The 144179-nt window shown below is 40.9% G+C and overlaps 1 protein-coding gene and 1 long non-coding RNA gene across 5 annotated transcripts; both read right to left on the reverse strand.

The window, feature by feature from the left end:
* Positions 1-69226: 69226 nt before the first annotated feature.
* Positions 69227-119358, reverse strand: LOC147249712 (uncharacterized). Of its 3 annotated transcripts, none has more exons than XR_015119277.1 (3): positions 119173-119358; positions 118654-118776; positions 69227-69580 (listed from the first exon to the last, which is right to left on the reverse strand). It is a non-coding gene; the product is annotated as an uncharacterized LOC147249712 (long non-coding RNA). The 3 variants fall into 3 exon arrangements; XR_015119276.1 differs by lacking the exon at positions 69227-69580 and adding an exon at positions 103555-103728 and having other exon boundaries at positions 118671-118776; XR_015119275.1 differs by lacking the exon at positions 69227-69580 and adding an exon at positions 103555-103728.
* Positions 119359-125265: 5907 nt separating this feature from the next.
* hykk.2 (hydroxylysine kinase, tandem duplicate 2) lies at positions 125266-133919 on the reverse strand. Of its 2 annotated transcripts, XM_086223939.1 has the most exons (7): positions 133788-133919; positions 133520-133559; positions 131542-131608; positions 129528-129829; positions 128811-128953; positions 127328-127508; positions 125266-127032 (listed from the first exon to the last, which is right to left on the reverse strand). In XM_086223939.1, exons 1-7 carry the CDS (start codon positions 133824-133826, stop codon positions 126590-126592), a joined length of 1215 nt encoding a protein of 404 aa, XP_086080065.1. In that variant the 5' UTR covers positions 133827-133919; the 3' UTR covers positions 125266-126589. The 2 variants fall into 2 exon arrangements, with proteins under 2 accessions (XP_086080065.1, XP_086080066.1); XM_086223940.1 differs by lacking the exon at positions 131542-131608 and having other exon boundaries at positions 133788-133909.
* Between the last annotated feature and the right edge of the window lie 10260 nt (positions 133920-144179).

Below are 144179 nucleotides of genomic sequence, written 5' to 3' on the forward strand. Positions count from 1 at the left end.
CACATCATTTACAAAAGTTGAAGATTGAGAGCTGCCTGCCGTTCGTCCCCAGAGTTTGGTAGGTGATATCTCTATCGAACACTTGATTTTGCAAGACTAGACTTCTTTTGACTTCCTGATGTTGAGTATTTAGGGCAGCATGGCTCAGAGGTAGAGTGGTCATCTAGCAACCGAAGGGTCACTGGTTTGATCCTCACTTACTCGGTGACCATGCTTAAGTGTCCTGTCCAAGATACTGATCCCCTAATTGCTCCTGATGGCCCTGCGACAGACTGGCGACCTGTCCAGGGTGAACCCCACCTCTAGCCCAAAGTCAGCAGGGATAGGCTCCAACCCCCCATGCCACCCTTACGGATACACGGTACAGAAAATGGATGGATGGGTGTTGTGTATTTTCCATGCCTGATAGAAAAAAAAGGACGTCATACAGATTGAAATATAAATCTGAATTCAGATAAAAAAAAAAATGAAAAAGTCATGCAAAATGCTTTTCTCTGAAAAGGGCTAATAGCATCAGTGGCTGCAGGCTTTATTGCACTGCATCCTCAAACCAAGGATTATGAGTCCCCATCACAAAAGGATCCAAATTGACTTTTTGTTGGTATTGTTTCGATGAGATTGCCTAAAAAAAACACCTGAAACGGGCTGAACGGTTATACTGAGCAGTTTTATGGTGTCTAACCGAGAAATAAAGGACGCTATAGAATATCAGGTTTACAGTAGAGAGGCTAACACTCACCAACTGGAAGTAAAATGATGAATACAACAAATGCTGCTCAAAAGCCAGTCACGCTTGTTTGGAAACCTGACAGAAAAAAAAAAATCCAACAGCTCCTTGATTGAGCTACCAGTCGTGTAGCTAACAACATGTGCTGCACAGTTACCGTGGGAAGGTGCCTCCATGACGGCACACTGTAGATGTGTGTTTGTGCCTGTGTAAGTGTGTGTGTGTGTGTGTGTGTGTGTGTGTGTGTGGCCCACACACACTGCTGACTTTGTTAATGCCTGTGTCAGGATCAAAAACCTGGCTATTTGCAGACATACTTGATTAGTGAAGGGCAGCTCACGACGCCAGCAACTGCCGGACAGATGAAGTTCTTTTTCTGTCTTATTGCTGTAATTTCTGCGAGGTTACTGGGTGTGTTGAACTTGGCGTACCGTCTGCAGTCGTGTAAAAACGGGCTATAGAACGAGTCTAATCCGCGAGCAGGTTTTTCTATTACAATTCCCTGAATTCTTTTATCGGCAGTATCAGTATGTAGCATTTTTGATTGTTCGAGTTTAATTCTCATTATAAAGTCTCTTCCCAGTGTGGCCATTTTCTTTTAATCTTGTCTTTTTGAATCACGTCTTCTCCACCCCTGCACTCCCACTGATAGACACACTTTCTTTTGTTATCGTAAGTCCTTGGTTTTGTTTCTTAATGCTTCATTTGAAAACCAATTAGCTACTCTCTTGGATTCAATTACCAAAGTGAAAGGCTAGTACTATCTTGCCTCTGCAATAATAACACAATAATTATATTCACTCACAGCCACACCCCCCAGCCCCCACACCCCCACCCGCCAGCCCGCCGTTGGTGTACTGCTCTTTCAACCAGTGTCTGATCTTCTCTTTTTGACTTGGCTGCCTGCAAAGCTGGAGCGATCGTATCATTTACTGATAAACAAGACACAGCGTGGTGGTCGACGGATATTTTGTCTCGTTTTCTTCTATGAAATTAGTGCACGACTGCTTGAGGACATGATGAAACGCCATGAGAATTCACACTGAAAGCGTGACCTCATCGAAATACTTATTAGCAAATTGGTTCTGTAGATGGATGCACAACAAGTTGGAAAGCTCAAAGTGAAGATCAGATTATATTCTAATAATCATCGATCTTGTTTTATATCGAATGTGAAGGATAACCCCATGGGAGCTATTGTTCTTTCTGACTGATTAAAGGTGATTTGTTTTATATCTGTTCATTTTAGCCTTAATTACATGCATCATGCATCTCAGTGTTCCATTCCAAAGGCCATGTGCCTCACCATTGCATTTGTTATGATTTGGTGGGTTGGGGAAAACGGCATTTATAAACTATATGCACTCTGGACATGGAATAATTTACGAAAAGAGCCTGAATTAGATATGCTCGTATTCATTAATTATTTAGGGCCTCGTAAATAACATGAGGAAGACATGCAGTTATTCTTCATAAGGCCACATATATGTCTGAATGTTTGTTGTTCCTCTATTTCATCATCAATTATTAGGTATCATATTATATATGTTTTTATATGTTATGTTATAAAAAAGTATGGCTGCTTCCTTGACAAGGTTTCTCTTGTAATTTAACTTTGATCTCAAAGGGACTTCCAGCACAAATAAAATAAATATATTCTACTGCCACTGGCACACTTGGGAGTCTGGGTATTTGCCTGTGTGGGCTAGAGAACATGTCTAAAAATTAGTGTACATGTGTGATGGAAAAAGAGGTCTGAGTTAGTGGTTGTATGGTTATATACATGTATATAGGTGTGTGTGTGTGTGTGTGTGTGTGTGTGTGTCAGCAGTCAGTCAGAATCTGGAAAGTATCACTACTCACCGCCACCTTTGACGATGTGTGCCTACAACTCCGGCTGTGCTCCGAAATGGTCTCAGACAGCAGAGAATACATTCGTAATGAGGTTTCAACTCAAGAAAAATTATATGTCCAGACGTTCTAACTGCGTGCGCCTTGACTGTATCACCACACTCTGTGATATATTCAGTTTCACGAACATTAACTGAGATATTATTTTTCTGGGAAAGGAGAATGTTTAATTATATCACTCCATTTTTACTTGGATAACTATTAAATCCAAATGAAAACATTTAATTGTTTCTTTCTGTAATTTAGGAGCTGGAGAGTTTGTTAGTTTAGTCGAGTAGAACCTTCCTCTAGAATAATCCCATGTGTGTTACTTCACAAAGGTGATGACAATGCACAGTTTCATTTGCTCATTTGCAACAGCAAGGACCACCAGCTAAGCTCTGTACAGTGTATCGGCGCTCACACCGGCGTTAACTGCTGCCATTGTGGGTGTTGTGATTAGATTTAATTGGCCCTCCCTTGGAAACATAACACGCACACACACTTCACACCAGGCACTCACATGGATTTCATAAGGTAAGGGTAGTAGGTGCCTCGTGGCTTGCTGACCTCAAAACAGTATTCACTTCCTGTATGGGTGACCAGCGTAAATCACCGCTCCCTTTGCTTCCATTTCATGCCCTGCCTCTGTCACCAGTACACCCCCCCCCCCCAAGACAATTTCAAAGCTAATTGCCTCCGACATAAACATGCAGTTTCCGAATTGATATGCGGTTTGGGGAGTACAATTATGCACAAGTATCACTTAAAGCTGCACTTGAACCTGAGAAGAGGTGGTTTAGCTGGCAGGTCTAGCAGAGGGGAAATACCTTCAATGTATTTTAATGTGTGTTTGGAGCTAAAGACATTAGCCCACATCTGCTTTGGCACAATTATTATGTTATCTGTGATCCGTAGGAATTAGGTCAACACCACAGTTGGAAATTCAGCAGCACTGGATTCATGAATATGCAGATTTGCACGTCTCGTTTGCATAAAGGATTCAAATAAGTTCATGCAGTAACATCTGCTTACCATTGTGTGAAAAAGAAAAAAAAAAACACCTTCAATTATTTGGAATTTTTAATCTCAACTTTAACCTCAGGAAAGTGGTTGTTGCATTCAGTGTTTAAAGATACTGATTACATTTTATATTCAAAATTGCAAATATAGTCCATGCTGAATAATGCATTTATTGTTTGGAGTCCTACAACAGAAGGAATTTTTAGTTATAAATGCAACTTCTGTCTTTCTAATGTGCCCGGTCTGCATGTCACATCAGCCGAGGTGATGATGAAGTTATGTAAACAGTTTGGAGTGTCTCGATGATCCTGCTTTGCTGCGCTACAAGTGTTCGTCTCAGAGATGTGCTGAAATGTATGTTGTATGTATCCCCAAGAGGACGGCCCAGAATCAACAAGGAAAATCATCAACGTTGAGCGATAAAAAAGCAAGCATCCATCTTTATTACATTCCCTGGTTTATATAAGAGGACCTCAATCCTCCCTGAATTTTTAAAACTCATCCTGAAAATAAACAGTTGTTGGAAAGAAGTAAAAAGAAAGACTGAAATTAATCATGAGAAATTATATATATATATATATATATATATATATATATATATATATATATATATATATATATATATCTTTCCCACATGGACACACACACACACACACACACACACACACATATGTGGAGCAAATCATTGGCATCCAGGTCCAATGGAAGAAGTCCTTTTGTGTGTGTGTGTGTGTGTGTGTGTGTGTGTGTGTGTGTGTGTGTGTGTGTGTGGTTTTTTTAAGTGTGTTTCTTTTATTTTTCTTCTTACAATACGGTTTAATGGTCTAGAACATTGTACGGGTGCACCGATGAGTGGGTACACTCACTCAGCCTAAGAAAATAACACACACTCACACACACACACATATTCTTTGATAAAGAGTGTGAAAAAAGGATTCTGAGTTCCATCATCATCAAATCTGTGTTGGTTTATTTGTGTAAGATAGTGGGTGCTCAGGGGGATAGTTTTAGGGTGGTCCATTTCTTCGCTCGTGGCGGGTCCCTGGAATTCAGTTTCTACGTGGTGACAGACAGGTTGGTGGTTATAGGAAGTGAATAACAGAAAGTCTGCGAGTGAGTGAATATGACAGCGTGAAAGATGACTTGGCAGCTGAGGACAGTTTTTGGGGTATACGCGCACCCAAAGAGTGTGGTGTGAGGAAAGAGCCTGATAGTGACACGCTTTACTCTCCAAAGTGGAGAGGCTAGTCAGAAAAGTCGAGCTCCTGCATGTGTAGCGAAGGAGAGGTGTTGCTGAGAGTAGCCGAGGCTTGTCTGGAATACGTGGGCCACCATCTCCAGGGCTTACTGAGGGGGAATATTTAGAAGCAGCTGTTTTATTTTTTTTTTCCAGCTGCATTAAATGGAGACATTGTCCTGTGCCGCTCTGTGCCTCAAATTCTTAACCCCCTTTACCCTCCCCAGCTCTTACCAATACTTCCCCAAATCGGCTTTGCTTTCCCTTCCCATGTGCGACAAGTAAGGGAGGGGGGTTGGTGTCAGCCATCTAAACTGAAGCCATCAGCAGCACCCCCCCCCCCATGCTACCCTCCCCACACCCCTTTCCTGGCTGATGTGGCCTGAGACAGGATCTCATAGCACACAACTCCCACTAAAGTGTCAAAGCGGGGCTTAATTTTAAACCCCCTGGGCTCTTCGCTAACTATTGAGATGTACTTTCCACTCAATTATCTTCCTGTCCCTAAAGTCCCAAAACATTTAAAGGCACCTTGTGGCGGGTCAACCAGGGTTTCAGTTTCCCAGTACCAAAACCAAACTTCAACTTGTGATAAAGATAGGAGATTATGTCAAAGAGGGACCGTCTGTGTGGCAGATTAAGTCTAGCTCCTTATTTCTAGTGTGATGTCAAGGTCATTATGCTTACATGATATTAGAAAAGTCAATTTACAGTATTGTTTTATATATATATATATATATATAGAGAGAGAGAGAGAGAGAGAGATATAGATATAGATATATATAGATAGCTCCAGTTTTGATAAATCAGAAGCAACTGATGTGCTTGCCCTTCAGTGTTTGCCAAAAAAAAAAAGCCCCGAAGGAACTTGAGGCTTGGAAACATTCACAAATACTCCGAACCACAAAAATGATCCAGAGAAAAACTCTTACCAACCCCTCCCACTTCCTGCTTCCCTCATCTTCTTACCGGCAGTGAATTTGGGCCCAGAGAGCTTGAGAAAGGTCAAAGGTGAGTGGGAGACAAACACAGATGACTCTTAGATGGATTAGTACCAAGTGGTCTGGCCTCTCCCACACTATCACAACACCTGCGAGAGCAGTTTTGCGACACATCAGAGATAGAAGAAGAATGCTCCAGTCATTTCTACTACCAGCCACGCTAAAATAGAGAGAGCAAGCTTCTTAAACTAGTTTTCCAAAAATATTACACACCAGTAGTTTGCCAAGTTACATCCGATTCACTCCTGTTTTATGTAGAATGCACTCCCTGAATAGGTTTGTATTATCAAAGATGGAAGTGGATAAAGTATTGCAAATTATACTATGCATGTTAGATTACATGCAGCTGATTATTCCAACTCGCCTTGGATAACATTATCAGCCATTTTGTGAAGAGTAAACTCTTTGACGAATTGTGAATCCTCACACAGACTTGGGCGGGCTATCATTAATCTTGAGTTCATGTGAAAATGGAGTCGGGTGGCTTAACACTCTTCAACTTAATTTAAGTGTGATCCATCATGTTCAGGATATCTCAGTCTTCCAGGAAAAGGACATGATAAGGGAGAGGCTGCTTATCAAAAACCAAACACTGTACTCATTTATCTTCCAAAAAAATTACAGAGCAAAAGCTCAACTTCCAGATGCAGAGTTGGATTTCACTCAAGGTGGATAAAACCTCTCTGAGTTGTGTTGTAATGAATGACTTTGATACTATCTAACAATGATTAATTATTACTTTGGACACTTGGAGATAATACAAGTTTGTATGCACATGCAAGCTTTAAAAAAAAGCTCCTTTAAGAGCTAAAAACTCCCTCCACTTCTACACTTAAGTGCATAATTTCCAACAATAAACCAAAGACGGTTCCAAATTCCTGTCTGATTTTTGTTGTGACTGTTTATCTCTCTTCTAAGTAACAACTGACTATAGCCTACATGTAGGCAAGAAATATCAAGACAACTGTGTGTCTGAGAACAGCATTTACCTCTATGTTGAATAATTAAACATAATCTCATATAAACCGAGGTACATTGCATGCCCTACGGCAATTTTGGAACTACAAACAAAGGCACTTCAGGTGTGAATAAATCCAGCTTACATTTGAACTGTTCACACCGCATCTCATCAATAAATGTAATGAGCTTTAGGGAGACATCGGAGCATTATCTTGTGCAAGCTTACTGAGTAGCTTCATCACAATGCCGACAAAGGAAAAGAGCTGATTTATCAATTCAAGAAAAAAAAAACTGCTTATGACTGCTAAATTCCTAGGAAAATTGCAACCTGTAACAGGTCAACAAATTGAGTTAGTATGTCAAACCTTGCTTTTTTTTGGTGATCTGTTGTCATTTAAGGTGAACATGCAGTACCGTATGTTGCAAAAATATTCCGATTCCATTTTCGATTCTGTTTAACGATTTGGTTCTTTATTGATTCTCTTATTGATTCTCATTTGTAAAAAAGGGAACAAACAGGTCGATTACCATAAACCTTGTTTAGTTTAGAATTAACATGACCTTACAAACCCAATAGTGAGGTGACACTCACATGGTAGGCAGTGTTAGTTGGTTAGTTACCTGCAGTATTAACAGCGGAGGACGTGCTAATGTTGCCACTGCTGCTGGGTTGAGATTCACTCCGGAGCGGATCAAAAACGCAACACTCATTCAAAGTTATAGCATGCTGTGTGTGCAAACGTATTGGTAATATTTCCTCCCTTTGATGAAATATCCTCTTTGCAAGTGTTGCAAGTTACCCTGTGAGTCATCCTTTCTCGTGAAATGTAACTTAACTTTCAAGCGTTTGTGCCACTTTGGCGCCATGTTTCCTGCTGGCTGCACTGGTGAATGACGTCACCACGCACGTTGCATACGCAAGCTACGCAACATGCGTGGTGACGTCATTCGCACCCACTGAAATCAATAAGGGAATCGTTAGCAAAAGTGGCAAACGATTCCAAGAAAATGAAACGCTGGGAACCGGTTCTCAACAAGAACCGGTTTTGGATTCCCATCCCTAGTTTCGACAGGGTGATTTCATCAGGGCCTGCATCCTCATGATTTATGCTCAGTTGCAGTAAATAACAGAGTTGAGTTTGTTTATTTGTAATTTTACTTGTTCCTGTCCTCCGCTCACTTCCTTCACATGCTGGTTAGTAGGTAAAGTGGCCTGTTTTATGTACATTCTGTCACTGGTACGTTTTTAATCAGAAGTCTGTAACTGGAAAGAAAAGCCCCCAACTTCCATTTTAAAGCTGACATACGGACCAATCAATTTCCCATCAAAGGGCTTTTCATGTTTATCATCTCTAAGTCCAACCAGAACTTTCTGCACCAGCTGTATTGAACAATCTATCCAGACTAATCTCCAACTTCAAATCTTAGAGACCTTGAATGAGATCAGAACTATGGTGAAATCTATCAAGTCCAGACGGTTTAATCTGATAATGTTAATGCTGCTCTAATCTATGGGATTTTATGTTAATTCATAGTTGAAACTCTGTGTTATTGCTGCTCTTGGCCAGCTCTCTGTTGTAAAATGTCTTTGATCTCAACGATGATGGTAAAATTAAGGCAAAAAATAAAAATTACATCTAACATGCGACTGAGAAGAATGAAAAACACATTAAAACCAATCTAAATACGATGCTGGTCTGTGTTTAAATAAACATAGTTAATTCAAACCACGTAACTGAAGCTCACGCATGTCTGAAGATTGCGTTTCATAACTTCTAATATTTTGATTCTTTTTGTGTGCATGTGTGCATGTGTGCGTGTGTGTGTGTGTGAATTGTTTCATGCTAGAACTTAGTACACATAGAATTTTGTAGTCTGCTTTTCCTGCTTCTTTCCCAGGCCTCCCTTAGCTGGACACATTATTCTCCATCGTTGCCTGAGGGAAAATTCTGACTAGAGACACATTTTGGTGCGTGCATTAATGCAGAAATGTTCCACCGTTAACCAATGTGCATTGTTAAGCATAAATAAATGTCTTTGTGCATTAGAGGTGGGTTCTCCCCTCTCGTTATTTTAAACCGATAAGAAAACATCAGATCTGTCTGTGCCATGGAAGAAAAGGGGGGTAAAACTGGGACACTTAGAGCTGCAGCGTGAATATTGCCTCAGTCATAGTCCTCCAGCTCCCCCTCTCTCCTGTCAAGCTCTTTCCCCTTCTCCTCCTTGTTGCATTCTCTTTCCTCTCAGACCGCCTCCCTTGCATGCCCATTTTTTTCTCCCTCTCACTCATGTTCTTCCTCCTCTCCCCCATTTTTTGCCCTCCACACACTTCTCTAATGAGATACACTCAAACATTAATATCTCGCTAACCCATCTCGACTTGTCTCTTTATCAGTCACTGTTCCCTTTCTTCATTGTTCTCAGTCCCATGTTGGTCTCCAACTCTATCCTCCCTTTGCCACTAACAAAGCTCTCACACATGTATTTGATTATTGATGCTAATACATCACATACAGCTAAATGCTGGAGGTTGGGGCCTGTGTGTGTGTGTGTGTGTGTGTGTATGGGGGGGGGGGTAATCAATCTTTTCTGGCAAAAAAAAAAAAAATTCTCATAACAATTTAGGAAACAAGACCCATCATGCCATAAACACGGCCTCTATACAGATGGATTAGAGTCACTTAGATTGAATAGTGATTAAAACAAACATTCTAAAAAGTGTGGTTGTATTTTTTTAACGCCAGAGCAAAAGTAACTAGACTGTAAAATATGAAATGTTTTGTTAATTTGTTACCTGTTTAATAACGCAAGTCAAGTTTAATCAGGTAATTCTAAAATAAGAATGAGCTTTTATGATGACTGGGGGCTTTCTTTTTTGTTTTTTTTAAGTTCTTGCCCCCTGAAAAACAACAAAACACACACCATGAATGAAACTCAGTATCCATCGATGTGTTGTGTTCATTGGTCTAAAATTATGCACAGAGGAAAGAAAATGATTGCTAGTTTACTAATTTTCCAATTATTATTATTTTTTCCCGCTGCAGATCTAAGCCCGTCTTGTATCCCTCCACAGAAGCGATTTTCAGCTGTCAATGGACGGCTTTGAAGGAACAACAGAAAAAAACAAAACAAAACAGTGGGGTTAAAATGTAATAATGGACTAGAAAATGAGGGGAGAAGTCTGGAATTAACTGTTTTAAAAGAAGAATCAACAATGAATCAGGCTTGTCAACTTGGAAGTGATACTCTGCTTACTTCCTGAAAATAAATTTCCTTTTCAGTAATTTGTTATTATTGTTGTACGCCATCAAAAGCGACTGCCAAATGAAATTATAGAATATTAGAATTGTACAAAAAAGCACTCACCATCTCATGAAGCTTTTAAGACACATTCCCCTTAGAAGACTGAGAAAGTCAGAAATATCTTGAGATGTTACACAGTGTATGATAAACGCAACATTTTTCTGTTTGGTTTTTGGATGCACTGCCAAATTCTTCAGAGATGCAAGCTTGTGATAGTGAAATGAATTTTAGCCCACTGCTAACAGCTCTGGTGGACATTCCTGCGGTCAGCGGAACGGCCAATTGCACGTTCCTTCCAAACATGTGACACCTGAAGTGTTTCGTACCCTTTGAATGTGGCCAATCCAAGAATAACCCGTGCAATGAGCGTGCTGCTGATATGCCACAAGAAAGAAAGAAGTATGCATATACAGTAAGAAGAAGGGAGAGAGAAAAAAAAAACTGTTGCAGTGTTTCTATGTTTGTTGAATGTATTTGATCAGAATGAGACGCAGCAAATTGAGCCTGCAACATAGCAGCTCTATTTTCTGATTTGCTTATTGCACTTCAATTCTTCGCCTTTGTTCTTTTGTCTGAACGTTTCTGGGGGGAGGCGAAACTAACTAATCATTAAGTTTGGGTCATAAACAGAATTGTTTGAGAGGAGTTTTCCCATACCGCAAAACACTGCAAGATGTTCTCCACTGTCATCACCTTTCCGATGGTACTTCAAAAACACCCCAAAAGACCGAGCATCTCTTACATGTGATATTAATTAGCGATGGTTCTTCATGCTACTCTTACTTTGGGGTAAGTGGAAGGATTTCAGCCAAACTTGTTGCCTGCTTTGACCAAACACCCTATAGAAGTACATGCCAGGAAAAACTGGCTCCCATCCACAGCTGTGTGAAGCAGCTCTCATACTGTCAAGCATGTCTCTCTAACAAACCCCACCAGCTGAGCGCACTCGCCGGTCTACAAGGTGTTTCTCTTCTCTTCTCTCCATTTCTGCAAACTTTGCAGAGAGAGTTATTTTCATAACGTAAACATTTCACTTTGCTTTGACACATTCTTTTCTTCACTGAAAGGCCCGTTTACGCCCCAAGATTGACGAGGAGCCTTTGGGTGCTCTTAGCAGGATGTGGTTTGCTGTTGCTCAGGTAAGCCATTTATTCCCATTAGTGCTGATGGTGGACTAGTACTTTATTCTTCTTTCACCTGTCATGGCTGCCAGATGTAGGGCTGTAGAATTCTGAAACTACAAATCTGACAATAGAGTCAAAGGCATAGCCCCGAGTGTGGAAAACAGCCGCTAATTGACTATGCTCACAAGCATGTTTTTGGGTGAATTTCTCACATCTTTGAGAAGGCAGAGGCAACTACTCTTAGGAAAAACATGACTTTGTCTGCCTTTGTGGATTTCAAATGCTGACAAGGTGAGTTTTCCTGATGTTGACAACAATACCCGGAGCTTCTTCTTATGAGGCACGAAGCTCTATATGACTTTGTGTTAGAATGTCCAACATGTTTCGTCCCATAGGTTCCCTTTCGTTAACATCAGCCATGCAAACAGAAGATATACGCAGCATTCAAGACCGGGGCGCCCGCGTAGTGCCGAGGTCTGCTGTGTTGCGTGTTAGCTCAGTGTAAGTATCTAAATCGTCTGCGTTTGCGGTGGGAAGCTCGGTGAGTGTGTGTGTGTCCTGGTCTCTGCACTAGCGCCTCCTCTGGTCGGTGCACCTGTTTTGGGGAAGGGGAACTTGGGGGACGCGGTACCCTCCTTCATGGTGAAAAATGATTGCAGCCAGTGTAGACATATTTAAAAGCAAACGTCAGATCTACTCTTTAAATATAGATTATTAATGAAATTGTATATATATTTCATTTTCTATTAATACATTTCACTCTCCTGTTCTTTTGCCAAGTTCTTACGCTTCTCATTCGACTTTTTGACTCACTTGTTTTACTCGTAATGCAGCTTTTACTCAGTTACATTACTACCTTGTAACAACTTCTACACTGTAATTTTACTTTAGATATTTCATTTACATAGTTATTTCTAAATTGTACTCATTATTTCATCATTTTATCTAGTGATTGTGATCCTACCTCTGGTGTTACCTAATTGCAGTTTCTTACGATAGCGTTTCCTCAGCCTGGGTCCCTTTGTTTTAATGATAATATTTTCCATTTACCATTCCCTCTCTGTGTTAATTGAACTGTGTAAAGCGTTTGGTGCTACAAAACAGTTGAATGAAAAGTGCTTTCGAATTAAAGATTGATTGGTTTTGACAACTCCACGTGTGACAGAAGAAGCTTGTGCTGCTACTCAAAGCGGTTAGAGGTAAAACTGGGGAAAGGGAAAAAAAAAAAGAGGGAAAGGGAAAAAAAGAACAGAGAAAATAAAATACAGTTATACAAAATCTTAGTCACATAGAGATTTACTTTCTCAGAGGCAGTTTTCAGTTGTTGTTTTGTTTATTTCTCTCTATTGAAGAAGACCGGATACATAAGCTTCCTTTTTAGATTTTAATTAATTTTGTGTTTATCAGGCTTTCTACAGCCACGCTAAATCTTGTGGTGGTGATGGTGGTGGTGGTGGACTGTTTTCCAATTTTGTCTCGCTCCAAAATTCTTTCAACACACATGTGCCTCACACATTTTTAGTTTTAAAATCAAAGCGCTGTCCTGCTTGCTATAACGATACCAATTAGCGCATCTGTGCACACATAACAGAACTGGCAAGACTATAGACAATCCTGGTGCATCTCCATTTATAAGTAAAAAAAGAAGAGAATAATCAGCCAAAGATGTGTGATAAACCAGGGAAAAAAAGAAGAAAAACAACAAAAAAAAACCTTCAAGGCTGTTTTCTATTACTGAACTGGTGAAAAGAGATGAAAAGCAAGTATATAATGGTGCAGCTCTATGATTGCAGCCCTTCAGTTTGTAGTGTGTGCTTGGCCATCACTGAGGCTTGACAGTCAGAGATAGCGGATCAAACCATCAAGTGGGGGACAGAGAGGGGATGAATGGGATTGATTACACTATAACCTAAGATACAACAAACCACTAATCTGATGGTCTATCTGCAGTCGTACATCTTCATCCATCATTCCTGCTCCTGCCCGTCACCACCTTGACTCAGGGGTAGCTCAGAAGCCAGACAGGGTAAACTCCTTCAGACTCTCATGACTCAGCGCCTGTGCATCCATCAATATCTTCATCTCACTGCCCTTCCAAACATGACTTTTCTCTCCCCTCTGAGGCTTCAGATGTTTGTCTTTTTGATGAACACTTAAATATCTGAGATGATAAATTTATTTTAAAGCTTTAAACATGTTCTGGCTACTATAAGTTGGATCGAATCAGCACCATGTAAGCACATACATCAGTTTTTGTAGTCATTTTCTGTCTTTTTGCTAGCTAGCATATGCTTTATATCAGAATGAATATGATCCAACTCATAATCCTGTATTTTGTCGCATTATCTGGTTTGCTAATACATCAATCTTGTCACTTAAATATAATTATGGACATCACGTTAGCTTTCAGATGGATGTATACTTGGAAAGCCGGGAGTGATCCTTCAGCTTGGCAAAGCTTCCATCGTCTGAAAACAAAAACATGCTTGAAAAATGTACAGAGTTTCTTATGTTTTTAATCACAACAAGATGGACAATAATTTTGACATCTGCATTAAGCCCAAATCCGCATATAACAAGCCACATACAGTAACCATGCACCATAAGTGCTGCTAAAAGGTGCATGATGGAAAGCTTGAAGTTACTGAGTCCCCCAAGTGGAAATGAAAACCAGAGTTTTGTGGACTTTATTTCCTTCCCAGATGGCTACTTCCTTTACCACTGATGTAAATGTGTTCTTGAAAACTCTCTCTTTTTTTTTTTAGTGGCACTTAGGCAGGAGGTCTTCTTATAGTTATCAGTAGCTGCAGTTTAGCATCATCTGCTTGAGAGACACTGGTCCATCAAACTCAGAGGTAATTACGTCGGGAGCAGAGAGGTCAGAGACGGGGGGGGGGTTGGGGGGTGGGGCAGGAATGAGCCCGACGGATCAGCTTATCTCCAGTCAGAAACCCAGGAACAGCTGAGGAAACTAGCAGCACTTTGCTAAGATGTCGAGAGAGTTCAATGCAAAGACGGAGAGTAAAGGTCATAAATTGGAGTTTTATTTCTCTCTCTCTCTCTCTCTCTCAAATTTTTCAAGTCAGAGGAGTTAGGGGGGCGTGAACAGAGTAGAATACACAGTGGTGAAATTGTGTTGTAGCTGCTACTGTACATTAACATTATTCAACTGCGGCTTTTTCCGGGGTAGGTTTTGTTAGAGGTCTGTTTTATTTTTTTTTAATTTTTGCTAGAGTGAGGTTTGATAGATAATGCAGTGCTTCGTAAAGGTACAAGTCACGAAAGAGTGCGTATTTTTCCCACAGTGGGAGTGGCATTTGATGGTGCAACACAAATGTTAAGATAAGCAAACACCAAGACAGAAATATCCCATTTCAGCTTGCTGACAAGATTCTCCCCTCGACTCAATTATACATGAGTAATAGCTTATAGTGAGAGCGAATCCTCTAAAAAAAAAAAAAAAAAAGGCAGTTCAATAAAGTAAATATTTTATTAATGTCAAAGCTCAACTTTTTGCTATTGTGGTTATTCACACACACACGGACCTTGTGTGCTGAATCATATTTGAAGTAACTCTGATGTCTGGAAGCTGAGATTCTATACTACTGGAAGCTTTGATCCATCTGCCATGTGGTCAGTCCTCCAGACATGAGCCCATCAGACAATTTAGCCTCACTGTGGACTGCAGACCTGCTATGGATCTACAAGACAGGTTCAGGAGTTTAACAAGGGCAGTCAACAGAATGTTCTGGCTAATAAAGCACCAGCTGGTTACCGTATGATGGTTGACGCAGACTAAGTCCAAATGGCCTAATGGTTTCCTTGGTTTCACTGGGACAGTATACGGCACAATGGAAATGCAGTCACTGAAACACCAAGGAACACCACACCACCTGAACAGAGAGGCTCGTGAAATATTTCTCTGCAGCATGGTTCACATCTCCGCCACTCACCTCCCGTGCATTTTTACAGCACTATATTCTTTTTTGCTCTCCGTATGTGGAAGATGATTCGAAACACGCAGTTCTCATAAAAGTGCTCTGCATCAAACCAAACTGTATTTCTGTCCCTTTGAAGATATGATCCTCTCCATCTGCAACCAAGTCATTCTGACAGTCTGTCTTCACCCCTTCAATTCGTCTGCAGTTGATAATGCCTGAGTCTAAACAAGTTTTCTACATATCTTGCCAGCACGTAATGCGTGGCATGATCTCCATCTACTAAGTGTGCACATTTTTTCCAGCTAAAATGGTCAAAAATGCAGCAGCCTGTACTCATTAACAGTAATGTGTGCAACGCAAAGGGAAAGGCACATGTTTAGTTTGACTCAACCAAAACAATCTCCATCTCCATTCCATTCTCCCACCAGATTAATTGGGGTAATTGACTTGTGTGTGCAACACAAGGTAGAAGGCAGACTCCTTGACACCGCCAGTCTGGCAGCCAGGAACAATTGTACTGCCACCATAGCAGTTGCTGTGACGAGACAACCAGGCCATTGAACACGATTTATGCTGGCTGCACACTATGTGATAATCGGGCTGATTTTTTTGGGTCCCATTTGCCTCTCCTGACAATTGCAAGGGAGTTCCCAACTCTGATCTGAAGAGATTATCAGCTCAAGTGATCCTGCTGTGTTAATATTAAACATGTAACCCATGCAAGACTTGGAATCCTGTAGTGTGAATGGAATAGTGATGGAATAATGAGCAGAAAGTTATAATAACGAATGAGAGAGAGCTAACCAGGAAGCATCACCAGCTACACGTTGAGTACTTTAGCTTCAAGTAGCGCGCAGCATTTTGGACTCACTACCAGCTCCAGCTGCATAAATAGTGCTAGTTTTTTTCTTTACCAGTACTTAACCCAAGTTTTTTTTCTTCTTTTTTTCATAAAATACACACACAAAGTGCAACCAGTCAACAAACACTTGTCACCATATCAGTTGTTTTTACAGAACTTGGACTTGACAGCACGTTTCTGTAAGATCCCTGATCCCAGGAACCGAACACCCTGAGAAAGTCTAGGATGAATTATAAGTGTGTCATCATGCATCTTGATTGAATCAAGTATTCTTTTGATTAAATATTAAAAATCAGTTTACATCTTGTTATGTCTGTTGACTCCCGTGTCTTAAAAGCAGCTCAGATTTTAAATCAAAAAGTTGTTGCTTTTTAAGCTTCGTCTAGATTTCGGGAACTCTGCATAAAACACACCAGACATGCCAGACATTGTTCAGCTGTGCGTGTGTGTGTGCGCTTTGTGTCAGCTTTTTCCGGCAGGGTTTCGAATTAGCACTTTGTTTAAAACAACTTCATTGCAGCAGTGGTAATCTATCAGCAAAGTGTTGGGTTTACAGGACCTGTGATGACATGTATGGGGCACCCAAGAGATCTTTCAGTCTTTTCTGACTTATGACCTCATCGCTCTGAGTCCTGTCATTGGCTCACACAGGCCCTGACCCCCAGCTGCCCGTGCATACTGGCATAGACTAAAAGGAAGTGGAAATTACCTCTTAATACTGTCAATGCTTCAACGCTTTCATAAAACACTGTGATGAAAATACGTTCGCACGCATTACTCTGCATACTAAGAAGACAGAGATGATGGCGGTTGAGAAGTTTCACCTCAACCAACGGAGCACTTTAGAAGCAAAATTATGCAGCGTATTTAAATAAGATTCAGCTCTTGAACAATGGTGTTAACTCATCAGTGGACACGCTATTATTTGAAGCACACTGTTTCTCCGACTTTATAGGACTACATATTCAGTTACTCCTTCAAGTAAATGACTTTGCTGGTGTATGAAGTACATGATGGCTGACTCTTAACTGCTCTTACTCTCCCACCTAATAATAAGTAGTAAAGGAATATAGCCTTTGTGCATCACAGCTCCACTAAAATTACGAGAAAATGCTTAGAGGTAATCAAGTTCCCTGACTAAATTTTCCCTCGGCCATCTGGTAGCTATTGAAGTCTGTTTTGGATACTTTGAAAAAGAGCCCATCGCTCACTCATTATACAGCAAAACACTCACATCCCTTCGCTCTCACCCTGTTTCTTATCCTCTCTTTCTCTCCCCTCTCTTTATCTCTCTCTCGCTGTGCCTGTCTCTCGCTAACCAGACCAATCAGTTAAGGAGACACATTACTTAACGAAGTAATTGGGCTCATGTCTCTTGGGTACAATGAAAAATGCCACAGTAAGGCCAGCTATTGTGGTTACATTGCAGCCTAATTTATGCAGCAAGCCATTGTTGGATTTCATGTATTTCGGGTTTGTCGTACACTTTACTTCAAGCTTCCTGGTTTTTGTACTTTTTTCTGAATTTAGAAAAAAATATGGAAATGTCTGGCAAAGATGAATTCATGGGCATTGTGAAAGTCACGAGTGGCTTTTCTTTTTTTGCCAGTAGGGATCAGTGAGGCGTTTTTTTTTTTGTGGTTTTTTTTTGTTTTTTTATCTGGCCAATTTCCATGATTGTGGCAACACTGACAGCGCTGAAAAAAAATGTACCGCCATCAAAACAAAACGCACGCTCCGATGTGGGGGATCCTGATTTCTGGTATGTGACCTTGTGGTTGACACGGAACCACAAAAAGTAGTGATTCCTTTCCATCCCGCTACAATTTTTCCATCTAGCTCCATTTGTTTTTCATTTAGAGAAACAAAACTGTTCACCCTTTTTCCTTCTGTGAAAACATGGCATCCCAGAAGGCTTTGCGGGAACGTATCAATCACTGGAATAGTTCTGTTGTGATTACCTCAACATAGCATATCAGACCCGCTCTTTGTAAAAAAAAAAAAAAAAAAAAAAAGAAAACACCGGACACCAGCGTCATGGTACCAGAGATAACAAGCAGTGTTACAAAGCTTATCTGTGACAGGATAGAGAGAGCCTACATATTTTTGCAGCTACAGTATATTCCACATAGGATGTGTACGGCTGTGGATAGATGAGCGAGGGTAATGCAGAGGACCATGTCGGCAGATACGGTACCTCTGAATGAAACATGAGCCATTTGTTTGAGGAAACACTCACTGGAAACACAATGTCAGTGTCAGCTCTTGAGAGTATAGAAGAAGGAAATCGCTGGCTTGGAAAGAGAAATCTTATTGTTCTAGAAATAGTTTGTCTAAACTTAACGACCTCCTACTTTTTCTCATTAGCGAAAGGTTAAGAGTGATTGCAAAAACGATTATGAGAAATACTGTAAATACTCAGCAATCACTGGTAATTACTCACTTGGTAAGACGTTGTATGCACAAAAGAGTTCTTTGCAAATCATAAAATTAATTTCACGTTATAATTTCAGTCTGCTAAAGTGCTCAAAGAGAACATTTTGATGACCTAATTGAATTTCATCCTGAGTGTGGAGACTCTTTGCTAACTCTATTGGCCTACTTCCATTAAACTGATGACATAAAAAGATCTCTCCTCCGTCTCACAGGCTGGCCTCCCAATGGCATGTGTGTACAATGAATTAAAATAAATTGCAGAGAAATATTTTATCATCCAGCCATCATGGGATGCCGCAAAACTCTCCATTACCAGTAGATTAAGTGATAACATCCTTCTGTTGCACTCATTAAAGAAGTAGATTTATTAAGAGTAAGCCAGCAGTCCTCTCTCATGTCTAATTAGATTTCAGGGTAAGAGGAATTTAAAAAAAGAAGATGTTATTACATCCTCTGACTGAGAGAGAAGTGTCTGACCCAACTCCTCACCACCCTACCCTCTGTTTCTGTTAAACTAGTGAGACGACATCACCGCTAACACAGCCAAACATCAAGTCAAGACAAGCCAGACTCCAACAGCGAGAAGGCCAGCTCGGCATCTGTCTTACATCCTTGTGTTTTACTCTTGCCAACACCTAAAAGCAAGTAGAGTAAAAAGACATACTCTTGTCCTGCCTCTCGCACTTAGCTTCCTCTGTGAACCTGCTCTTCACTCTCCCTCTCCCTTCCTCTGCTACAATGCCTGTACTTCATATTCCTATAACAGCGTATGATGTAATGGCCGCAAAAGAATTACCCGCCTCTCACAGGGGGTATTACCTGCTCATCCAAAATGATCTATCATGCAAGAACAGGCAGTGGGAATGAACCAGGCACCGTTCTCCCTGTTGCAGGTCAATGTACAAGGTTAAGTTGCTGCATAATGCTGATTTAAGAAATAATAAAGAGTCATAAAACTATATCACAAAATAAATGGAAATACAACATTATGGTTGCATGTTTCTGGGCTGTCTGCTTTAAAACATATTAAGGTGTGTATTTAGCTTTAGCTCTATTGGCTACAACCTTCGTTAGTTTCTGAATTAGTGTTTTCTGCATGTTATATTTCTTTTTTTAAAGCCTGACATGTCAAGACATTCCTGATGTAGAATCTTTGAAATAATGTTCACACTGACGTTGAACTTTGACCACCAAAATATTTCCAGTTCCCTCCACTTCCAATTTTCTTTTTTTTAAGCCAAATTTCAAGTTCTTCCCGGTCCATCATGTTAATTACAACAGGACATATATTCTCCAGCAGGATGTATGGACATGATGCCTCTGAAAGTGTCTATCAATTTAAATACTGAAATTCATGAAATTAAATGTATGATAATTGGAAAGAGAACTTGAGACTTGAACTAATCAGTAATTCAAAAGTTTGTGAAAGCCTTGTGTAATTTTTCTATTTCTTTTAATTTCATATTTCAGTATCAAAATCTCTAAGAAAAAAAAAACTATTTTGTGCAGATAATAAAGAGAGTAATTGGAGTGCTCACAATATCAATTATGAACTATATAATCGAAATATAAATGAGACAGTTGTCTTTCATTTTCTATATTATTTTCTCCCCTGCTGTGTCACATATTCATTCCAAAACTTTCAACACTTCATTATCAGCGACTTCCTTTTTCTGTCAGACTTACTGAAGACAAAGGAAGACGAACTGCAATGAGGAGAATTTCCTGTTGATGTCTCTGTACTTCCTTCTGTTTTCCCTTTCATGACATACCTCATTCATTACACTAATAGACGCTCACAAGAGGCTGTAAAAATGACCTATTCGTGCTGGATGAACTTATAAGATCGTACAAGGACAAAAAGGTTAGATTTGATTAAACTTAATTACAATCTGGTTTTTACTTGCAGAGGGCAGCTCGACAGTCATGTCACATTGTGAGTTAGCTGCTGACTGGCTACATTTTCCCTCCTAAGAGGATGCAATTATTATGCTCTAACAATTCTCCTTCATTTATTCAGCTGTGGATTTACAGGGAAAGTACAGTCTAGAGTAACTCTCTAATAGCGTCACGTTGAGCCAAGAAATTCCACGGTCAACTGTAATCATCATGTAAATTACTAGTTCAACTCCTGCTAATTTAAGCGAGACACTATAGTTCCTTTACTGTGAAGTCACATTCAGGAGCTTGCCTGTGTGACGGCCTCACGTTCATTAATATGTTCTGAATATTTTTTTGAGTTAATCAAAAGAGGGAAGAGTGGATCTTGTTTTGGTTGAGCCACAGGGAATTTTCTCTCTTTTTTTGGCTTCTTTGATAGGTGATGATGACGGACCTTTGAATAATTTATGTCATGAGCCTTACAAAAATGATGCCAATGATTACTTTAAAGTAGAAACTCCCTCGGTTGTACGTGTAATCATTTTGTTCAATATTTGAGACGAAGAGTCCTTCCTTTCTTGCACAAAGTTTGTGTTTTTGTGTTTAAACTTTCTTTTATGTGTTCTTTCATTTGACGATGAGACTAATTAATATGGTTGGCTGGAATTGCTAAAGCCTATCAAAGAAATGTTATTTATGTAGAAGCAGAACTTTCATAGTTTTTTTTATTTTGAAAAGAGAATTTGTTACATTAAATAATTCAATTTGTGTCAGTCATGGTTTTAGTGCAGTGTTTACTGTAAATAACATTCTTTTCTAAACTGGAATGACGTATTATTGAGTTGCACTTCCACTTTAATGGCTGAAAAATATTTGGACAGAATTCTGTCTAAAAATAACAGGCATAAACCCTCAATAGCTTGTAATTTAATTAAAAATCGAAATAACATATTTGCATGAGGCAAAAGTTTGCGTCAGAGGATTCCCCAGGAGGAGTCACTTGTACGTTTTGCATTTTCTTGAATCAAAAGGATCCATTCTTTTGCATGTGCTGTGTTATGCCTGAAATACACCGAGTCCCTCCGCGATTCGTAACATCAGCAGGGTGGAGCAGGATGTGAAGCCGTCATATTAGCACAAACTCAGGCTGTTCTAGGAGTTTCTTTCGTTTAAAATGCCTGGGGGACCACGTCATCACACATTGAGGAAAGAGAAAAAATAGACCTGCCATGAAAAAAAAAATACTGCTCGATTGATTACCACGTAAATGAACTGCGTGACCATCTCCTCTCTTGTGCTGTCCATTGTGGACCGACTCTACGCGTTTCAGCCACTTGTTTTTAGGATGACAGTGGCAGAACTTGATACAAAATAAGATGAAGACTCCTCTACCCAGGAATCTTTCATGTCTTTTCCAAATGAAGAGATTTTTAGCTGAAAAATAGTGCCTGAAATCCCTGCCATAAATGGAGGGCCGGGGGGTGGGGGTGAGGGTCTCCCCAGGGTCTCCCTGGGAAAGAATGACCATAGCTTTAGGCTTCAGTCTGAATGTTTACATCGTCTGTCTCTGCCTCTGTTTCGGAAACCTGCATCATTTATCATTTAACTTTGGGATTTTTTTTGGTTTTGCTTTATTTTACTGCCCAACATTAGAAACACTCAGCATCCACTTGTTATTACTTGGCTCATGTCACTTCTCCGTCTCTGTTTATCTGTCTCTGTCTCTTTCACTTGCCTCCAGAATGACATCGGCTAAGGTGACGCCTGCAGTAGCCGAGATACGGCAGAGCTAATGGATTTGTCCCAGGCATCTGAGAGACAACAGAGCCCAGCCTTAGAGGAGATGAAACACAAAGGCAAATAGTTGAAACGTCTCTCTCCTTCATCTTCATTTGGACACAGCAAAGGCAAAAAAAAAGAAAGAAAGAAAGTGAGCATCTCACATCTCACCTCATCTACACCACAGCCTCCATCCATCATCTGTGGCAGTCTAAATCCCCGTGCTTTCATTTCGTTAAAAGGAGGAAAGTTTGTAATGGGGAGGGGTTTGTTGAAGAAAAACGAAAAAAAGACCTTGTTTTTATTTCGTCTCAGAGGGAAAATCTTTAAGGCGACTTGCTGAATTCCATTTGAATTATATAATTTTACTGATTTTCTATAAAGTCTCAAACAGACTCTCTGGCACATTCCCATGTGGTTCTTTTAACTCCCATGTACCCAACCTCTTTTTGAAGTATAGATCCAGCCTGATGTTGAGATTTGTAAAAACAAGGGGGGGCAGCGTCACACAGACTCAAGCCTCAGCTTCAAGTCAGGTTTCAGAACTGGAGGGTCATGAGGAGGTGGAAAACAGAAGTAGAGACTCCAATACGGACCCTTTTTACATGTCTAAGTGAGAAAGTATTCAAGTCGATAAATGTAAACACAAATCAACATCATTCGCAGGGTTCAGGCTTTACAAACATGAGATCAACACAAGTTTAACCAATAACAAAACAGGAAAGTATTGTTGAGCCATGCTGAAATGAGGTTTGATAACACACCCTTGACTAGACCTCCCCTTTGTCCTTGAACACCATAAAATTCTACATCTTGCCTCGACTCATTGCAATTCTTCTTGTTATTGTGCTGAGTTCAATGAAGTTCAAGTGTGTGCTGTAAAGTTGCCAAAACTACAACAAAGATGACTAATGAACCCGGCTGTGCCAAGGGACACAATATGCTGTAATTCAGTCTTGCTATGAGCAGCAACACTTGCTCTATGCTACAAGATCATGTGTGAGATTACAACACTGGAAATCATTGGCATGTAATTGTATTCAACCCCCTGTGGTGCAATATTGAACCATGTGTGACCTTCCATTTCAAAATCAAACTGGGTCAGACTAGTCAAATATGTCTGAACACACACACACACATATATATATATATATATATACGTATATATATATAGTTCTGTAAGTGTGCTTTTATTGCCGTTGGAATAATTATTGCACAAATACAATGTATTCCTGAGCAGACATTATTGATTTACTGTTAGTCTACAACCCATCCATAATTCATATTTAAGCTGCAGGCTCTTCCTTGATTGCTGTGAAAATCCCTTCTAGACATGCGCATTGGGAGGCGTCAGGATACTGGTGGAGCTGTAAGTAAAAAAATAAAATAAAATAAATGAAAAAATAAAAATGCAGCAACAGGAAATGAAAAGGGGAGCGAAGTAGCCAATCATCCAAAATTCCTACCAAAGGTGTACGAAAGGTTCCCAGGGTCAAAGGTTAGGGGTTTTTTGGATGGCGAGCACAGCTGTGTGCAATGAGGAGTGTACTAAGTCGCCCCAGCATGACCCCCAAACTCACCACTTACACAGGGAGTTACCCATAACACATCTGGGCCTGATTCCCCCGAGCAGGCAGGTATCATGGCAGAACAGAGGGTCTCCTTCTTTCTTGTTTGTTTGTCATTTATTAACCTCATCCCAACCTCGCCGTGCCCGTCTCATCAGAGCTGTGATTGACAACTCCAAATGCCAACCTCACTCTCAGACGCTGCACTAAATCATTATCCTGGCAGAACCTTGTTTTTTTTTTATTTTATATTTTTAAATTTTTAATTTTATATTTTTAAATGAAGGGACATGATTTAATGAAGTGTTGTCGTGATTTCATGTATAAATGTTGTGGATTATTATGTGAATCTACTTCAGTTCTTTGAGAATTGACTGGTCCCTGAATTATAATGCAATTAATCCATCAAGTCATTTGTCTCTGTACATTTGCATGATGTTAGAATAATCTATTTATTGATTTATTTGTGAAAAATGGGTTAGGAATCGATTTACTTGGTCACATATACACTTTGGTGGGCATCAAACTGCTCGTGGCCACTTGTATATGTTTCAGTATTTAACCCCGGAGTGGAACCATCAAGGGAGGCATCGTCTCCAGGTGCTCGGGTGAAATTAAAGAATCTTTTGACGGATGAAGAGATGAATTTTATGCGGAAGGAGTTTTTTTTCTTCAACAGTTTGTGATATTAAGTCTGATGCCAATTGCTAAATGGTCTGTTATGTGATTCAAAAGGTGTAACACAAAACAAAAAGTCTAATTGCAACCAGGCGGCACGGTGTTGCAGTAGTCAGCACTGTCACCTCACAGCAAGAAGGTTTCAGGTTCGAGTCCCGGCTCGGGCACGGGATCTTTCTGTGTGGAGTCTCCATGTTCTCCCTGTTCCTGTGTGGGTTCTCTCTGGTACTCCAGCTTCCTCCCACAGTCCAAAGACATGCAATTGGGGACGAGGCTGATTGATACTCTAAATTGACTGTAGGTGTGAGTGTGAATGGTTGTCTGTCTGTACGTGTTGGCCCTGTGATGAACTGGTGACCCGTCCAGGGTGAACCCCGCCTCTTGCCCAAAGCCGCTGGGATAGGCTCCAGCCCCCCCGCCACCCTTAATAGGAACAAGCAGATGAAAATGGATGGACGGATGGATTGCAACCAGCTGTACGAGGGCATACCGCCACCTACAGTCCTGGAGGGAAACATAGATCCGTTATTCAATACATTCTTACTTAAATGGCCTAATCAAGCTGTGATTATGGCTCAACTGCAACTGGGCATGTATATGTAAATACATTATGTGACCCCTTTGTGACCAGGACAGCATCACTGTTGTGCTTCTGACTGACTCTGATTTTTTGTTTTAAAAGGAAACCGATACATGTTTGATAAACTGATAAGTGCAACTGCAGGATTTGACACAAGACTGACAGCGTCTGACAGGAGATCAAACACATAATGAATTGCAAGGCTCTCATTTTTCAGATGAGATTCCCCTCCAGCCTAATAACCTTTGACCCTGAGGTCACCTCCTCATTTCTGAGGGTTTACACATGTCTGCATCTTATAAAACCATTTAAAGTATGGTGCTGAGTTGCATGTGCTTGTTTGTTTTCTTGAATGTGTCGAAATGTGTGTTTCTGAATACCTGGCAGATTTGAAGAAGACGGTTAAACCTACCCCCTGCCATCACTCCTCTCTCTCTCTTTCCTAATTAAATGCACATTCCTCATTTGGCTTGATGGTAGAGTGCCTGTCCAACTTCTGTCCAAGCCAAGGGTTTAGTTTGGAGAAAGGTAATGGGATATGCTCAGAGAAGCTTTCAGTCAATCTGCCAGCAGCAGTCAAAGCAGTATTGCTGGGTTTCCTGCCAGTCATTGCACTTCATTTGCATCAATTTTCACAAATATGTTTGAATATGTAGACAGACATATATGCAAATGTGCTTATTGTGGCAGCATAAACATGCACACATTCAGACGGGGGGTATGTTTCACCGCATTAATGTTTTTGATGTGTGTGTGTGTTTGGATGTCCCCGATGTCCAACTCTTCCAACCGCATTTTCTTCACGGCTGTGAATGCAGAGCAAGCCAATTTAGCAATAGTCACATCTCACCCTCTCCTCTGTGGCATTACCATAATATATTTTATTTATCAAATGGCCTGCCATGCATGTTCTCTCCCACCACCTGTTAGCGATGCACTCTCCATGCCACTGAATGCAAAAGAGACCTTGGCCCCGCATGTAACTGAGCAACGTGATGCATCTTCAAAGTAGATGAAGCAGATGTCTCTCATCTCCTGAGACCTGATCAGAGAGGAATTGATAAATAAGACATAGGCATAGAAATGTAGATGGAGGTAAAGAGAGGAAGAAGAAGACGAGCGGGTGAGGAGGATAGGGAAGTTGATGATGGTTTCCTGCTTGAATGGGTTAAGAAATGGCAAGAGGAAACACTGTCCCTGCAGGGTATACAGAGAGAGAGAGAGTGTGTGTGTGTGTGTGTGTGTGTGTGTGTGTGTGTGTGTGTGTGTGTGTGTGTGTGTGTGTGTGTGTGTGTGTGTGTGTGTGTGTGTGTGTGTGACACATGAGAAAGGTGAAAGATTCCACTAGACTATTTATAAATTGGAATTTTATTAGAAAATGTAATTTGTACTCAAGAGTGGTGCTGTTTAATAATTGATGGACAAATCTGTGGTGGTGTTTTTAGAGTCTAACTGGATGATGTAGCTCAGTAGAATCTGGTGGGTCTAACTGGATGATGTAGCTCAGTAGAATCTGGTGGGTCTAACTGGATGATGTAGCTCAGTAGAATCTGGTGGGTCTAACTGGATGATGTATCTCAGTAGAATCTGGTGGGTCTAACTGGATGATGTAGCTCAGTAGAATCTGGTGGGTCTAACTGGATGATGTAGCTCAGTAGAATCTGGTGGGTCTAACTGGATGATGTAGCTCAGTAGAATCTGGTGGGTCTAACTGGATGATGTATCTCAGTAGAATCTGGTGGGTCTAACTGGATGATGTATCTCAGTAGAATCTGGTGGGTCTAACTGGATGATGTATCTCAGTAGAATCTGGTGGGTCTAACTGGATGATGTATCTCAGTAGAATCTGGTGGGTCTAACTGGATGATGTATCTCAGTAGAATCTGGTGGGTCTAACTGGATGATGTATCTCAGTAGAATCTGGTGGGTCTAACTGGATGATGTATCTCAGCAGAATCTGGTGGGTCTAACTGGATGATGTATCTCAGCAGAATCTGGTGGGTCTAACTGGATGATGTATCTCAGTAGAATCTGGTGGGTCTAACTGGATGATGTATCTCAGTAGAATCTGGTGGGTCTAACTGGATGATGTATCTCAGTAGAATCTGGTGGGTCTAACTGGATGATGTAGCTCAGTAGAATCTGGTGGGTCTAACTGGATGATGTAGCTCAGTAGAATCTGGTGGGTCTAACTGGATGATGTATCTCAGTAGAATCTGGTGGGTCTAACTGGATGATGAAGCTCAGTAGAATCTGGTGGAGGTTGCTCCGCTCTCAGTTGGACGGTGAACATTACCAATACGATTAGATTGCAAATCTCTCGCAAAAATCAACAAAATTCCAAGTTTCCAACTGGGAACTCAGGAAATCTGACTTCCGAGGTCACTGGAATGCATCATTCAAAACACTAATGACACTAGTGAGTCAGATGTTTTGTGTTGTGGTTGTTTTTTTTTACTATTTCTCTCTAATACAAATCCACACCATCTCCCATGCGGTTGCTACAGAATGTTTCAGGTTTGAATCGATGAGTAAATGCTTGTCTCGATGTCTCCCATTATGGTTGTTATGGTTGCTAATATCCAAAAATATGTAAATACCACGCAGCACTGTTGCTGTTCTTGTTTGTTTAATCTGATTTTGTTAGAGGCTGCAGGTTAGAACACTGAACTTTTGATCATTACGGAAATAAAGTAAGACAGCAATGAGGTATTTATTTAGATTTTACCCCTATCTGTGTTCGGTGTGGCAAATGTGATAAAGCAGTATTTGATAAAGACAAAATAAACAATCTGTACTGTCTGTCTGCCTGCATTTGGGAGTAATGTCTGCGACATTTACTTTGATCTAATTTGTGGATCTTAATTTTTTTTTTTCAAAAGTAAATGTCATCTTCCTCCCTCAGGCTTTTCTCTCTGTTGCTTTGAAGAGATATTAAGGGCCTGCTTATTCCGAGTGATGTGTCTCGACAGTATCTTGGAAGCATGCTGGGTGTATGGAGGGGTAAATTAGCAATTATAAGGCCGGTTCACATCTTCTGAACACGGATGGAGTCAGCAAAATTCTACTGCCTTCTGCCGTCTCATTAACGTCCAGCTAGACAAACAGAGAGAGACTGGAGGTCTCCGTGGTTACCCTGGGTGAAAAACTAATCAATGACATGCTCTCTCTCTAGATGGTGACGAGGTATTAATGAGCTTCCAACGCCAATGAGAGCTAATTATCAGCCTTCTGGCAAGAGAGCAGGAAAAAAAAAAAAAAAACACGTGGAGGGGACATTGGAGAGCCTGACAGAGAAAGGAATCTTTCTGTGGAGATATGCAAAGATTTTTAAGAAATGTAATTGCCGCCAGATCAATATTTTCACTTCCCACGCACAATGAAAGAGTGGAAGGGGAACGCACGAGGAGCCAGACAGTCAGCAATTAATTTTCAGCAAATGTGTGCGTGATCATTACGGAATTGTCAGAAACTAAAGAAAGCTCACAAATCGCCTATTTAAACATCCACATGAGGTGTTTACAAGCCTTTTTCTGTCACAACCTACACATTCAAGCCCTCCCTGCTTCCAGTGTATGATGAGCAATAATTTTCTTTCTAACATAATAATACATGTACCAAGCTGTTAAGGCGGAAATGAACTTTTTTCTTTTTGATAAAACTGAAATGTTCAACTTTTAATATCTGAATAGAATCGGCTCATTAACCTGGTAATTTAATCCACTGGGAAGCTTATGCTCACCAAATGTGCAGCTTTCTGATCATATAATTGCAAAAGAAAAAAAATTCTTTACACTTTTCTATAACTGTTTAGCCACCCTTAACTGCCAATTTCCTTGTGGCTTTGGGCTCTAGATGATTAAATTCCGTAGCAGGGACCATTTGGAGATCTGCAGAGTGAAAGTCAGACTATGTGAAATATCCTCTTATTATATTAAAAAATTAAATATAGTTTTTTTTTATGGAAAATGGTGTTTCTGACCTTAACAATCACAACATGTTAGACAATTTAAGTCTTCCGGCGGTCAAATTGGCAGTTGCAGCCCCTCGCTTGCTTTGGTGCTGAGGCTTGTAGTTCCATACAATTTCTAAAAATTGGGCTTCAAGACAGAATTGTTACTGTGCGCTCACACCGAACGCGAATTCGCGCGAACAGTTTCCATTCAAAGTCCATGCAAACGCGCGAATGACGCGAAATATTCGCCATTCGCGCAAGTTGAAAATATTGAACTTTGGCAAAAAATTTGCGTCAAGACAGCCAATCAGCGTTGAAGATGTCCCGACGTCACGGCTGACTGTGACTGAAATTCGCGTTCGCGACCGGTGTGAACACACAGTCAGCCAGCAATCACTAATTCAGAATTAAAACCCCTACTTGTCAGGAAATTACCACATTAACCTGCAAATACTGCTAGTCTTAAGAGTCTGGAGAGGATCATGTTACAGTGAGTTCATTACCAGTAAGTGTGAATATTTACGTTTGACCAGAAAACCGGAGAGAAGACAGCAGCTTCATGTAGATACGTCGGTTCTTACTGCTGCTTCTATCAGTCATCATCTAGACGACTGTTGCTTCCAGCTTTTGCTGTGATTTCACTGCACTGCACGGTTTGGAGGATGCATCGTATCTTGTCACATTTGTCCCCAAGAGAAGCAAACAACCTTCATAATGCTTGTTTTATGAATGGAGTTGGGTTCAGAGATGTGGGAATGTCTGCTGCAGTTACTGCTATCATCTAGTTTCACTGAAACAATACGACTGCTGGGTTAAGCGTGCAGCCGACAGCTAGCCAGCTGCCAGCCAACTTCCAGCCAGTTCCCAGCCATTAGGAGTCGACCCCCATGGGTATACTTCAATGAAAATGTAGATGGAGGTTAAAAAAAAATTCTCTAAATGCTGTTCCACTGGTCCTTTAAAAGCACTTATAAATGTAGCCAGACGTTCTACCCCAGAAGCCTTTCTTTATTCCCTTTGGTCAGGAGAATAGAGCAGAGCAGCTCCCAGATAAATCTTCAATGGCTCACAACTGGGCTGATGGAAATTCCTTTCAGTCTTGTCATGAAATGGAGTCACTCGGCTTTGAACCACGAGTTTGGGTTAAAAACATTCGTATATAAACACGAAGTAAAGTTTGGAACTCTGTGAGAGGATTAAAGCAATCAGCAGTTCAAAGTTTTGTTTTGTTTTTTTCCTCAGTTAGGTTAGCTATCACACACCATTAATAAATTAGCCAATTATACAGTGGTATGAAGGCTGTGGGAAATTGCTGTTCATTAGTGAGCACTGAAATGCTTACTGATGCTGAGACAATAAGCGGGGCAAAGCTCCACCCAAAAAAAGCTTGTCGCTCCAAACAAAGGAAGATAATGACTTAACTGAGTGATATCAACCCAAGCTGAGGCCTTCTGTGGCTTCAGACAGCCTCTCTCCTCGTCATTTTATATGAAACCACGAGGGTCGTTTAGAGCAAGAGAGAATGCACTTGAGGCTGGTGTAATGGTAATACTCGGCCACATGAAAGCATGGCAACGTGGCTGTCGCTGCAGCGCCAGTGCTTGTGGGTGTTTGAGGAGGAATCTGGATACACAAGCAATGCTGTAGATGTGTCTGAAAATGGCCCGCATACCACAGTGATAATAGTAAGGGCACCATCATTCTTTGTCCTTTGATTTTTTTCTTTACTACTTGTGTCATTATCTAATTTAAAGCCACACAACTGGTTCCATATGTACACTAGGAAGTTTTTTTGGAAATCTTGTGATGTACAGCAAAAAGCTCAGCCGCTATATGCTACTTTTTTGGCGCGCGGGGGGGGGGGGGTATTCTGATTTAAATCTAGTTATTTATGGAATGCATTGTGAGTGGTTGTGCTTAGCATGAGACCGTGAGTCATGTAAGTGTGTCAGACGCTAGTTACATCAAGAAAGGTTTGTGCAGGACGAGATAATAAGAGGATTCCTCAAATCAAAAAGACAAGCATGCGGATGGAGCTTGAGAAAGTGGCAGAAGGGAACAAACCACCAAGTCGTTGATGAAAGATGAATTGAAGTGTTGAAGTGAACTCTCAATACCCTCTACGTTTCCCTCTCCTCTCATTATAGAAGCTTTGTCTGTGTATTTGCTTTGTGCCCCGTTTGTTTTGTTTCTTATGCCTCTCCGCTGGTGACAGCTGTGGCCGGAGGCATTATGTTTTTGGTTTGTCCCTCAGTCCGTCTCACACTCGTACACACATATTCTCCCGTGCACGTGGATGTGCTTTTGAGGGTTTTTCTGCTTCAAATTTATTACGAAAGTTCACTTGGACTCAAGGAGTGCCAATTAAATATCAGCGGTCAGAAACCAAGGTCGCTGTGAATCTCAGGAAACTTTCAAGAGAATCATTTTGAATTTAGCCCAAAGATGAATTGATTTGATTTTCGATTTGAAGTTTCACATTTTTTAACAGAATACAATGTGATATCTCAGTAACGCCTTGAGGGAACATGTAGAAATGTTCACTTGGACACAGAGCATGTTTTTCGGCCTCGTTGAAAGATTTCCTTCAAATTTAGCATGAACATTCACACAGACTCACAGATGAACTGATTAGATTTCTGTGTCCAAAGGTTTTCCTCCATAGCTCAAGAGGTAGCTGACCAATTTTGACATAATGTCAAATATATTTCGAATATAGTAACATGACTAGATGAAAATATGACATTTATCAACGATCATTATTTTCTCAGAAATGTCAATGACTATCATTTTGAGTTCTATTATTCCGTGTTGCCAAAAAAAAAACCCAGCAATAACGCACTGAAAACCTTTATTTAAAATGACTTTGAAGTCTGGATTGTTAAGTCTAAACAAAAGCTGTCTACCTAAACTGCAACTGGACTGATTAGCAAAGACTCACGATAGCAAGAACATCAAGTTTTATAACCGGAAATATCATATCAGGCATGTTCATATTTGGCTATGCTGTCAATACATGAAGTTACATACATTCATAACTGGAGCCTGCATCAGCAAGGCTATAAAAGAGAGAGGTCAAGTGCAAATCATTTTAAATACTTCCAAAACAGGGAGGCAATTCTGTATTTTCTATATTATGTTTAAAGAAAAGGTCTCATTTAAAGCTATTTGCGAGGTATTTTGTCAGCTCCAGACAGAGCTGCCTTTCCTCAATCATTCCACATGTTAAAAAAATAAGAGTGCCTGCCCAGTATTTACCAATTTACAAGTCAAATTTCTTGGAGTGAAACACTTAATTAGACTTGGAGATGTTGTAACATAATAGCAAACATCCATTTGGTGGTAGCTTTTATTCAGGGGGCCTCACAAAGAACACGGGTATGTAGATTCTCCTAAAATATTAACATTTCACTTGCTCTCCATACTTAAACTACATCCCTATTGTTTTATGGGTGCACTTAGCTGCGGGTAAAGTGGCCAAAAGGTGTTCCTTTTACAAAGCCTTAAATCCAGGAAGGGGGGCTTTTTTTTTTCTTTTTTTTTTTTAAAGTGAAATAAGATGAATGTCTCTCTTTTTGCCCCCCATGGAGCTCACCTCCCACACTCTCAGGTGGGGTCAGGTTCTGTGCAGACAGCACAAGACGTTACTTAATACAGAAAAGGACACAGCACCACTGGTTCTAAGAGAAGACGGAATGAAGAGACGGTACTGACGCACACATTAGTCAAGGTAGAAAAGAACATGAAGATGTTCATTTTTCTTTTTTGGTGTGGGTATAGAATTTCAGACAGCGCTTTTATATTCTTCATGGAACTTCTTTCTTGTCGGGCTCAGAGTAAAGACACCATGATGGAGTAAATATTATGAGACATCTAAAACCTTTCACTCTTTAAACATTAGTGTGCAGAACCAGAGTTTTTATAGCAGACACAGAGCCCTTCTCTTTTCTTTTCTTTTCCTTTTCTTTTTTTTTTGCATTTGTCTCATTTTTTCGCCTTACAGGCAGAGCCGTGCAACACCAAGAGGAACGCATCCACACACACAATTTGGTTTCAGATATGGAGGGAAAGTGTTTGGACTAATTTAAGCATCTGGTTAAAAAAAAAAAAAAACATGCGTGAAACCAACACATTTTAAAAAATAGATGAGGAGTGTGTTGGGTTTTCAGCAAGTAACGATGTTTTATGCACAATAATACACACCGAGGTGTCTTCACATGAAACACGGCCTATGTCCCTTTGCTGCGTGTCATTGTTGACTTAAATGATTCATGAGTCAGTACTGAGGTGTGTGTCCTGCTTTTCACTACCCCCCATGCTCCACACCAGCAGGGTACTGGTTCTGATAGAACACCAGTGGAACCAGTGCTGCTCAGAGGCACTTTAATGTTTGCCAAAAGAAGGCATAGAATTAAAGGAGGATAAAGAAACATCCATACCAGATGGTAAATAAGCTCTTACATTGTGTCTGTTCAGAAGAATAGGACAGCAGAATTGAACAATGCCAGTGTTTTGGCTGCTTTCATATCGAGCTGGACCACTCCACGCCACGTATTAATGCTGCTATTCTTTGAGAATCTAGTCTGTTTACTAAGTAAGAATTGCTGATTAGTCCAACATCTGGAATTTATTGATTAACTTTCATTCCTCTCGGGCTGTAGAGAATATCGAAAAGACCACCGCCTGAGCTGAAAACAACATGTTCTGTGTTGTATTGTGTCTAAATATTGTAGTTGGTTCAGTTCTACCAGCTGGAGAAAAACTTTGACTCTCGTGCACTCTCAGTCCCCGCTTAGGCCCCACTGTACCCATACAGTCAAATATAAAGGTACCGGATGGATTGAATAAGTGTGACCCTCCAGCTTTACTATTAAAGAGACCAATATGTGAAATGACATTTTTTAGAAACTTGAAATATGACCATTTGGCTGCAAGGACATTCATAAATTGGGAGTGGGAAGAGGGGGATAAAAACCGTATTTCCACCTTGTATCCACATCTGCAGTTTTAATGATATTACAATGGTCGTTATATTGTATATGCACATTTTGGTGAATACAATATGTTCGTCTTCATATTGGAAAAACAGCTGATATATAGGCAGTACGTGTGGTTGTAAGGGCCCTTAAAGGAATAGTGTGTGGGATTAGGAGGGATCTTCTGGCAGAAATTTAATCTTTGGAAAGTTTTTTTTATTATTATTATTATTATTAGACAACCTTATGAATCCCGCATGGTTTTGTGTTTTGCATGGTTGTTTTTATCTTCTAAGGGAACAGACCCTCTTCCGCGTCACCCACTACGTTGCACCTTAAGACAACCAGAGCAGAAAAACAACACCTTTAAAACCGATAATCAATCAAATAAATTTCTCCGATTTTTTTTTCCTTAAATAATTCTAATTTTTTAATAACTTTCTGGTCCTATGATGACCCGTCAGACAGACCTACTCCGCCCTCATAATGTCTCGCTTCAAACTAATGAAGGGTCACAGTCTATATTCATTAAAGGGAGAACGACGTACTGCATTTGCTTTGCTGCATTCTCACCCTCCCTCCTCATTTGTCTTTTGTAGCTGGTGAATTACCATCAGCAAAAGCTCCTGTTCAGACAATGGCATACACTGAGAAGGAAGCTCGATACTGGGTTGACATTTGTATGTACCTTTCTATGAGGTTAAAGATCAGGGTCAGCACCTCTCACTACATTTTTCTGTTTACCACCTCAGTCGCATAAATGTACGGGATGGGGAAAGCTGATAGGGGCATTTGACATGACAGAGGAATGAATAAAAGTCTGAATGTGACCTCTGGAACATGGGGGTCATAAACGCTTAATGCTTTCTGTGTGTGTGTGTGTGTGTGTGTGTGTGTGTGTGTGTGTGTGTGTGTGTGTGTGTGTGTGTGTGTGTGTGTGTGCAACAGATAGAGCTGGTTACAATGAGGCGTATGTCTTTCACATAAAAGATTTTTATGTTCTTTGGAATAACCCAGCTCAAGGCCACCTCAGATGTAGCTTAGAGTTTTGAACGAATGTGAATGAAACATGTTTCTGTAAGGTTGATGGCCAAACCTAGTTACAAGGTCTGGAACCAGTTCCATATTTGACGTTTGCAACCATTCGCTGCACTCTAGAGCAGAAATCCAAATGGGTGGGAATGCAGACCGTGCAAAGGTTAAAAAGTCAAACCACATCTCGGCATTTCAGAGCAAAGACCTTTAAATATAAATCAGGGGTCCATTGGAGAAAAAAAAGCGTGGACGCGTCGTCATTAAACATTGAGACATAGAGGTGCTATTTGCTACGTATGTCCGTAGCCGTGTACTGGAATCACTGCCCATGCACAGCAGCGTAACCATAAGCTAAGATAAAACAAACACTCAAAAAGCAAGAGAGGGGAAAGAAAAACAAGCAGAACAGACAATACCTTAAGTGTCACACAATTTCACCGAGAACAAAGCGTGAACTATAGACACTCTTTCATGCATTAAATTGCCAATATCGACTTTAAGGACTAATTTCCTTTTTTTATATAATGGAACCCTCTTAACCAAAAGTAATTGAAGTAAAATTAAACCTGTATAGACTTTGGTTTTGCTATATATCCATGCATAGTCTTGACCATGCCATTTCATGCCGTTTCTATCCTTGATGTGAGTCTTCCTCCACGCATTTAAGTAGTAGAAGTGATAAAGGTACAGAGTCATTAATCCCATCTCTATAGTTTAGTGAGCACACAGACATTATTATATGCATTATCTCTGGGTTTCCTCCCTCGGACAGTACAGGCGGTGTGGAGGAGTATCTCATTACTAAACCAGTTCTCTTCAGAACTTCAGGGCCAATTTAAGCATTTACCATGATGCAGTAGTACATCCTTGTAATTTAAAGCTTTGCATCGCGGGGTTGTGATGTGATGTTATAACTGTATGTTGTGTTTTGTCACTGTGGTGACAGGTGAAGCCTCGGGGAGTGGATGGTGAAGCCAGGCCTCCTTCTACATTGATATGAGCCCAAGAACAAGCTGTTCTGGGTGCAGATTTCAGGTCGCACGGTGATTATATAATGTGGATGCAGACCTGAGTTGGAGCCTGTGTGCATGTGTGCGTGTGTGTGTGTGTGTCTGTGAAACCATCAAGACCCAATAGCGACAGCTCTTAGTGGACTTCATCTACAGTATACTCTTAAACTATTGGGTTTTTTATTCCCAGCAGCTGTAACACAAGACCGCCAATGTCATATCTCGTGCTTCAGTAGACATAAGTGACAGTTTCTTCCTTCTTTCTTTCTTTTTAAAAATAAAGTTGACATGTGTTTGTCTGACATGCTGCTGGAAGACTGCATGAGCTTGTTTTATGTTCCCAAAATGATCAACTGTAAAATAACTTAGAGGTATTAGTTGGCTGGACTGTGAACGTGTGGGTGGATGTGTCGTTGTACGTGTGTGTATTTGAGTTGATACATCCCAGAGTTCCAGTGTTGTTCATGTCCCGTCGCGTTTTCCCCTCTTTTTTTTCCCACAGAGTTCACTCTCTATTTCTTCTATTTCTTGCTTTCTCTCTGCTACTCTCCTGCTCTCTGTGCTTCTGTTTTGACAGTAAGTCTAGTAATTACTTGGGCAGCAGTCTGCTGGCTGGGGCTTTGCCCGGAGCGCTACGCTAGCCATGGATAATGATGAAGCAACACTATCCACAGACTAAAAAAAAAAAAAAATGCACACCAGAATCCATCCCTATATGTCTTATACCCACCAGTTATGTTTGGTTTAGTTGACGATTCAGGGTGCTTGCAAATATCTTTCAAACACACACACACATATATATAGAGAGAGAGAGACAGAGAGAGAGAAAGAGAGAAATCTCTCTCTATATATAGATAGATATATAAAGATATAGATAGATAAAAATACATAATCTCTTATCTTAGATCAGATGATATCTTATCAAATAATGACTATATAATGAGGTCATATCTCAACTTCAACAGAATGTTAATAAATTGAGAAGTAAACACAACTGTACTGTAAAAGAAACACCAAATATAAATATAATATGATGCAAGGATGGACTCTGAGCCAGTGTCACAGCCTCACAGCTTTGGTTTGTCCTTATCCTATTACCCGTCTCCCCCGTCTCCCCACAACTCGATTACCCGCCATACCTGTAACTTCCATTACTTGCAAGGGGGAAGGGGGGTTTGGTGTGTGTGTGGGTGGTATGGCATGTGTCAAAATATTGATTCCATTAATGTCGCACTCAAAATAATGACACTCAGAGAGTTATGACCTTCCGGATAAATGACTAATAAGGAAGAAGTAATCGAAGGTTTGGCAGTGATGAAGTGGTTGACATTTGGGACTTGTAAAGAAGACGGCTACATGTGGAACCTACACGTCCCAAACAAAGGAGAACCCCCACCGGTGTCGGAATCAGCGACGTTATCCATCTCAGTGTATTGATTTACTTCAGTTACAACTGGCCTTTTAACTAGAAGACGGCACTTGTTATTTCCTGGTTCTGGTTCTAATAGGTGTCATAGACAAAGGAAAAGCAAATGCCAAATAAAAGGTGATATCAGAATTCTACAGGAGATAATAACAGCTAAATTATTCAATATTAAAAGACCAATTATAAAGGATGTTCCTGACCTGAAATGAATGAAAATTAACTTCACTATTAAAAAAAAAAAAAAACAGCAATAAAAATGCATACTGTGGAATCAGATTTGATCCTTTATGAGTTTTTTTCCCCCTCCTCATTTTACTCTCAATAAACTTCTTCGAGCAGCACAAAGCACATTCACGTTTGGACTATAGTAATTTGATCAGTAATCTGTGGATGACTGTTGCTATAGAAATTGTATATCCAGCTGTGGAAGCCCTTCATCTCCATCACTATCAGCAATGGCCTTGGAACAGCTGAATACCCAATGTCAAGTGGTCAAGAAAGTGGATTAAGTTACTGAGATTAAACTATGCCCTTTCCCGTCCCAAGAATAGCAGACAATTCATCATCAGATCCACTCTCTATTGGAGGTGAAAAGCAGATTTATCGGAAACTATATTAAACGAAATAAACAAAGTGGCCTTGGAGTGTCTGTGTGTGAGTACTTTTTTCCCTGTCACAATACACTGCTCTATTCTTTCACTACCCTGCTGGTCTAACCACAACACTGCTGGAGCAAAGACAAGGTTTGCTGGTAAATGCTAAGTAAAAGGTGTGCCCTTATCTTGAAGGCATCTGCTAACTAGCCATGTGCGGTGACATGGTCCTTCAAACAAAACTGCAACATATTTAAACATTTACTGGCAGTATAGGGGTGGGAGAGGGGAGGAGGAGAGGGGGGGGCTTAGTGAAAAGCTAAAATAGCTTCTTCATGCCAAAATAGTTTTAGGGCGCCAGTGGCTAAATTGGTTTACAACTTCATGCATTAGAAAAACACTGATGGAAACACAATCACAAACACAGCACTAACTCAGCATGCCAGCGAGGCGACACAGAAACCAGAAAGAGCAGATAAGATGCAAAAGGAGGCCACGAGGGTCCGTTACAAACAAATAAGCTTCAAGTTTTTTTGACAGACAGACAATTAAGGCCAGACGGCAACATCTTATAGTATTTGTCACAAAAGAGCCAGGTCTTACAGGTCAGGGGTGCTGTGGTGGTGGTGGTGGTGGTGGAAGAGGTGAAACACAATACTTCTCTGGCTTTAAGATTATAGAGGTATGTTTTTGTTGTCTGTGAGAATATATCCATATGTATTGACCATGTATGGAATGTTTTTGGACTCTGAATGTAAGAAAATGACAAACAACTTCATTATTCTGCTCTTTAAACAGTTTTCACAAATGTTGCTTGCAGTGTTTTTTTTTTAGAAGCCTCATGCTGTGAATTTCCAGGCAGTGTTTGTTTTGGACAGTAAAGGAGTGGTGGAGACAGTACTCAAGCCCAGGTGAGTCGAAGTATAGATGCACAAGCAGAAGTTGCTTAGTCAAATTTTCACTTAAAGAACTCACTTTTGAAAATACCTTTTTGTTATTGTCCACTACAGGTTACCAATTTGCTGACATCAAGCTACATCTTTCAAGATTAGATTTAGAGAAAAAGTGGCCTTAAATGGAATAACAGAGGAAAGTTCAACAAAATGAAGTCTTTTTTTCTCCATAACTCGAGAGAACTGTCAAGAGAACCACTTAATCACTTTCTCTTTTAAATATATTGTACACAGCAGAAGATCGTCCATGGAGGTGGAAGGACATGGTGCCCAGACAACACTGCTGTCATGTAGCCAGATCATAATTTGGTCAGATAGAAGCAAGTCTCTAGCTGCCACAACTTCATCTTTCCAAAGAAGATGTCCTGCATCTTGCATCATATCTGCATCTTTGACTCAACCTCGGGCTTCCGTCTTGATTGTGTTCAGTTGCATGACTTGAAATGCCAAAAGCGTCCCGGCTCACTTTCAGTGTATTCTTTATAAACTTTATGTACTTTCCCTATTCACACATGGGGTCAATCACGCAGACTTTGAACTGGGGCGACAGCAGGGTCGGGTCTGTTTAACGCCCTCATGATTGTATTCGTTCAGGTTTGCGGATGCTATGTGTGAATGGGGCTGATGTCTTTCCTGTACTTGAACGTGCGCAGCCATTTGATCCCCTTTTCAAAATAATCCTGCGCATTGAAAAAATTATTTACTTAATACTTAATACTTATATGGCCGGAGACCTCAATTAAGTCTTTCATCACCTTTCAGTTGGGGCTAAATGGATTTACTTCTTCCAACAAATTGCTTCACTGACAGTGCACTGGAGGACAGCCTATTGTGGATGCATGTAAGCTTTTCACGTGTTCTAACAACACAACTAGGAATATTGAACTGAATTTTTTTTGTTGTTGCATATTTGTGGTTGTGATAACTAGTTCACCTAAAATGAAAAAAAGCTAAAATGGCCATCTTTTTCTTCATGCCCTCTTGTGCCATTATAGCCGAATAATTACCGAAACGATCGTCAACGCACATCCACTTTTAGAACACTTACTCCCTATAACATATGTAATTTATAAGGGCATGAACACATATAATTGAGCTCACATTTCAGAATATCTGTGCCAAGCCTGTAAGCCGCTGCTATATTGCTGGGTTACTGGCTGTTATAGTCCAACCCAAGATTACACTAAAAGCATTCCTTTAAACAAATTCAAATATTCTCTTGTCAGCACAGCAGTACATTAATTATTTATGGCACATTATGGAGAAAACATACACGTATAACACAGCGTGTGGCTTATTTCAAAGCGTGTGGAGTCTGAAAATGACATGTGATAGTTTACAAGCACAACCGCATAATACACACTGAAAAAATGCCCTGTATATTTTTCATTGTATAGTGGCTTTGCATTTGAAAGAAATTATGTACTTCCTTTCGCAGTTTATTCAAAAATATGGTAAGATTAAGTGACAGGTGTAGAAGGTATGCAAAATTAACCTTTGCACGCACACACTTCTATGGATCAACATATAGAGTACAAATCCATTACTTTTCTGCAAGGCTACTTAAGTGTTGCTCTTCTGGATGCATGATTTTCAAATTAAGTCCTGAAGAGCCAGATTAGAGGCTTTATCCACTCTGAAAGCCTCCGAAGCATCGTCGGAGTGACACTAATGGGACAGTAGAATGACTGATATTTTTCCAGTCATTCTGGGGTGCCAGCTGACATTGTTTAGTTTAACCTCATGCGTCGAGGCAACCACATATGTGGCGCACGGTCATTGGCAGGGTTGCCTATTAGAAAAGCAGTTTATCATTATATGCTCATTTCTTGCAGAGCAAAGTCTTGGGACAAGCCACTAGGAGTCACAGAGAGAGAAAAAATGACTTCAGAATATTCTTAATAAGATCCAGATTTAAGGAGAAAAAAAATCACCTTAAAACGACAAGTGTAACTGTAGCCTAATATTATCTAAACCAGACACATCTCTGTGTGGCTTTATACTGCAGGGGTTCACACCACAACTATTGGCTTCATTCTCATTTCCTCTTTCCTTTCCTATCTACAATTCTGATTCCACCTCTGTGCAGCCAAGTGTGTCTCTTTCAATACCTGACAGGCCGATTGGACGTCCACAGGTAGCCGCTCCTCGCTGCAGAAAGTGACGGATGGCCAACATACCACACTGGTCGGGATGCTCATGTTTAATTCTGAGTGCAACCTTTTTCTCAGCCAGTCTTCCAGCTGTTGAGGTCCTAGTCTTCAGCACCTTGGGGAGCTGTGGTTCTGAGCGGGAGCCCTTTCTGTCCATCACTTTTGCCGCAGCGGAACATTCAATTTATTTTATAACAGCACTCCACTTGATAGCACTGACCTCCTAGATCTCTGAGAGAGTAATGAGATGGCTACACTGATGTCAGTCTCAGTATTGAGTGGAAAGCCCAACCACCCAGTGAGGATCTTCTGAAGTTGGATCTTGTAATAAAAATTAAAAAAAAAAAAAAATCACTAGAAAAAATGAAAGGAGATTAATACTTGACTAGATATATTCTAAATTTCAAAGACAGCTCTTCCCAAGCTCTCCCGTGCCAGGGATTGCAGCACTGTCCGTTCACTGATGGGTGTGTGTGATTGGTTTGCCACGGTTAGGTTTCATCATGAAATCTAAATACAAGAAAGGGGCTTTGCAATGAGACGGTGAGGGTTCTCATATGATCCTTCAAAATATCACAGCAAAGAGTAGAACTGCCAGAGAGGAGGAAAAAAAGAAAAGAAAAGAAAAAAAAAAGAAAAAGGTCACATTTCAATTTGAAGAGTGCCATGCAGTGGCCAGAAGAAGGAAATACATGTGGATTTTTGACTAGAAAGCAGAGAGAAAGCCCCCTTTGTCCGTGGGGGCGTTAACGGTGATCGTCATGAGGTTATCAGCCACATGCTACAGTTCACAGGTCAAAACTGTTAAAACCACATTAAATCCTCCCAACAGTTAGAATTTGGAAGCCTCTATTCATATCTACTGTAGGTTATGCTGGCAGTCACATCTGCAATAAAGCTTTTTGTCTCCAGTGAACATGTAACGGTCTTCATTATGCCTGTCTGTTATCCAGCAAGAGCAGGAATTTTTTTTTTTTTTTTTTAAAAGCTCATTACTCCCTTTCTCAGTGGAAGGTTTTTGGGGTCTCTTTAATCCCACCGTCAAAGGCCAAACAACAGACGTAAAGGTAATTACCCTGCTGGCAAGTTCAACATGGAAAGACGTCAGAGAGTTTTTCAGTTTTAGAGGAAATTTAAAGGTTGCTGTTCAAATCCAACAGTGATCTGATGTAAAACTGCAATCGTGGACTTAAAGCAAGGATCCGTATCAACAAGATGTCGAAACCTCAGTTTACATTCACGTTAGGAAATATTCGACAGCAAATGAATGTGGACATTATATGTTCTCTTCCTGACATTTGGCAGTAGGAATGACGAAACTGATCAGATTCCTTGGTCATTTCATTCGTTTTTCATGGTTATTAAACCGGCTAGGAGTCTGACTGCTTGGGGTTATTTGGCAAAAAGAAATCCATGCTGAGCGTTCCCGCTAACTGTCACATGCCACCACTTGCTGGTTCCTCTGACTTCAGCTCGTCCTCCAACACACAAACATTTCTCCTCCGCAATTAAAGGCTGAACAAAACTAACCAAAACAATGTTCACAACGCCACAACTTGGATTTTCATTGGACCTTGAACGTTGACGGTCCAGTGCTGACATTCTGTCTGAGGTCAAATAAAGAAACAGAAAATAACCTTTCATTACCTTTTCCCTGGCATCTACAAAGTGAAACATGTATCTATACATATATAAATATACACACACATATAAGACCAACCCAAAACACTAATGGCTTGAGTGCTAACATCTTGCAATGATATATTGCAGAAAACAGCTATGAGTTATTTTATGCAAACAAAATGGCACTTGAGTGCACATTTATTCTCTTCTAAGATAAAAACTGACAACAACAAAAACAAAACATGTCGGTGTGAGACAGAGACTGTGTAGGTGAGCTCTCAGAGGACATTTCTATAGGCTGGTGTATGAGGAACACAGAGTGGGAATCAGGCCACTATGATGATATCAGACATTAGGGACATCATCGAAATATGGCCCAGAGGCCACATGTAAAAAATAAATAAAGAGAAAATCATAAAGCTTACTTGAACAGACCATGATTAAATAGAGATTCTTATTTCATTTATTTGTGTCCTGTATAAACAAACACTGATATTAGAGCAGAGCTCTGTCATTTAATACCCTGAGATACAAACTGCCGGTCTCTCACTCTTTCCACTCCTCTTTCACCCGTACACCCACAGCCACATGTCTTCCCATCCCACTGATTAATTCAAACATTAATCATACCTTCAGGTAATTGCTATAAACAGTATTGATAGCCCATGTGGCCTCCATGTCAAGACGTCTCCCTGTGTTTATATGAAAGATGCCAATGTGTCTCTCCAAACCACCTGTTAATTAGCATCTCACCAGCACACCAAGGAGCGGCCCAACTCCACAGGGGGAAGAACGAGCGGAGGGGAATGTTTGGAGGCTGAAGGACGTGGTTATTGTGAGAGAAAATTGGAACCTGAAAGAGAGGAAGCGAAAAAGGAAATTGGAGAGAGGAAATTAAGGCTGGGACAGAGAGAGATTTGCACGAGTTTGACAGGCAAAGACGGTGAGGTTAGCCTTGCTTTTTTTGATGGTGCTGGCTAATGTCTATCTTGAATGTATAGCATGCATTTTATTCCTCCTCTAGATTTTTAAATAAAAGCTTTTCCTCTTCGACAGTCTCTGACGAGAAAGGTAACATGGTGATAGTCTGGCTGTTTCTCAGAGAAGAAGAAAAAAGTAAAATGACAAACTCAGTAGGGCTTTTGAATCTCAATGATTCTCTCCTTGGCTCTCTCAAATATAACTTCTTGACAGCACTGAGCCTTCAGCCCAGTCCCAGGAAGTCCTTCATGCTTACTGCACAAGAATGCACAACAGAAGGACCTATGCTGTTAAATATAAAAATCCCATCTTTCCCTTGACTTGTTGCAATTAAGCCCAATTTAAGTCTTTAAGGTCTGCACACAAGAGCCAGAAGAATTACCCTCTTTTATCAATGTGATATTGTTTGGGTCAAAACCCCTCATCCTGCTCACAGTTTCCATAGCCACTGATTGTGTGCAGCACGGGCCAGAGCCCACATGATAAGGATCATGCTCATTGAGACAATTTAATGCTATTTCTCAAGAACTCTTCTCTTCAGGATGGTACTTTGAAGTAGTTAAATTAGCACAAAAAAACATTATTTTCCACTTCATTCCCCAAAATGATGGAATAAATACGTCCAACTAGTTGTGACTCTGAATAGATAAAAGTGCCATATGGTGGTCTGGAGAAGTGTCTCGGGGGAAATACAGGAGAACCTCGAAATAAGGAGGAAGCAAAGATGAAATGTTTTCGCCCTTCATGACTTGCTAAACATCAATCTCTACAATCTGCACATTTGAGCAACACTAAAATCGAAACAATGTCAACAAAGAGAAAGAATATTCCGAGTGGGGGAAGGGGGGGGTCTGTTGAACTGCTGCAAGGTCTGAAGCAGATGTGCTCAAATGATTCACCACCTTTGGGCATCTCCTCACCCTTATCTTTAGATTGGTTCCGTTTTGTGTTTTTTTTTTTTTTCTTTCCCTTAAACACATCGGCAGCGGCGGCATCTGGAAGCCATAGCTGTGACTACTGAGAGCTTCATAATCAGGGCACTACACAAGACAGTACCAGGGGTAATAGACAGTGAGGGCATTAATGCGGGTGGTGAGACAGGAAGCTGCTACCGTGGGCAAACCTCAGACATCAGGTTTATATTTGAAAAAAATCACTCTGGACCATTTGGCTCTGTTTCTGATTTATTTTACAACCCTACCTGGTAAAATAGAATGTAAACAGTAAGCAAATATCGATTTTTCAATTTGTTTTCAGATGAGCTGACAATGTACACATATTGTTTCCGGCTTTTAGTTTTCATCGATGTATGGAGCTCAGAGGAGGAAGGAAAGATAAACCGTTGTCCCCCAACACTACAAGATGATTCTGAAGCTGTTACTTAAAGGGGAAAAAAATATTCGGTGTACGGTATTGTTGCTTTTTATAGGTTATGCTGCATTTACTGGTGATATCACAACTTTTATAGTCGCTCAGTGGGGAAATATGACATAAAACAGTGGCTTGATTTGATACAATGAGAGGAGGAGTGGAAAGTTATACATTTTCATACTGCCATTAAGTTAATAACTGGCCAGCTGAGTACGTATTCTAATATTCTAGCTGTTTATTTGCTCAGCTTTGATTGTGTAAAGCTGACTGTCAGTTCCTGAGCGGAGGCAAAAACACGGCTGTAATGAGGCTGAGAGGAGGCAGGCCAAAATGTGTCGTTTTCAAGCCTTTAAAGTTTGAGAAGAAGTTCAGTCCAGAATGTAAAATAAGTGCTCGATCAAAGCGGTGAGATAAGCAGGGCAGATTAATACTTAAGGGAGCAGCAACTTAATATAGCACAACCGCGAACAAGTCGATCATCCACGCACACACGCGCGCACACACACACACACAAACACACAGCAGCAACCTCTCCAGTATTTTGCTCACTAATGGAGTGTTTTCAGTTACTGCAGGAAAAAAAAAAAAAAGAGCTGAGTTCAGCTTAGTGAGTGAAATTACACACACACTTCCTTTGTTTCGCCTGAAAATGGGCTGCATCAAAGATGTCTGTGACTAGGTGCCAGAAAAGATTGTGCATTGCAGGCAATATCTGCAACTAACATCCAAAGATGATCCGTAAGATAAAACAGAGCAAGCTGGCTGAGATTAGCTGACCGTGATTCAAGTGTGAATCATATTTGATCAGCCATAAACAAGCCGGTCTGTCAGAAATGTCTCACCACACACACGTTTACAGCAGTACACTTGGCTGCAAGTCCTCACCTGACAGACAACAACCGCCTTTCTGAACTGTTCTATGCAAGGAGGAGGATTGTGGTCAGCATAGAGTAAACCAGATGAAAGGAAGTTCTTTGTGGTTTATCCGCCACTAAAATTAGAAAATGAGCAGTTGAGGGAAAAAAAAGCAAAAACTCCTCCAACAGCTACTATATGGACCATGGCATGAGGTAGCTTTGGCAATTACTGTTTCCAGGAATTCACAACTTTTAAGAAATTGGTGAAATGAGTCGAAAAGTTAGATGACAACAATTTTAAGGGTCTAAAATATCCTTTTGTCAAGATTGTTTTGTCTGATAAAAGCCAGTTATTGGTTTCAAAGACAGTTACAGCTACCTCCTTGCTATCTGATCCTTTCTGAACGCCGTCTTCCTTTCAGCATTTAATGTGGGATATTTTCACAATGTGCCCATTGTTTGACAGACAAATTTGTTAAGATTGCAATCAATAGTTCCCTTCATGCAAGTACACCCATGATTAGTGAATATTGCTCCAAACCACAGCGCTGATTGTCTGTCAACAAGACTGCAACACGCATCTCTGGAGAAAAAAAGCTTGGATGAGTGTTGGGTTTTACAGTTGTTGCAAACACACACACCTCATGTGGCAAATCACACTGATTATTAGTGTTGGTACAAAATAAGCCTTGTTGCTGTTGTATACGTGACTTTTCCTCTGTCGGCCCTTGTTCAAACTGCCTCTGCACTCGTCCACTATGTCTTTTATTCTATCTTTAGTTTTCTTTTCTTTCTTTAATGAATTTTCTTGGTATACTACAAGTATAGTACTACAAATGATGGAACTGTTAACTTCTACACCTACTGGAATTCCAACTACTTCCAGTATAATCTCTTACTACAATACTACTGTGGATGTTGACCACTGTTAATGCGCCTACCACTAAAACAACAACAGTAATAACACTTTTTTCCCCCTAATGTTGCAGTATAAAACATGTCGATGGGAGTGTGAGCGTTTCCACTCGTACCGCTCCAATACTGTTTATGAGGGAAAAACCAGTCTGATTTCTTACGATTAACCTAAAATGTAACCGAGAGAGAATATGAGAGTTTTCAGGCGCAGGAGGGGCAAGATGGCTGCACCCAGGAGGACATGCTGTGTTTGTTTACTTCAAAGTTTCTGTTTCATAAAGTAAAAACGAATTGAGACATGGCGGACTGAGTCCAGACAAAAAAAAACTGCAAGAAGAGGCAACTACATTTTGGATGCAAAGCTGACGGCGATGCAAGCTTAAAAACAGACGACGTGATTTACTTCCTCTCTCATTCAGACTGGAGCTTTTCTCGAGGACATTTTTTATGTCCCACTTCTGCTGTAGGACATTAGAACAAGTCATATCATGTCATTGTGACAAAATGCAGTTTGGTTTCAGATTTGTTGAAAAATCTGTTCCATTGCATCCCGACATGCCAACTCTTACACCTGTGACTGCAATCCATATTGAATTCATTCAGCCATAATTCAGTACTGGACAAGCTAATATGAGGAATAATATTACAAGTTTATAGAAAGTTTGTGAAGTCGGAAGAATGGTGTGTCAGTCACACAAACAATCTATGACCCCCCCCCATACACCATGAAACAAACTTTTCTTGTGACTCCTTTCTCTGTTCTCCTCTGTTGTCCCATTAATTCACACTTCAAGGATGGCAAATAGAGGTTCAAAATAAGAAAATAAGCATTTATTGATGTGTTGCCCCCGTGGCATTCTCCAGAAAGAATATTCCTGAACACCGGAGACTTTCACGAATGGGTGAATTGGCTCTGAAGGTACGTCATTAAATCCCTTGTTTGTTGAAGTCATGTGCATTCTTCTAGGTGTGTGTGTGTGTGTGTGCGTGTGCGCGTGTGTGTTTTAACCACTTTGCAGAAAAGCAGACACACTCAGAGAAGTCTTTATAATGAAATTGATTTGCATAAAAATGGGATACTATTGCAACCGCATGAAAACAAACACTTCAAACGTACGTCTTTAATGCAAACTGCTCTTGTATAACAATAAAAGCCAAGCATGACATGAAATAGAAAAAAAAGCATGTAATTACTGTACATATTATTAATTTTTAATTAAAATCTTTATCTGGCCACAATTGTCCAGGCTTTTTCAGCAACCATAATAAAGCAGTTGGCTAGTTTTTGTTTTCTTTTCTTTTTTGATTGCCACGTTTGAAGAAAATATTTGCACTTCATGTTTTCATTTTTCTTTATAAAATAACAAACATTTGATGTGATTTTTTTTTAAGGAGAAACAATTGTACTATTAGAAATAACAGGATGGCAAATAATTGGCTTTTCTTTGTAATTCCCCTGAATCATAGTTCTAAAATAGAGGATATTGGGTCTCCTCCAATTGCATGGTTAGCATCACCGGTGACTTCTGTGCCAAATGGACTGTGGGATTGATGGTCAGGAAATGAACACACATGCTGAAATCAACCGGCCATTCACTGCTCTCCCACGATTAAAGCTATTCGGTTTCTCTTTTGGAGTGACGCCGAACAAGTGCCGAAGACTGTCTGAATGTGTTTGTTGAGCTACTGCAGACTGTCTGTATATACTGTATGTTTGTCTCTATGGTGTGTGTGTGTGTGTCTGTGTGTCTGTGTGTGTGTGTGAGCGTGTGTGGATGATGTATGTGACCCCAAACGTGCACAACAAGAACATGAGTGAGCTTGTTAGTGGTGAACGTGACCATACCTGCTCCGTGTAGGAGAGCGGTCCTGGAACCCCGTGGTGCCCTTGAGTGTTAATGATCTCCTGCTGGCTGCCGGGGATCCTGATTAGCTTAGCACACAGGATGATGAGGTGTGACTACTAATCCGGTGACACAGACAGCTGCAGCCCAGCTGATAGACCTGAGCTGATCAACCCTCTTTCTTCCAGCATTGCTTTTGTTTGTGTGTAAAACATTTATGTCAAGGTCTGGTACATCTGGGAGTGCTGATGAAGGACTGTATAGGGTCCCTTCTAAAAGAATTTGCAGGTTGTATGCCTCCACATTAGTGTGACAATCCTCCCAACGTATCCAGCTGTGACACTGGCGATAGCCGTTTTGAGCCCTAACTTAACTTTTAAATTAAACCCTCAAGCCAGAAAAGACTCAAATAAATTACTTTTGTTATATCGGCTCTGTTTAGACCTGGTATTAGCCCATCAATCTGAAGTCTGTCCGTCACCACCTGACATTAGAATACATCCCCGTATGTTTTAAATAATTTTGTGTGCTGTATTGTGTGTTTTATTGTTAGTCACTGTGCCTACTAGAGTGTTTTATGTGCGTTTGTGTGTTGTATCCTTGAAAAGACAAAGCAGGGAGAAAGAGAAGTCTTAAATTTGCACTTGTTGCATTTTTTCTTCTGAAATATAACACCAACAACAAAAAAACAAATACAATAAGAGAAAAAACTGGGCTTAACAGTACTGAATATGGTAGGTGCACATTATCAGAGGGTCCCACTACGACCCCACTCTGCCTGTGATTGGCAAGAACTCTATGCCTTATTTAGGTACGTGGAGGGTACTATCCGGGGTACGCATGTCTGTTTGGGAATCGTGAACCTGTAGGTTTCCAAAACTTTCAGGCACCATTAAGTAATCATATGACAATGTTGGCTCTCATGCTTACACGGAGAACAGTGGTTGACCTGACAATCCATCATCGTGGCTCAAGTCACCTCCACATGGCCTGAATCAGATCTGATTATGTCATCAACGCCTGTTGGATGTTTTAGAACTCCAGCTGTGATCAGATCGAGCAGAGTTCAAACTGCATTTCAAGAAACACATTTCAAGTTACTTTAAGGGACCTACAAATCCTGGAGGCCTATGTTGAGGCCTATATTATTTCGTTGGCATAGATGTAGGGGGTAGTTCTGATCAGGGTCATTGACTAGAAAGTGCCCTTTGACCATCACTACATTTTCCCTGACAGTCATCTGACCCCCGAGACTTCTGCCCTGAACCCAGCCCCTCTCTATTGCTCTCATCCCAGCCTCCCCTGATCCTCCTTGACCTTGTAGCCCTGCCCTTTAAATATATCTTGTTCAAAGAGCAGACATCCATCTATCATAATGCCAAAAATTAATGAATACCCAGAGCCCGTGTGCATCTACAGTGTAGAACGCCGCAGCCACAAGAAATGTTACTGTACTTGAGTATCGTTTCCTGACATTTCTGAACTATATCTTGCTTGTGGATTATACTAGACTTTATACACTTAAACTTTATTATCTATATTAAAAAAGTGCTTTTCATTTGACACGGCGGGCAAACAGGAGGTATCTTTTCAAGGCAACGTACCTTCTCTTTTGCATGCAAACACACGTTTTTTTGGTTGATTCAGGTTGCGGCTTGACAGAAGGTCTTTGTGGGAGGGGTGGAGCAACTTCTGAGTAACAGAAGCCCCAGATCTTAAATTAAAGGATTTCAAAACTTAAGACCACCCCCCCCCCACCCCTACAAAAACTCAGAGGTCAGCCTTGTAAAAACCAGTGTAGCATCCAAGCCAAGCAATCCTGTCCATGTGTCGTCATGATCAGCGGAACACGCTAACAGCTCTCCAATTATCATAATAGGATTATTGATTGTTTGTGGAAGGCACTGGCGAAGTTTTCATGGTAACCACAACCAGTGTGTTTTACTTAGTTCGGAAAACCTACTGACATTACTACAGAGGAGGAAGACAACTTCTCTGGTTTATAACATCTCAGTAGAGGTGAGTTCACAAGCCAGGAATTTTAAGGACCTCATTTAAAAAAAAAAAAAAAGCCTTTTGTCCTGCACCATCAGCTTAGTTTTGTTGTTGTTGTTGTTTTTTAGGAGATTGTCCAAATTCTGAGAAAACCTGTGTTCACAGATCCAGCATAATTTCTTGTTCCAATCAAAAAAACTATCCTCTGTTCCGACTTGAGTTTACAACTCAGGTCATCCAACAATAAATTATACATGACTGTAACTAAGGCTGGCAAAAAGAAAAATAACAATTTTGCGAAGCTTTATATTCGAGAGGATGTATGTGTGATTCCTCACTGCCCCAGACAAGCAGGTGGCATCGCTACAGGTACGAAGAGGTATTTTCTTTCTTTAAAGAAAATGAACATGAATTCACAATTACAGTTTAGAAAGATCTACATTTAGATGGCAGGACTGAAACTTCTCATTTCCTGAAAGCGCTATCTCGTTCATCATTAGCAGAGGTTCTCCTTTAATGAGGCGTCCGGATGAGATCCTAGAAGTGACTGTAGCATGTCCCGGAAAGCAGTGGCAAAGTTCGGAAGTCTTGAGTTACTTGAAGTCCAGCTGTAAGGTTTCTGCTGGCCTGCAAGGCATTGTTGTTTTATTTTAGTTGGAACGGTGGCTGTAGCTGGAGCTTTAATAACATTAATCACAGTTGGACTAGCACATCATTACAGAGTGGGGAGGTGGAGGGGGGGGGGGGCAAATATTCCACTGAATAGAAACTGTCGTCACACATTTGTCGGCTTTGCTGGATCTGCAAGTACAGTTCAGGTGGCTGTGAGCACCCGTTTTATTGCTAATGCAAATCAGAAGTACTACTAATATTATCAGTAGAAGATTTAGTAAGGACTTACTTACCTTCACTGGAGGCAGATGTGACAATAACACCTATTCAGTAAGGGGATAACAGTCATTATGTCTATCTCTGCTTTTCTGTTATTGTGTCAGAACAATCTAACCTTCTGTCCTGAACTTTTTTTTTTATAAAGTCGGCTCCAACTGTAAATTTTCATCTCATCCCCTCCCTTTCACATCTCTTTCTTTTACTTCCTTTCCCAAGCATCTTCCCTCCTTCCTCTCGGTTTCCTCTTTCACTCACCCATGAGACCTGGAGGTGGTGTTTAGATAGAACAGCGGACCTCAGGTCTGTTTACAGGCAAGATCTCAGGAAGTCAACATCAGATAAGCGGATTCCTTGGATACACAATACAAGCAGATATATTTCCAGTAAAGAAGTCTCCATGAAGGATACGACCTAAACGATATTACCCAGGGAAGGATGTGAGTTGAGAGTTCATGGGTAATGAATGTGCATGAAAGCGTACGTGTGTGTGTGTGTGTGTGTTTGTGAGTCTGTGTGTGTGTGTGTGTGTGTGTGTGTGTGTGCGTGTGCGCGCGTCCTTTGAAATTCAGCACTGATTACAAGATGACAGCGTCTATGGAAATTGTCTTGATCACCTCTCCGGTGAGAGACGCAAAGACAAGTTGCCATTAACATAAACTTCTTGAATTACATTTTTTTCCTTTGGTTCCGAATGACCTAATTGTTCCTTTACACTCTTGCAACATGTCACCAGTTTTTTGGCCAAATTCTCAACGGGCCATGGACACCAGCTCTCTCTCCTTTGTGCTGCATTGCACAAACACAATAGAATGTACTCCAAATGGATACCAGGTGCTTCCTCATTGCACAGCTCTCATCCCTTTACAGTACTATCAACGATAGTGGAGCCGGAGAGGAACACAGCTACAGTGTCTTGTCAGCCTGTGTTTACCTATCACACTGTCCTCGCAGTACAACAGGAATCGCAGAGGAGGTTTAGAGTTTGCATAAAAGTTTAGCAACAAGCTCAAATGATAGTGTAGTGCTTTTGTATTCTTTTGTAACCCCCCCCCCCCACCACCACCACCCCTTTTTCTTTTGTTTTGCTATAAATCAGCTGGTTGGTTCAACTGAGCTTTAGTTAAAGGTTGTGATCTATAAAATCCAAGCAGGCACAGGAGACCCAGATGGGCCAAGCTTCTCTCAAATGGAAATCTGGATGGAGAGAGCTTGGCACCATTAGCAGATGCTGGAGAAGAAGGAAAAAGAAAGAAAGAAGGAAAGAAAGAGAGAAAGGCTCACCAAGACTCAACAAAGCAGATTGCATCATTTAGACTCAACGTCACTTGTCGAGCTGCAAAAATTATGCATCTTACACCTGCTACTTTCACCATAACACTCTGTAGTGATGAGTGCTGTGGTTCTTTGGAGTATGTTAATGAAGAAAGGATGGTCTGTACAGGAAAGACTTAATTTACCCCCCCCCCCCCCCCCTCCTCCAGATACTGATTATGTGCTGCCCCGTCGTCATAACTTCCTCTTTGTTCCCTGTGTTGAGCCAGGGTCATCATGTTTGTGTGGCTGACATGCAGATTGTCCCGAGTGTTGTTTTTGCAGGTTGATGATGGAGAACCTCAGGGCATCCTTGCAGGCTTCCTTATTGAATGACCGTTTGCTAAAAGACAGTTCTGTGCCTCTTGGATTAGAGATAGCCTGACTTCTCCCTGAGATTAATGACTGGGAAATTGAACTCTCCAAAAACTGTGATACTATCCCTCCAGATGAGGCGCCTTACAGTGCATTGTTCTTGGTGTAAGTAAGGGGGTTCGGGATTCTAACTTTTGTTCCAAACTTTCCAAAATTATAAGACTGCTTCTCTGATGCAGCTGCTGAGTGACAGGATGCTCCTGGTCCCAGAGGAGCTTGCAGTTTTGTGAGGAGGAGTAGAATTCCCACATTTAAAAGTTTGGCTGCGATCCATCAGTGTCTGATGCTGTTCTAATGGTTAGGTTGTCAACATTGCTTAGATTGCCGGTTCCTTGTCAGGCTCACTTATAATGGGTGGATGTTCTGACCGAGTGCTGCATTAATGTTGTCTCTGGCAACGTTGTCAGCAGAGCATCTGCGCCGGGTGATGGTCCAAGTGCCTTTTTGATACCGTCATGTATAGCTTTCATGTAAAGGTATTGGATCATCCTGTTTAGGGACATTTTGATAAACTGAAGATGATCTGCATGGTGGTCTCAAGGAATTCAAACTGCTCAGGGAGATACATCTGTGAGTTCTTGGTGAAATTACGCCGCAACTCCAAGATAAATTACATTCAAGAATGTGTTTGACTCCCAAAAAAAGAAAAACAACCACTACTCTACCTCTTGTCAGCTAAAAACCTGAAACTCAACTCTTTCATTCTGAGTCAAATGTCTGCTTCAGCTGATTAAATCCAAAGAACCAGTTCAATTTTTTTGACACATCTGGTTACAGTCCCACATTTGCATAAGCAAATTAGTAGTTAAAACGAAGGCTTGAAATATTAGGTGATTTTGTACATTCCTGAACTTTGTCCCCACATTCTACTCAAACCTGACATAGGATAAAATGTTGTTCCCCTGTGAGCAGTTCTTGCACACTAAAGCAGAGAAATCTTTGTCCACAGGGCCGCCATCTCATTCAGACTTCTCATCACTTTGTTAGACGCTACGTCGGGGAGATTTGTGTGGTCATTTCCTGCAGCTTTGTCCCTTAGATCCATCTTTTTCTCCCAACAGAAGTTTTTCAATTAATAAACCAGGTGCAGTTTTCGCAATTTCCTCCTAGAGAAATTGTTTAATCGCAAGATAATTCCAGAGACTTCCATTAAGGACCTTTGGGTGCAATAAACTATCACATAGTCATGACAAACTATGAATAAAAACGAAAAGGGGAAAAAAAAAAAAAAAAAAGCTGCACCCTCTCAGTGTTTACCTGATTCATTTAGTTCTTTGGGTCGTTTCCTGTTTCACCTGAACGTTTTCTGTCTACAAGATTAACAAAATACAGCCTGAGAAGTAGAAAGGGTCAGTTGTCTTACATAGAGTCCCTTAGTTCCCAAGTTTTTTTTTTTTTAGTTTTTTTTTTAACTTTTTTCTCCCTCCTGTGGAATTACAAAGGCCTCCAGCTAAATAAATAAAATCTAATTCATGTGCACCTTTCCCTTCATAGGAGGGAAAAATGATCTGCCACACTTGATTTGTGAGCTGTTCCATTTTAGGTAATGAAGAGGAAAGCTTTCCAGTCGAAGGGAGAACTCCATCAAACAGTTAGTGTGCATGATTAAACTTGAAAATTAGTTAAGAACGCTCCCTTAACCTTTTAAGTCATATTCTATTATCAGACCGCTGGCAGAGTCAGATCCCCACGCACACCCACACACACCTCCTGCGCCACCGGTATTAACTTAATGCTATACATGTAAAATGAAATGATATGAATCAAAGGTAAATAGAAAATCAGGCAGCACGAGTTTCATGTTAAATATGCATGCATTATTATGTTCTTGAACTCCTTTTTTTAATCTTTCCACAGGAAAAGTCTCATTAAACAGCATCTAAGCCATTCATTCATCATTCTGTATGCTATCGGTTGTATCACGCATTACTGCTTTTAAAAGCCTAAATGATGTAGACAAAACAGTCACAAAAAGAAAAATGTAAACACAATTCATCAAGGAAAATTTATTTGCAGATTGTATTTTTTTACTACAGTGATTTCCATTAAAGATCATTACTGCAGTAGCATTTAATAGGAAACCAGAGAGACGACAGCTCCACCATGACGATTTTTCAGTTTTTGTCGGTAATTTGTTTTTAAACTGTGACATTGGAAAAGAGAGGAAAAGAAAAAAAAACAGTGGCTAAAACCCTGGCAGTGTGAGCAGTGCTAATCCATAGACAGTGATTATCTGCTCATGGCAGGCACAAAGTATGCAGTATGTCTATCTTTGCTAAGCTCTCGCGAGGTGTGTACCTTTGAAAAAGCTCCCGTGGTGTGTTTCTTACACACTGAGGTTTTAGAGGTGAGATGAAGGCTCAGATAAGTGACATCTATAAATTCAGGGAGCAGCAGGATCGGCTTGGAAACGCCTGTATCCTGAAATTCTATTTCAAAATATTATCCCGAATGTAGATTGATTAATATCAGACATTCTGATTTTCTTTTTCTTTTTTTTCCTGCTACATTGATGTGTGAGCCGAGTATGCGAATGCCCTGTGGCTGTTATGAGTTTAAGGATGCAATGCTTTCAACTCCATGCCCAGTAAGAACCTAATAAATCACAGAAATTAGCCTTGAAATAACGATTTTGATTATAGTCCCTCAATTGGAAGAAAGGGGTTTGCAGTTCATTTCCAACAGATTTTTCTTAGTAGCACAATGCATCGTTTATACATAATATACAATGTTCAAAAAAGCTAAATCGGGTTTGGCAGACCTTTCTATCCCACAGTATTTATCGTGTGTGCGCTCGAGAGTACTCTCCCGTCATTCAACCCTTCACAGCTCAATAAAAACTCAGAATGGGGTCCTGAGGCAGTTATCAGGCTTCATAGTAGATATTCAGTTCTGACAGGGAAGCCCAGGTTTAATTCCCTCATGTTGCATGCATGTAGATGCTGCTTCACAGATGGCTAACATGCTAACTTTTACCCCAAGCACCAGTATGAGAGACAGGATCGAATCCAGCTTTTTAAATAGTTGAGGGGAGCCAAAGATAAAAAGGCCTGAGGTGGAATGGCGTGGAAACATATATGAATATGTAGAAAGAGAACCCCTGCAAACTGAAGGAGCTCAACAATTCCTTGTGTGTCTAGTTTGGGTATCATATGGAAAAGGTGGGTGGATAAAACCTAGTCTATGATTTAGTACAGAATGTGAGCTGAGACCACAGATAGTTTCAGTGTCCTATTTGTGGGTGGGAGCTGGTGATGGGAAGAGTGGAGTGAATGAGTGTGTCAGATTGAATGGATCTCAGGGATTAGATGGACCCCTAAGTCTCTTTAGGAGGCTGAGTAAGGCCCAAAGCAAATAAAGACTTCAACATTAGTTATATGTTACAGCTTTTCTGGTTTTCCTGCTTTAAGTTCCACTGTGATAGTAAAACCAAAGAGTGAATAAGTCGGAGTGTCTTTGTCAAAGATACTTTGACAAGCTGATGGCTGCTCTTTGAACCTTCAGTTACATGGTGGTCACCGCAACAATCCTGACTACAATCTCACAAATATCCCCTTTTATAGTTTGATATTAGAAGATGTGTTTAATGATATGTAATCGGACTTGACAAAGCTGAGAAACAACTTTCACTTTGGTACCATCTTGGCAGTTGCACTCTGTTATTTTTAACCATAAAATGGTTTAGATACTGGTGGTGCATGCCGTATGTTAATCAGTTTCCCAGATGTTTTAAGAAAAACCCCTATTTGAAAAAGAATCCCTTAAATATGGTTTCCATTTTGCACTGTATTACAAACCAGTGGAAATCAAAATAATCCCTCTGTTCTTCAGACATGTTTAGATACTTTTGCTGTACTCCACCCATCAGACTGTCTGCTCTTGCCTCTAGTTTTGCTTTTATGGTCATGAAACAGGTTAGCTAATCTCTAGTCTGTTTCAAGTATGCACACTATTCTGATATCCCTTAGCGCCGTCACTCCCTCTTTCTCTCTCTCTAAGAAACTCTGAGAAGTCCACTGGGGAGAAAGCCTTTGAAAACTATGCTGTAGTTGTGTCTTTTATGAGAGAGCTCACATAAATAACCACACACAGATCCTCACAAATTCATCAGACACAAGATACCTCAACTGAAACACTAATGGGCCTCATACTCTTCACTGTAACGGGTGAGTGTGTCCCAAAATTCCCTAAGAATACAGCAATACACTATGTACTCTTGCTCTATAGGATGACATCTGGATTTCATTATTTTTACAGCCCTCATTTAGATTTTCAATGATTGCTGTGGTAAGTAACACAACTGCCATATTTATGCCACTCTGAATTTGTCAAACCTTTGCAGGGGCAAAATCCTGGAAGGATTGCATTTAGATTTTATGAGTAAAGCTAAAGTTCATATAGTTCAAATTGCAATGGTTGACCTAGTTTAAAGAAACCTAACCTTGGACTTTTACTAGAAAACCATGACGTTAAAGAGCCCACTCTGGCCAATCGCTGTGCTAGTTACATGACTTTTAAATGCATACATGCATATCAGACTGATTTTAAGGGCAGATAACACAGCAGTTCCTCACATTTTCTTCTCATAACACCAGATAGAAACATGCATATCCTTCAACAGTCACCCACGCTTCATAGAAACCACCAGGCTTGGTAGCGCCTCAGTAATCGTGTTCTATCAGGCAACGAGGTGGATACTACAGTTCACAAAAGGACTCTTAGAATTTGTCGCTGGTAGGTGGCCACAGACGGTCAACAACAACGTCTTCTTTTTCTACTTTTTGTTTCAGCCACACGTAACATTTCCTATACTGCCATCTTCTGACAAAAGTAAGCATTGCATAGCCTAGTTCATTCGCTCCAAGCCTTGTGATGGCAACATACTGAGATGTTTGCCTAAAATTCACCTAAACAATTACAGTAAATGTAAACACAACTAATGCTACAATTAGTCTAGTTAGTTTAAGCATACCAGTTGGGGTTGAGGAACATTTGTGGTTTGGGTTGGTTACCTGACTTTAACTGTGTTCAATACAGCTGAAAATGGAGGATGAACAGCAGCCTCAGACATTTCCCACTGGCGCAGGAATGACGCATACAATTTGTGAGTTGCAACCAAACAAACAAAGGGAGAAATATCTTACAGGTAAATGTAGATGTGAGGAGAAGTACATGTTTTACTCCATTGTTTACTGTCTGACTCTTCGGCCTCCAAAACAACTTCGGACTGTTTTCTGTTTCTCTGAAGAAGTACTTCTCGTTCCACTCTTTCTTCCACAGCACAGATGAACTTGTTTTAACCTTCTCTTATGACCATATTTCTGTCTGTCTCGGTTTCTATTTATTGCATATTTAGAGCAACTGGTGCTGTGAGGAGTCACTTTAGAGTCCGCTGCAATCATTTCTCTTTCGTGAAATTAGCAACATTGTATGAGGTGTTAATTGGCCGTTAGTCTGGGGTCACTGTGTAGACATCTGACTGCTTGTACCCTGCAGGAATTCTGCATATGGGAAACAAATAAGAAGACAGAAGGGGGCTCTGTGCAGCCTGATGAACTTGAAGAAGTTAAGGGAGATGATGTCATCCTTGCCTGATTTCCAGATTAAACAAAGGACAACAGCTGAGAGAGCAATGATCCCTTCCTCACCACCCACCAGTGTGTCAACTGCTCATGAAGAAAAGCAAATGCTCACACAGGCCAGTAAGTAACTTCCTAAAGAGTGATGAATTTTTCAATGATTGAGAGTCTCGCTAAGTGACAAACAAGTGACCAGTGATTTGAAGAGGATTTACCGCACTCATCAGTTTTATAAATAGCTGCTCTCATCTCAAAGAACAAAAAAAAAAAGCCCTGCTGAACTTTTACAGTATGCTTTTAATTTTTTTTTAAAGCAAAATTAACTAAATCATACAAAAAGCAGGCACCGTAGTCTGCAAACCACAGAATCCAACCCAGCCAAATATCACACACTTAAAAAAAGTAGATGAGGAAACTGTTCTTTTTGGAAAGAAATAAGGAAGGGTCAAAATTCCCCAAGACAGAGCCCTGTGTTTTGTCATAGTTTTCACTTTGTAACACCACGTGGTTAGTAGAGTGCTGAAATCCAAGGAAAACCACAAAAATTAGATGTCCCTTGAAATTTAGGCTCCTTTCCATGTAAAACATCTCTAAATAAAAGAGTGCTACCCCACACCTGACCATCAAAAGAAAACATATGTTTCCATTACAGAAATAATCCCAAAGACTGTCATTTGTTAAGCCGCAGTCCAAACCCCGACCATATGGCAATATTTTAGCTCCACCCCCATAGCGTTGATACATAACTATTGTGGGAGGAGTATCATCAGTTCTCTCTTCACCATCCGCTCATTAACCTTTAGTCAGCTTACATGTTGCTTTCAACATGTTCTAAATATCTAGTTGACCAATCAGATCGCTCAATTGGAAATGGCTGAACGTCACTCCCCACCAGAATTGAAAAATGTTGTGGCTGTCAAGTGAACATTAGCAAAGACAATGGTGGGGACACCATGGACGTTTTGCTAAGGTTGCATGAGGAGCGTTGATGTTGGCTCAGCTTGTTTCACTGAATGTTTCGAATCAAGACATCTGATGACAACAGATCTGCTTTCGAAGCGGATCTGTCAGGCGAGCACAATGCCGACCAAACCTGAGGAAGTGTACAAAAGAAGAAAAACATTCCTCTTCCTCAAATGTTTGCCTGCAATCAGTATCAACCAGTGTTTTTGGGGGGACTTTTTTTTTCCATGAGATTACCTGCTGTTGCTGTCTGAAGAGGATATTAAGTGGTACCTCCTCAGGAATGATGATTACTGGCCACTAAAATTGAAACCAGGAGAAACCAGATTTGATCCCGCAAGACATATTATGGTAGTTAAATCGAATTAAAAGCCTTGGCTCAACCCATTATTCCTGTTTTCTTCCTGCCCCCCCTGCCTCCCAACACAGCACATTAAAGAGAAGATGAATCAGGAGCCTTTAAAATACACAAGTAACCTCTTGAACCTTCAATGGTGAACACACAAGAGTAACAGAGAGGAGAGAGACTAGCTAAAGTAGGAGGGGAGTGATTGGAGAAAAAAAATGCTGTTTATCATGACTATCAGCAAGAGTGACGAGGCTGAATTAGAGATGCAGGCGGATGGATACGGGAAAATAGTAACCAAGGACTCCCCTCTGTGAGTCCTTTGCCCTGACCAATCATAGCTCCGGTTTCAGACTCCTCAGGGGTTTTATTATTAAATTAAAGTCTGAGATTTACACCCCCAGTGGCAAAGCAATAGCTTTAGTCATTGGAATCATTTATCCCATCAGAGGGTCGACAAGTCTGAGGTTTGATTGATGGAGGGAGACCGGTGGGAGGAGTATACGGTTACATACTGTTACCTTGCAGACTAATGCTCCTACATCTTTAATACAGCCGTGAATGGCCTTATGAAGTCTAGACATAGCAACGCTGCGGCACTGGTGAAATATCCACCTGATAATAATGAACAGACACAGTCACAGGGATGGCGGTGCAGGCCAGTTAATAACCACACTGCGTAGAATATGGATGTGATAGGTTTTCTACAGAGAGCAGACCTGCAAATTCACTTTCCGCATCAACAGCTCTCCAGTCTGTCCTGTCTTATCTCAAGAACTAACACTGACACCAATCATTGCTCCAACCACTTATGACAGAATACGACTACAGATAGACTGAGTAGTCTTTACAAAAAGATACATAGTGAGAAGTACACAAAGAGCCATGCATCATTGTTAAATAATAAAAGTTGGGAGTTATTTTTCAGTAGTTAAGAACATGTGTCCCCCAACTGTTCTACACAAAAGCCTACAATGATACAGACAGTGTTCCGAGCATTTATATTTGAGTGCTGGCTTGTTTGGGTCAAGCGGCCACTGTAATCTGACTTTGTGGTGGGGCGTCTTTGCTGTAGTATTGGAAAAGAAACACAAAAATACTAAAAAGTTGAACAACTGAAGAGTTATATTAAGTGACATAAATCCAGACCCAGAGGTGGAGATGGAATGGAGATACGTAGGAGAAAATGTGATGTTGATGATGATGTACAGCAAACTAGTCACAGCTATTCGCATCACCAATGACGTGCACAAGGAGAGTGCACATCAGGCTGCGGAATATATGCGGCTACATGTACCGCTGCTGTAATCTAGTAATATAAAGACGCAGAAGTATAATTCAGGGTTTAGCAGCCTTTTGCAGTGCAGAGGAAGCATTTATTTTCATTGTAACACAATATTAGCGTGTGGGGTTGGTGGAGTTTTCAGACCGCGTGAACGCCGTACACACAGCTTTGTGTGTTGGTACCGAATGGAAGTACTTAGCGGTAGTTCTGCAAGTATGAGTACAAGATTTGGTATTAGCAGCAGCTATGAAGTCTAGTAAACATATATGTAACTGTATATACATTCCATACAAGAAACAGAACAAAACATGTACAGGATTAATTTTCTATTTGGCATCATCTTTTCTTCCAACTCGCTGATACGGCCACAAGTTCCTAAAATTTTCCCATACTGGTGATGGGATATACGCCAGATAGTTTGCCTTCCAAAACCGTACACTGTTGAGGCGTAATGACGTTATGTAACGTGTCATCGCTTTGGTTGAGGTCTGGTTAAGTTTAGGCAGAAAAAAAACGTTTAAATAGGTTGAAGGGAAGAACATGGTTTGGGCTCACTACGCAGTTTTTTTGAAGGTTAGGGGACGGTCAAGGCTATTAAAAAGCAGTCTTGACTCACTGTTGGAAAAAGTAAATGAAAAGCACAGCAGTCTCTTGTTTCAAAGCCTGGTATTCTCTTGACCCATCCAACACGACCTTTTCAACCTCCTTTTTTCTCACTTGACATTATCTGATTTCCTCCTTCGCTCCTCCATATTTACTACAGCCACTAAAGGATATCTGTCACTAAAATGTAAATTCAGATCATTTGGGGATGCCTGCATTTACAATCCATCCGGGCATTTCTCTTGAGGGATCTGCACTCGTGAATTCTAATAGTTGGCCTGGATTTATTTCCTCGATATTTGCTAAAAACAAGTGTTAGGCTTTGAAGTATATGGTTCCGTGAAGCTTCATGTGAATCACAAACAGCAACATGAAACTTAGAAACAGGATCTTACCTTTGTGGAGGCAGAAAGCCAGGATATTGCCTGCATTAGCTGATGTTTTTATTTTCTGGGTTCCTGTAGTGATGCAGCAATAACTGTAGAAAATCTTCAAAGGACCACAGCAACATGTGCATGTTAAGGTGGAGGTTTAAGTTTGCCCCAGGCCCCATCGCTCCATTTCAAAATTTTGAACACTTGATGGCCCATTATTTTCATAAATAGAGGAACTGAAGTCCCTCAATGAAAGGTGCGGGCACAATTAGATGATTGAAATGGGAGCTGTCTGAATTTGAAACATATGATCTCAAGGAATTCAACTTAATGCCGTTAAGAAACACTAAAAGATCATAGCTGGCTGGAGTTTGAGCCATGTTGACTAGCTGTAAAGCACGCGTTGAGTTACAGCGGGCCTCTCCGATGCACTCTGTGGCCTCCTGCACCTGGTTTCAACATCGTGACATCACCAGCGAAGTAGGACTGTTTGGATTCTCGCCACTGCATCAGACCAGTCAATCAATCTTCATCCTCCATGGATATCCACTATCACAACAGCACCTAATCAAAAGATTAAAGCACTCTTCTAATTTTGGACTAAATTTGTGGTTTCAAGGAGCAGGGCAAAAAAGGCTGCTAGAAAGGGAAATTGCAGATAATGTAAATGTGGAAAAGTTCCATTTAAAATATAGAGAAATGTTTTGGGGTTTACCACAGCAACCAGATGGATGTAATGGTATCACTTGACACAGATTTTACAAAGCACCAGTGGCGATGAGATCAAACTGAGGATTTGAGACCGCGCCGCTTTATTTTCGGAGGTTAAAAAACAAAAACAGAAAAACCATCATGCAAGTGCATCTGATTCAAAGGAGTGTTGAGTATGTGGTGTTTACAGAGAAATGGTGTGTTATGAAATATACATATATGTTTATCTGTTAGGTTACCATCTGCACCATCTGTCATAACTTTTGAACCAACTGCTATCATCAGGGATGACAGCATGTGGACCTTGGATGATTTCTACATTTAAAGCATGTACACTTAGCAGTATACATGTATTCATGAGAAAACCTTGCACCACCATATTGATTAATAGACTTTCATTACTGCACAGTACACCCTTGCTGATTTGGAAATATGAAATTGGCATAGCGTTATTTTGGTCAAAGTAGTGCGGCAGAGTGAAAATCTGGACTGCAATCACCAGCGTTTATGTGTTCGCTAGCGGCACGTCTCAAAAACGAATGGATGGATTGTGATGAAATTTGGTGCAGATAAATAATATTGCAAGTCTATTTGAGGTCACGGAGATAGAATTGTAGATCTGGGATTCAGAAGAATGTTCTTGGCCATCAAGGTATTTTTCCGATGGCCGCTGCAGTGAGAGATATCGGTTCATTTCCTGGTGCCAGTGGCGAGTGGAACCTGGTGTTTTCACAGGCAAAGCAATTAGAAACAGTTGTCAAAACTGTGATTTGAAAAAAAAAAATGCAAATGTATCTTAACTGAAGTTCTTTTCTGAAATCAAACAAGTCTGACCAACATATTGCATTGGCGCTTTAAAACAATTATTTTATCGCACGGAAATGTGCTTTTGCGCCGTATCAGAAGGCCAGAACACACGACATATATCACTGTTTTGGTTGAAGGGCTTGCTGCAGAGATGGCGTGGTTCTTGTTCTGGATTGGTGACCCTGAAGTCCCAGTTTTAGCTTTTGCAAAGAAAACATTGAACAGATTTCACGCAAATGCCGAGTACTTTCTATTTATTTTATGTTTTTCATGATCATTTGTGGTATTTAAGTTGCTGTTTCTTTATTTAAGTAGCTGTTTATTCATGTCACCTTGCATGACAGGGATTTTCGGTTCCTGCAGTGTTCCTCCAGCCAGTGTTTGACAGACTGTTGTGAGTGAAACAACTGTGAAGTTTAAACAAATATAACGGGGTGAACCTGAAAGAGAGAAGTCGGGAGTATGTCTCGCCGTCTTGCTATCGATTAAAAGACTGTTTAAGATAACTGTTGCCTGATTATTACCCACAGCCAGAGAGATTAGGGAATGTTTTCCACCAAGAAAGCAGAGTTACAACAGGTCAATATCTGGCCGCCATCCGATCAGAATCCCGTCTCTCCCCTGCTCTGTATCAGCCGTAAGAGGAAGCAGCTGTGGAGACGGCAGGAGGCCAAGCTGACACTTGATACACAATATTTCAAATCATCTTCATAACACACAGGCTGATAATGACCAGGTTACAGGTCAAAGAGCCACGTGTTTAGTCTGACACCGGGTTTTGCAATATCGTCCAGAGGGAGAACTTATTTGGGATAAAACGAGTGTTTAAAGTTCACGTGGCTGTGAATTCTGCAACATTAGCATCACCTCCTATAAGGAAGCGTGAGGTATATGATTTCAATCAGGATGTAAAATTAGAAAAAATAACTGGACCATTACATTAATTATATTTTAGAAAAGCATATGCCTTTGTATTTACAGTTAGAATTTTGTTTATATTAAGTTCTAACAATGATTTCCATCCACAGCATTAGATCTTTTCCAGAAGGTGGGAAGGAGGGATTGTTTGAAAGGCTTCTTCCTTACTCATGGTTTTCATGTGCTGCCTTTTGATAAATTATAAGGGGTTCAGGGAAACATCTGGTGGACACTTGGTGTTTCAACAGTGGCCACTTAACCACCAGGACTGTAGGGGATTTTCTCCCCTTCAAATATCCATCCCACTTTAATATTTGATTGGTTTTGACACTGTCTTTTGATTTCAGGTGTTTGTAGAAGCTGCAGCTCAGTGTTGGAATATATCTTGAACTGTCGGTGCTGACACGCAGACAGAAGAAGTCAGTTGGAACCCTTGTTGGTTCCTTGAAATGATTTCTTTTTGGCCACGCAGACACCCGTTGAAAGCACTGCAGATGCAAGCGATGACTGTAGTGTGAACGTCACAGCATCCAGCACATAACTGTTGAAAAGTTTTGTGATGTCAAAAGAAAACGAAAAAAAAAATACATTCCCGTGTGGTGTTTGTTGGTGAAACTTCAACTTTTACTCTGTTTATGGAGCCACATTGTTATGATTCCTCGTCAAACACCACATTTGAGTTCAGACCTCCTAAATAAACTGAGACCGAGATGAAAAGTGATCACACTGAATTTCACACTGCATGCCATTTACATCCACACAAGTAATTTCTCCATTCCACCCTAATAAACAATACCTGGTTCCCATGTCAGTCATGGAACAGTCACATGCTCTGAAGGCAGATTTGGTTCTTTTGAATCCATTCCATCTCTGAAGGTAGTTTGTTCCACAGCGACTGTTTGGATCTGAGGGCTGTTTGAAGGCAGATGTAGTTCCTGGCTGCATCCTTTCAACAAACTGCCTCCTGATAATTGGCCATTACTCTAGAACTGAGACACGCTGTCCAGAGGGCAACTGCACTTGTCTGGAAACAATCATGGAGTTAGCAGGCTGGCAGACAGCCTTGTCACAGGAATACGCCTCTCCTGCTGAGTGTGTCTCCTCAAGGGAGGATGGAATATAATGATGCTGACTTCATCACAACTGATGCATGAATGCAGAACACTGGAGAAATTTGTCATTACCATCCGTCTATCTGTCTATCTATCTACCTATCATGATGGACATGAATTTGTTTGTCAAAAATTTATTAAAAATCCCTCAAGATGTTGCTGAGATGATATAAATATGGCCAGGAAAGTCTTTGTTTTTTCGTTTTTTTGGGGGGGAGGGGTGATGTGATGTCACATTAAAGTTGACGTTTGGCTTTTTGGATGTACAACAAAAATGTCATCGCTTCATCATTTTGTGCTATTAAACATCTACAGGCAATGTTGTCATGATAATTACCATTTGATTTATGGCCGCAAATGTGTGCAGTCACAAAAACCACCAAAAGCGCTTCATGCTCAAGTTCAAGTGAATATTTGTCATATTTGAAGAAATTACCTGAAGGCATTCCTGACCTGTCATCCTGATAATTTCAACAGTTCTGGGCGAGCGCAGTCCTCAGTGAACTTTGTCTATTCAACAGTTTGGGGAAAAAAAAAAAGTTTTGGCCTCCATTTTATTCTGCAGTCTCCGTTCTTACTTTATTGACTGTCACCGACTTACAGTACATCTCCACTTTCAACTTGACTGGGATAAAAATGCATCAAGGTCCACGTGATTTAAAGGGAGGGTAAGCTGATGGAAAATTCCATCTTTTTCCATTCACAGATGAAAACTTTACTTCCACCTGTTCTCAAGTCAAAAACACAGAAGAGGAAACTATTTCGAGCAGACACAATAGATCACCAGATTTGTTTTTCTCACTTGCTCCTCGAGGCTTCTGTAAATGTAGATTTTTTCGGTATGTCCTGGTGGTTATAGTCAATTTTTTTTTGTTTCTTCAAGGAATATTTACTCAGCATGGCGATGTTTTGCCCTGTGAGGCCATATTAGGTGACCTTCGACAAGTGACTCCATAATTACAAGTGAGCACGCAAGGTATGTGCAGTGACCTTCCTTCATCTCTGACCAGACTTAAACATCACCGAGGGAAAATAATAATAACAACTGACACGTCTACCGCAACTGGATCCAGATGGAGGGACCGTGCCATTACAGTTTTATTAGGAGATATCAAAACAGAGGGGAACATTCCTGGAAGTCTTGGTTTTTGAAATAAAAAATAATGAGCTGATATGTTGTCTCAGTGACTTAGATTTACACAGTAGGTAAAGAGAAAGGCAGAAAAGACTGAGGAAGACACGCTCCTTCATGGCTCCCTAAATATTGCCAGCAGAAATATGCAAACATTGCAAGAACTAAAGCATGCTTACCCAGCTTTTTTAATTAAAACACACGGCTGGACCACCCTTCACACACACGCACACACGCACGCGCGTGCGTGCATGCATGCATGCACACCCCTTCCTTTGAATTTTGCTGCAAACATCATGCTGACTCATTCCTTAAACTCAAGGCAGTGTGTGAATGTATTAGAGCACCGTTTCATCCTTGGGAGGTACTTCTTTTCAGGTCAAGCTCTAACTTTGTACAACAGGGGAGGTTTTCAAAAAAAAAACCTCCACCCACTTTTCCTTTCACCTCCCACCCAACACACACACACACACACACACACACACACACACACACACACACACACACACAGCCTCCCTCTGACATCCTGGAACCAGTCTTTGATGGCTTCTATTTGAATGCTGCTCATTTCTCTGTGTGGATGTTTAGTTATGTATATTTCTAACACTTCACCCCTCACTGCATCCTCCTCCACACGAACAGACAAACATACACTCATACACCCTTTGCTTTTTTTTCCCTCCTCCTCAAAGAAATCACCGGGGGCTGAAGAAACCCCCATGTCTTTTCTCCAGTTTGACACAGCCGGTGTTGAGTCGGAGATTTCAGCAGAGGGCTGTATTATGAACTCGCTGGCAGTGAAACCTACCTTTGCACCCCAGAGTCTGCATTAGCCTGATTAGATCACTGCCGAGGGTGGAGGGTGGCGGTGCGACTCCAAAAAAACACGCATGCCCAAGCTCCGGGAGAAAGGAGAAGGTTTGATGTGTCTCACTTTGATCTGATGTCAGGAAGTATTGAGAGGCAGCTCCCCGAGGAAGCCCGAAGACAAGGCAAGAATGATGAGAGGAAAGGTGACCTAACCGGCATCAGGCCTCAGGGGCCACAGAGAAGTCCGTCAATTTTCTCACATACATAATATGACTTGGCAAGTATGACTGGTAAAAGACAAAATATGAAATGATTGTGGGAAGGTTATGATTTCAGAGATTTCAGGGAGGACGAATAAGACTTTGGATGAAGAAAGACATGGGCGGGTTCACAATACAGTTGTTGGAAAGGTTGTTCGAAGTCTGATAGTGCACATCTCTCTGTCATCTGTGGTATGAAATCAAATTTGACTCCCCAGAATGTGGACAGTAACAGCTTCAGCAACTGATTAATCACCTTTTTAATCAACTGAACCTCTAATTTGCAACAGCCACAATGCTATTGTTCCATATCTGCTGCCTATTTTACCCTCAAACTCTTGCATGCCGTTGTGGCCAGAAGGTTATAAATGTAAAGCTTCCCCCACCCCACCCCCCTTACCAACTACCACTGATCAAATCATCCTTCCATCCATTATCCTGTGCAGGGTCACAGCGAGGTGGAGCCAATCCCATTTGACACTGGGCGAGAGGCAGAGAGGGTAGGTGCACCCCAGACCGCTCGCTCTGATCCAGTAAGATTATCTTCTGTTTTAGATAATCTGCACTCCTACTGGCAGTTCGTTTAAACAAAAACAACTCATTACACAAACTAATCAAACACTCATCATCATTACGGTAAAACAAACTTATAATTTAAAAGGAAGACCTGACAGCTTCTGTGCATGTGCAATCAGAGGTGAATCGCAATTAACTGTAAAAGCAGGGGGGTATTATTAGTACTAAAGAGATACATTAATGTAAAATAATAAATATGAAACACTCCCCCATCACAAAGTTGGTCGTGATGACCAGCAGCCTGAGTGATTGTGTATTTGTTTTGTGGGACTATAATGGGATTATTAGTGGGATTGTGGAGCTATACAGTCTTTCCAAATGGCCTGGTGATTGCTGGGGATCTTATCAGCACCGGCATTATTAAAAATGTGGGTTTTATTTTACTTTTAGCCTCCAAGCTAATCCAATTACAGTTACATATGCAGAAAAAGTGGTTATTTAAAAAAAAAATTATAATAATAAGTTGCATAAATTGCGATCGTGTATTATTGCTCACTATTTTGAAGGACAATTAATGATGCTGGGATAGTATAAAATAAAATGCATCAACTTGAACATATGTTCCCTCCCCATCCTTCAGCTTTCCAACATTTTCAGATTTGTATCACGGAGGAAAATTCAACCATTTACACAGGTGTGAAAAGTTGGGTTTTCTCTACTTAGAACTGCAGTATTTGAACATATTTAGGTGTTTGTGACTTGTCACACCTGTTTGTGAGAACTCAGGAGGCCCATTATGACTCGTGTCATCCAGCGGTGCTTGCAGGATTTTGGGGGGCTTTTTTTCTTTCACTGAAGGCAGTTTCTCCATGGCACGATCTCCATAGTGTGACATCACCGTGTAGTTCATCTGTTTTGACAAAGGAAATGGCATGCATCAACCCTGTGGGCCTGTTGAGGAACGAGACAGGGGTGCCCTAAGAGACCGACAGCATTTTGGCAATGAGCCCACATCAACATTCACACCGGGAACCATGGACCAGAAATACAGCACAGGTTTTTTATGGCCCAGCAGGCACAAACGCTATCCATCATATTCTCAGACACATGTAGAGTAAAGGTTTATGAGCGATGGATTTGACGCACCGCTTCAGCAAAGGACCATATGCTAGGAAAGTTTTCTTCGATAGCATTCCAAGGCACAGTAGCCTGACAGATACTTCATATATGGCTGATTATCTTCAACCAACCATCAATCACATCTACTTAATTAACTCCAACCAAAAGGTCATGTGATTGAAGCCGTTTGTTTGCCTGCTTGCAGGACTACACAAAAACCTATGAGACCCATTCTAGCCCAGCTTGGTGGAGGAGTGTTGCGTGGACAAAAGGAAGAACCCATCACATTTTTGGGCAGATCAGTTTAACATCGTGAAAAATGGCTGAGGTTGTCTTGGCGGCAGCGTGCAAAGTCTGAGTACCATTCTAGTTTGTGGTAATGATATAATGAGGTTTTGAAATGTTTTTCCCCCTTTTCTGTTTTTGATGAAAAGGCAAAATTTCAATTAATAAAACCAAAACTCTTGGAATCAGTATTTCATGTGTGCAAAGACAAAAAAAAATAGTTGACCAAACGTTTCATGTGAGAACTCAAAAGTGACAGCGGACAGACAAAGCTGAATCATGAAAAATCAAAAAATTATAACCATGGAATGAATCCAACAGCTATAAACAAGTCGGATCACTATGTGCAGTGTGTGGGCTTCTCCATCTCTCCTACATTCCTCCTCCTCCTCCTCCTCTTCTTCGGCTTGTCCAAATGTAGGACAAAGTCCTTTCGCTGCTATTTCTACCTGTTTTAACAGGACCTGCTCTGATGAGTTGTACTCCCTGTTGAGACTGTCAAACGTTTCTCTGTCTGTTTACAAAACCCACCTTTTAACAGGAGAGGAAAAATGTGACGGTCAGCTTCACGTCCAAGAAAAATACAAAGTCGGGTTGTTCACGTGGTTTCTGTCCAAGTGAAGAGGCGAGTGTTTTCAGAGAGCTGCGGCCAACACTGCAGCAGGCCTATTAACTTTACTGTAACAAAACCGAGAAGGGTGGAAGGACTCACGCTGTTAGGAGTCTCCATTTTGGACATGTTTTTGATTGACAACAAGGACAAAATAGATGGTCAAGATTTATCGGTGCAAGGAATTGAATACTATCAGGAACATCTGGTTTGGAGAATGTTTATGTGGCTTTGTGGAGCAGTGAAGAATCGCGAGGCTGCAGAGCAAAGTCAGGACAAACAAAGAAGAGTTATGTTGTGGATTCATTATACTTTTGTGACTTATTAACGGCACTAAAACTTAACAAAAAAAATTACCTGACTTTTGTAAGAAAAAAAAATTAATTGTTCATTAGTTCATGTTGCCTGCGAGTGTGAAATTCGAGGAGGAGTTTGACGGAATAAGGTCAGAGGTGAGGTCAAAGATCATTAGTGATTGTTGTTCACCTCCCTAGAAACACTGCGTTGCATGAGAATGAAAGACAAAGTTATAAATGAGGAATGAAGGCAGGAGAGATTAACATTTAATTGGAGAAGTTTCAACTGTGAATTGAATGCTGATGACAGTTCTGATTTCTGGTGGACATCTGAAGGGATTTATGTTTATTCTGTTACTCTCTGCCAGTATTTTGAATTTTTTACATTCATGTTTGATCCATGACAATGTTTGTAATAATTATACAGACATTATCCAGATGCCCACGTACTACCACAGCGAAAGTGAACATGCTTTCGTCTTCTTTAGGTGATTTTCCTCTTTAATAGATAACTGCACACTCGCAAACTTAGCTGATCAGAGGCTACTACATGTGAGTGTTTCCAAGCAATAGTGAGACGAGTCCAGCCACTTCTCGCCGGTGGAAAATCGGCTTTGAACCATGTGTTTGTCATCGTTTGAGCACTAGCTGTTAACTATGCCTTGGGGATGGCCACTTGACCCCAGGAACTCCTTTATTCAGCCACAGAAAATAGATCTTCCTCATTCATTCATTGATGATGGTGAGCAGGTCGACAGATTCGTCACTAGAAGTGGAAGGGAGGGGGGGGGTTTGAGGTTTTTTTATTGTTATTGAAAAATGTGTCATCTGTTGTCTAGACAGACGGGGGTGAGAGGGTATGTGTTTGTGTCAGTCAGTGAGGAAGGAAGTGGCTCATTTTTGTCTCTCTGTGTGTTTACGGCTGAAATCTCCCAACTTAGCAAGGTGACCCCCCCCCCCCCCGCCCCGCCCAAACTTCTCACACTACTGGCTTGACCCTCCACAATCAGTCAGGAGGCTTAGAGATGTCTACCTTATCAATAGGCAAGGCTTATTATTTCAGGGGGCTTCCTCTTTCCTGGATTGGAGCATCCTCCTCGGGTGGCCACCATTGGGTCGCCAAACTTCCTGTGACCACACAGAGTATGAAAGGTGTGTAAGGTTGAACACAAGAGCCCGACTGCCCTGGTTTATAAGCCTGTCATTTGACAAGTCGACAGCCTTGTCATGTTTTTCCACTTGACTGGTGCTGCGTTGTCGGTTGATTCATATCTTTATTTGTTTGCATTTGTCAAAGAGTGTCTGTGGTTACAGTACATTTTTCAGTAAAGCTGGATTCTGTGTTAATTTCACCCCGCTGTATCAGTTTCTCCTTGTTATTAGGCTACTTTATTTAAACAGGCAATTTAAATCATGCTTAACAAACTAAATATGTCATGTTTATTACTCAACCATCCTGAATTATGATTGCGATTAAAGTCATTAGAAATAAAGGGAAAATAAGCAACTTTAATGGGGTTAATAATTGCTGAAATCCAGACAAATTCACCAATGATGGAGAAATATTTGTCTTAAAGAAAAAGGAGGCTGTCGAGTGTTAGGAAAGCTCTCGTGCCAAAGTTATAAAATTGATTATGGTGGAGGTGGTACACCAATTCAAACATGCCCATTTCATTCGCTTTTAATCTACAGTATGTGGCTGAAAATAGGAGAGGATATTTTTCTTTCTTTTTTTTTTGCTGTTGGCACAGACTTGGATTGAGATGACCACTGGGCAAGCAAAGGGTGTTTGCTCAAGTGGAGCCAATTACTCAAAATAAATTGGGTCTTCCTTTCTGTTCCCTCCTTTTGCTCTTCGTCTCTCCCCTCATCCCTCTGGTATGGGTTGTTATTTGAAAACCGGGTCAGATCTACGATGAGTCCCTCCTTCCAAATAAACAGGCTAGTGATGGCTGTTTACCCAGAGTACAAGAGCCATTATACGTTAGGAAGTTAAACATCTGTGGCAGGCAGAATAGCCGCAGACAAATCACTGTTGCCCTTTCTTGAGGAATTGATTGGGGAAAATGCTGATGTTTCTATAAATGTTACCAGCAGCATGCAGACTTGTGATTGCTTCTCAAAGAGGCATACCAACAGGATGGTGTAAGAATTCAAATCAAAAACCGTTAGTGTTTTTCTAAAATTCCTCTTGTTGATCTCGGCTGAGGGATTTTATCACCCCTGGATGCAAGGAGTCCGCGGACCCTCCAAGATTTACCCATTTCTTTCAGAGAGTGACGCAGTCTATTTTTCAATCAGCGAAAAAAGATGTGGGAAGCGTAAAATGGTAACATGAAAGATGCAGGATTTTAAAAGTGTATTCTTAATGGACAGAAAGGCAAAATATAATGAGCTTAAGGTCATGCTGTAGAGTCATTACACAATCAAAAATGAAGGCAGAAAATAACTTGAAGTGAAAGGCAGCGCTCTGTGACTGGGTGTTTAATTGGAATTGAAATGGTAGAGTAAACAGAACAATGCATTTGTGGTCATACATGTGTGAAGAATGGACTGCATTCAATCACTCGGCCATAATGGAACTTCACATAATGGGTGCCAGCTAAGTAATTTCCTGAGAAAACCTTTGATTTTTTTTTCTTTTGCTTTGAAGGTTGGAGCCAAATCAAGTGAACGTATGTACAGAGTGGAAGAAGATTAAATGTGTACATTATACACACACATGCATATTGGCCTGCAGTCTGCAGAAGCAAGGTGGTCCAGCTTTCAACTGAGGTCACCCTGTAAAGGGAAGGCTGCCAGTTTGATTCCTGTTGCTGTCTATCCGAGTGACACATCTCCCCCAGGATTTATTCCTTAAATCCAGATTACTGGTTACCAAACCTTTGGATTGGGAACCCTCAAATGAATATGTTACTCTATATTAAGATTGTTTTGGTGCTAATTTCAACCAAAGGTTCATGAGGAGATTGAAGTGTCGCAGGGAAAGCTGCAGCGATCTAAACTGGCTCGATTCATGCCAGCTTGGGGACGTCATTGCAAGCAGCTCAGCGGTGTCCCATGGCCTCAAACTGGTTTTATGTAATAAATGTTAAATAATGTATTTTTTCACTGTGTTTACAGCCTGTAGCTATACCTGTCACCTGAGCTAGCATCCACCTCTCCCCTGGTACCATTGACTCCTCTAAATGGCAGAACTGCTCAGAAGAAACTGACAAAAGAAAACAAAAATTTGCCTAAACCCCACTAAAGCTTTTTTGAACTACAGTAGAATTGCAACTGTGGCAAGTGTCGCTCATGCAAGCAGCAGAAGTACAGTTGTTGCTTCAGAAACAACACTGGCTTGTCAGTGGTTTGAACTGGAAGGTTTTAGAACTTTGCAGACCTGGTGTATTGCCCTTGATTGCAATTTTTGACTCGTCTCATTGTGAGTCGTGAGTGTAAACTAGCCTGTCACACAACAACAAATACTACAAAGAACAGTTCATTTAAATTCAAACTCTACTTGTCTGGCTTCTTTTTTCTTTTTTTTTTGCTCCTTTTGAAAAGGAACAGCACAGTGCTGCACTGAGTCCCGGCTTGATTTCCCAAAATGGCTACAACTTTAAAACAACAATGGGGTGTGAAGCTGGTCGTAGTTACTGCCACAGTCATATTTTTTACAGATGGAGCCAGAGGCACAACTGGGCTTTGGAGTTTTTCCTCATAGGTTTGAGCTGTGAGGGAATGGGCAGAAGAATGTTGTTGTAATTGGCTCACAACAGAACAGTCTGCTGCTCCCAAGATGTGAGATTTACTTGAAATGGGTGTTGCCCGAGCTTTGATTCTGCAAAACATCATGGCTCAGAGAAACAGAGGACAGTTGTACACTGTTGAGCCATAAAGCCTGACACAAACAACCAACAGGAATTTCTGTCTCATTCAATTTCAAATGAATGGTTGGCAGGATAATGCGGCATGAATCCGGTGGAAACAATATGGCACACCACTGCCTGTGTGTGTGTGGACTGGAATCTTGCATGTGTTTTTCTGTAGGCTATGGATGGATGTGTATGCATCTATACAATATGTCTGTGTGCATCATTCTTTCCCCTCAGCTGTCTGAATGCCAAGCAGCATTCAACACCTGGATCAGCAGGTCTCCCCCCTCATGCACATCTACTCTTACACAACCAGTTGATCTCCAGCCCCCCACCCCCCTCCACACCCCCGCCTTGCACAGGCAGAGTCCACACAGCTGCTAACTTTCCCAAGACTTCGCATACAGTTTCATACAATGCTGAGCTACTGTAACTGAGCTCCAGCAATGTTTCAGCACGTCTAACAATCCCTGATTCCGTGCTCCGGTCTAGAGTTGCATTATATCCGCCTTCTACTTTATGTTTCATGTTGTCTAAAGTACAGGACTTTATTCCTAAGGATTTGGTTTCTCCACAGACATTGTTGACAGATGCTTGGTGTTGCACGGCACGGTCAGTAGTAACGCAACCCTCCTGAGGGCTGGCTTTGTTAATTGTGCCAGTAATCTGTTAAAATACACTGCATGAGAGATGGAGGAATTATCACTGAGGCATTTTTTACTCTTCTCCACAAGCCTTTGTTCTATAATGTATTCCTGATGTTGGCGTCACAATAATCTATGCTACACTGCACACGTCCAAGTGTGGACACAGGATCCGGCAAGGTGTGTGTTTAGCCTCAGGATCCTAGTGAGAGCCAGGCATAAATAATCATAACATCACAGTGTTTTTACTTGTTTCATTTTGGTTTAGTTCAACCTGAGCCCGGAGTCATGGTGGACAATAAACAGGACCCCCACAACCCTGCTCCAACAACCTCCCTCGTGGCCTATTGCGATTCTGTATTCCAACCTGCTATCCTGTTGGCAGCCAATGAAAAGCTAGCAGTCCACCCACATGCCTTGGTAACATACTCTCTTGGTCCTGTTCGCATTGGCTCATATCATGTAAAAAGCAGCCATGAAAAATGTAAAAGAACTTGACCCAAATCCATGTCACCCTGCCGTACCTATGGGTGCTGGCTGGTGAACTCAGTATGGTCACCAGTGCAACGGTCAGCTGAAGACCAAGCAGATGGATGGCTGAGAAATTAAATATTTCCTGTTTCTAGCATAGAAGATGAGCACATTAGTTAGCATGCAGAGTTTCACACTTGCAAAGACAAAAAAAATAAATAAATTAGAGAATCTTGTCCAGTTATAAATAGTTAAAATATTTAATGAATGTGGTCATCATTCCGCAGCTGAAGCTCCCTCAGAAGGCTTGCGTGCTTTGATCTGGTTGTTCGCCAACGGAGACAGACACAAGCCTTCAGGAGTCCTGCAGTAGTGATGGAAAAGAGGCTAGTGAAGTCTTCCAGATAAAGGACTTCATTAAAAGCAATATAGCATATCTGTGCTGACTGGAGACTCTGATTGAACTGAAATTTACATCAACTATTCTCTCTATGCAAGGAGTTCTCCACTATTACTGCTAAAATCTCCATCAAAGCACATAGAACTGGCTTTGAAGTGAATTATGATCATGTGTCATGTACACATATATATAGATATAAATATACACATATGTATATATACATATATACACACACACACACACATATATATACACATACACATATATATATATACACAATGATGTGTGAATGCAAAAATGAGTAAGATTATGTTGTATAGAGTAACAATCATGTGTTTATATAATAAAATATACTACTATCCATCTTACTTATGAAAGTGTTCTATAGCAGTAAAAGCTTTTGACATTGTCACTCAGACACACACACACACACACACACACACAAAGTAACAAATTTCTGTTCTAACCTTCTCCAGTAGTGAAATGTATGTTCATTAGAGAGCATAAGGTCTCCACTTGCATATTAACAAGCCCCTAAAAATAGTTTCTTTGCTATCCTGAAGCCCTTTGAGGATCAGGGTTGAGAGAGGCAGCTGAACGGAGTAAAGCCTCGGTCCGTGGACAGATGTTTCCGTGAACAGGTGGCTGGGATTGTCCCCTGGATTTGCATGGCTATGACAGACACAGCAGACCTCACAGACTTCAAAGGGCAGCAGCATAACTGCTAATGATCTGTGGAGAAAGGAACGAGGAGCGGCTAGCCAGCGAGCTAGCTTCAGAGGCGTCATGTGGACAAGGACTTCCAGCAGGAAAGTCAACGGAAAACTTATTTTCTGCTACTGAATGTTTCCTGGAATGATGTCATGCTTTTCACAACTCTTGAGGGAGTCATTTGACTAAGATGAAAGCTGATGTTTCCAGTGAAGATGAACAAATTATTCCGAATTTTACAAATATAAATATAATCTGTTCTTTTAAAAAAAACACTTCTTTGTTGGTTTTCTAAAGTTTTGATCAATACCAATGACTGGACGATGAGTCATTTTGGTATCGGTTCCCATGACCTTGTTTAATGTTGATTTAATGTTATTAAGGCAAAAATTGTAGTCGAGACTGACAAATGTAATTGCCTATCTAGTTTTAGTGAGAACCAACAAGGAGCTGGCTCAAACAAGGAAAAAGTCTGGACGAAACAATAATGTTGATTTAAGATAATTGTATGTGGAAATGTTTCAGGACCATGAAAAAAAACAAAAAAAAAACCTCACCAGACTCTGAAACCACAAACGAACTCTTCGAAATCTGAATTGATGAGATTTCTTTGTGCAACGCAGCAATTAAGTCAGACAAGCCAAATATCTGCGCCTACCCCCACCCCTTCATCTGTCATATTTCCAGCTTTGATCTCATCCAACCCCATTCATTAAGCAAATACAACACAGTGCCACTTAAAGTTCGGATAGGAACCCTTAACATCTAATTAATAATGCATTTACTCCAGGCTCACAACATGAGAAGAGCACCCAGCAGTAGGGAAACATGTGGCTCTATCAATGCTAAATGTATGCAGAATTGGAGGGAAGAGCACAGACGAAGCATAAACCCTCAGCAGTCTAGCGTCAGATTAATAGGATCCATTATGGATGCAGGGTTCTTTTTTTTTCAGCCAGTCAGTCTGAAGCACAGGGCAGTGAGAGTGAAATGTAACACTGGACTGTAACTTTAACGTTGCATATTAAGTAGTATGACTAAAACAAAATGGGGGTAAAATCTTTGTCCCTGAAAATAGTTGAAATACATCAAAGTATTGTTTGAAGAGTTGATTGAATACTTTTTTTTTTAGTTTTGTTTGTTTTGCCTTGGGAGAAAATATGGGTGTCACCCTACCAAGCTGTCTGGTCATTGCTCCCTTGTGTCACATACAGAATCATCAGTCTCATCTATTTACCCGAGGATAAGGAGAGGGAGGATCACGCTATTCCCCGTAGTCCCCCACACCCCTGAGTAGGTCCCCTGACAGCCCAGAGGAAGCACCAGTGCAGCGACCAGGACCTGTACCCTCATTTGGCTTCCCACCCGAAGACATGGCCAGTTTGCAGCATAGCAAACCAGAGGCAACACGGGAACCGAACCAGCAGTCCACCCATGTCGGGAAGTAATGCAATAGATGACTGCCTTTGTTTGGAGAGGTTATTTAAAAATTTCTATGGAAATTATGAAAAATAAAATCTAAATTGAATCACTGTCTAAAGATCTGGGAGCTAAGCTTGTTTTCAGACCTGCCTTGTTTAATCCATTTCAATTGTTCATTCATTCGGACAGATGTGCAGTCACACTCTGGAGAGGATGAAATAAACCAGATCAAAACCTTGTTGAAGAGATGGTGCAATTAATTTGGTACAGTTACAAACTCTGGTGTGTTTGTGACCTTGATCTGACCTGAAAGGTGAACTCAACATGCCGTCAAACGAACTGGATGAGCGGATCCAAACACAGTTCAGAATTTTTTTTAAGTTGTTTGCTTCTCATCTTTTAGACAGACCTGACAACACATGAATCATACTTTGTTCAAAGTCAAAGACAAATGATCCTGTCCAGTGTGAGAATAACAGACGAAACTCACGAAAAAGCAGGAGTTCTGTTATTAACTCGGTCCAGACCTTTGAATCCTCCAACTCCTCCTGGCCGACCGACTTAATCTGGCATCACGACATAAAACAGCAAGCCCAGATTAGAACAAACTCTTTTTTTTCTTTGTGAATCTAATTTGAATGAACTACCAGGTGAAATTCTCTAGGTGAAAACTGAAATATGCCAGAGTAAGAAAATTTGAAGCCATGCAAGTAAAGATCACAAACATCCACCTTCCTCTTCTGCAAACTAGAAGCAGGAGCTTACCGCCATAGACACATCTTTTCCTTCCAATAGTTCTTTCACTCTTCAACCATGGCCAAAAGTAGCATATTGCGGTTGTTGACAGTTCCAGATACATGAGGAATCAAACACTGCCTCGTTTGGGTTCCTAATATCATCCAGAGGTGCACACAGCCCTGTGAACGCTCCTGCAGGAACCGTTTCTGGAGGACTCTCATTCAATGCGATTTAACTGTGATAAACTGCTACTACATTTGGACATTGATTTGTATAAAGTGTCTGCCAAAGTGGTAGACTGTAAGACTTTGCCACCCATGCTCACAGGAAACTTTAGTTTGTCTCATCCGAAATAAATCATCTTCTTATTCAAAGATTACCGAGTTCTGACCTAACCACCACCTCCCACTCCCACCCATCCCTTTAGGAGAAATGAGGAGGAAAATAATAAATCAATCTTAGACAAATGATCCTGTCCAGTTCGGGAAAAACACAAGAAAAGCAGCAGTTCTTTTATTGCCTGGGTCCAGACCTTTGAATCCGCCAGCTCCAAAAAGTTGAATGATTCTTCTGGCACCAAGACATGGGACACAAGCGGTTTCATGGTTGAAAAATGATGGAACCAATGAGCACCGCTGGGGGACTGGGGATTAGTCAATCACCACCGCGGGTGGGACGAACACCGTTGTCAAGAATTGTCAATCTGTGTGCCGTGCCTGCCCAACGTCAGCGTGTGTATTTATTTGACTTCGCTGACTTCGTAGTTTTCAGATAGGAAAAAATTTTTAACTTCTACCCCGTGGAAATCAGCTGGAGCAGAGGCAACATCCAACTTTAGATGGAAACTTTCTCTCCGATCAGTATGCGCCCCTCGGTGGCACCAAGTGGTGAACCATGATGCATCGTGATTGAATTTTATGCAACCAAGGATAAAACAACCTATTATTTGCTTCAAGACGGTCGGTTTCCACGGTGAAGTTTACAGTCTATTAAAGAACCAGAGGGGCTGTGGTCACTGACACGGCGCCAGGAATCACATTTTCTTACATTTATATGTAGGCTAGCAGAATCCGAATTCCTGTGTGGTCGTACAATTTCACGCTTTATGGGAAATTATGACAACTGAGTATCTTTTTTTTTTTTTTTTTTTTAATTAAGTGTCTTGCCAGTATCACATGTAGGCGTTCTGAACATTGTTGCTTCATTTCCATTGACACAACCGCTGAAACGATATAAAGCAGTCCACCGTCATCTTCTATTGGAAGCGAGCTCGCTGTCATGATAGCAGTTTGTCATTTTCTAGCAGCTGCTCTTCAATGAGCCGCATCGGTCCTCTGATTTTAAATACCAACGGACTTATTACCACATCTGAGCTTCAGCCCTCCCCTAAGATATCTGAACATTCAATATCAAAAACACATTATGCTAAGTGACCAGATTTAGATGTTAATCTTTCAAACAAAAATCAAGTTTTGTTTTATTGCTATTCTTACTGCTCATTTCAAATTAATAAAGATCATTGCATGAGGAAAAAAAGGCATTTTAATGTTGCGATTCAGGCGGAGGGCTTTGTCTCAGGAGTGGAACTTAAGAAGTATGAGAAAATGGTCAAAATGTCAAAATTGATGTTAAATTGAGCTGTCTAGTTTGAATTTCCCTTTCCTCTGGACACATGCATGCCTCCACGAGTAGTTTTCTCTTTTATTCTGCAGTGGGAATAAGCTATAAATTTCCAGATTACAGCCCCCCTCACCCTTTATTCAACAATAAAGTATCACATTAATTAAAGATACGTAACATTCTTAAACTAGCTCAGCCATGAGAGTGAATAGACAAATAGTGTCCTCTTATTTCAGTTCCGGGGCCTTCCTGGGGTAAAGTGACCTGACTCAGCAGGGGTGCTTTGACTACATCTTGATTTTATTACTCCTACACCCCTAAATCCAGGAGTGACCTCCCTCTTCTCTGTGCCATGTTCAAATAAACATCCACAAAAAAACTATTATTCCTCCCGTTGTCGACTAATGTGTTCGGGGCTCCCTCCTCATCTTTCTGTTCCTCCTGAAACCTTCATCCTCTGTTTGGAGACACGCCGTGACCTGATGGGATCCAGGCCACGACCTTTACACACCTAAACCCACCACACTCACACATACACGCACCACCCCGGTTCACCTCGACTCAGGAGCTCTGACCTGTGCTGACTTTGTGCCCACCGAGATGTGACTTTTCTGCAGAATACTCATTATCTTTTTCAATGTTTAAAGCCTTTAAATGTGGATTTATAATACAGGTTTTGTTCATATTTTACCTTAACCTCTTCACCTTATTTCCTTGCTTACGCTGACCAAAACAAAACTTTTTGAAGAGCGAGAAAAAAAATCTCTTTCAAATACATAATAACATCTCTAACGATACCTCAGCAAGGTTTCAATCTCAAGCTGACACCGCGCTGCATCAAGAACGCCAACATAAGATGTGCTTCACTAGAAAGCCTTGAAAAAAAGAAAAAAAAAACCTCAGGAGTGTCATACTATCTGCGCTGCCCCACCACTCACACGACCTGTAAGAAATTACATTTAGTCACAAGGTGGCCTTAATAATGTGGGCCTTTGTAAATGGTCACATTTTTTTTGTCCCAGCTTCCTTTCCAACTGTGTGTTTTGCGTAATTGGAACATTGTCTCAAGGCTTTCAGATAAAACGGACCCTCAGAGGTAATCTCCACCATCTTGGCGAAACGCAAACATAGCCAAGTCTCTCCAGAGAAGCCGCCAACTCGAGTTTTTCCTCTCTAATAACATCTTTTATTAAAGCAGGGTGAAAACAATTAGGAGTGTGTGAGTTCTGTGTCTTTAATACAGACGTTTATTGAATAAGCGTCCCTCTGTCCGCTGGAGGAGGGCCTCTGCAAGTGACACAAGTAGTATTGCCTGATGTTTAAATGGGGGGGGGCGCCTGAAGGGATTGCAGGAGTAATTCAATTATAGGTAATATGCACCAAACCTCCCACAAAACTGCTGTCTAATTCCCCTTCACTGATGGGTGAATAGTGAAGACTGTTGAGGTCCGTTCTAAAAGGGTGCGACTGTCTCAGAGTTGGATCCACATTGATGAGGTAAAGAGATTACCATGTTAAGGATTAGCTGGTGGTTCTGTATGAAAAGGTCTTTTCCATAAGTGGATACCAAAGCTTAAGTTGGTCCCGGAGCCTGGAAAGATAATGAAGTAGAGACACATTTAAGGTGGGCGTGTCTGAAATAGAGGTTAATCTTAAATCAAGGAAATGTGGCTGAGAGCCAGATAGTTTAAAATGGTTGTTCACCAGTCTCCAGTGTTCAACACCATCATATTTTGAGAACAATGCGACTTTATTTTGTTTTGTTTATTTCCTTCTCCCGTTGCCTTCGTGTGGCACAGATGCATTCAGTGAGAGTCACTGGAGGTTTTCCTGTCGCTTCACTTCCTCATAAAAATCTCAAGACTTACAGCAGCTCAGCCTTCGTATCCGCCGACACTGTGACACAGCTCCTGTGAAATGTTGCACTCTTCAAAATGGTCTTAACTGTATCCCTTTTGTTTTTAGTAGCGGATGCTGACTTCATATGACAGCCATATTGGATAGTTGATTTTTATGCCATCTTAAAAATCTCTTTAATACATGGATGGATTTGTGTGTTTGGACATTTTATTGTTTCACATGCAAGCTGGGAGGAGTGGGTGTGAGGATTATATGTGATCACTTTAATAATTTTACGATACAACAGGCCTGTAATACATCTTCCCTTCATGTAGTCTTGCAATACTGGATACCAGAGATCTGTTCCTACAGGAGTCTGGGGATTTCTGAATGCTAGATACCGGCTTGGATGGTGGCTGCTAACAAATGCGCACACCTGAGAGTTCATCAGACACACCTCATACTGGAAATGATGCTCACCCCCAATTTTCCACCATGGTAAGATGTAAAACGATAGTTATGTTTTGCCTCAAATGTGACAAACTTTGAAGCAGTTTTCTTCTGCGACTCAGCTGGGCCTCCCTACAATGCCTTTGTTGTTTGTAGGACAGTGTTTACTGTTACACAACTGCTGCATGTCATTAGCAAGTGTTAGAAGAGTGACACAGGAGTCTACCTTTCATGTGGGCCATAGGTTATTCAGTCATATCAGATCTGTTTGAGCGAGAGGTGTAATTGTCTTTTGGAGGCCGTACTATGTGGTGCTGTTGAAATGTACCGAGCAATACTGAGAGGCTCGCTTTTTTTTTTTTTTTTTGTCTTGCAATGCAGGAAATATTAAGAACACACACAAACACACTGAAGGGAAAAACAAATACAGATTTGGCTCAGGCTCCTTTTTTTTTTCTTTCAACAGATTCATTTGCATTCTGCTAACTCACACTTTACACAAACTCAATTTCATCTTCACTCTACACCAGACTTGTTTTCTGCGCCCTGTGTGAACTTTTGAGGGACTAATTGACAGACTAAAAATATCTACTTCTTGCAACTGAAGGCAAATGCGGGTTTTTAGAATTTATGAAAACTAACAGAGGAAAGGAAATGAAGTAAACGGGAAGGGAGTATTTGCATACAACAAATTAAATAAATTCTCCATGCAGAACTTCCTCCTCTGGGTTAAGAAGTAGTTCCTGACGGCCTGGATTCACTCAGCAAAGGGCCAACAGGTTAATGACGGATAAATTAATGAAAGTATCTGTTGGTATGTACATGATGTACGGTATTAAAGGAGTGTCTCTGCTTCTGTGCTGTGATCAAATACAATCATTTCTAGTTCAGAGCTCAACATTATGTTAAGGTAAATGTCTCCTCAGAACACTGTGCAGCGCCGCAGCTTGTTGCCGTGAGCGTGATCAGACAACAGAGGGGGGGAAAAAAATAAACCAGTGAGGAAGACTGAAAAGGATACTTTTGAAGTGCCAATCACAACACATCCAAGCAGAAAAACGTTATCAAATTTGTCAAACTTTTGCGATGATTAGGGCTTGTCTAATTCAAATGGATGGACAGATGGTAGGGGTGAAGTGGCCTGTGAAATCCAAGCCCAGTTTAAAGGCAGGCTGGTTTTGAGCAAGAGGGAATAAATATGTTAACGCAACCTGCTCTGTAAAAGCGAACATGCCGCCTCTCATTCCCAGTCTTGCTTCGCCCCACATGTCAGGCTTTCTGGGTCCATTAGGTATAATGGAGTGTAAAATAACCTTCAATACACCTTTTTGGAAAGCTATGGAAGTACCAGGGTAGAACCTCACCAATATGGTGCGCTTTTGAAGAAGGAGAATATAAGAGAAACAGAGAGACCCTCCTTTGTCTCTGGTTCAAATCAAAGGCTTACGGAAATATGTCTTGATGGAAGTAAACTGTTCTCAATGGGAAACATGTGACCTGCAAAGTGGCAAGGTGCTTCAAGAAGAGCCGAGAGCTGTAGCCTCTTTACTCGGGGAGAGGTGTGTCATGACGCTCGGCAGAATCTGCAGGGTGCCTTCTTTTGTTTACATTGCAAACGGCCCCACTCAGGGTGAAAGGTCAAAGCGATAATCACACATATAAACACACCTCTCCTTCTGAGCAGCCCTTTGGAAAGGCCTCCTTCTTGACCCTGATGCTTTTGGCAGGTAAATGTTTGTAATGCATCAACACAGGCTACATCTTTACAACCGCGGTTGGTTTTCTAAACACTTTTTTTGCATCTATTTTCTGCATTTGTTTCTTTTATCGACGCCACAAGTATGTTGTGGTATATACTTGCTACCATCAGCCATTCAGGAGCTGTTGTGCAGCTGATGCGGTCATTATTTTAAAACCATATTTTCTGACAAATCTAGATGAATGACATCAGCTGTGATGTGTACTTTGCTACATTGTATCTGTGGATATTCTCAGTCATCCAGGTCATGATAAGTCTCAAAGTCTGTTTAACGGTTTCTCAAGTCTCTTGGATGAGAGGTGAAACGTCTTCTTCTCACACGAGATTAGTCCAGTTGCCATATTTTATGCTTTTTTGAGACTTTACTACATTGACATATAAATTAATGGTCACAGAGAAAGTGGGGACGACTTCGGATCATCCTTTTAAATATTTAGAGTCGGGTTTTCGTCCAAGCGTATTGCGAAGTTGAACTGTTTTTTTTTATTAAGGGAGAAAATAAAAGTGTAATATTAACTGATGTGTTGATCCGGTGTTTCCAGCTACAACTGTAAATGCAAATTTTAGGATAAGCTTCATCGAGATAAGTACCGAGTTTCTCCTACCCGTTTTATGCTAAACAAAACCCCCCTCAGAGCGAAGTCAAATCACTCTAGTCCAGGATATTCATCAGACTCAGCTCCGATTACTCATGATGAAATATGACAGCCAGGTGGGCATGCAAATTTTGGCCCCTTGTCCAGTACGTTGCACAAGAACACCAACACGCACCTGTGAGAGTTCACCTGACTTTTACCTACATGCACACAATGTGTCATGCTAATGCTAACAATGCAATGCCGGCTTGCAGCTAGCCCTCATTCAGGGCTCCTGAGAGTTTGCTACACTTGAGCCCAGCCTGGAATTACATTTTTTTTTAAAATACATATTTACCAACCTATAAGTTTCAAAGTGAAGATCTGACTCCAGGGCTGTTTTTTTTCATACCAAAACCAGGCGCCATTTCTCTGGTTCATTTAAAAGGGGATAGTGCACTTTAGCTGTAGGAGTTTGGAACACGGTGGTGTTTTTAGTTCACTTTCCCAGAAAAGCCAAAGAGCAGACTAGAGGACTCCCACAGGATTATTATCGTTTACCGTGTAGCTCTGTAGCTATCTGCAGTTTCCAGAGCAACAGAGAACATGGAAGACCATTGCCATGATGCTCCTTCCTGAGTTGTAGAACCCTCCCCTGACTACAAAGATCTAAATCTGCGGGCGACAATCCAAATTGTGATTTCTAGTTATGGACATTTCACAATCTGTCACTCACAGGGATCATGTGACACATCTACAGCACAGCACAACTGCTGCCATGCCTGATATCACCTGAAACAATGGCGGATTTGAATTCATGTGTGCTGGAAATGTTTCACTCAGGTATCTTTACAAGGTTTATCTGCAGTTGGAAGCTAATTTTTGAGTAAATATTCTATCTGTCACCTCCTTCTTTAACCACACACCATGTACCATCAAAGTGGATTCATTAGCAATGGTTTATTATGAGAATCAAAATCCTGATTGGATGTTAGTTTGTTACTTACAGACTAGTTGAAGTTTCATCCAACTGTTTCCTCAAACAGTTTTTTTTTTGTTTTTCCAACTGTGTTTTTGTTGTTTTGTCTGGACATGTGGCTGAGATGGAGAGAAAAAATGAATCTCCAAATGTAGTCAACGTGTTGAAATGCTTCATTCTTATATACAGCGTACATAGGTTAATTGAGTTTTGTCTTTCAATCTATGAAATTCGGAGACCAAAAAAAAAACGTAGTTACTGTACTTTCTTACAAATCCACATGTGCGACGAGGCAAACACACACACACATACACCTAGGCCTACATAGACACACACACACACACATTCAACAGCTCTCTAATTAATAGCTCCTCTGCCTCCTGAGTCTGTGAGGCAAGTCCACCCTAATCCCCTGGCACTTAGTTCAGAGTAATCAGCGCACAGCAAAGTCTGCCTTTGGAACACTAATTAGCATCATTGATTTTCTCCTCAGACTCTGACATGCAAATAGCCCAAAAACAAGTTACTTTTTTTTAAAGGGGCCTACCAGTGATAAAAGGACTATAGTTTATTGTTTTAGCTGTACACATACAGATAGAAAGGATATGTGTTAAAAACTGAAGAAAATATTTCATTAACTCTGAAAGCACATAATTAGAGCTTGGTTTACTGACAAATTAGCATATGTTGTTGATTGAAAGTACTGTCACAAATGATTTAAAAAGAAAAAAAAAACCACCAAGGCATTTTGAACATGTGGCATTTTGGTATTTTCAAAGACCAGCATTTGCATTTTCATTTGCATATTGGCTAATGGAGTGAAAATTATCTCAAAGCATAACTGGCTTAAAGTATGTTTACACTGATACGCTAATTAAGGTATCTCTCCAGTGATTACTTTGCCAGTCAGTTTAACAACTGGTAAACTGCAAAGCCTGCAGCCTGAGATGCTCAAGCATGTGAGGTAACTTCAGTGAGAATTGCCAGTGTCCACATGCCAGGGGCGAGAGGTAAATTGCAAGTAATGGACTCTGTGTAAGGGGGTGTTTATCAGACTAAATGAGCAGAGTCACACTGGAGGGATACTGAGAGCTCCGAAAATATGTCAGTCAAGCTCGCTCCCTGCTTGTTCGCTGCAGATAAAAAGAAGAACCACACAAATCAACCCGAAATAATGCTACAACAATAAGTTATTGTTTACCGCAATTCAAAACCAGTATGAGATTCAGCTATTTTATCGAGCTAATTAGCTATTGGCCATGTCTTATAAAAGTGGAATCAAAGTGACCACAATCAGCCCTTGCTGTCTTAACAAGAGCGGGTGAGGAGACCATCTTAGCATGATTTAACCAAAACCCTCTACTGGCAAATCCATAAAGGGAAGGAAGAACAAGGAATTAAGAAGATTTGCTGTCCTCCAAATACCCAAGCCAGATGCCAATTTATCGCCCGTCTCTTTTTCTCTCTTTCGTCTCTGTTTTGCTCCTTCCTTCCATCAGGGCTCTTATAATTTTTCTCTCATTCTCATTCTTTCTCTCTCGCTTTCTCTCTCTCTCTTTCTCGCTCTCTCACTGTGTGATTGCATCCATATGGTCTCCAGGGATAGATGGGGTCAACACCCTACTTACTCACGCCACAGTGAGGCACTGACACTTGTGAGAAAGCCCTTACGCAGGCGCACACACAACCACACACACACACATAAATGCACAGATGCATTACCACTGTGATTGCCTCCATGCAGCAGGCCCACACTGTGCAGCCTCAGTGCTGAGCAGAGAGGATGGGCTATGGGATTATCATGCCAACACTTAAATCTGGATCGTGAACGCATGGAGAAAGTTGCTCGGCAATAATTCACCTCCTCCTCCAGATACATTTAGGATTGGCTCCTGAGGGGATCTGGCATCAATTAAGCGGCGCTCAAAAGATCTGGGGCTTGATGGGGCCCAATGGATCCTTCTGCCTTCAATTCTCTCTTTTGTTCAGCAAAGCCAGAAGAGGTCGTAAATTTGAACCTGAAGACAGCGTGCAAATTGCAGTCACACTTGTGAGCGAAGGGAATCAAGGCCAGGAGACGGGGAAGGAATTAGGCTGCCCTCCACCAGTGGTCCAAATCCTTTCCTCTTTCCATCTTGCATGCAGGAAAACAGGCAAAGACACACACTCACACACATACACACAGCGATGTGCAACCAACATATGTTGTTAACCACCCATTTGTGGCCGTCTGCCATGTGTGCAGTGCAAAAAAGCAGATGAACACACCTACAACCAAACACGCATAAGCGCACAGAGAAGCACGCATGTTTTCAGCCACCAAGGAAACAACAAAACAGTTGGAGTAAACACAAGCAGTTCAGACAGTTCACTATCCACATAGCCTGGTCTGTCTTCAGCTCTCTGCCTGTGGCCCTCTTTCCCCTGCCCATGCTCTCATCTCTCCCTCTCTCTCTCTCTCTCTCTCTCTCTCACACACACACACACACACACACATACACACATCATTGAAGGACGTCGATAAAATCTTCTATAATGAACCCCTCCCCCAGACCTTGCTAGTGACCTCTGGGAATCTGATTTTGACTGCCACATCTCTTATCATATCTCGGCTGTCACTCATAAATTACAGCAATATAACAATGGATGATGCATCTACCCCAGACCTCCACTGACACTGTATATTCCACCAAGCAGTCTCGTACACGGAAGACTGATAGATGGAGCTGGTGCTGCTCCTGGATGGAAGCTTCGTGTGACAAAATATGATGCAAGAAAAAGAGCGTGTTTAACTCCCCATTCAGATATTACTAGAGTATCGGAAGAGAGGAGCATTCATACAACAACGGGGCTTGGATCATTTTTCATGTTGCTCCCTGGCGCAGCTCACTGGCACGGGGAGCAGTCATCAGTGAGTCTACAGGTAGCACAGGTGTGAAATTCTCTCTCTCCTCTATAAATCCTTTTATTCTGCTCGTTCATTCATTTTCCATTCGAGTGTTTACTTAGAATCTGTGGGGGGATAATCAACCTTCTCTGCGGTACACAGTGAGAACCCTCTTAGCAGGGGAGTAAGTGGTACACCAAGGATGTGTGTCTACAACACACCTGCCACTGGTCAAGCTCACACAAACAACAGGGCAAGGAAAATGTTCACTCCAACATGCAAACAACAACAACAACAAAAGGGATGTTATTAGTTACAAATGTGGTTTTCTTGCGTCGACAAGCAAAATATGTTCCAGAGGAAAAGCCTTTTGGCTAAAGATAAAAATTACAAGGTTGTTACGTCACTTTAATACATGAAACAGCGTGAAATTCGATTCTTTATCGCGTTCACATTTATGATTAAGAAAAGGTAGCTGCCAATAACTACCAGCGGATTTATGGTAAGTAAATAAAACTTTGTGTACCTCTACGTGTGGGTTGTTGTTACTCAGCCACACACAGGCAATGTTTTTAAGAATTTCACCATTAAATAGCCTTGCCTGACAAGAGCCTTGGATCTAACTTTTTTTTAAAAATGCATCATTCATCAACATTTTAATAAATAAATAAATAAAACAGGAGCAAAAATGAATACAGAGTGCGATCAATGTGAACTAAATTGGAACCTTGTAGTTGCTAAAAACATATTGACTTTTTTAACACCATAGTTTGTAATGTGTAACATGTACTTTTGTGCGAGTTACTTTGCCACGTTCTATCATTTTTGAGTTGAATACATCTAAATAACTGCAATTAACTGCCAATAAACAGTACATGTGCAGCACAGGTATTCCTCTACTGAAGCTAAATCTTTCCATGAGTGGAAGTAGTAGTTTTCCACAAGAGGTCGAGAGGTTAAAGTTATTTTAACCAGCAGCCATTCCATATCCAGCTTCCTCGACCCTAAAACTGTGGTCACAAGATCACGAAGGTTGCTCTCAGATTAGCACGCCATCCTTTTTGAAAATTAAGGAGGGAGAACCCTGCTGTCTTAGGAGAGAGAAAATCCTCAATCAGGCCCTTGACCTTGCAAACCACCGACTTAACGGGCAACTTTGATTTGTCAACGATGACCACAACAAAGCACGGCCACACCGGCTGCTGCTTCTGTCTTACACATGTCATGTGGGTCATATGACGCTGAGATCACAGGGGATTGAGGATGCTTTCATGTGCTACAAGTGTTAACATCAACCCAGCTTAGCCACAGGTTTAATAATAATCATATTGAGAGCCTTTAAGGTAATTAAACAAGTAAGTAAAGCTGAATTTTTCAGAATCTGAACACAAACTATTGCACGATAAATTTAAATTACTGCCGCCGCATTTCAAACATGTCGCAATAGAGTTAGCAGGCACGTATGTGACATTAAAATATCACAAAACTGTGACCCCTGTTTAAATCTTTCGGAGTAAAACTGCATTTCAATAACGCCGAATGTATCGGAGCATAAAGCATTTGTCAGTGATAAGGAAAGTTGTGGCTATTAAGCTCAAGGGAGTTATTGCAAGAACAGCAACAGCAGAGCGAGAGTACAGTCAAGCAGAAAAAACTTGGGGATAATTGGCATTTTACTGCTGATTTCATGCATTTACTGTCTGCTCCTTTGGTGCCTGTGGTGGCTTCACGGACGTTTTGTTGCTTTTGACTCAGGCTAGATGCTATTTCAACTGTTTCAGAGTGGATGGTTCTTGTAGAGGAGTGGCAGGTGTTTGGGTGGGAACGTGACCAAGAGAAGGAACAGTATACTTTACACGGTCGGGAAGAAAAGTCTTGCATATTATACTTGTCACCTCAGTGAAGATCTCGTGCTTAAAAAATGTTTCGAGATGGAGGAAAAAAAAAAAAAAACAACTTTTGTTGTCTTTACAGCAGGATACTTGGCCAAAACCTGAAATTGGAAGCGCCCTCCGTGGTCCCACATCTCATAATAAATGGAGAAGTAGTAATTGTTCCACATGTGAGGCCCAAACTGTTTCATTCTGCAGCCCGTTGAAAGAACGGGCCAAAGTGCACTTTTGTTTGCTTTTTCATCCAAGATTCACGTTTTATTGGTGGTGACTTAAAAGCTTCAACATCCACCGTGTGACACTGACGATGAGAGGTCGGGATCAGGTCTTAAATGACTTTCTTATTTTTTTTCTAATGTTGTGGTAAAAGTATGAAATGCTGGACGGCTGAGAGTACGCTTCACACACAATTGAGTCCAACAAAAGCCAGAGTCATTATTACTGTCTAGGCATCATAAAAAAGGAAGAGGGAAAACGTTCGAGGCTTGGAATAAATGGGCTGAGGTCATATGTGAATATTATGAATATGAACTGATCTCGTGTTGAAATGTTGTCAATAACATCCTACATCTCGAAAAGTAGCATCCCCTCTGCCAGTAGGAACTTACACTCTGAATGAGACAAACAAACACACACACACACACACCTTCAGCTGCGCACAAGACTGATGGAAACCATAACACGGAGTTGAAGTTCTCCAGGGGATTGAGGAACGCCACACACTAACACGACTCTGGTTACCCTGTAACCTGAGACACAAAACTGCAGCGACACAGAGACTCACACAGAGTGAGAGAGACAGAAGGGGGAAAGAGTGTGTTTGAAGCCACTCAGAGTGACACAACACACCAGCAGCAGGCTTTTTTTGTGTGTGTGAGAAATATCTCAGGGTAATTTCTTCGACCAGCTAAAATTTCGTTACATGAACATGAATTCATCACCGTTAAGGTAATTTAAAGTAATGTAACTGATAAAACTTTTTTTTCCCTCCCGAAGCATTAAGTAAAATATGCATTGAATGTTTTAGAGAGAAGATGAGGTAGTACAATTACTGCATGCAGAGACACTGGTCCAACAACAGTTAGCATCCAATCAGGGCTTTGGCATGTTTCAAGACACCAGAAGCGTGTGTGTGTGTGTGTGTGTGTGTGTGTGTGTTTATGACTGTGTGTGGTCTTATGTAGACAGCAATGTGTGCAGGTGTTCTCATGTGCATCATGCAGTATGTTGCAGGTGCGTGAGCTTTTGCTGTGGAATCAAAAGATTTATCGAGTCTGTAATACATTTTTAAAATCTACATCTATCGGAATTCATTCAGATCTTTATGATCAATAACATTTTCATTATCCAACAATGCGGATAGTTATAATTGTTTTTGTAAATACACTTGACAGCTAAATGAAGCAGCTAGTTAATATTTAGCATGATTGGGTCAGTCCCTCATCAATTATTTTCTTTTGTTGCCAAGAACACTTTTTGAATTATACCGAGTATATTGTTTCTGAGAACTATTTGTAAATAATTTCATCCACATCCAAACGCCAGTAAAAATAAAGAAAGATGAAATGTGCAGAGAGATAGGCACAGTGGGACACGAGGGAAAAAAGGCAAAATTTGTTTCTTAGAGATCAGGATTATTCGCAAGGGGAGCTGTTAGAACAAACAAGAAAAGACCGAGCTGAAAATAAAAGATTGGAGGCACGTCTTCATTAAGTGAGGTAAGACTCTGGGAATGCGTGAGAGGAAGATGGAGAGGGAAAACGAGTCAGGAAGAGAGAGCAGTTAATAACGAAGTAGATAAAAATCTCTTTACCCATTAATCAGTGCGCAATCCCAGAGCAAGAGAAAGCATCTTCTTAATTCTCTCCAAGCATTGAATAAATCCCTTTTACTGCTTCCACACGTGTATTAAGTTACATTATCTTACTGTGTTTGTTAATAGGTGGACAAGACAGAAGAAGGACAAACACTAGAGGGAGTAACAAAGAGCAAGCGAGGCAAACACTGAGGTAATGGGGATTGACTAAGCCTGCAGAGCGCAAACAACATGGCAAAATAGAGTCCTCCGCCCTTGAACTCAGGCATTTTTATCTTTCTGATGAAGCGACCTCATTTAACCTGCTCATAGCATGTGAGAAAAGGCCAGAGGAGGCCAACTGACGAGGCATCTACAGTAAAACAAACGGTACATTCAAGTATTCAGGCAGAGTAATAACAACATGTCTGGCTGTGGCTACTTTACAATAGTTCTAACATTTAATGTGAATATAAACATCCCAGTGGATGCCAAGGTTTGTGATTGAGGTGATGTCTTAATTCATGCCAAATGAAAATGTGGCTGTGATAGAGAGCTTCCCGATAAGCACCCAGACACACAGAAGAAAACTAGTTCCCAACATGCCAACTCCCTCTCTACACCCGGGACCCGTACTCCCTCGTGACGACGCCGAGCTCCTGCCTCTGCTCGCCTCTGAACGGGCTTCATCGATGTGACAAGCTTGTCACAGGTTCCAACACCATGAAGGAAGCTGAAGAAATGCAGAACCAATGAGTCTCGGGGTTTCCTTAAGGGAGCTAACTTGGGGTCTGGGGTCTGTTTGAACTCCCTACCCCCTACCCCCCTACACACACACATACACACACAAACCCCCCCCCCCACACCCTGACTTTTGGAGCTCTAAAAAATGTAAAGGGGCAACATGGTTAATCCCTGAGGGCGTTCACAGACCTGGGAGGTGAGGGTGAACGAGAGGGTTTGCATTGTGAAAGAAAAATATCCTCGAAAGTTCAAATCTTTCTAAGTAAACCAGTAAATGAACCCCAAACTCTTTAATCCTGATTGCTGCAAATACAACCGCAATCTTTCACATGAAACCACGTGTTGAAAAAGTTATTTAAGCACATGCTCAGCACATATGTATTCATATGTTACACTACAATCAACACTGCATTTAAACACTGAACGCATGGCTGCACTTAAACAGTAAGTTAGAAGCAGCCTCTGCACTGGGAGTTGATTTCATGGAATAACTTTTCCGAAAAATCACTTTAAACAATCCGCCTGATGTCTTCACCTACATTATTTTCCGAGAACCTATCGAAATGTAAATTTCTGTGACCTGTTTTGAAATTTAAAAGAAAAGCTTTTCCCCATATGAGTAAAAAGGTTTCAGAATGCTGTTATTGGTTCCTAAGAGATACTTGCGCTCTCAATTTAGCGGTCACAAATGTAATGCTCCTAATTTTTGTGGGTGAGCGCATCCATGTAATTACAATAATCTTGTGCTTTCCCAAAGTAGAACCAAGATGGTGGTGTCATAAACTAAAAAAAGCAACAGGGAGTTATCGTGATAGTGAAGACAGAAGGGGGTTATGTACAAGAATTTCACACACAACCAACTTTGTAATTGTGTTACCCAATTAGCTCTTGTGTGTTTGCAATTTATTTCAGCGAAGGGTTGAAATTAGCTGTGTAATATTGCATCCATGCAGTCCATCTGTGTATCGTTTAACTTTCAGCACCGAGTATTTACAGTGCTGCAAACGCACACCTGCTCCCAGAACATTTTCCTTTCCATATTCTGCATTTTAAAATATGTAAGATGTACTCATCATAAATATCTAAAAACAGAGCTGCAACCTAACGCCCGGGTCATTCTGAGTAGTGTTTGTGTTTTTAGCTGCTGGTCTTAGAAAGGGGCTCTCACTTGCTCTTGAATTTAAGACAACAAACTCAGTATTCATATTTTATGGACCAAAAAAAAAAAGAAAAAAATATATCCATAACATGTGTATCCACAATAAAGGAATTGCATGGAAGACGCTTGAAACACTGAGTTCTCTGGATCAGCTCGTTAAAATGTTTGTTTCAGGGAAAACATCTGTATATTCATTTAAGATCCAAAGAACTAAAATGAACTTCCCCAGTCAAACTCAAGTCCAATTGAAATCCTATTTAATAATCGCTAAAAGTTTAATAGTCAAAAAAAACAAGAGATAATCAGAGATTTTTTTTTTTTTTTCCCTCCGGCTGAGGGAGTGTGTCGATCAGCAGGTTCGGGTCCATGGTGGAAGTAAGACGAGCTGGACGAGTAGCTGCGAGTCAGAGTTAGAGCAGGTTGTTGTTTTGTTTTTTCATACAAGTGAAAAGAATCAACCAGAATCCAAGGATTCTGTCAAATCAAGGATTTTGACAAGTAGGATTGTTAGTATGAATACATTTGTTTCTGCACAAGCGCAAATGTAAAACATCAATTTGTTGCTTTATGGAAACATCCAAGTGAAAAACTTGTGCTCAGTTCTATATTCACAACGTGTCATCTCTGCTCCAGCAGTTACAATTATTTCTTCTTCTTTTTTTTTTCCTGAACCTGCGAGGAAGCTTCAGCAGGGGATAAAACTGGCATTTGGTTATGAGTATGAATATCTGTATCTACTAGAAAATGTTCAAAATGTAAACAGTAGGACGGTAATAAATGTTCCAGTTCTATCTGCGGTTGTTGTCCAAGTTCCATGCGTCCAAGAGGTGATGTCATAGCAGGTTGTCACATGACCCAAAGAGCTTGCCTGAGCTTTGTGAGTAATTACTCTACTCTATCTAGGGAAGCTCAGAGAAGACATGTATCAGTCATTTACTGAAGAGGAAAAAAAAATCTCAATGGCTCACAATGGCACCCAGGAGCAATGTGCAATTAATTGATAAACGCCAGGACGTGATGTCCCATCAGATAGGATGGAAGTGCTGCAAAAGAGTGCACCAGGGCATGAATCAAAGACTAAAAAAAAAAAAAAAATGCATGAAGAGAAAGTTAGAGAATTGCCATTAACCTACTAAGGCCCTCAACTGATAGTGGAGGGCAGTGGAGTGAGTTTTAAATTGCACCAAGCCCTTGAGATTATGGCAAAGCCTGCAAGTCTTCCATGAAAGGTTGCAAACCCATTTTGATTGCTTCTGACAGAGGCGCATGAAGTTCCATCAGCAAAACTTTGAATCTAAAAACCATCATTAGGCATGTGGTAAATGTGTTTTAACCGAGTGATTATTGTATATACACGTGCTGATTTATCATCACATTGAAATTTTAGGGGAAAAATATCATACTCTGCTTGGGTTGGTTATATTGTAAATACAGTGTACACGCCAGCATGACTACATATTTCCCATAATGACGTTCGTATTAGTGTCTTCCCGAAGGGGACCATCAGTAAAGCTGAGGGTTGAATTCCTTTTCTAGGCAGTGGGCAACAAATCAACAGACCTGGCACAGACTCGCAGCTCTTTTATTAAGGAATTTGGTAGTCCTGTGCACACGCACACACACACACACACACATATATACACACTGCATTTAAAACGTATTCATCACAACACAAATAAACCCACAGACACAGAGAGACACACGCATCCTTCCCCCTCGTCCTGCTGTAGAGATTCCCCTGGCTTTGATTAATCTCCGCCGTCAGGGGGAAGTTCCTGTGTTTGGGTCCCGACAGGCAGGTTGCCCATTCCACATCTGGAAGCTCTAGCCCTGCCTGCCATCTCCAGACACACACACGCACACGCACGCACAGAAAAGCTGCTGTCGCCAGTACACAAATCTACCAAAAGCTCTCTCCCACCATTTACCTTCCTCACATTTGCTACCTCTGTTTTTTCCTCTGTAAGCAATTATTCCTGGGATTCAGTTTGCCTCTAGGTGCTGATTTAAGTTGCTTTTCTCTTTCCATTATCTACTAGACTTCTTATCATCAGTGAGCATCCCCGATACTTTGGAGTCTTAAATGTAAAGATACCGACAATTCCTTTGACAAGGCTGGGTCTGATCATCAAGTATGTGGAGGAGAGAGTGCACAATGAAGATTTTTAAAGAAAAAAGGAAAGAGCGTGAGTAATGTGACATAAGTAATTGAATGTTGTTATTGCAGATAACACCATGAAAAGATACTTCTGGTGGCTCCAGCGGTTTCATGAAAGACTAGAGGGCACTCAGAGACTCCGATTCCTCCACCAAAGTGTCACCGTCACATCCGGATCAATTTCAAAACGATGCAGATCGGACGATTGAGTGCAGGTTGAGGAAAAATCAAGTTTCGTGTAAATCTCTCCACAAGGTTTGGAGTTTTCCTGCTGACAGACAGACAAGCCAACACTGTTGACTGCATTGCCTACTTGACAGACTGAAGTTAAAATAGATTTTGATCTCCAATTTTTTTTTTTCCAGATCTCCATCAATTTGCACATTTTGTTTGTTTTTTTTTGTTGCTCACATCTACATTTTTTTTTCCACGGGGATTTGGAGGTTTCATACGTATTGAAAATTTGCATCCGTTCCAAAAATCTATTGGGTTCTTCCTTGTGACCTGCGCCCTATCCTTCCACCAAGATCCTAGAGGATCGGTTCAATAGTTCCTGCCTAATCCTGCTAAATGCTAGGAAAACTGTGACAAAGACATTACATCCTTAACTGCAATTAAAAAATATATCTATCTAACTGATCATCCTAAAATGCCCTGCTCCAGTTCCAAAACCCAGACCTGGGACCTTCTTCACCTCCTCCTTCTCTTCCTCTAAGTCTCCCAGCAAACACATCAGAGACCCTAACAAGTCTCTCAGGTTACTCCAAACATTATAAAGCTTTTAACATGCGAGTTAAAGTTTTGTGGTAAGAGTAGCATGCACCTTTCATGTCTTTCTTGTTACCTTGAAGTGTAAAGCATTTCTGGATATCTTGAAAAAAAAAGTACTATTATTGAGTTTAATATTATAATTATCACCCCTATTATAAGCAGTCAAAAACAAAGTAACTCAGATTCTTTTGTTTGAGGTTTAAGAACCTTTTTGTGTCACCTCGTTACTGACATCCCACAACATGTCTTCCCATTTTGCTTCCTTTGAAAAGCTGAGCGTATTGATTATTGTGAAGAATAATGAAGAAATGCATGTATTCAAATTAGTCTGGTTGGACTGCAGACTCCTCTAGTAGAAGTTATGTACGGATTCACAACAACAAATGCGAACATCACAGGACCTCTACATTATATCTTGTATCCAAAAGCTCAGACAGTAACTTTCACTAAAAACTAATGTCTTCAATGCAATAAATCCCACATAAACAGAGCCAGTAGTCTCCCAGCAGCTGTGCTTCAACACCACGCTGCATTCACGGTTCGGCCCTTTAAGGAGTTAACAGGATTCTGTCTGTGTTGAATGTATACAGTATGCGGCATGTCAATGTGCCAGGAACAGGCTTACTCCTCCATTCTCCTTATATGAAAGCCAAGTGAACTGAAGATATACTGTAGATGATGAGGAGTGTACGTTTTCGTGTGTGTGTGTGTGTGTGTGTGTGTGTGTGTGTGTTTTGAATGAAATCAAAGCAGTGACACAAAGACGCTGTCCTCCTGAGGAGAGAAGCAGTTGGTTCCATATGTATTTTTTCATAATGTGTTCAAAAAGTCTTCCTTCAAACACAGAGAACTGTAAATAAATAGACCTATAAATAAATAAGTATACCGCCACAGCAGTTATGTCACAGACTGGCAATACATTAGAGACTTGTCCGTATAGTGCGTGTTTTTCGATGTTACATTAAGTTGAATTACATCCTCACTGCATGTCTAATGTGCACTATTGCAATTTTCAGAAAAACCTCTGTCATCTCGCTTCAAGAAGTAAATTATAGTATTTTTTTAAAACAACAAAGAATTTGACATAATTTTGAACACTAAAATGTATTTTCAGTTTGGAAAAAAACAAGTATCGGTTGCTCTTAAAGTTCATGTGCTATTCTAGAAAAAAAAAAAAGTTTGATGCGTTAGTTCACAGACTGACTTGTTCTGGCTTCTCCACTTTGACCTTTTTTTTCTGAGACAGTGAGACAGGCCACCTTTCCCTCCCGTCCATTTCATTAAGTCAACTTCCTCTGTCTCCTCAGAGCCCAGTGTTATTGTTAAGTGTCACTCGGTGCTGTCAGAGACGGAGGAGACTGTTCACTTACTGGCTGAAGGTCTCACTGCATTTTTTTGTGAGTGTGTGTCCCACATTTTACCCATATATCTTCCCAACTGGTTTGAAAAAGCTGTGAGTCCTGTGTGCGTGCGTGTGCGTGTGTGTGTCCACAAAAGGGTTTCTGCTTGAGCTTTAGCAATGATATGATACTGCCACTCAGTGGACTGATGCCAGAATGCACCATGAGCGGAAGGGTGAGGCCGTGTCCACTGAGGATCTGTACTGCATATTTTGCTGTGGATAGTACCGTGTGTGTAACACTAAAAACTATATAAAAATGTATTTGGAGACTGCGACTCCCACGCTTCTTAAAAAAGCCCAAAAAATGTCCCATTGAGGAATGTTTTGCTCTTCATCTCTAATTAAACCTTTTAAGCTCCAGTTTAAACAGCATAGTCGTCATTCATCACAAAATTTTAATCTTCAATGTATTACGCATGTAAAAGACTGACAGGAACATTGTGTATTTTATTCTAATGTGTGTTTACACGAACACATACATCTGAAATTTGTCTTTTTTTCTTCTTCTTCTTCTGCACAAGACACCAGGACACTTTAAAGACACAGGATATGTGGTGTCATTACCACCGTGGAATTTTGATAACACCCCAATTATTGAGAAGTGCTGCAGCAATTATTAGAGCGTAACGCTGAGGCAACTTCAGATGATGGTTGTCTTAATTTAAATTGCCACAGCGGAGCAAACTCTGCTTTGAACTTTGAACAGGCTTTTCACCATGAAGTCACCCCAGACTGGTCCCCGAGGTATGTTGGATGGGAGAGGATTATGGGAGCAGACGGATTCGTAGCCAAATGAAGGTGATGACACAGACGGACGGGGCGAGCGTGAGAGGGCAGAGACGATGAACAATGTAGTAAAAGAGATGACAATGTTGATAAAGTGAAATTGGAGATCAAGCCAGCAGATGGAGGAGAAAAGAATGTGACCTGCCAAGTTTCTTGTGGTACTCTAAAGCCAGATAGAGGGATATATACAGTCGGGAGATAAAAAAGAAAGGGAGAGTGGGAATGACAGATGTATGGAGGGGGAAGAGCCAGGGAGGGGCGGGGTGGGGGGAGAAAAGGAAGACACAATGGAGATGAGAGAGAGGAAGTGAGACCGGCACACAGAGGAAACGAGCAGGCGATGGATGAGTAAGCAAAAGGAGTGATCTAAAAACTTATTTTTTTTAAAAAAATTTAAAGAGTGAAAATGAGGTAGAATTAAAAGAGAGAGAAAGAAAGAAATAAACCTTAAAAGTGAAAAAGGGGTGCAAGAGAGCAAGGGGGAGGCCACAGCTTGGCTTCCTCTGATTCAGCTGTGGAACAATAGCTGCCTATCAGTCTGTCAGCACCTAAAGGCACAGAGGGAGTGAGAGGCAAGGAGTGACATGGCACTAGCATCAATACGCTATTGTCTGTGCATGAGTCTCCGCCGAGCCAAGTCTCACTTGGTTTCCTTTTAAAAAGTTATAACTCTATGCGTAATGGCTGTAACGCAGCGACCTTCAGAGTGATTGTGTAAACATATGGGAGCATAACTTTGGTTAATACTTGGATAAGAACTGAGACACACACGTAAAAATAGAATATAGCTTTAAGTTTCCTTCCTGCAAGTATAGAATGTGTTCTGACTCAAATAGTTTCAGCTGAGAGGAAACTGGAGGAAACATTGAGGGATTCAAAATGTGTCCTCGTGTTGTAGGGACATAAATCTTTCACTCCGCTTTGTGGGGATCGCTTCATGTTTGCGTTAAGATTTCAATCATTCATTAAATTGACGCTTGGCTTTTTGGATTTGAGCGACGCAGAGGTTCGTGGATTCCCCCTGATTTCCTCCTGCACATCAGAAATATGTAAGTTAGGATCATGTGAGACTCTAAATTGACTGCAGGTGTGAATATGAGTGTGAATTGTGATCGGAGATGTACTGTATCCAGGGTGCACATCCCTCTGGCACCCGCATCCACACAGTATACAAAGATGTTGACTAGACTGGTAAAACACGACGTGGCCTCTGTGTGCTAGTCATTCTTGGTCAAATTCCTCTATGAAGAAGGAAGTTGCCCTGCAGGAGACGACAGAATTAAAATCCCAAAGGGAATATCAAACGGTTACAGCGGCTGACCCTGGAACAAAAAAAAAAGGCAACAAAAAAGAAATCCAACCATGAACTCTTCATCAGCATCCCCACCCTGCACTTCCTCCAAGTTGGTGAAGAAAAGAGAGACCGACACGCAGACACACCTACTCATTGTAACTCTAATGAAATTAACCCATCGTACTGTATTCCCATATATATATATATATACACACATGTATACACACACACACACACACACACATATATGTATATTTATGTTATTTCATGTGTAGTTATAATGCAGTAGAATTTTTAATGTTCCTTTAGTAAATTTTTCATGGAAAATATGATTGTAGTCTCTCCATTTCCCACAGCGTCTGGCTAATTTTATGTAGTCTTTTTCATCATTTTATGAATTAAAGCAGGTGGCCAGTTAGTCCGTGGTCTGTTATCTCGGCAGCGCGTCTTCCACTCCCTTCATAATAGATGAAGTTGTAAGAGTCTTTTAAATAGCTCTAGCTAGCAGCTAATATTTACAGACGAATTAAATGTGCCTCGCAGCAGTGACTGCTGGTCTAAGGTCAGTACACCAGAGAGCAGCCAGTGTGTCTGTTGTGTTAATGCTGCTTCTGTTCTCTGTCCTCCTGTACATATCCAGGAGAACTGTGAGCAACCGGAGGGGCTTTCTACCTCGACTCATGGCCAGCAAAAGGGAATCAAACAGTGATCCCACGCACCGAATCTTGGCGCATGTGTGACCCCACCACCACCGCCACCTCAAATCAACATGATCTGCTTTTCTACTTCCCTCATGTCCTAAACGGCATGAAATTTTAATATGTTTACAGATAGAGAGACAGAGACAGACAGACAGAGATAGAGAGAGAGATAGAGAGATAGATAATACATGCATTATCTATCTATCCATCCATCTATCTGGTGATTTTTTTTAAGATTATAGCCTTGTATTTAATAAGCAGACAAAGAATGTAATTTAATGTAATTCCTTTGTGGTATCCTTAACAGATATAATATTTATACATACAGGCTGGGATGTAATGAGAAGATGATGACCTCATGAGTTTAAATAAATGTTCCTCATTTTTTTTGGGGGGGGGGGGGTGTTATGCACACACCGTGGTTGACCAAGATGAACATACAAGGTGCAGCTTTTTTTTCTGTGAATGAAATAAGTCATGAATACCAGTCAATATATCAGTTCTGTCAAAGATGTGGAAAAAACAGTGTCAGACTCTTTATAAACTGTAATTTGTAGGTAATTCAAGTCTATGTTCACTTTGTATGACTTTTGTATTGTTCATATCCGACATGTCTAGAATAAAGTTGAATTAAACGGAATTGAAAGTGAACTTTTTGTTTTATTTGAGCACTTGTTTCAGCAAAGTTATTATACTTTAAATTTGGCTTTTGTTTTGCTATCAACCTCTGGTGCGTGTCTTACCGTTTCAGTCACACGTTTGTTTGTTGGAACGAGTGTAAATGTCAATCCCTGGCAGCTCAGCAGCATCTAAAACCCTCATCATTTAGTGTACTCATGTAGATAGTAAACCAACACAGTTATGTCTGAGTAGTGAAAGAATTATGGGTTCTTATCGTTGTGTTCGGCCACGTTTTGCTTCCATAAAGTGGAGAGGAAATGAGAAATTAGGAGAGAAGTGTGTGACTTTAATTTTTTATTACTGCTGTTGCAAAGTTTTCTTGTCTGGTTAAAAAAAAAAGCTGCTTCAGGCCACTGAAGTGTTTCTATTAGCTACGTAAATAAAATAACTGTTTTTGAGCTTCGAGACGCTGTGTGCATCATATCATTCACTATGAATGATAAAACTGGGATTTAAATACTGAAATACTTTATCAAGTGCTTTTTTTTTTTTAATGGACAGCATCTGATTTGTAGCTCCTAGGTTGTTCAAATAATGCAGTATGAATCTTGCATACAGTGCTTCCTTCCTGTCTCAAACATTTCATTTCTCCCACAAGTATATCATGATAGTAGCTGTGGGATATGAATATATTTGCATTTTTAAATATTTCTGGTGTTACAAATGAACCGCATACGTCCAGGTAATTGAAGCAAACTCACAACATGCGGAAAATGAGGGCACAAACCTCAACGTAGACCCTCCTAGCTTCATCAGCAGCTGAATTAATACACTTCCCAAGTCATTTTTGACAAGGTAATCATTAAGAACACCAGGCAAAGCTTAGGGCACACCATTGGTTTATTTGACTTCAGCCCACTACATGTAAAAACATGAATTTTCTGTGACCTGTTAATATGGTACAGTTATTAGTCTGGCTTCAGCCCAGACCTGCGAGCACCCACTCGGTTCATTTCTGCATGCAGACCTGCCCTCCTTCTCCAGCGTTCAAAGGCAGGGTCAATGTGGTTCTGGTTAGGAAGGGAAACGGGGAGACAAAGAAGCAAGAGGAAGGAGAGCAGCCTAAGTAAATGTTCTCTTACATCAACATGTAGGAGCACACTTTTCTTGATGATTTTGACATACAGAGCTCTAAACAAATGTAAAATAAATATCTGGGAATTTTAAAAGGGCACATTTTTTTTAGGGGGGGGGGGGGTTATCAGACCTGAGTTGAGGAGCGTGGTTGCTGTATATGTGCAAGTGCATAACATTGGAAAATTAAAGACTACACAGGCATTTGTTTGTTGAGTATTCATGGGGGGGTTGGATGCTGTTGGGTGGTTCAGTAACTTTTTTTTAATATTCTTTTATGGTTTGCATGGATGAATAACTATGAAAAGGAAAATTTTAAAGAGCCAGCCTACATGGAAGTAGGCAGCCAACATACGGTGCCAGACTTCCCACCCCCACTTCCTCCATGTTCTCCCAACCACCACCAACAAGTCACTGACTCCATATCAACCTGTTATCAGCTGAAATTTTACAAGCAAATAATACTGCAGGCTCGCTACTACTTACGCTTTTTAAAAAGTGTATATCCTCATAGTAAAAATGAAGTGGAGCAATGTTTCATTTCAGTCATAAAATCTGCTTTTCATTCAACCACATGTACAGGAAATTAACACATTTTAACACAGTTGTAAGTAAGGCACAATTTGGTGTCACATTATGCTCACAACTTTATGAAAATATACTTTAAAAAATGTGATAATCTTACATGTTTGGCAGAGAAGTGTTGAGGTTCTTCTGCTATCATGCTTGTCACCTCAAGACAAGCATGAAACAGCTGAATTATGATGTTGGACGCTGTACTTTAAAGTGCACAATTAGAAAGACTTTGGTGCCCCCTAATGGGACACCAAGCCCTCTAAAAGAAGGCCAACTGAATGCATAAATACCGTCAGGGTGGAGTGTTTTGTTGGTGAATATTTCCAAAATAATATGAAGTGACGGGAATCTTCATGTGTAGCCAACTAAATGGAATAGATAGTAGCATAGGAGAAGACGGTAACATCAGAGGAAGGTGGACAATATAAAATCAGTCCACTATTCTTCTGTCCTAGAGACTTTCCATCCCTACTTTTTCTACTATCTGTCAGACATACAGGGAAGCAGGAAGGGTGGGATGTGCAGTCAAGAGCAACAGTGGTTTTCATGGTCACAAACCACTGAGCGGGACCCTATAAATGTCATTCTGCCTGGCAGGAGGAGGACAAAGATGGGGAGCTAAAAGCAGGATCACCCCGGCGATAATGTTTTCTGCAGGCACTGCACTGTAACCACCTGCAGGTTTAAATCAACCACCCTATCCCCCCCACCTTCCTCCCCTCCCTTAACCAAACAGTGGTGTCAGAGAATGAAACTGAACTGCAAAAGTATACTGTTCCAACCCTCATGGCTTCACATTCACCGGAGCAATCCTATAATTTGGGGATTCATTGAAGAGGGGGGAGAAAAAGACTGATGCTGAGGTTACTTACGAAGGAAGGCTTCTCATGGGGAGTATGGTTACAAACCACGTCAGTGTCGCACAACCATATTATGGAGAGCCTGAGCCTGGTTAGTGTTGGTCATAATTACAGCTAGCATCACGCTGAGCAGGGGACCTAAAGAAGATAACACAGTTCTGGTATTGGAAGAATTGGGGTTCTCCAGTTGGAAGGGAAGGGAAGATCGTATTTCTGCTTGTGGAGATGTCTCAATCATGAGCAACCCAGAGGATATACAGAATATTTCTATGTGATTTATAGCTCCTTTAAATCCATGTGATGTAGTCGAACAGTCAGAAAAGTCTAACTAGTTGAGGCTATCCAGGGTATACTTTTCTATTCAAAAAAAAAATGTGCAAGAGCTATAAATATGTTATGATGAACTTTCCAAGCCAAGTTTGTGACATTGTGCAGTGACACACAGGTTGAGATTGACTGGGAGAAATGCAAAACCAGCCTAAAGGAAAAAAACAGCCTTGCATGTGGCCAGACATCCATTTGCACTCAGCGAGCCTGTCTTTATGTTTATTGATCTACACCTCAGTCTACCACTGAGCTCTAAATTCCAATGATTATAATCAGAGGTGCTAATGGTTACAGATACACAGAACAGCTTCTTTTTCTTTTAGAACCCTGCACACAGAGAAACACACACACACACACACACACACACACAGGTCTGGCAAGGCTAATCTTAACAGCAGGACTTCTCACTCTGCCTCCTCGGGCGATGCTGGTTTTGGTGGCCCACTGGCCCGAGGGCATCAGCCTATCACTCAGCCTGCAGGGCCTGACTGGACCTCTGAGCCAGCTGCATTACCAATGAACTCTCCTGCTCGGGCTCCACAGAGTCAGACAGATACTGGACCAAACACTGCAGCTGGAGAAAGATGGAATAACATAATATGTGCGCACAGATTTTATGCACATGTGGATGGATGGATGGATGGATGGATGGATGGATGGATGGATGGAAAGACTGAACGACAGACAAGCGGGTCTGAATAAAAATGCATGAGAGCTTTTTGGCTCCAGCACCATGCCTAGCAGGCCTGTTTAGTAAAACAGAGTGTGGTGTGAAATCATACTGTGGGTCACGGATGAAAAATGCTGATATGCAAACTGTCTTTTCCAACACCACACATGACATGTCAAGAAGATTTGAAGAAAACCTCAGCTCTGGTTGAACATTTGAACAGTCTATGTTGCGCTCTGGGTAGAAAATTAAAGAGAAGCAGAGTAAAGGTATTCTAATTTGGTTGGAGGGAATTAACTTGTACATGCAATGTGGAAAGATGAGGAGTAATGGTCTTGTCTGAAGGATGTCTAGCATCCCGCCAAAAAACTACAACCCTGAGAACCTTTAACTGGCAAGCATACCATGAACCCTGATTTTTTTTTTTCGAAGCCATAAATCAAGGAGACCAGACTGCACATTTCAAATAAATACCATACTCAAGGGAAAGGGGAGGTTGGGATGTTGGGGGGGGGGCACACTTTGGGCAGTCAAGAATTGGCAAAACATTGCTGCTGTGGTGGCTTCATGGTTTGGAGGATAAAAATCATCCATGCAGTGACAGTTGTACGATAGCATGAAAGTAATTTGCCTTTAGGGGCATTCTTGTCTTTTAGGGAGCATTTTGTACATTTCTTACTGGCAAATGAGAGTGAATACCATTAAGATTGGTGTAATTACAAACCTTAATCCCATAAAATCCCATATCACACAACACACGGCTAGAAATTTCTACACCTACCTCCTCATGTCTTCCGCCTATTTCTGCAAGATGGTGCTTTTTAGTATTGCTTCCAGGCTGGAGAGTTTGTTGCTGTGTTTTTAGTGACTACTTAATGCAGTTGAAATAAATGTTTGTAGAATACATAATGGTTCACAGAGGTACTTAAATGTGAATGCTCAGAGTAATAAACCATCCGATAATTATCACCGACTCTGCAGTTTCCAACTTTTACCTTATTTCTTTGGCTTTCTGGCCCACAGTTTTACTGTTATAATGCAGTCTCATTGCCCTCATCAGCACGGATCCCCTCTCAAAGGAAAGTGAAGAATGAACTTATACCATCCAGGGGGCCAAACAACCTTCAATACTTTACACATTAAAATTGTGTTTAGTGCTCATGTCAAATGTTTCCAATGTTGCATGCAGGTTTTACACTTCGAACACATCCAACCACTAAATCTAACGACACCTCAAGTTCTCATTCCATCTTTGTTGTACTTATAACTACAAAAAGTAGCGCAGTATGACCCACATAATCATGAGTCACAGCAAGACGTCAGGACATCTGGCATGATGCAAGACATTTCGCCGGATATAAAGAACATTTTTAACCAAGACCATGATCTTCCCCATCCCTAACCAAGTGGTTTTGTGCCTGAAGCTAACCAGACCTTAAAGTGCTACTTCACCCAAAATGAGTATTTTGCCTTTCAGGAACTCGTAAATAGGTGTCTTGAGCTAAAAATGTTTTGGGTTTATTTCTGTGCTGCTTTACGTCTCTTTCTATAATGCAAAGACAGCCAGCTAAGTATATCTAGCTTGACACTAAGAGAGACTACTACCAACAACAAAACTGACCAAAAACATGAGTTTCCAAACTCCCAAGTGCATATGATATCGTCCAAATCTTCTTTATCCAACTGTATTTGTAGACAGAACATTTGAGAAGATTGAGCGGTAGGGGACACCGCAACTTTTAGATGCTGCAAGCCAGCTTTCAGAATGATTACTGTTTTCTTCCAATGTCCAACTGTAAGTTTTACCTTTAAAAATGAAGGTCAGGTAACTGCATCATTGCTTGCAACACTTTGAAACATGGATTTATCTTATAGCAAATAACCATATTTGCTGTTTCTATATCCATCTGCTCTCTATAAAAGGAAGGATTGGCACATCGCCTACATGGAAACCTGGGACTTTGGCACATGTTTTACATGCAGTTTTGAAAGTATTTGATGAGAAGAAGTTGGGCCATCGTTACGACTTCTTATAATAATGAATGTTTCTCTCTAAAAAAGCAACTATTGGCTGACAAATTCACCATAACAACTTTTAGGACTGTTAAAATGTCACTGTTGTGTTACTGTTGTGTTTACAGCTCATTTAAGTGGCCAACAAAATCAGTTAATATGGATTTGACTTTTCTTAGCCAGACACCTATAAATCCCCAACAATGGCTCCACAGTGGACAACAGTCAAATACACAAGCATTTGACTCTTAAGAGAAAAACAGAAAGACCTCTTTTTCATGCAGGGGGGTTCGAGACTGAAAGCTCTTGATTTTGGTGCCTAGTATGAAACCGCATCTCGATATGTATTAGTTTTAGAGTCTAAATGTTATATTTATGCTTCATTTAAAGAGTCTGGCTCGAGGATATGTAAACTGTAGAGCTGCTGTCTCCACCCCCGAGCCCACCATGCTCCTTGTCCCATTATATGAGTGATTGGTTATCAGTGTGGGGGTCAATCAAGATCAGAGTTGAAAGCAGGGTGCAAAACTCCATACAGATGACACGTGAAAATGGAGAAGGAGAAAAAGAATAGAAGATGAGGGTGGCAAGGAGACAATAAGTAGAAGTGTTTATGTAATAGAAGATGAAGCAAAACAGCAGGAAGGAGGATATGATAACACAAGGGCGTAAAGTAGGCAGACAAGAAAATACAGTAGCTGACTGGCATCTAGTCAGGTGGCTCGTGGTCAGATGACGACAGCTCACTTCCTTCTACTCAAGAACTGAGAGCCTTTACTGAAGAGGAGAAAGGATACTGCTCATAGGCAGTGTGCAAAAGTTTGCAGTAGCTCCAGGCAAGCTTCCCCGATGCCGTCGGTCTTTCTGATTCCTGTTGCTGCTTGTGGGCAGGGAGCCTGCAGACTGGAGCTATCACTGCCTCGCCTGAGACGCCAGGCTCACTCCTCTCTCGCCCACCCACAATTTCCCTGGCTCCCTCCATCCCCTCCACCAATACCGCCCCTGCCTCAACCCTACAAGCCGTCCGGCCAGCGCGGCTCCTCCAAGCGCTGTTTTGACAAGTGCTTTAGACATAATGTCACAGGGAACCCCCCAGCCTGCCAGAAATGCAAACTAACCATAACACTAATTAGTCAGCAGGAGAATGGGGTTGGAAATGGTAGCTTGAACAGTGAGTAGTGATGGTGGCGGCCATTGTGGGGAGACTTGGACCCAATCCTGATTGACTGAGGGAAAAGGGAGACCAAGAGTGGGAGGGGAGGTAAATGAAGGGCCAGAGTGGAATTTCAGGGACTCAATTTCTCTGCTTTGTGAGCAGCAAGGCTTTCACGGGGCTGGTTTGAGTTTCAAGCCATCCATCCCTGCTGTGGTCCCTGACTAGTTATCACTGATATGATCAGTGTCAGCGGGGTTATGTCTCCCATAACAGTTTAATGGTTTCATCGCCCGTGTCCCAGACATTTTATAAGACAAATAAAACCCTTTCTCTTATTACTAAGAGGTTCTTTTTTGTCTGGTAAGTGTTGACTGAAAGGGACCTTTTGGCCAAATTTTCAGATTTGTCAAAGCAGATGGATACAGTGTGACAGTTGTCAGTCTTGCAGAAAAGTCTTAATGGAGAATGCTGAACATATTAAAAGGACACCCTATATTCTAATGCACCCTTTTTATTGCTTTGATCTATTACTTTATTTCATTTGTAATCCTCATTGCCCATAGTAACTGATATTTCACACAACTGAGAGGTACAGTGTAAGTGACCTCCTTCTGTATGCAGTTAAGTTCTCAAGTGAGCATGAAGTGGTGGTGAAGAGGTGTAAAACTACACAGTAAAAGTGTCAATGTATATGCGTATATAATTTCCTAGGACTGGGCTATCATAATGAAACTACATAGCATGGAGCTAATGGGTAAATCAGCAGTGTTTCTGTGCGTCACCTGCTAGAATGAGTTGTGCGAGTGTCTTTTTATAGCTAGAAAGCAGCATTTTATGCTTTTATGCAAGCTCAGGGCCATGCAGCCGAAAGCCTTCAGTTACTCTACGTGGCTGTTGTGCTAATGTGCTTGTTTCCGTATTTCCTGAACACTCAGTAAGTGATGGAATTTTCAACTCATGCACGCCTGCAAGTCCCTTAGGTGTCCAAGTGTGCACCACATGTCCAATCTAGCAAATTGTGCCGAATGTTTTCCCTGACAATAGGACAGGAAATTAGAGATTGCATTTCCCATCAGAACATTTGCCCAAGTCTTAAAAACGTTCCAGGAAGAAAGCCATTGTATTTTACTGGCTTATCTTGAACACGCGCTGAGACGAGAAGTCAAGAAGATTGCCCCTACAGTCAATTTCAGAACAGCAAACATGCTGTTGGAACAATAATGACAGTGTGATTGGTCCCACTCACCCACAAGTGGAGGACAGTGGATGACTGACCCCATCTCAAGTAGTTCAATGATGTCTCTCCAAGTTTTTTTTTTTATGAAAAAAACAAAAAAACATGGTGTGGCTTACCAAGAAAATTTCCCCCTCCAAAGTCATCTTCATGGGCACACAGAGTTATTTGCTTAGATTGGCTTGGTGCAGTGAGCGAGGAAATGGAGACAAGAAACAGAGCAGTCAATGAACTCTGTAATGTTCGTCTCATTATTTGCCAGGATTTGAAAATATATTTTGCATGAAAACGTCTTGTGAAAATACACAGAGGTCAGGTTTGGAAGCAGCAAAGACTGTGCATGGTTTATTTTAAACGCTTTATTCATTAAATTTCTTCTTTGCGGGGAAGTTTTTGATACTGCCAGGTGTAGCAGGGTCTACGCTCCACAGTGTAACGTGAAGTGCAAAATTATCCTGTGAAATTATTTTGCTGTTCTCGGCTGAATTTAGTTGAGTTTCCTTTTCCTGCATGCCACCAATCAGTATCTTGGTTGGAGAGGAGGTTCAACAATTTTGGGGGCCCTCTTGGAGACATCTAAAGCTTCTCAACAGTAGAATTCATTGCCTTCAGAAGGTTTTGTCATCAAATGTTGCATAATTTGTCATTTTGCTGATCTGCTCTGTACTTGTGGCCTCTATTGCACACATTTTAGGGTTTTCTTTGATAGTTTTAGGGTATCCATTACTAATTCCATCATTCCTTGAAATCCCCTTTACTTTGTAGGAGCCTGCATAGTTCCGAAAAAGTATCCAATTTTGATTATAATGACTGATATTGCAATATGATTTCGGATATTATTGGGAATGCTTATTTTTACATGATTATTCCCATTTTCCAGGGAAGGTTAAAGAAAATGTTTTCTTAAGCCTCTGCAGCACTACAGTATTGAATTTAAAGTGGTACTCTGACACAAAATGACCCTTTTAAAAATACTGCATTTTCCTGAGATTTGAAAATTGCAGTAGTGATTTGCAATTAATTTACAGTAACTGCGCTGTCCTGTTTCTACACACATTTAACATTGCCCTCAGGCTGATAAGAACTGGTGTGGTTCTTAGTAATGCCATAGACTTTAGATAGATCTTTTATGACGCTGGCTTCAAAACACTTTCCTTGATCCAAATGTAGCCAGCCCTATTTTAGATGAGCCTAGGCTTTAAGGGCCTTTCCTGGACAAGAAGTTCTTCATATCCTACACAAGACCTCTCTAGCACCGGGTAATCTATGGCAATGACTTCAAGGAATGCCGTGGCATTGTTATGAGTCAATGAGCCCTGGTTCAGTGGAGTAAATGTTTAGCCAGGGTGCATCACTTAAACTGCTGGACCCTGTTCCATTTCACAGGAAAGCCATCTGTGTTCATGCTGGCTGTTGTACAGTTTTTGCTGCAGGGTTTCAAAAACAAGGATGCTGGACCTCTTCCATATCATGGGGCTCATGGACCTGTCCACCCAGACAAAGATACACACATACTCCAAAGTTATCAAGGAAGAGCTTGTTGAGGAATCATTAACTATCAGATATGTTCCTCGGTGTTGATGGCAGGTCTGAAATTTTGAGGGTCAACATGTGTATCACATGCTGGGGAAATGACAATCCCTTCTCAGGCTTTGGTCATGAGAGCTTGCTCAACTACAGCACTTTCCTCATTCTCAGTCACTAGAGGTCAGAACAGCACTTGTGAGGTCCCAACCTCCAGGACATAGCTGCAGGCTCGGTGGCTTCACTATTTTGGAGTGGGGAAACAAGCCACTTAGTTGTTTTTCTTTGTAATTTGAACCACATGAGAATACAGCTGAAGGATCAGATTTGTGATCAAGGGTCATCCCCACAGTGCCTTATTAGTGGGAAAAGGTCATTAACGCAACAAAGAAAATCTTGAGAAAATCAAAAGAACCAGAGACTGGAACCTTGGTATCACCGGACAAGATTAAAGCATTAGCCTGGATTATTTCACCAGGAGCACAACAAGGCTGTGAAATCAAAGTCTGGGTTGAGTGGGGAGTATAGCTTGGATAATAAATAAGTGGAAAGGCCAGTAACACTTTTTACTTGAGGACCACAACAATCGTTTATCATAATGCATTAATTTTAGCCTATAGACGGGGTTACAGAGTCAAAAAAAAATGTTCCTGACAATCCAAAAGTAAAGTTGCTCTTCTTCTGTGTAGCTAATTTTGACCCTTTGGTTAATAAGCTTAACACTCAGATATAAAGCCCTCTTTGAATCGTGGAAACTGTTTTTGCAACACCTGCATGAAAGTTGTACTGCAGCAATGTTTCAGACTGAAGGCATCAGTGAGCGTTATTCACTGTACAACATCGTAAAGTAGCATACGGATAGCCTGCTAGCGAGCAGGTTTTAGCTAACGCTGGTAGCATTGAGGGAGGTAGTTTCCCCACAACCAGCTCTAGCATCCTGCCTTCACCTTTTTGCCCTTTTGTTTTTTTGAATAAACTGCAATTTGATGACAAGAGTAGAGTGAAAGACCTGTGGATGACTTCATGACTCGCGTCCATTTGATGACAATCGACATGCAAAGATTTCAAAACAGGTGACATCATGCTGGTTATGTACATTTTAGTCCACTTATGATGTGGACTAACATACAGAAGCACACCTATACAGAATTATAATGCAGTTGTTGTTTTTTTAAGTTGCGTGAAGTCTGATTCTGACTAAATAAATCCATCACTCCCAGCTGCAGTTGCATGATTTGAAGCATCATGTTATGATTTTGTATGTGAAGCCTTGAAGAAAACCAGTTTGTCAGGGAAAGTAAGAGCCTGAGAATCTTGATATGAAATCAAAGCATCTAAAAATGTTTTACTGTTCACTGGCTGACAGTTTTATCTCCTCCAGTCCCAGATGTTACAAAGTCCTACTGACATCACTCCATATTCAATTTGCTTCACAAAACATACATCATAGCTTCTACAAATCAGATCCAGAATTTAGCAAATCACAGAGAACCAAAAAAAAAATGTCAGTCATAAATCCACTGTATGGTCTCAAATCATGATTTTACACACAATCAAAGAATATTTTCAAATATGTAGATGGTAAATGGGCCTAGAAAAGCATTCTATAAAGAGAAAGTATGATCATTTATAATGCACCTTAGAAAATATACAGTCATACCCTGGACAGAAGTGAATAACATACCATAAATCAGTCTCGTTTCTCAGAGTCAAATCCCACATCCCAAGGATCAACCAGACGTGGCGTTACGATCAGACTCATTAGACACAAGTAAATACACAAACTTGCACGAATATTCACACATAAACACACTTAACCTGTTTAAAATAAATCAAGCTGTGATTTAATTACCCCGTGGGGAAATTAAATATACATATACTCACTTACATATACAGTTAAACATAAACACAGTTTGTTTTGGGGGTTTTTTTTTGTTTGTTTGCATGCCTCTGATCCAGCAGCTAACAGACGCCTCCATGTCCTTCTCCCAGCAGAGTGAGTTTATACTACCTCTGATTTATGAGGCTGCAGCATGCCGCCAAGACGCCTCTGACCTCTTTTCCCACAGTTCTCTCCTCCTCTGTCTATTAGCGGACGCTGAGTAGAGAATCTTCCTTATAATTTGTGCAACCGTAGTGGACCTGTGTCAGATAGTGTTTGCAGAGACACTTTAGAGACCGTTTTAGCACGCTTACGTGCTGGAAGGGTGAGATTTTGTGCAAATAGAAGTTAAGTGTTTAAGTGAGTTCAAAATGAATTACGATGCACTTTTTACTGCTATTTACCAGACATAATCTTAATTGCTCTGATGCAGGAAACTGGATAAACCACTGGTCTAAGACTATTTTGCATTTGCTATGAGACAAACTCAGTGTGACAGGGAACACAGGTGGACTCTTTCACAAGTGCACATATATAAATCCAGCATTTTATTGCTTTCACTCTTTTCTGAGTGACAAAAAGGAGTCTCATGAAGGTTCAAATAGAGAACCAGAAACATGGTTTACCGGAAAATGGGAACGTTCTGACTCAGAACCATCCAACAGAAAATACTTGATGTGACCACAACCTCTTAACACTTCACTTCACATAACGTCTGTCTAAAATTACACAGCAGCATCACCAAAACAGTTATTTTATTTGTTTTTTAGACGTTACATACAGTTGGCAGAGGGGACTGTTATTAAACCAGAAGAAGGTCTGTGTCAGGGGTAATGCTAGGGTGGTTGGTGCTAGCAAACACTGAATTTTGACAGATGTTTGAGTCGCATTAACGGCCTGTTTGAATGAAAGTGGCGAGGAGAAGCAACAAGCCCAGACTGAAAAGGGAAAGCCCGAGATGAGAGAGAGGCTGCGACTGTAGTTAGGCTATAAAAGCCTCTCTTTTATGTACTGCAAATGAAATCTTGACCTGAGGTTTCACCAGTGATCAGCCACCATATGTTTTCACTTTCTCTAAAAGAAAACTCCTCAAAACATGCACACATATATCGAGTCTCCTGATAAAATGTATTGTCACGCAGAGTGTTTCGCCGAGCCAAGGTTGGCTGATTCACGCTACAGTTTACAGTTGAGCCTCATGAGCATGCAGTCTTCTCTGATGTTGGCCAAACAGAAAAGTGAAGGAGGCCAATAATGCATCTCCGAGGGATTCTGCATCAAGTAGATGGGTGTGAAAGGTCACCCTGACCAACTCGCTCCTTCCCTATGATTCACAGTATAGATGTCCAAATCTCCCACTCAACTCCTTTTCTCCTGATCTCTTGCCATCTCCCCCCCACTGGTTACGGGCTCTTTTCCTTCTCTGTCTCCAGCGTCCTTTACACGCAGACTATCTATCTGTAAATACACGCACACATACATGCCCAAAATTACAGAATCACATCAAGACTCTTATCAGAAACACATGTGTTCTGTAGAACTTCCCTTTAAGATCGCAAAAATCAATACACCAGAGTCTGAAACTATTTCATTGAATGTTATGAGTTCTGAAAGTCGAACGCACAACAGCAAAAAAAAAATAAAAAAATAAATAATAATCATGATTACATTTCCACAATCTCCCCGACAGCGGAGAAACAAACATCAACCCCGAGTCACCTCAATTTCTCCCCTCAAAGACTGAAGAGATTTTGTGGGATTACTGGAAATTAAATGTTGAATTAAAACCCCATTTTATCTAAAAACAGAAGGCCAGAAAGAGACAAAATATTCTCGTGTGTGTGTGTGTGTGTGTGTGGGGGGGGGGGGGGGGGGGGGGGCTCTTTTCTGGCTTAACTACCCCCATCCCACTGCACAGTTTTATAGGACTTTATTGTTTCAGTAAAATAGCTTTTCCATGCTTTTCTCTTAATTTCTCTTTCAAACAGATACCATTTGTCGAAAGAGAGATAAACACACTTTCAGCAATGGGATCTTTTTTTAATATACAAAAGGGGAAGACACTGCTTTTTCTCCTTCCTCAGGAACTTTTTGGATTAGTGTTTTTGTTCTTCTATGTTTATATATTTACTTATTCTTAACTCCAGTTGTCTGCTCTAGCTGCGTCTCACCCAGGCCGCTGTCCCGAATGACAGCGTGTTTGTGTATCCTGCACTGTCGAGGCTGCGCTCTTGCAGTCGTCACACATGCAAAAACACTAACTCCATCACTTGATCAGCCATATTTGCACACGCATTCATAAATGCGGAGCAACACACACGCACCCACTGTACCTACACGCACACACACACACACACACATGGTTGAACTATGCTTGACCACATGTTACAGTCTATTATAAATTCACTCAATCATAAAATGTGTTTACCTTCCCTCTAATAATGCCTCAGTAAGGCGATACTCTGATTCACCGTCATGTAAGTTACAGGAACAACTGGATCAAGGGTTTGGTTTTTCTTCCCCAAAATGTCTTTTCCTATCAAAGCTTTAATCCAGTTACCGTGTGATGTTTTGATTCCGCTCATACACGCATGACGTAAACCAGATGCAGTGATGTGTTTAATTAAAAAAATAGAAAGGCAGAAAAGCTAGTGTTGGGGGAAAATAAAAAAATGACTGTGAGTCACTGGCAGAATTAACAGCTGTTACAACGTGGTACAGCTGGCTTAGTCGCTCAGTAAATTCAAGCGACAATGGTCCCGCTTAACACTTTTTGTATTGTTAGATTGAAGGAATGATCACACACACATTAGGCTCCGTAAAGATTCAGTATCAAATACGGTGGAGAACGGATATTTTTTTCATGTAAATCTACTTCCTGTGACCTTCAGCAGAACTTTGCAAAAGCATGTTCTGCCCCCCCGACAGACAATTTCAGAATAAGCAGATGTTGTAAGATGAAGAGGCTTCTCTCTCTCCTCCTACATAGTCTGGCTTAAACCGCCTGAGACGAGCTGGTTAATGACCTGAAATTCTGGAGGCTACAGGATGGTATCCATTTTCACCCTTCCCACTTTTTCTGTCTCTCTTGCCCTTGTTTGTGGCAGACGTCGTCTCCTCCGGTCTCAAATTTTCCTCGCGTTTCGGGTGCGTTAGGTTTTGGGTCATTGCCCTTGACACTCTGAGTTGAACATGTCTCTCAACTTGAGCTGTACTGTGCATAACGTCAGAGGAAAAACTGTTGTGCTTGGAGCTGGGAGCGTAGGAAGAACAGCTCACTTCTACTCGTAATACCACCGGCAGGATAATAGCAAAAACACTCAATAATATTGTAAAAGTTAAGATGTCACTGACATAGTTGCTGGCAATGAATGAGGGCGGTACGTAGCCAGTGACCTCTTATCTCTGTGGGGATGTTTTCTATTCCAAGATGTTGTCAGGCAACCATGAAACTGGGAAAAAAAGCACTTTTAGTGAGAAGACATTGACACAGACAATGAAGCACCGTGAGGTTCTCGCCCAACAATTACTCTAATATCAGTCCTTATGAATCATTTTGAGTCAAACATACGGGAAATGGGCTCCAGATTATCCTTTATGTTGCTCTAAAACAATATCCTGATCATAGAGTGACACTCAAATTGGAACTAATATGCAACAGAACTGATGACACAAGCAGAGCCAAGTGGGAGAACACGAGTGCTGAATGGTGAAGAGGCAAGCGAGAGGACGAGTTGAGATCGACAGGAGAGGGGCAAACCTGACCGTGACACGAAGTTCACACGAGGCCAAAAACTACGAAGTAAAACGGGATACAACTTCAACCCAAAGCAGAACTTGAAAATATGAGAGCACAACTTAAAAAAAAAAACATCAGAAAATATAACTGGGACTTATTATATATGTTGCACTATTTAGCAGACTCAAGGTTTTCCCTTCATATTTACATCCACAATTGGCCCCGTTTGTATTTTAGCCACCATGTTTGCTACTGTTGGAGCAGGACACAACAGTAGTCTGATATTGAGCCCGAGAACCAAAAACATCTCTCTACAAAAGAACAGCTCACGTATCTGTTTTTTTATCCTTTTTTTTTTATAAACATGGCTGACATCATGTTTTTGCTACGAGCAGGAGAATACAAAAATCACCCTCCCATCAGAAGGGCAAATTTGCAGTGCTGATTTAAAAGTACAAATTAAAACTTACAGCCCTTTCATTTATTTTTTTGTTATTAATAAAATGACATTTTTTTTTAGAAGTCAAGGGCAATGGCCTTCACATTTTGTTTCAGTTCTTCAGTTTGCGTATCCACGTCAATCAAAAATAAATAAATATAAAATCATAAACCTCCCAAGCAATCTAAACTTAACTATTGATTTTATAGTGAGATGTAAGAAGTGAAAGTTATGCATCCATTATATGGCTGTGAGGCATGTGGGGGTGTTTGAAACTTGAAAATGTCAGCCAGTGTTCATGTTACACTCTGAGTTCACCCATTAAAAAAAAAAAGGAAGGAAAAAATACCCCCGCACACTTGAAAAAATAGAGGTATTGAAGAAATACGTTTAGGTCAAAAACCTTCTCCAGGTACACAGTGTGTGTCTTTCTTTTCTCACCTGAAGCACCTACGCACCTGTCTAAAGACGATTCGAGTGTGTGGATGATTTGTGATGACCCGCACTCTGAGTTTAGCCGTACGTTTGCCGAGTGGGTGGATCAGGATCACAACACCATTAAGTCTAGACACAGTGTGAATCACAGAGAGAGCGAGAGAGAAAGATAACTTATAAATATTGATGTCTTTGCTGTGAGAGGACATATAATCTAATGGTTTTACTCAAAATCAGGTCAAACTTTCTTGTAGTTTTTTTTTTCCCTTTCCTCTCAAACTGAAGGGACCTGAAATCCTTGAAGTTTCCCATCTGAGAAACTAAAGAACTTGTGTCATCAACTTCGAGGCCTTCCAGACTGTTCAGGAAAATCATGAACCAGAACTTTCAAAGTAGCTACTCATACCAGCCATCATTTCAAAGCTCTTTTTAAGGCATTTGTGTCAATCATGTCAAGATATAAAGACAACAACATGAGAAGTAAACACGTTTATCAAACGACTTGCAAACAATTGTGCAACTCACCTTCAAGCCTGAGTAGTGAATCCATCTTCCAACTCCCACAAATCCAGCTTTCTTACATTGCTGAGGATAATCCAGTCCAACATTTAATCCAAAACATCTCAGACAACCATTTCTTTCCACAGATTTATGAATCATCACGACAGTGAACTGCAGCTGCAAAGTTTCTCCCACTGATCTCTTGTCTTCTGAGTGTGTGCATGGAGGTGAATGACATGTCAAAATGGCCGACAAACATTTACCATTTGATTGGCGCTTAATTTCACCAATCAGAGCGCTCCGTCTTTGTTTAAACTTAAAGGCTACAATAATGAATAGGAGTTGTTTGAATTCACCCTGCAGGAATGAAGGAGCTGCGGACGTCATGTTGGGGCTAATCAGTTAAATGGAAGGTGAAGATTGAGTGGCAATAATTAAAGTAGCACACGAGGAAGGAAAAACAAAATTTAATTGACAAAATTCAAGTCAAAGTTTAGATAAATTAAGAATAAAAGTTATAAAATCTTTTGTTCTATGGATGTGACATAAAACGTTTGAAATGTCTCTACACGACATCTGATGACCCTGCAACTCAGGCCTACATCTACATGCTTTTTACAAACGTGTGAAAAATTCATGTCTGTGAGATTTTGATTAAATCTGAACCTGACTGATAGAAGTCATGGTGTAATGACCTCATCTTGTATCCAGCTAAGATGAAGTGGATGCCAATTTGTGTTTGCTGTCAATGTGCTGCTTACATTTTATTTTACTTCTTATACGAGCGTCTCATTTATGGTTGCCACCGTTGCCAGACTGGGCAGTTTTCCACCCGTTGGGGCTATTTTTCATCACACGGGGTTGGAAAAAAATACCATCAAGTGGTTGGATGGGAAAAATATAGCACTGGGTGGTATGTTTGGGTTTTAATTGGATTGTGATAGGATTGGAGGATGGGGTTGATCTGGAAATCAACCCGAGTCCACATCCAGACGATGCAGGACTCCCCTCAAGGAGTGCTGGACACCCCCAGGCCATAAATACAACTCTTGTTCCTCACACACATACGATCTGGTACCCACCACTTCTAGAACAATGAAGATCATTTATTTAATTCAGAACGAATTAAATAAATATACTTGTCTATACTTATGGTATAAGCGGAACCCTTATACCCTGATGTTATTCCCAATCTCTTAAAAAAGTCTAAATATAATGAATTCCATCGTGAGCTGATGCTTTATGTTCCTTACAGGATGGTGAGTTCTCCTAAAATGACTGCGTAAACAGGTTTATGTTCCCACAACATGAGGGATACAGAGAGAGAGAGAGAGTTCCTTTGCCTCTGCAGTCACCCCGCGACTCTGTCAACTCAGTAAATCCACTCTCTCCAATCGATTCGCTACCCCTCTGGAAGCTCCTCCCTCATGCTGCAGCCGCTTTGCTTCCCACCTGTTCTGTGCAGATAGGCCACAATGACTCTTGTTAAAGCGAAAGTTGAGACGTCCGCTGAAATACAACATGTGCTAATGTGCAAAGGTTTTAATGAATTTGCAGCTTTCTTTCACTCTCCCAAAGGGGAGCATTCAAGGTCTGATGGTGAAGAGGTTCAGGATAGCGGACTGCGGGCCGCCGACTGTCTGCAAAAAGCCAGACACTCTGAAAGTAACTGATAAGACGGGAGAAGACACGGAGGTACCTCAGCAGCTTACTAATGGAGGCCTCTGTCTCCTGCTCAGCTCTCCTCTCACATGTGACGAGCATCTTTTTTTTGTTTTTAAGCGGCAGGATGCTCTATGCCGCTCTTAGTAAGTTGTTTGCTTTTAGAGGTGACTTTTTACTTGAAGATACCTTTCTTTTGCATACAAATGAAGCGTTGTGAGAAAATAAACAATTTTCACTGCAGAGGAGGTAATAACTTCCGTAACTTGTATAATTAATATAATGATATCTTATAAAGCAAGAGCCTCTCAATAAATATTAGTTAACCGCGTTCAAAATGCGCTGCATAATTAAGTAAGTGACATTATCTATTTAAAACCCATTAGCTCAGAGCATTGATCACCTGTCAGCTCACATAACAGATGAGAAACATCTTTGTTAACACCGGGAGAGACCTATTAGCCTATCAAGCATCTGACATCTTGGCCACTATAGATTGTCTGGGCGTAAAGCTAATATGCATTACACAAGCGTCTGTCAGCGATCCAATGAGGTGAAGTAGTCTGAACATGTTGGCTTGGCAGCAGCTGAGGCCTGGCAAGATGGCCAAAAGCTATGAATCTCTTGAATCCATATCAAAGGCAAATACTAACAGTTGTTTTTAATAAAACAAAAAACCCACGGATGGAGGGTAATGTATGGGGTATCGGGATGACTTCTGTGTTTTGTTTTGTTTTGAATTCCCCAGCTGAACGGGGAATTTCTGATGCAAGGAAGGACTGTATGTACCAACAACTGATTATTTGACTCTAGATGGTCAGTGTGGCATTTAGGTAAATTATTTGACAGGTCACCATGGGAGCACCTTCGCCAGACCCTAAAACATACTTTGCATCTATTTTACTGTAAATGGGAAACACAGGAAAATGTTTACTGAGGTAATACTGACATCTCTGGAACCTCTGGAGGGACTCATGTTAAATGTTGGACTCAGCAATGATTTTGGCAGTCAATGGTCAAGGTCTCTCTTTCTTGTTTTCTTAAAAATGTCTACATAATCTTATTCTTCTTTTCGTTTTCTTTTCTGGTAACTAGCAGAGTCGCCCCCTGCTGGCCATTAGAAAGGATGACATTTATTTAAGATCATGAAAGCAGACTGGGAGGTTTTCTCTATTTCCTTCATATACATGATGTCTTTTGGAAGTACAATTTATTTGTCATGAGCTCCACAGGGATGATTGATGGATTTCACTCCATCCAAGTAATGTTAGTGGTCAGAGAGAGAAAGAGAGAGAGCACATCAGCTTTTCAGCAGTTAGTGATCTAGAGGCACGGCCCAAAAATAAGATATAATACATTTGAACAGCACAGTGTTCCCTGTGGCGAAGACTACAGCTGTGGTGATATTTTCACTCATTTGGGAACAGTCATGGTGAAAAGTACAACATTATGTGACACACTGACCCAAGGAGCTGAACCACAGTCATATATACTGTATATATATTTATATGTATAAAATACTGTGCTTATGATTGGAGAGTTGACGGATCGAAGCCACAACACAACTGCGAGAGGAGGAGGTGAAATACGGTCTCACTTCAGTCAACATGAGTAAAGGAACCTGTAAGTTTTTCTCCTCTGTGTTTGGAGTCACGGCTCAGGAGAAATCTATGTCTCATTTGAATAATAATTATACCAACCTGGGCTCTGCAATTAGTGCTTTTGGAATTAAAAAGTTTACCTCCTCTTATGTATATTTAAATCCACAGTTGTTCAGTTCAGTTTTGGTTAATTGGATGATACCCTCACAAACAAACGATCACGTCTTTCCTACTGACTGCCAGCAAGGTGATGGCACTACACCATCTGGTGAAAAAGTTCCCAAACTTGTAAAGTCGAGTCCTCCGGAGTAGTTGGAAACAGTTCTGTCTTTTATTTAATTTGCTGAAGGACTTTTTAGTTAAGGAAAATCTGAGAGGTCTTTGAAAGAACGGCAAAAATATAACATGCAGAAAATATCACCACAATATGTAGAATTTACAATTGGATGTAAAGTTTTGTTTTTCAATTTGTAAAAGCTGCTTTTGCTATAATTGTGATTCCCAGTCAAATTTAGAAAACGAACAGAGGGAGGGATTGCAAATTCTGAGTTTAAATGCCTGCATATTGGTAGTCTCTGGAGTTTAATTTAGATTTCTCTGCTGTATTTTCAAATAGGTGTAATAAGAAACCAACTCTATGTTCTAAAATGCCAAGAGGATTATTAGCAGCGATAAGTGGTTTTAGTGTATTAAGCTAAATCCTTTGAGTGTTGCCATTTCTATCTCAGATGTGTGGATCGTGGATTTTAAGTGTTACAAAGACAAAAGAAGAAAAGAGACAAGGTAGATGAGAGACAGAGGAGCTGTAGATTACAAGGGATTCGGCGTAAAGGTTCAGCTACGTGGTCCCTGTGAGCTCGCTGTGCCCCCAACGCTGGTGAAACAGACGGAGAGCAAACGGCAACACAGGCAGACATTCACAGACGCACACTGTGACTTTTTCTGCATGACTAGAGGTACACATGGAGAGCTGCGAGCGAGGGGGGGGGTGGCACCTTAGGAGGTGAGATCGTGAAATGTTATAAGGTAGACTAAGTGTGTGTGTGAAGTGTGGCGGTGCAGGGAGAGTTGGTTTGAAGCTCTGAGGTGTTTTTATCACAGCAGCACTTGGAAGTAAGAGTACAAATATTACTTTAATCTGCAGTTGTGCATCCGTCTTTCAGCCACATCATCAGACTCCAGGTCCTGGAACAATCATCTCAGTCATACACACCACCATCATCTGCTCATTATTAGCTGACATTCCTCGTGAGCCACACGCTTCCTTTTTTTACTCTCTAGAAATCGTCCTCTCAGGATGAAGGGGGTCTTTAATTCAGGACGTGGGATAAATGGTATGATGTCTCCATCTGGTGTTCAATCTACAGAAGACGTAAGGAGACTGGGAAGAAGTTTTAAACCAGCCATGCTTATTTTCAATCTTGACTATCGTGCGTTCACGATCATGGTTCGTTTCTCAAAATTATGCTCACTGGAGTATTAAAGTGTGGATCAGTGAGCACTTCAGCTCAGCTGAAAACTTATCCTGACATTTCATGTTGCACCTCATATTGTGAACGGACCTGGGATACTTTAAAGCACACGAGGCCTACAGAGAAAGCGCTCATAAGAATGCATAGAACTGTGCAGGAGTTGCAATGGACTCTTCCAGAAAAGTAGCCAATAAGAGTCAGTACTTTTATCTATTGTTAAACGCTTTCTTAAGAATTTTCCAAAAATTAAAATCTGCTGTTCTCCTAAATTAGTGATAAAGAAAAAAAAAACATTTTTTTTTTGGTTTCCTCAAGACAATGCAATACATTTGCGTACTTTCTCGCCAACATGAACCACAACACTTCATGTGAGGCAAAAGGGAGCTAGATCTTTGTTTACTCGACCCCGTATGTAGTTGATCTTAATGCCACATGAGGGCAGTGTTATCCCATGTGTGATCCAAAGCCATAAGCGGTACTCACCTCCTGATGAGTAGAGTCGAGATGATGAGGGTGCGTGTGTGTGTGTGTGTGTGTGTGTGTGTGTGTGTGTGTGTGTTTCTTTAATGAGCAATTCCAATGACGAGGGCTCACAAATTTTTCCTTTGATGTATTGTGAGTATTAAAACTTATATTGGATGTCAGGCACTCCAAAAACAGGCTTGTGAGAAAGTGATGAGGGTTTGCAGAACTATTTCTAAAGGTACATTCTATTTAATGCCTTTACTGTGTTTATGGAAATATAGTGCAATAAAAATAGCCATTTGATTTAATATCATTTAAAATGTGGCTGTGTTTTGTATGTGTGTGTGTGTGTGTGTGTTAATGAAGGTCATGCACCTCTGGCACCTTTATTTTAGGGTTCCTGGAGGGTTTGGGAGCCGCTGCTCTGTGGAACAGGACATTTCCAGCTTCATATTACAAGATAAAGAAAGACCCCCTCATTAATACATCACACGATGTACCTTTTATCAGTGATAACACCAACTACCGGCTTCATGATTAAATAGATTTGGTTTTTTTTTATCCTCCATTAAAATGCTGGGTGATGTTTTAAAATTCCAACAAATCAACAGGATTTTGATTCTAAAAGTCAAGTGGTTCAAAAAACGAATAGAGCCAAACATTGTGAATTCCAGCGCAACATCCTGTTCAAGTGAGCTCTTCATATCGAGAGACTGGACCAGGAGAAATGCACAATAATCTGCATGGATAAAATCACTAATCCAGGGCTGTAAAACATAAAACTGTCCAACTGCTCATTCAGATCAGTTGCCTTATTCCTGCGTGCTTCATACCCATTATAACATACTATTAAAAAGGATATTTTGCTATATAAATGCACAATACTAATGATTTCATTCAAATTTTATTTAGATGGCACTTTTCATACAGATGTCGTTTAGTGTTGTGCTTCATTCGATAAGAAAATCAGAAGGAAAGAAAGTAAACCCATCAAACCAGAAAAATCAGCACACACAAAAAAAATCCCACCAAAGCAGTGACGTGGACATTATATATTATCCATATAAATATATCAAACCATGTACGTTTTATCTTTCTGATAAAGAAAGATGCTCCACCTCGCTGAGAAGTAGGAGCTTTTCTTAACAAAACAGGGATCGTATGAAAACTATCAAAGAAACAGTGAGAACTGACATGATATTTCACATAAGTTACAAATGCCCTACCCCGTGTTGGTGGACACGTTCACTGAAGTGTGGAGACTGAGAAAATCTTAGCCACTTTTTAAACATAACGTTGATAAGGGACTTGAAACGCCGCTTGAATTGATTTACTTGAGTGCACCCCCACCCCCCGGGCTTTCGTTGTTCTTTTCATCCCTGCATTTGTTTTTACAGTACATGATACCATGGCGCATTATCTTATATTTGCGGTTCCGAACTGTTTGGTGGAAAAATTATTTAGATGTTAGTCCCGAGAAGCTCCAAGTTCTGGTGAGATGAGAAACATGAACATGTAAAAATGCTGTCATACACAAGAACATGACAATGGAGTCTTGTCCACTTCACCATCTGCTAGGTGGTAAAAATTCAAAGAAACAAAAGACGTAGCGCTTATCGCCTCGATTAAGGAAACGGGAAGTTTCCAGACAAACATGAGAATAACACAAGGTTCAGTTAAAGTTCAAGCATAAGAAAACACAATGCGATATTCACATTTTCCATTACAACTGCGATATTGGTAATAAAGTTGTTTTCCAAAATGTCTCCTCATTCACACACACACACACTTGTGTTGCATTTGGTAGCATCAGCTAATAACAGACAGTGACAATGTTACAGTTGTTTTCAAAACCAACTGAACAATGTCAGAGTGGGGCGCTGCTTGAACTCAAAGGGGTTTGATTTGCATCTTAGACGACATCAGCTGTCAGAGGTTACTGATGGAGTCGGCCGGCTTCTTGTCTCGGTGTGTTGATCAATAGAGCTGGAAGTGAGTTTCAAATGACTGTTTTCACCTGGGTTTTGTGTTCTCATTGATGACGATCGGACTCTACTGACCTGCTGACTAAAACTATTCCCATTGCAGACAAAAGCCAGATGTTAGCTGTTTGGTTTTTTTTAACCAGTGAGAAAAAAAGAGTTCTACTAATATTACTGGGAATATGCCAGAAAGGCTGGGTTGAGAGCGTGATCAGAGCGTGATCAATGTTCCTGGAAAGGGTGGAAAAAACAGTATTTCTCACTTTCTGGGACAGAACTGAGCAGCACTCTGGAACCACTCCTTCTCCACCCGCTCCTTGCCAAGCTGCCAGAGCAGTTGGAAATTGGGAACCCCCTTCTTCTGTGAGATCATCAGATACTCTTTGTTTTCGGGGAACAAGGTCACAAAGTGACGAGCTAAAACCAGTGACTGACAGAGGCGAGACAGCACCAAAATATAAAGACAATCTTTCTCTTCCTCGTTGAGAGAAAAGACACTTTCCCAGCCTGCTAGAACGTATCCACCCACCTCAATGGGGTTAGGGTGCTCCATCATCATGTATGTGATGGTGATGGCTAGTTCATGAATGTAGTACCCACTGTGAAGGTCCCCAAAATCAAGTATTCCAGAAATCCTGTAGCCATTTCTCTCATCAGGCTGCACAAGCACATTGAGATCGTTGAAGTCCCCATGATTAATGCCTGAAGAAAACAAAATACAGATTACATGATCATGCATGTCTTCAAACAGAGTGTGACCTGTCAATGGGAGACCCTCGAGCATGTTCCCAGCTGTGTGAAGGGAGGAGAGTACACGAGTGTGTTTACGCTCAGCAGCTCCCTGGTCCCAGTGTTTGAATACATTAAAAAGGGAAGAAGAACTTTCCTCCTTACCAAAACCTTTTTATTAATTGAAAACAATAAAAATGTAAAAATTTGAAGGACAAAAACAACAACTCCCAATTGGAAAAATTACATGAATAAACTTGATACATACACTTGCGGAAACTGGAGTATTTGGGGGCCACAGAGGTCTTGTACTGATGAATGACGGACTTCACAGGCTCCTGGAGCGGGTCTCCATCTACAACACTGATGTAGGCTTCCAGGAGAGGAATATTTGAGAGACTCCATATGAAATTTTCCCTTTCAAGGACACCAAGTTGAGGATGTTCCATCTGGAGGGAATATGTTATCAATTCAGGTTATTCAATGATCGGCAAACAACCTTTCCTTATGTTTCACAATCACTGGCTCTTTCACAACAGAGGGCAAAGCAACAGGATCAGTAGGATTCACATGCTGTCATAAAAACCTCACGTCTTTTCCTTGATTGCATTCATGTTCATCTCAAATATCTCTAACATGGATTCGGTTGGACTGAGGAAGAGCCGAGGCACCAGCATGTGGTATGAGGGGAAGATCTCAGCAGTGAATCCGTGAAACCACCTCACCTTTTAACCAAGCAACCCACCTGGGACCAGTGGCAAAAACACAGGAAGGCTTGTATCCACAATGCAGAAGCCAGAAAGCTGCTTTGTTTGCTACCACCCAAAGGGATGACATAATGTGCAGTGAGAAATGCCCTTCACAGTCCCAAGAACACATCAGAGCGGGAAGAGTTTCTCTGGACTTGCGGCAATCGAGAAGCAGGATGGGAGCTGAGCCAGACCAGGAACTGAAGCTGACATTGAACCAGCTGAACCAGACTGTGCAGGAACTTTGCTTTAGGGTTGTGCAAGTTGATGAAATGAACATGTTAGCCAACACTGAACTTACAATATTATGTGTATTTAGCTTAACGATATTGATAGTGTTTGTTCTTGTACTTGTTACATATATTGAGGGCTAGAACACATATTTAACCAACAGAGTGAGGACATTTTTGGAAGGTAAGGACATTTTAGCCTGTCGGGCCCGCATGGCTCAGAGGTAGAGTGGCCGTCTAGCAACCGAAGGGTTGCTGGTTCAATCCTCACTTTCCAAGTTGACCATGTCCAAGTATGCTTGAGCAAAATACTGAGCCCCTGATGGCCCTGCGATGGACTGGCGACCTGTCCAGGGTGAACCCTGCCTCTCACCCAATGTCAGCTGGGATAGGCTCCAGCCCCACAAAGACAAAGATATAAGTTCAAGAATGTTAATATGTGTGTGTGTGTGTTCTGAGGTGGTATTAATTTTAATCTATGATGTAGATGAAAAGGAAAAGCACAGATAACTAAAAAGAAATATCTTTCCAATCGGTGGAGAAAATTGTTCACAGTTGGTTGGTTAATCAGATTTGACAAAACTCCCATTTTGAAGAGACAGAGAGAGAGAGACAGAGAGAGAGAGACAGAAAAGTCATTCCAGCACTTTGAGGTCAAATTTTGTACCTGCTAAGCAATATGTTTACAGGCGAGTATGGGAATGTCTGTAGGAGTGACCAACTGTATCTCAGAAAACTAATAAAGTGCTTTACAACTGCGTTCCTGTTCTACCTGTTGTAGGAAGGTGTCCATTCTGGCAACTGTCTTGCCAATTTCATAGAGTAACTCTGGAGAGAGAGGAGCCTTGGCAATAACTGTTCCAGGCAGATATGTCAACAAGCGCACCAGGTACTTCTGACTGCCGTGGCCAAAATCTGTCAGAGATAAAGACAGAATTAGAATAACAACCAATCTATGATCTGTTATATAAATGAGTCTTGCACAAGAGCCCATTAATAATTACAAGAATAGTCATTTTAAAGATTGCAAAAGACACAATGCTGATAGGATCTGTTACATCACAAAGATCACGGCCTTTGCGAGTCTACCTCAGCCAATAGTTGAGTTCCTACAGTATAAAATCAAGATTTATCCTTATGAAGATCATAAAACAGCCCAGGCTCAGTTTCAAAAGTACGTTAACAGACATACCCAGAATATGGAATGATGCATAACCCCAGGATACACAGTTTTATTTATACTGCAATGTTCACAAACCAACTGCTTTTATTGTTGCTATACCAAGGGTGCATCATGGAGCAGAACAAGAGGAGCTGCGAGCGAGGTAGAGGTGCAGAAATTACCAGCCGTTAATACTGAAAACAGGAACCAGGAACTTGGATACTAAGTTCAAAAGAGGTAAACAGTTACTGCTTGTGCGTGTTTTAAAAATATGACATACTAGACATGTTGCTGCATGCAATGGACACTAGACTGGATATCCCTTACCCATTTCCTCAAGACCCATGAGTTGTCCCGTGATTGTTGGCAGGGCTTTTTGGGTGGGAAGACCATTCTGGTACAGGAAGGACATGGCGTATGTCTGCACCTCAATCAAGGACAGATTTTCACTGTCCTTGGAGTTCATGATCTTCAGGATGTACTCGCTACCCTCACTGCAAGCTATGTAAAAGTTTTGGTCGTCGTAGCTGGGCAGAGGGCGGATTTCACTTGGAGTCAGCTTGTAGAGTTTCTTCACAATCTCAGGCACCTGAGCCTGGCTGAAGTTGGGCTTGGGATTTGACATTTTGCTAGATGCAAAAGAAAGAGAAAGAAAACACATGGCATCAAGAAAAACACTCTTTTTTTCCTTTTAAAACTCAATTTATATTAAAACAAAATTACATGAAGCAAAGAACTAACCAAATACAACAAAAACAGACAAAAACTACTAAATTCATATTTGTACCTGAACCACAGAGATCATGATTCCAGTGGCGTTTATCTGTCAGCAGGATTACACAAAATACACGAGGCGGATTTTCACCAAATTTGATAAAGCGGTGTAGAATAGAGCAAGGAAGAATCCTTGCCATTTTTCGAGCAGACTCATTACATTGAAATTTAGAATTGGCGGAGGTATGTGCTCACTGAATGCCTTATAGTTTCCTTATGCAAATATTTCATCTTCAATTAAATTTCCACTGCTGTAAGCCAAAACCAAGAATACAGAGAAAGAAAGAGAGCGCGCAAGACAGGACAGTAGCCCATGACTGCAGTGGACGGGGGACATCGTATTCCCCACAGGGTCGGTTTTGGACGGCGACCTGGTGAACAACTCAGATCTGGAGCGGAGGAGTGAACTGTTCATCAACACCAGGAGAAAGAATCCCACTAACAAAACAAAAAAAAATGCAAGAGAACTTGTTTTCCAGCAGTTGGTTTTGGTAGAGAGAGAGAGAGAGACACACACACACACACACACACTGCATCCCCCTCAAACACATTTTTTTTACCAGTAAAATTCCATGGCTTTTCCATGCAAAATTCCAGGACTGAAAAGCCTGTGAACCATCTGTTTACAGTTGAAGAATGAACTCTATGCCAAATTTACCACAGTATATTTCACCAAAATGAATGATAAGCTGCATGGTTGGGTGTAAAATCATGAATTAAAGTAGATAGATAGATAGACAGATAGATAGATAGGTAGACAGACAGACAGACATACAGACAGACAGACAGACAGACAGACAGACAGACAGATAGACAGATAGATAGATAGACAGATAGATAGATAGATAGATAGATAGATAGATAGATAGATTTCCTGGACTTTTCCAAAATCTTCTGGCTATATACATTGTTCAATACTTTCCCAGGCCTGTAAAATGTCAGGTCATTGTCATGTTTTCCATGACCACATGAACCCAGGAATATGTTCCTTTTTTTCAAGAAAATAAATCACAGTTGCACTGGGCATTCATTCATTTTATAATTCAACAGGGAAACGCACCTTTAATAAAGACATATTTTCCACACAGGTTCACTCTTTGAGCAGAATATTTTGATATCTTTACGGTTTAAACTCTTGTGATTGAATAGCAGGCTATTTCAGTAATGTAACGTGGCTCTTTCAACTCCTGCAGCGATGCAGATGTTTTCACTGGTATATTTGCAGCTAATTTGTCTCCATTACATCACAAAGCATGTAACTTTCTACCCGCGGCGGTAACAGAACGCTAATCTATCCCGTTAGCCGGGTAAATGTCCTTGCATTAAATATGACAGTGAGATAAGCTTTCCCTGATAAAAAGGAAGGAAGTCATGTGCCACAGGACAAACGTTCACATACGAGGCAATTCATAAGGAGCTGTTGTAAGAGTTGTCAACAACGTCAACAACGTCAACAACGTTTCTGGAGGAAAGCACACACAGCATGAAGAAACGCGACACTAAATAGCGTTAATAATGGCAACGACAATACACGGCGTTAGTGTCATATTAGTAACTCTTCACCCACCTCAGTCTGTGTCTCCAGCTGGATGGTGGCACACTGACAAAGTTTCGCCCGCAGTAATGTTTAAAAACTATAAGGGAAGGTAGAAAAAACTGAATCCGCTTCAATTTTTCACAATAAAACACAACTGTTACACGTTTGGTGCTGGATGTAGGTAGGGAAATGATCGTACGGTGCGAATGTAAAATTAATCCAAGGGATTTTTTTCGAGGTGTAGATGTTAATACTGCGTCTGTATATATTTGATATATATTATATTATTCATGCCAGTTTGAGCACTGATGTCAAAGTAACACTAAGAAACGAAAACAAAGCTCAAACTAACGTTTTACTCACAAAAGGGAGGCAATGACTTATATTAGCCTACATGTTGTTAAAACGAATGTTTTCTTCCATCGAAAATAAAGCCAGATTTTAGCCGTCGTGACGCTGAGTCGTTGAAATACAACTTCTGGTTTGGACTTTCAATATAAGGGATTTAGTCAAAATTACAAAAAGTTCAAGTTAGCAGGGAATTCTGGTCTGTAATAAATATAAATATCGTTTCCTTCGTCAAGATAGGGACAAGAGTCACCTGCAAAAGTAAATGCACACCTAAAATCCATTCCATCCAACCCCCCATGGAGGATTTCTTTGTTTGAATTTGTGATTATTCTAATTTCACACTTCCCCACAAGTGTGGAAATCCCACGTAAAACATTTTAATTTTGTGTCATGTGATCAAACTGTGCGACGTGATGGTTCAGTGGTTAGCACTGTTGCCTCAGAGTAGGAAGGTTCCGGGTTCGAGCCCCGGCTTGACCACAGGATCTTTCTGTGTGGAGTCTGCATGTTCTCCCTGTTCCTGTGTGGGTTCTCTCTGGTACTCCAGCTTCCTCCCACAGTCCAAAGACATCAAGAGGGGACGAGGCTGATTGATACTCTAAATTGACTGTAGGTGTGACTGTGAACGGTTGTCTGTCTATATGTGCTGGCCCGAGGATGGACTGGTGACCTGTCCATCGTAGAACCCTTCCTCTCACCTGAAGGCTGCTGGGATAGGCTCCAGTCCCCTGTGACCCTTAACAGGATTGGCAGGAGAAAATAGATTGATGGATGGATGGATAATCAACCTGATCCAGGGACAAACTTTACAAGAATTACAAATCTAGAATCGAGTGCTCCAAGGGGGCTACATATCACAATGTAGACCAACAGCCACCAAGAATTTCAAATGCATTTATTTAAATAGAGGCCAGCACCTTTAAACTGAACTCTCTCATTATCCACAAATATATTCATTAAAAACACACACACACACACTCACTCACTAAACTTTTAAATTTCTCTAAGCAACACCGTCTCCTAACACTAGAAAGGTACTGTAGATGGCCTGGAAAAGACATCTCACAGTGACTTCCCCTGCTTCCAAATGTGCAGACACTGTCACTGAATATACAGTCATGCTCCTCAGTGAATGATTAGCCAATACACAGATGGATATTGGGGCGGCACGTTGGTGCAGCAGTTAGCACTGTTGCCTCGCAAAAGGAAGGTTCCGGGTTCACAGGATCTTTCTGTGTGGAGTCTGCATGTTCTCCCTGTTCCTGTGTGGGTTCTCTCTGGTACTCCAGCTTCCTCCCACAATCCAAAGACATCAAGAGGGGACGAGGCTGATTGATACTCTAAATTGACCGTAGTGAGAGCGAATGGTTGTCTGTCTGTATGTGTTGGCCCTGTAACCCATGTACCCCGCCTCTCACCCAAAGGCAACTGGGATCGACCCCAGACCCCCCCCCCCCCCCCCATGACGCCTAATGAGATAAACAGTAGAAAATGGATGGATGGGCAGATGGATATTGTTCCTCTTGGGTTAAATATGCAGCTCCAAACAAAAATGTGGGACACAGGATTAATCTAGAGGGTTTCAAACCATTACCATGGCAGCAGTTGTTTACCTTTGCCAAACCACACAAATTGAAGCTCATGTTACAGTGCATACCTGAGGTGTTGCATCTGGATGACATCACCTCCACTGGAGCCTGACAAGACCGAAATAGTGTATGAACCCAAGTGCCGAGGGGCAGGATTAACAAAATTTATTGACAAAGTGCAAACCAAAGATCACTCATGGCGAGGAAATAGGACTAAGCTACAAACTCAAAAATCACTCTGATAAGAGGAAAACCTGACTAAACTACAGAATGGGGAAAACAATCGCTCTAAAAGATGGAAACTTTGACTGGACTAACAAACTGAAAATTACTCACAAAGAGGAAGATCTGACGAGGCAAGGATCTTTGATTCATAAAATATAACAAGACAAGGATGGAGACATGGACTGGCTTGGTTGGTCTGATGCAACCGACAAGAAGAACTAGCACAAGACAAAGAGAAACGCAGACTATACATACACAGGTGGTCACAATCAGGGCAGGGAAGACAATCACACCAGCAGGAAACGCGGGGGAGGGGTAAGTTACCTGAAAGGAGAGGAGAGATAGAATTAAAAATAAAATGGGAAATCACAAGACAACATGGACATAAGGTAAACACCACCAAGATTACTTGGACATGACAGTGCTCTCAAGTAACACTAACGCGTAACCGTTTTGGAAAGCTCCGCTGCATACAGGGTTGCCATTGTTATTGGCTGGCATACGTACGTACACACAGGAATCAACACATCTATCATCCATCACACTGCTGCTTCAGAGCCAGCAGTTTGGTGTTGACCTCTCAAGACTCCTGATCCGGTCTTGCGTGTTCTCTCCATATTCGTCTTTTCTCTTGAGTAGCTCTGTGCCATCTTCCCCCAGGCCGAAGCACCTCAACATCCGGATCCATCCTCACCTCACCTCTGCCAACCACCTCCATCACTGGTAAAGATATCTTGTTAACTAAGCCGGTTTACCTCTTTACTTTTCGGTCCTGGTCCATAGTGTCTCAGTTTGAGAACCAGTGGAACAATGGAGTTTTCAGCTTTGCAGTCAATGTATATTGATTGTATGAATAGATTAATTATTGATAATTCATATAGTACTATGTTCGAAGGTAATGCAGTATAATGTAACAGGTTATGCTCCCTGTCAGCCACGTGACACCTCTTGTCTGGTGGATAAGACTGGCCAAACTTGAAAATGATGGTGAGAAGAATGCATTTAGGTTGTAGAGGTAGTTGTGCTTGATGTGAGTGAGAGGAATGGATGATAATGGTGGTGGTAGTTTGGGATGACAGCACTGAAGACTGGATATTTTTGATGTTGTTCAGATCATGAAGGCTATTTCTTCGCTATTATTCAGGTCATGTTTTTTCTCGATTGGATTCAAATTGCAGCTGCTGGCTGAGAACATCAGAAGTTGCTTTATATTCACTATTTGTGGCCATCACAGATGCTTTCCAGCCTTTAAAAATAGCGTTTGTTGTTGTTTGTGATGTTGACCTCTGTGTGTGCGTGGGTATTGCAGTAATGGCAGGTCAAATATTACTTGCACACCCCTGCTTTACTGTTATAGGTGTGGATGTTGTACAGCTGAATATCAAAGTGTGTATTCATCAGTCTGTCTTACAATTTAATCCTTCATTTTACTAATATTTGAGCAGTTCATATGTAAAACCTGTGACATTGACAATTATTCTGAAATCAAAGTTGTGTTGCAGGCAACACTGTCCATGATTCTGAAATCATTCAGCTCATCTACACTGCCCTCAGTCTTAGGATGTCTTCAACAGGCGTTGAGAGATCACTACAGTCCCTCGCTCATTCTGCAGAGGGTTATCAGCTCTGTTTCTGGCACTAGCACTCTGACATTAGCCACAGGTAAAATTGTTTGATGCACTTGGATACACTCCATGTAACCTGCCAGCCTGCTCTGCACTAACGAGTCTTCCGAAGTACCAGGCAGAAAAGTGTTTTAACCTCAAGAGGCATTGCTTCCTACCTCAGTGAGAAAGATGTAGGAGCTGTGTGTTAATTACTCTTGACGGAGCATATGGATGCACTCAGCGACATTATGTGTGGTTACATAATGCTTTCTTAAAGTGGAAGCTATCCTACTTTATGTACAACTTGTTAAGAGAACACGGAATTTTGTCTTCCCTAATGTAACAGCAGATTCCCATGTCATTCCGAGGGTCTGTCTCCACGTGCAGCTGCACTCTTGATGAGGTTCCCTAAGTGATGAAGGTCTCAGCGACGATCTCAGCCTTCCCCAGAATTAAATGTCCGTGTCTCTGCTCGGTCTGTATCATGATCCTGTAACATGCTCTGCTAGGCTAGAGGAACATTCACATCATACAGCAACTTACTTATAAGGATATTTTGCGTTGATTAAAAAGAGTCAAAATTGGTTTCGTGCGTACTTTGTCCCTGGATGCAGCAAAAGCCTCTTTGAATTTTTTTCACCACCTCCAGAATGGTTCAGCAAATTTCTGCAACATGAAGACAGGGAGATCTTAATCCTGCATTTCCTATCAGCATATCAGTTTTTTCCTGAACTTGTCCTGAGTCAGCATTTTGGTTCTATTTCCCTGTTTTTAACCCGTGACATCATCACTCAGCTTTTCTTGATGGTCTTGAGTTTAGCCTCAAATGCAGCCGTCCAAACATTTCAACACACCAGGACCAGGAAGATGAAAGCAAACTGTGTTATTTGCACATTTGTTTGTTTGTCACTGAAGCATAAAAAATAAATTTGAGGGAAATTACCATGTAGAACCAAAAAGAGGCATAAAGCCAGAACGCACACATTTATTGAAAGCGATCAGTAGGTGATCTCCGTCTTGTGAGCAGCTGAGCTTGCATAATCATGATGAACACGACCCATCACCCAGAGGTGTAATTTGTGGGCTGGGGAGAAAATTCAAAGAGGGATGCACCTCTGAGCTGGTCACAGAGGTTTGAAGAATTACACAACCACCCACCAGAGAGAACAAATTATTGAGCGCGGGGTTTTAATTTTTGATGAATATCAATTGTGCGTGGTGTGGAGAGTATAATCATCTAGCAAACACGATACCTATACTCATCCGTATGCACATCAAAACTGCAATCTTCTGTCATCGGATGAGGTCAGCAAGATTTGTCTAACTATTCCAACTCATTGAATTACTTGACACACACTCGACAAGACTTGATTACATTTACATCCCAACATGATCTGGGTCCACTTGACATTTCAAAACCCTCTTATTCCAGGTCATTTTCATTATAAATCTGAAACGTGACCATTGTTAGGAATTTCACTCAGTCACTGCGCACACAGGTGGATAAAGGACATTTTAACAAAAAGACCTCAGAATGTCAGGCCAGGGACCGGAACACTGGAGCTTCACAGGGCTGCATGCTGAGTCTCTGCTCTCTTTCCCAGGACATCACAAGGACATTGAGGACAACCTCTTCAGTAAGGAAGGCACAACTGTGGCTCTCCTGCCTCAGGAAGAGAGATAACTCTTATATCACTGCTCTCGTTGCTGTGATAAACCAGCTGAACAATAGCTTATCATTTTTTAGAGGAAAAAAAATCTCTTTAAATCGACAGTCAAACCAGAAAAGACCAAAAAAGAAAGAAGAAAAATCCTCACCAAGAGCGTGACGTCTATAAACACCATGTTACTGTGCTGGCCTCTGGGGGGCGCTATTGAGCTATTAAGGTACGCACTTCCTTTGTGCCATTAAATGACTGAACTGTGTGAGACAGTGCAATAAACCTCTGTCTGTCTGACAATAGAGTCAAACTGTTTTATTACCTAACTTTTATATTAGCTTATTTGCTCAGCTGTATTTTGCAAGTGTGTGCTGAATTGCTGCTGATGTTACATTCATATTGAACATACCACTGAGTGACTATGTTTTGTTGTTGTTCTGCAATGACAAATAAGAGGTATTCTATTCCAAAAGCTCTATTATGAAAGTAATATTTCATTCTCTTCAGCTGATTGTTGTGGTTCAAAGCTGGCAATTCCAGTTTCTTTCTCTCTCAACACTCAAAACAATCTTTTCCAACAACAGTTTTCAGAAAATATGTTTTTACAATACAGTGTGTTACTTTTATTTTAGCCTTCCAATTCAAAATGTCCAGATATTTACATTTCCTTTTATTCTTACATTTATTCAAAGGGATGCACCCGGTCTGATACCCTGTTTAAATAATCATATGGTTCGCTGCGTTCATGAGAGTGGGATTTGGGTTTTATTTGTAAGGCACCATCAATTTTTTGCTTAACAAGAATTTAAAAACATATATCATAGACAAAAATACGTATATTATGAACCTGCTCTTCACAAGAACTGCACATCTGATACTGCAGCTGGAAATAAACATGTCATAAACAACTCACGGGGCGGCATGTTTCAGAGGGGGATTGGCCGTCTAGCAACTGAAGGGTTGCTGGTTCCATCCTCACTTCCCCGAGTGGTCATGTCTAAGTATCCTTGAGCAAGATACTGAAACCCTAATTGCTCTCGATGGTCGTGCAACGGAATTGCGACCCATCCGGGGTGAACCCCGCCTCTCACCCACTGTCAGCTGGGATAAGCCACCCTTAATGGATAAGCGGTATAGAAAATGGATGGATGGACAACTCATGAATATTCTCTAAGAATACGTTCTTTGACGGCCGGGACACGGGTTAGGACTAATGAAATTTTAACTAATCTTACATTAATTATATGAAAGTCATTTCATACTATTCACACTGTCTGTAGCTCTCAAACATAATTTACTTTAAGAGATTAAAGGTCTGGGAGAGACTGTCTCTCACCACTTATTATGAGCGGAGTGGGCTTTCCGCTTCAGTCAAAGTACATCACACTTTTTATTTTTCAGACACATTCAAGGGAATGATTATGGTGATTATCCCCATTTGTATTGTGGAAGAATGTAGAGAATATTATTGTACTTTACTGGGTTCTTTACTGAACAGAATTGCCTGAGATATGGCCAATAATGCAGACACACCGCACCTGGCAAACTCCAGTTTTTTGACCACAGCTAAAATTGATTTTCAAGTTAAATGTGCCATGCTGAAAGCACAATTTAGAGCAGGGGGAGGAGTGAGTAGGCTGTTAAGTTGAGAGGGTAATTTCTATAATTTGGTTTTGCAAAAGTGCTGCCAGTGACCATTGCAAATTGTTTTGATTAATCAATCAATCATCATTTACTATCACTGTCAAGTCGCTCCTAGCCACTGTGCCTGTGTGCGCCGCCATCATCCAATTATTGTATTGAAACTGATTATTATCACAGTATAACAGGAGAGAAGAGATGAATAAGGGACGATTACTAATAACTGAGAGGGCTTTCATATGCGTTCTTATAAAACTAAATAAAGGTCCACTATTAACAAAATAGAACTTAACATTTAAAGCACATTATGTTGTCCAACTTCTGATGTACATTATGTTTTAATTAGTTGTTATAACAAATGTGAATTTAAAAAAAGCATGAAAGCATCTCTTTGCTGTTGGTCTCGGTGAACATGAATAATTTGAACTCGATTATTCTAGCGAGTGATTTCACAGAGTGAGTATCCCTTTATAACGGCACCACCAGGCTGTCAAAAAGACATGCCTGTCCAAATTTCCTACCAGAGGCCTGTCTCCCATCATCCTTCTCAAGCTGAAACAGACGGTGGATCACTGAGTTTCTAGCAGAAGTTGTAGAAAATAGCATACAAGTGATTAAAATTGACATAACTTCTGTCAGATCAATGTGCTAAGATCCATTTTCCTCCTGGTGACTCGTCTATCACAGAGCCATTTGTCTGTAATAATGTCTGTAGCTGTGTCTCACTCGTAGAGTCACTGTGACTGTGGATGATTTACAGGAACATGTTGAACTCCTTTACATGAGCTTGCATTTCATTTTGATTCCAATCCAAAATTCCAAGGTCATAACTGAATGACTTTATTACGACTTTAAGAATGAATCCTCCCGGAGTTTTGTGCATCGGGCAGGCACAAATGTTGTGGAACTAAAAGTGAGTTTTAGAGGATAGAGGATACAATGGCTGAGAGACTGTTCTCATCGCAGGTTATCAAACTGCAAAGTTTTCAGGAACCGCTGCTTCTGATACAGATCATCTTTGTATGAGATGCAAATAACTCCAGTCTAGAGCCATTTGTGTTTTGGATAAAAGTGCTATACGAGTACATTCATTTGTATTTGTGCTACAAACTAAGCAGGCATTAACCTTGCTGTTACTTTATGAAAATATGTTTTGTAAAGGCACTTTAAAACAATTATAAGGTCACCATTTTGTGTGTGGACTTTTAATGTTACAATCTTGACCTCTCGCTGTTGGTATGCATCAGATAAAGATGAAGGCCTGCGACTCGTGTATGATGCCAAAGGGTGCCTCGTGTGTATGGGGAGTGAGAAAGCATCAATATTTAATGAGCTGGGAGCATTACTATTTGAAGGGTTAGGATGAGAATGTGCTGGCCTAGTACATATTATTGATGCTGCTCACCATTTCGCTGGTGTTCCACAACACAGATATGGATTGAACCAACTTTACAATTAATGGAAGAAAAAAAACAGCTCAAAGCGTGAGTTGTTAAAGATGTATGAGAAACTCTGTTAATATACTGAAAAAAAGCAGGGTCCTAAATAATTCCAGAGACATGCAAATCAGAAGATACCGTCATGTTTAGAAAATCAGAAGCAAAACTAACATTATCAATGTGTTTACCAGCAATTCAAAATAGTGATTGTGGATACCAGTTATGATAAAAAAATGGTGATGGTTCAGGAAGTGAAAGGGTAGTTATTATGGAAGATGATAAGAGAAGGTAACAGGCCACATTGTAAAGATGTCCAAAATACAACGACTAGCCCTCTGTGAGAGCTCGGAGCTAAAGAAAATTAGAGTCAGAGGACAAAAGTAGTCAGAGAAACAACACACACACACACACACACACACACACACACACACACACACACACACACAGAGTACATGGAACCTGAACACCTCACCACCACAACAAGACCCAGTAGCACTGCTTTTTCCTGAGGATCTTGCTGTGCTATATGGACCCCCACCCCCAAACTGCTGACTAACTTCTCAGACTGCAAAGCAGAGAGCATCCTCAAATACTGCTGTACAATCAAATAGGAAAGACCTGCATCTGGTTGGCTCAGCACGGGTTTTGCTCCTCGCTCCCAAACCTGAGTAACATCTACGGGAGCCATTTCCGCAACCCCGGCATGGAAAATCAAAAAAGACCCTTCACTCACTGGAAAGGCCCCCCCCCCATCTCTCTTTCCTCAGGTAGTTAAACCATCACTAACACACGTACCACCATGATCACACTCAATGTGCTGCAAACTGTTAGCATTCAATTATTCAGTGTCTTCAATTCAATCTATTATCTATTGTAAATATTTTTATACAGTATATATTTATATTTGATGCTTGCTTGCTTTCCTCCCTTCCTGCTGTGTTCAACTAACCTGACTCATCAGATGGATTGTTGCACACAACCATTTCAAGTAGGAATTGTTTTGAAAAGAGCTGACGTTGAAAAAAACTAGATGAAAGGGTCTGTGTGATGCTCTCACGGGTTTGGCGTTTTACTGTCAGGAAAGAAGGCTAAAGTATGCTGGAGCACACACATTAAAGCCAACAAACTTTATTGAGAGACAAATGTTTGGACAGCATGGGTGTCTTTGCAGAGTCAAACAATACAGAGACTCACATCCTCTTAAACACTCTTCCCTCGTCCCCTAATTCTCACGGAGATCTCACCTAAACCAGGTCCGTACATCCACAAAGGTTTTTGATCTGATGCTTGACTTCAGAGCTTAAAGGTTGGACTCTCCCGCTCAATTCCGATTTATTGTCACCCCCTCACATCTAAAGAGGATTTATTAACAACTCACTGAATTTTTTTAAACTCCGTCTAAGATTTTGCAAAGACTGGGGATCTTGCAGGGGCGCTACGACTACAACTCAATTCCTTTTGAGATAATTCAGAATGATTCTATGTGTAGATTAGTTTTATATCTTAGATTCTATAGAGATTACGTGAGCATTTATACTTCTGCATTAGTCCAACTGTATTGCATCATAATTACACCAAAGAAACGCCAGGTGGCGCTGGTGCACATGCCGTTGTATTGGCTTTCTTTGGGCCTTTAGAAAATGGCAGCTAAAAGAGAGTAATACCTTTCTCAGTTTTAGCTAATAATAATCTGCAAACAAATGGAGGACATATAGTACTGGCATGCTTGCTGTCTCCACAGATCCACCAGTTTTTCTTCCTTTTTTCCACAATACAAGAAATCATACGTCATTTCCCCTCCCCACCATAGCGAGTTTAGATTTATACTTGCATGAGTGCACCTATTGGCTGTTTAAACTGTTCACGTCACGTAACAGCACAATTTGCAATTGTAAAAAACCCTTTTGATTTTCTCATCATGCTGAGATGAGAGAAAGACGACCTCAAAACAGTCCGATTTGGGTTTTATGACCACCTTGATAAAGATCGAGGAAGCACACAACAACTCCAGCAAGATTCTAATAACGTTATTTAGGCCGGCATTAGAAAGCCTTGCAACATGATGCTCATGTGTAACCTGGCGCCTGGTAAGAAAAGGGGACATGTGATTTGAAGCAGATCTAAAATCAAAGAGAGAACATTTACACATGAAAGCTAAATTGCTTGACTTCTGATTTAGGGATTTAAAAAAGAATATATATATATATATATATATATATATATATATATATATATATATATATATAAAATATAATATACACATACACTGTGGTATTAATTCTATTCATTCTAAATAATTAAATCACAATAATAAATGCACTTCCATGAAGATTCCCAGTGCTCCAGGAAAGTAGATGGAGGAATAAAGCTGAACGGGAGAATTAGAAGCCAACCGAGACACAGGCAGCCAATCTATTTCCCGTAATGCGTCACAGAGTAATGGTTAGGTGAGTGAAGGTTGGCTCAAAATGGTGTAGCAGGAAACTGCTTTGTGAAAGACCAACAACTGTGAATCATATTAGTCATACCAGCATTGAGCACCAATTATGTGCGTAGTGAATTGTCTCCACTCCCGGTTACTGCTACAATTTCAAGGACAGCAATATCCCAGGTGCTTTGACATGTCCCTCAGTATAATGGTGACCCACCTCTAATGATAAGCTGTTATTTCTTTTGAAATACATGAAAATAAAAGGCAGGTAAAAAGCTTGTGGTCAATTATTGATGACTTCTTTGTCTGAACTGTTTTCATAAAGTCTCAGGTGGCAGTTGATAGTTTATAAATCTTCATTTTAATGCAAAAGGTGTGGATTCTTTAGTAAAGGAATAATATTCGACGTCAGAAGATGTAATTTTCCTGCTCATGCGTAAAATTCTCTGTGTGTACTTAGAGTGCAAACATAGCAAGATCCATGTAATATGGGCTGAGAAATGAATGAAAACCACCAGGTCTGTTCCAAAGTGTCAAATGTTCTCCTTCAGCCCCCACTGGTTTTAAACAAAATGTCTTATTCAAAAAGGAAAAAAGAGGAAAAAAAATGAATGACAGGAGAATTAGTTTTACTTCGTGTACTTGTGAACAGGGAGGTGAGACACTGGAATATAACAGAACATTCTTGTAAAGAATCACCATACCTGTAGATGTGACCTTTCCATCATTGGCAGGAGGTCTACAGAGGCAGGCAAAAGCCGAGGGATGATAGCATTTTAATGCCAAACAAGACTAAAAATAAACTAAACAACAAACCAAATTGAAATGCACAGTTAATGACACAAGAAACAAGTGTGTGTGTGTGTGTGTGTGTGTGTGTGTGTGTGTGTGTGTGTGTGTGTGTGTGTGTGTGTGTGTGTGTGTGTGTGTGTGTTTGGGGAGGTGGGGGCTGATGGATAAGAAACACTCAGAGCAGGGCTGAGGCTAACTAGTTGATCGGACCAAAAAAAAAGGATACAAAACAAGCAGAGACAGGAAGTAAAACAAGCTGACACAAAGGATTTCATCAAGATCCAAGGAGAAGAAAAACCTTAAGAAAACAACCCAACGACCAACACTAAAGCATTCATGAGAGTACAAACTGACCAAACTGAAAGCCAAGAATTAAATCTCAAAGAGACCAAATGAGACTGTGACATCAGTGTGATTGTGGATTTCCGATATGGGTTTTCAAGGATGAAGGAAAGCAGAAGTTGCATCCAGAGAAGATGAAACACTTATTTCCTTTGCAAAAATATCAAACAAGTGATATTCATCAAATATGCATCATAAATATCTTTAATTTAATGCTCTATACCAGTCTCAAAACCATCCATTAGATATTCTAGGTGGCTTAATTGTTTAATTTCCTGCTGGTGTCTGATCCTCATCCCTGGAGCTGAATTTCAAAAATGCACTCTGAGAGCTGAGAGCTTCAGATCAAAAAAAGGGGGAAAAAAACAAAACTGGGTGTATGTGTGTGAATGAAAGGTCAGTGTGATCACTTGTTAGCATGCATGAGTCTGCTCAGCAGAGGTAAACATTGACTTTTCATGATGAACATAAAAGGTATGTGATACAGCGCACATCTTCCCTCGTATCTGCTGCATCTGCTACACTTTGAAATAAGGTTTAGGAAACATGTTGGGTAACTCACTCGCGTCATACATCGTTGCAGAGAGGCT

This window comes from Aulostomus chinensis, chromosome 14 (genome assembly GCF_037954235.1).
Source record: "Aulostomus chinensis isolate RoL2024-O1b breed Wild chromosome 14, RoL_Achi_v1.0, whole genome shotgun sequence".
Lineage (NCBI taxonomy): Eukaryota > Metazoa > Chordata > Actinopteri > Syngnathiformes > Aulostomidae > Aulostomus > Aulostomus chinensis.

Bases quoted from the DNA above. Each gene is read 5' to 3' on its own strand.
- hykk.2 (XM_086223939.1), bottom strand. From the start codon at position 133,826: ATGAATCAAAGATCCTTGCCTCGTCAGATCTTCCTCTTT. The intron at 131,609-133,519 runs GTATGCACTGTA...CTTCCCTTATAG, and splicing joins ATCCAGATGCAACACCTCAG to TTTTTAAACATTACTGCGGG. The intron at 127,509-128,810 runs GTAGAACAGGAA...TATTCCCTCCAG, and splicing joins TGGACACCTTCCTACAACAG to ATGGAACATCCTCAACTTGG.